The sequence below is a fragment of the Stegodyphus dumicola genome, chromosome 5 (assembly GCF_044657685.1).
Source record: "Stegodyphus dumicola isolate Sdum_Otavi_A_Nest chromosome 5, ASM4465768v1".
Classification (NCBI taxonomy): Eukaryota; Metazoa; Arthropoda; class Arachnida; order Araneae; family Eresidae; genus Stegodyphus; species Stegodyphus dumicola.
Genome location: NC_140772.1, coordinates 5,405,360 through 5,549,538, shown reverse-complemented (window position 1 = coordinate 5,549,538; position 144,179 = coordinate 5,405,360).

Here is a 144,179-nt window from a genome sequence, read left to right as displayed (position 1 = left end):
GTAAATCAGCTTAGAATAATTAGAACTGATTTATAGGAATTTAGCAAAACTGCGCTACAGTAACATATCATTGATAAAAGTATATCCCAGGAGAAAATATTCTTATTATTATACTATAATGTTCCCTTAAAAAGAATGTAATATTTAGCAATCATACTTAGTATTGCCGATTTTTCAAAAAAAAAAAAAAAAAAAAAAAAAAAAAAAACAATATTCACAAGGTTTTGCAAGCGAGTACACCATTCAATACTTTACAAATGAGTCACACTTGATCAAACAAACCATAGGTTTATACACAACCGTCCAGGAGTAATTTAGTCAGGTATTTTTAAAATGTTAATATGCAAAATATAGAATTAATACTAAATATGCATAAATTTTAGACTTCAGCCTTCTTGACGTGCTTTCGTGGTGTAGTGGTCTGCACGCTGGGCGCGTATTCCAGAGATCCGCAGTTCGATTCCCGGAGAGGGGGTTGCTCATTTTTCAAGTCTCCTGCTTCCATAAAATATCGAATGTCTCTGCAATCTAAGTGAAGAAATATTCGACATAACAGACATTTAACTTTTTCTTATAATATAAATTTTGCGTGGGAACAGTTTTACATTGAGCTGAAAATAAGTTTATGTATTCTGCAGTAAAAATTTACATTCATTCAATTAATTATTTATATGTACTGAAAATTGTTTTTTCATTTTATGTAAAATTTATCTGGCGAAATTGAATTTAGAAATTTTCTGCATTGGCTATAATTTTCTTCCTTCTGCAAAGAATATATACGTATATATATATACGTAAACGAGATATATTTTGTCGAATGCCGTAACAGCATTGCCGTATCCTTTTGTGTTAATATATTTAAAAATTTTAAATGCTATTACGTAAACTACAGCATAATATGTTACATGAAGGGGATTAAATTGAATCCAAATTCAAAATATTTACATGTCTTTTCACTCATATTTCTAACAATTTTATTTTCATAGAGAAAGTTACCAAACACTGATGATATAATAAAATTGACAGTCATTTGTGTTCTATATTCTTAAGCAGAATACATAATGCAGCTCATCAGCTCTCCAGCGGTCGCCAGGGCCGTAGCTAGAAGGGGGCAAAGGGGCCATCTGTCCCCGGGCGCAGAATCCAAGGGGCGCCAAACTGATATGACGACATTGCAGAATTAATCTTCAGTTGTCCCTGGGCGCTGAAAACCCTAGCTACGACTCTGGCGGTCGCTTAACACTGACAGGTCGACAGGGGCTCAAATTCCAGCAAACAAGCTGGTTGCAAGATAATTTAGTTATTTCTTCCTGTGCAAGGTAAATACAATCAAGTTTCCCATTCTCATACTTCGTTAAGCCCTCCACGAAGGCATCCCTTCTCTTAGACAGACAGACCCGTGCTTCTCTTAGACCGTGCTTTGCCATCATTCAAATAACCACCAAAGAAGGAATGAGGAGAAAATGCAGTAGATACTAGCTATTCAAGGGATAGAACAATTATTAATAAATGTAGAAGAGCATTTTTGAAATCATTTCTTGAGTACCAATTCCAGGGAGTTCTAAATCACCGAGAGTTCTTAAATGTTAAATAACTTCAGTGCCTTTAATTGAGTCTGAAAATTGGATTGATGGAGTTGAATTTTTTGAATTTTAAAATTTGCAATTTGCTAGAAAAGACGAATTTTCTGCTCAAGTGCTTGCAACAATGTTGAAAATTCAAAATTTGCGAATCTATGGGCGACGTACGTCATTAATTACATCAAATGCTTCTAATAATTCTTCTAATAACTATTTTAGAGTTTAACATAAAAACTCTAAAATTGCAGGGACTGTAAATAATCTAAAGATATTTAGAAATACAACAAGATTTGACAGTTGAGGAAAATTGAAAAATACACTAATTATTATAAAATAGGAACTGAAAATAATTATAATGTAAGAAAGAAAAATTTTCTCCTTTCTTTTTGTTCATTTTCACAATTTAAAAAAAAAAAATGATATAAATCTAAAATTTGGTTACTTAGGGAAATTGCTATAAATTAAGCATAAAACAAATCAGTGCGAGAATGGTTTTGCATACGAACTGCGACTGCAACACATTTCAACCAGTTTTAACCAGCTTCAGATGTTAAAAAGTTCCAGAATTAAGACCTTCTTATTGTAAATGCACAAAGTTTAAATCTTGGCATAAAATTAAATAACATGGGCATTTAAAGCCCGAATATTGGAAAATATCATATTTAAGAATTTTTAAATTTTTGCATTAGCATAGGTACAAAATAATGATCAACAATTGATTCAAGGCTTTCATACGAATACAATAATCGGAATGGAATGTAAAAGATTATTACTATTCTAATTTATATTGAAAGTTGTTACACGACCTTGAAAAATCAATATTATAATTTATAAGGCAGACATGTAACTGAAATTATTAAATGCCACAAAAATGCAAATATAATGAGACTTTTCTAATGCGACCACTAACGGCGGCTTCAAGCGATTTTTAGGCCACTTATATAGATGGTTGCATTAGAGAGGCAAATGTATAAAAGCCTGTTTATTTATGTTGTAGGAAACACTTTTAGAGTTCGCCGTCAAGAGATTCTCTGTACTTATATGTAAAATAGTTACAAATAATACGTCTTACTAAAACGATCTGACATATTTAGGCTTCTAAAATGATGTGAAAAATTTCAAAAAGGAAATCTAACAGAAAAAAATCCTGATTTGGTTACTTTAAAGCAGTTAACACAGTTTATGATAAATAAAACATTAATTAAAGCATCACAGGATTCAGTATGAGAAAAGATTAGCATAATCCTCAAATCAGATTATTTAGGTTATGGCAAAGTACCATAAGATTATCTGCCGAAGTGAATATGGATGCCTTCATGGAGGACTGTTTATAGCGAGTAGTTGACAAAAATTATTTCATACGTCTGATAGAAACTGCCTCGTATTTATGTTACACATGGAGAAAAACACGAAAATTTCCTGGTAAGCAGCACATCCGCCATGGTTTGAACGCCATGGCGGATGTGCTGCTTACCAGGAAATTATCGTGGCGTGCCAGTCGAACTACCAATATTCAACTAATTTTACCTCTCGGCTGCTAGTGGTCAAAGGTCATTTAAGTTATTCTCTGAATTTCAAAGTTATCTGTCTATGCTTTATTACACATTTATTCATGCTCAGATTTTTGGAAACAAGAGATAAATTAAAAACTGGAATTCTAGATAACCAAGTTAAATAACTAAATTTATTTAATTTTCCGTTTTGATACGTTTTACGTTATGAATACGAAAAGCTCCCACGTATGACTTATTTGGAGCTCAATTTGGAGAGTAGAAGGAATAAGCTTCTTTAATTTGGTTTGATTTACTTGACTATAACAAAGCGCACGAAAGGTATCTGCCTAAGAGAATGGTTGCCTTCGTGGAGGGCTTCCTAAGGAAAACTAGCTCGTAACCACGTTATATCGGGGAAAAACCACGAAAAGCTGCTTTGCTAGGAATCGAACCCAGATCTAACAACCAGGGTATTCAGCAACTTAACCGCTCGGTCGCTTTTAAGTTTCCATAAGCTTTACACGTAATTGTAATTAATATAACTACTATAAGTAAAAATACTTTCTAAGATATCCATCAGATTTCAGCCTATCAGCGGCCGAGCGGTAAAGACGCTGAACTCTGGTAGTTCGGTCCGAGATTCCAATACCGCGAATGGGCTGGCTGCATGGGCACTTTCGTGGTTTTCCCCATGTGTAGTATGTATACAAGCCAATTTCCCTTAGAAAGTTCACCACGAAGGCATCCCTCCCTTTAGGTAGATAGCCCTCGTGTGCTTTGCCATAATTGAATAATCCTAATCCATACATGTTTCTAGTTGATTTTTGGTATTCTGTGAAGATCACCACCCTAGAAAGATGATATTCAGTGCAAGCGTTTGTTTATACCTATAGAAATGCCTGTCTCTTTTGGAAGTGATCGTCTTAAGGAAATGTTCGCCAATCGTTTATGAGCTACTAGATGGTCAGGCTGTGAGTAGGTTACGCATTGGTGCATTGTAAAATGCATTAAATCCTCTCTAATACGATCATCCGCGTTTCTAATTATTTTGGCCTTTGGTGAAAGTGGTCGTCTTAAAGAGATAATGCTCGGTACAAGTGTTAATTTCTACTCTGAGAAATTATTTTGGAAGAGGTCGCCATAAGAGGGTTCATTGCATATTAAATGTTTAAATCCAGATCGCGTGGTTATAGGATCCATTTTAATTAGATTTTAAAATTTTAGCCAAATAAAAAAATCTGAAAGGTTTCAGATTTTAAATTACGTCCAAATGGGCCTTTTTTTAACATTTTGTGTATTACCTTTATTTATTAAATATCATATTCTTCGCACTTAAACCATAAAATTCAGTTCATGAGCAGTATCGCAAAATAATTTTAAATTGAGCACATTTTTAGAATTTCCGATTCACAGTCTCACGCGCTGGAGATAAAAATGTTTTTTCTGTACAACGTTGCCATGGCTCGCTTTGAAATTCTTGAGTTTGTTAATCAAAAATTCGTTACAAAATATAAAATCGATAATAAAACAAATTCCAAATTTCAAATTTGGGCTTCCAGCAGTAGGATTACGTCATTCGAAACTCGATGGATCTAGGTACCGTTGTTTTATCACAATATTTGGTGGCAACAGTTTGAAAAGTGAAACGGACATTCAGAGTGATTCGACGCAAAATCACAAAATGAAAACATTAGTCTCTCAGGGACTAATAATTTTGAAATAAACCTCTTAATTTTAATAACTGTGGTATTCTTGTTTTCAAACTTAAGTGCAAAATTAAACAATTGTTTCCTGTGCAGATGCGTTACTTTTAATTAAAATCAAATGAGAAAAAAAAATTATGCGAAAATTAATTAGGTAAAAAATTTAGTCCTGTTCTTATCGCAAACCGTAACTTGAAATTGCATCTACAACTGTTTCTTATACCAAAGCTCAGGATGAATTAGTTTTCTGTTGTGCGTCAATAAATGTTTCACTAAACCGCAGCTTAAGGCTATAACTACATGGGGTGCGAGGAGAGTAATTACTAAAGACCTGACAATTACCGACGCTGGACAACCCGCCTTCCCCCCTGGCTTCCATCGCGAAAGCTTTCTTCTCTAAACAACCCTCTATTTTTAACCTTAGCGAAGAAACCATGGAGGTAGGCTCCATGGAAGAAACAAGCAGCCAACACATCTGCTTGCTTTTACTCGCACATGTTTCCGGTCATCCGAAGTTACGGTTGTTGAGATAAAACTTTTATCACCCAGCTTGGCGATCTTTCTAAACATGCCTTATATTTCTCATTGCAAACGAAGGGTGACATTTTTTCCTTTCCTTATTTTCCGGGGACATTCTTTCCGTTTCCCTTTTTTCCGGGTGACATTTTTTCCTACAACCGTCCCAGCCCCCCCGGGAAAAAGTTAAGCCAGGATATGAGCATTATGTTAATGAACTTTAAAACATTGGAATACTTTTGAGCACTGTTAGATAACGATGCTTAATAAGAAAACTCTTATCATCGCTAAGAAAACTGCATTTTCAGCTATAATCACTTGAAATAATTCTTTAAATTTAATTCAGTATAGAAAAAATTATATGCATGCTCTCTCTCTTTCTATATATAGTATATATGGGAAAGAGTTCGCTAGGGGCTGAGAGGTAAAGTCGCTGAACACTGGTATTTCAGTCCGAGATTCGAATTTGGTGAACGGGATGGCTGCATGTGCGTTTTAGGAGTTATCGCCATGTGTAACTCATATAGGAGCCAGTTTCCCTTAGAAAGCCCTCCACGGAGGCATTCCGCCCCCCTCTTAAGCCGTCGAATGCTTTGCCATATCAAATAAACCAGAGCAAACCGTATATATATATATATATATATATTATACCTTGTTCCATATTTTGCAATGATTTTTTTTAAATTTCTCAATAGAAATATTAAAAAAACATATATATATATATATATACTATATACTTGCCATCTGCACAACCTATTGGAAACTTGTATTAAATATGCACACAAAAAATATTATATTAAAACTTGGTTGCCATTTTAATTAGCAAAATTTAAGTTATAATACTTTAATTCTAAAATTTAGTATGAAATTTGGGCCTGTTTAAGAGAGATCAATTTCGTTATGTCTGGTCTTGAATTTCGATTAGTTTCATAAATTAGGATCCAATTTTAATTAATCCAAAGTGATTTTAGTCCCGAAGGACTATTACTTTCGTTTTGGCATTTTGCGTCGGACTCCTATAAATGTCGGTTCACTTTTCAAACTGTTGCCACAAAATGTTAAGAGTCCTGCATTGTATTTGAAGAAATTAAATAATGAAAAATCTGCATAAATGTATGTATATTTCTCGCATTGTGATAAAACAAAGGTATCAACAGCCATCCAATTTTAAATGGCGACATCGTACTGCGAATATGGGCATCTGAAATCACAAATTTGAAATTTGGAATTTGTTTCATTATCGATTTCATATTTTGTAAAACTTTGACGAATTTTTGAGTGAAGAACTCAGCGATTTAAAAACGAGGAATGGCTACGCTCTACGGCGGGGGTGGGGGGACCTTTTTATCTGTAGCGCGTCAAACTGTGTATCGAAAATTCTAAAGACACGCTCATTTTAATATTATTTTGCAGCATTGCTATTGTACTAAATTTTATGGTTTAAGTGCAAAGAACATGATATTTAATAAATAAAGGTAACACACAAAACGTTAAAAAAAAGACCCTTTGGACGTAATTTAAAAGCTGAAACATTTCAGATTTTTTTTATGTTTTTTTTATTCTGTATTTATTTTTCAAATAGGACATGGAAGAAAATCCTTGTTCGCACAAATAGGTTGTGCAAGAAGGCAATAAAAGATTAATAACCTTATTTGAAATGCTTTTAAATTTTCTTTTCGGTTCAGCCAAAAAAGTTAACGAGTGTGTTATTTTTAAAGTTCGATCACAGGAAATTTCTGTCAATTGTTCTTTTTTTCACGAGATTCCTGAATTTAATAGTTAAAAATACTTTGTTTCTTTGCGTACCACCTATTTTTCTCTTGAGTACTACCAGTGGTACATGTACCACCGGCTGAGATTCGCTGGTCTAAGAAATGTGGGAACAGCTTCTGCATGTGCCTAACCAACCGGAAAAAAAGAACAAAAATAAAAGTTCTTTCATTTCGTTATAGATTTGTCCGAGTTCTTTTGAGGTGAAAGGCCACAGCGAGAGCAAAATTTCCCAGCGAGTCACTAACGGACATGTCTTAATATAATAACAAATAATACGAATAAAATTCTGATGACTTTGCATCGTTCGATAGGTGCCAAAACAGAAAAATAGATACTGTTTTGTAAACTTTGCATCTGCCTTTTAAAACTCTGCAGGTGAAATGAATTTTTTGAGTCATGAATTTCATAACATCTGCTTTTTCGTTTCCAACGTTTTCGTAGTAGCTAGGGTTGCCATATGGTAACTAAGATTAATTAGCGAAAAAGGAATACCATTTAAAACTGTGTAGCTACTTTGAAAATGGATAAATTTCTTGCAGATACAAAGCATAGTGATCGGAAATCGTATCCAAGAAAGCTAAGCTAATACGTACATTACACTGTACGTGTAATTGTCATTCCAGCCCACAGTGCAAATTTCCAGCGAATATTTTCCCTAGTGGTCCTCAATAATCGGATAAAAGTAACAAGTTGGGAGTGGAGACAGTTGAAGCAATTTTGATTTGACATTATAATGACTCACGCTCAATTTTGCAATTAAGTGAAAGAAGAAAATGATATAATTAAGAAAGTAAAATCAACATGAAATATGACTGACAAAAAAAGGATTGGTCTTACATCTTTTTTTTTATTACTCATTGTTTAGGTTCCACAAACTTTATTCATTTTTTTATCAGAGTGAAATAAACCATTTTAAATGTAGCATATAAACATCCCCTATCAATGCTTAACAGTTATGTCATTCCTATTCATAGCAGTTAAATTTTAACGTAGGAGGTCCACCAGCTGCCAAGCGGTAAGTCGCTGAACACTGGTAGTTCGAGTCCTGGATAACCGGCTAGCATGGCTGTTTTCTTAGTTTTCCGCATGTGTAACGTGTATACGAGCCAGTTTCAGTTAGGAAGTCCTCCATGAAGGCATCCCTTCTCTCAGGCAGATAGCCCTCGCGTACTTTGGAATAATTTAACAAAAAAACAAAACAAAACAAAACAAACAAAAAAAAAAAACTTTAGGAAAGCTACCGTCCGGACGGGAAAGTGACCGTATTGAAGAGCTTGGGTTCTAATCCCGGAGAAGGCATAGATGTAAATTGTCTGTCCCTTCATAGGAGGTAACCAGTTAGGTGCCCCGTAATAAAACGACCTCCTTTTCTGACCTTAGTAGTGCCCGCCATAATAATAATAATAAAAAAAAATCTTTTTTTTTTTCTTTTTTCTTTTTTCTTTCTTTTTTTTTTTTTTTAAATTACATACATATACACGTATGGCTGTTCGGTGATATCTCTCGTTTGCCGTTGTGTACTGTCCCCTCAGGCCCCGATCCCTAGCTGAAACATATACACGTATGTGTTGATTGTGCTGCGTTAAAAAGGAGGCTTTTTATTATCGGCATGGTTGGTTTCAGGACACTCGTATATTACGTTACGTTACACATGCACATTTTTAGAGCATTTGGTGGGCTAATGTCCTTTTTTCAAATTTGGTTAGAAATAAGGAACACAGTGTGTAAACCATGGACATTACAATTATCGCTGCGCGCTTTGAAATTCGATTCTCGAGTTGTTCAAGCAAAACGCCTGAATCAAGGTGAAAACAATAAAATCAAAATTAATATATGGAAATGATTAATTTAAAATTCCTGGTGAATGTTAAACATCCAAAATTCTTTTCAAATGCCGTTATATTTTTTGTTGTCAAATAAATGTTTTTGAATTTAGCGAGCCCCCCCAAAATTTGTTCGCGACTCCCAGTTTGCGTACCATTGCCATCATAACGCTTTGTATTCATGTAAACCCGATTAATTCTGAAGTGGTTTAAATTCTGTAAAAAAACAGTATAAGTTATCTATTTTTCAAATGCATTTGGAAAAAATGATTTCAGTCTGAAGTCACATGAGAAAATATAAATTTATGCGATATCCTGTGCTACTTTCAAATATTAAGCTCTCAACAAATAAATACAGCATAATTAAAAAGATTATTTTGAGAAATTATGAGGATTATTTAAAAAATCATATTAATTGAAAATAAATTAGAATTTATTATTTTGTACATTCTTCGAAGTCTGAAGATTAAAGTAAGATATATTAGCTGAAAACTAAATGTATTAGTAACACACAATGTTTTCTTTAAATATTTAAAAGCATTTTTAGATAGTTTTTCAGTTGAAGTTTCTATGTGACCTACGTGATCTTTTTCTGTTTAAATTGAAGATGTAATAAAATTAATTATTGTACTCCTCAATAATAAAAGCAATTTTCGTATCTATTACCTGTAAATTTCCATTTCAAATTATTTTCCCACAGTTTTTTCAGATATCACGTCAATCAATATGCATAATTCTGATGTCAGTATCTTAGTTATATGGCCTGAAGTTGTTTTCAGTTCTTTTACGCTCTTTAAGATCTTGCTGAGTCTCACATGCATGTCTTAATCAAAAAATGTGATTTCCAGCTTCATTAGTAATTTAGTAATCGTTTAATTAATTCATTAGTAATTCAATAATTATTGAAATAACATTTTGGTGTTACTGTAAAGCGTGTTCGTAATATGAAGTCGACACCTGGATGTATTGAAATACAATATCTTTATTCGTTTAAAATCTCACCGTATCATCTATAAATTAACCCACCAGCGGCCGAGCGGTGTCGCTGAACACTGGTAGTTCGGTCTGAAGTTCGAATTCCGCAAACGGGCTGGCTGCATGGACGTTTTCGTGGTTTTCGCCATGCGTAACGTGTTACGAGCCAGTCTTCCCTAGAAAGTCCTCCACGAAGGCATCCCTCCCCTTATGCAGATAGCCCTCGAGGCTTTGCCATAATCACACACACACACACACATCTATAAATTAATTTTTTATCTTTAATTTTAATTTGAAATAGCTTTAGAATTTTCATTCATTTCGATGAGGAAAAACGTTGTCCCACCATTTTTATCTCCGAAGATTCCTATGAATTTAAGAATTCTAAAGAGAAATGTACTCTAAAATTAAAAGAATGCAAAGCGTAGAAGCAAAAACAAGCGTGAGGAGCAAATGCAGCGAATAAAAATGACACATACGGGAACTCAAAAACATAGCTCTGCTTTATCACGAGAATTCCATTTTAAAACAAATACAAAATGAGAATTCTCTGTTAGTCTGAAATCATTGATGTTACTTCAACCACAAATGAAAAGTACATCAAAACAATAGCGAATTTTTAATTTTATATGAAGACATCGACAAATTTTACATGCACAACAACAGGATATTTTCTAGTTAAAAATATACTTGACTAGAGAAATACATTCCTAGTGAATAATCTTTCGTTTATAACAACTTTCTTTGTCGAAAATGGCCATTTTTTTGTTACTGGCAACAATAGTTCACTTCTAAAAAAAATAGACATTTCTGTTTATTAACTTTGGCAACAGTAGTACAGTTTAAAAAAGAGACATTTTGACGTCGGCTGTAATTCTTTTAGTATCGTGTGCGATTGATGATGTGCTGCGTTTGTTTCGTGTTGGTCGTAAGAATTATAAAAATTAGTATTTTCTGGAAGAGTTACTCTTCAATTACTGCTCGATGATTTACTACCTCTTTAGCTCATCCCGGAATGTGAACCTTTAGAAGAAAGAAGGGCAAGTGAAATCGTTTTTCTTAATTTAGAATTTTTGAACCTGAAAAGTTTTATTAGTTTTCCAATATTGTTTACTACAGAGTTAGTACATTTCTTGTAATTAATAGAATACTGTTAGAACATTGCATATTTCAAAATAAGTTATTGCATATTTCAAAATAAGTTTAGCTAGTGAATAAAGTTATTATGTAGAGAATATGCTTGATATAGAATTCAATAGTTACAGAATTAATAGAAGATAAAATGTGGAATACGACTATTTCTAACGCCGGTTTACAAAACTACTTGAGTTCTGTACATTAATTATTAGATTTTAGCATAGATTCATTAGCATTAGAAACATGTTTTAATATTGTATGGATACAATACCTTGTTTTCCTTAAAAGGCTTTTTTTTAGTTTTAAGCCTATGAAACAACCCATCATTTAATATTGTTTTTATTCTCTGAAAGTCTTAACAGCTATGCAAATTTTATTAAATTATTTTAAAATTTTACTAAATGGTATTCTGAATGTGCTGCATTAATAAAATATTGTTTCATGGCGGGATAATAAACATAGCATAAAATCTTCGCTGTTAAACGAGTTTCAGTTTTGCCTCTTTATATTTATTTTTATTTTTTAAAGTTTTCAAAACCTGACCTATCCATATATGTATATTTTTTTGTGAACACTAATTTTAACTCCTCGTGTTCCAGAAAGTATAACCATGAGGTAAAATAAACTTCAAAGTACAACTAGCAAAATAAACAAATACACTGCAAATGGGTCATATTGTTAAAAAACAATAAATAAATTAAAATAATAATTAAAAGAAAAGTGAATCGAAATTTCAAAAAATGTCTCAAATTTTTCAAATTTTATTTTATGCAGAAACGGGCGTTTTTACTTCTTTGTATTAAAGTAAGTATTGTAATTACAAAAAATTCCGGGTACCATATTTCAAGGAAAATATCCATTTTGACTGCTATCGAATGATGTTTTTACGTGAATTCCGTACTTAAGAACAGAATAAAAGATCCTTTTCCCTAAACGAATTATAAAACTGGATTCAGGAGACACTTTTTCGTGGTGTCTCCTACGTATGTATCTTGTATAACTGAAAAGAACGTTGCAATTTTGTATATAGGACTGTTATAACATGTAGTTGTGCACCTCTCTTTTTGGTGGCAATCGGCTTCACCAAATGTATATAGATGTATATATATATATATATATATATATATATATATATATATATTCATTCTGTTACTCGGCTCATTGAGGTTAGTTATTTTGTTCTTATATGTTTGTAAGTTGTACATTTTTTGCTTTAAAAATGATTGAATTATGTTGTTCTTATCTTCCGGTTAAGGTTTTTTATGCCTTTAGAGTTAACTTTCACTTAATGGTTGCAGAGTTAACGAAAATTTAAAAGTTGTTTAAATGCGGCTTAGCGCCCACAACAAATTAAGTAAGTTTCTACGCTCTCTTTGTCTGCTGAGTAAAAGCAAACTTTCAGTTTTGTGCATCGAAAGATCTGCCTTCTTGCCCGCTGACCGAAATGCTTGTTTTATGGGTAAAAAATCTAATTTTGATTGTAAAAATTGTTTTTTAAATTGTTTTAACTGTATTTATCATTATATTTTTTCTATATGTTTCAATTTTTAATGAAAATATTTTGAGGTTTTATGTATTTTTGTCTTGTCGCGAAGTGAAAACTGTATTAATTGATGAGAAATATATCTCTAATGAAATTAATTCGAGGAAATAAGTACAAAATGCAGGGAAAAAAGTGTATAATTTAATATTCTGTACAAGGAAATCGTGGTGTACACATCAGATTTTTTTCATTTACAGACGCATTCTTGTTTTGAGAGCATTTGGACTAACGGCACTTTGAGCTGAAAATATTATTTAAAAACAACACTTAGAATTACATGAGACAGTCTTGCGAACTGGAGATATAAATATTTTATTCCCTACATTGTTGCCACCACTCGCTTTAAACTCGTGTAGTTTTTAATGAAAAATTCGTTAAAGCTTTACAAAATATGAAATACACAACAAATTCGAAATTCGGGCTTAGAATTTTCTGTAGACAGTCTCGCGTGCTGAAGATAAAAATATTTTATTCTGTGCAGTGCGTTGCCACTGCTCGCTTTGAAATCCTGGAATTCCTAAAAAATTTGCTAAAGTTTAAAAAATACAAAACAGGTAATAAAACAAATTCGAAATTCAATATTCGGACCTCCAGGTGGCAATATTCGGGTGGAGGACTATATTGATAGCACCATTGGTTTTTCACAATGCTTTAATACAGGGCTATAATATTTGGTGGAAACAGTTTGAAATGTGATTCATACCTTTACAGTGATTCAATTCAAAATTCCGTTTTGTGACTAACAGCGTTTGTTGGCTAACGCCATTCGGCCTAAAAAGTGATAAAATAATGATAACTCAATAATCTACAATGAGAATGAAATTTCGAAAAGCAGAAATTGCATTTTAGTCTGAAAATTTTAAGAAAATTTAGAGGCCGAGATAGAGACAGGTGCTTTAAAGTAAAATAAGTTTTTTCATCTGTTGCAGTGGAACCTAAAGTACGCGTATATCAAAGTAATCATTAAATACTTTGTAATTATTTTTCCAACTTCATATTGCTAACATTTTACTGCTATCCAATTAAAAATGCAACAATAAAATTATTTCAATATTACTCCTTTCAGTACAACACTTACCTCGAGTTCATTGTAATAAATTTACGTAAGAGAACACCTACTTCGAGTTCATGGTAATGCCGTCATTATTAATTTTCCCTTATTCTTGTCTCATGAGTGAGAAGGTACAGCTAATATTTTTACTTCCTTGTACGAAATAAAGGAAAAGCATTGGAATCGCGAAAAAAAAATTTTTTTTTCATGAAGGTTTTTCAATGAAAATATCCATTTCTGTAGCAACTGCGAACAAAATTATGAAATCTCTTTTAAAGTTATTCAAAAGAAAAAAACATGTTTATCGCCTATCACCATAACGTGTTTCCCGGCGTAAGGCTACGTGCAGATTGCTGTACGAAAATTATTTGCAGGTGAAAAATATATAGTTACCGTTGATGAGGCTTGGCTATACTTATCGATATACTACCGAAAAAGACCTAATATGATGGTTCAAAGAAAACAAGGAAAGTTTTCCTAAAAGTTTTATGGTTATTAAATGGATTCTCTTATAACGGAAAACTTAAAATGATGAAAGTAGGAAAAAAATGTCAAAATTTATTCGGATTACTATCAGAGATATGTTTTAACACCTAATTTTAAAGAAGAAATTCCATCTCTTTATCCAAACAATCTTCACTGTGTTAAGTTCCATCGGGATAAGGCTCCAAGCCGTACCTGTCTTTTTTTTTTTTTTTTTTTTTTTTTGAAAAAATGAGAAGTGAAAGCGGGGTTGAAGTTATTTCCTTTAAATGCATCCCACCCAAGTTCCCTGATATGTCTCCTATGGATTAGTGTGCATTTGGACTTTTAAAACAAGCTCTTTATAAGCAGCATCGCAAAATATTGAATGGACTGTGGAAGATTGTGAAGGAGGAATGGAATGAAATCAACCTTGATGTTTTAAGAAAAGATTTTTATCTTGGAAATAGTGCAATACGACACTTCAACAAAAGGATGATATAAAGGTTTATGACTGAACATATTAGAAAATAAAATTAATGTTTGCTTATATATAAATCTTTTCAAAGTCGTTACAAAAAAAGTGTGAAAACCCTCTGCAGTGTGCTGTAATCCGAGGACGAGGGTAAGATAATAAGAGAGGAAAGAATTATATTTACTGTAAAACGTTTTCACGGCATTGAAAGTCTACAGGCAGGAAAACTGCCCATTGCTAATCCAACCATGTTTGTGGATATAACTCATATTAAGTCATTATAGTATAACTGCGCGGTTGAAGTTTAATAATTTAATTTCAAAGAATGGTAAAATTTGAAGAAATGTAGACCACAAGGGAATGAAAATTATAATAATTATAAGATTCTGTAAAAAAGAGATTATTTTCGTCAATCGAATATGTTTAGATTTGATTTTTGCCTTGCAAAGTAACTCGCAAATGTCGTCTATACGACAATATAATTTTTTTCTTTTTTTTTTTTTTTTAGTTGTACAGTAAATGGGTAAAGGTCTGAAAATTTCAGTTGTTTAGAAAGAAATAATGGTACCTGTCAATTTATTACAAACAGTCAGCTTAATACAGGGTGAGCCAAAAGTTCGTTGAAATTTTGCAAATTCATACAAAAGGAATAAGGTATATTGTAGAGACACTAGGTATTTTTGGAAGCAGGCAAGATGAAAAATTAGCAACGTCTTCGTAAGGAATCGTACCGCGGACCTCTGGAATACGCGCCCGGCGTGCAGAACACTACACCACGAAGGCATGCCAAGAAGGCGGAAGAAATACCTTATAAGATGTTAATAATTAACAGGTTGTACTAACGATAATTTTAATTATAGACACTTTACCATTATCCAAGTTTTAGTGTTTTCAGTTTAATTTCTGGGAATTTTTACAGTTTGTGAACCATTTTATCAGCTACCTTATTTCCCTTACAGTAATAAGTCAAGTGTGTATATAACGTGGAGTAAATCTTTAGGGAAAGTACTAAAAGTTTCCTAAATTGTTCTAATATCTGACAGTATGAATTTTATTACATACGTAAGTTGTAATGCTTACCATCCTATAGATGCTAATTTTTCGCTTATAAATGAAAAGAACGAAATCATAGGTATATATAGTTATATGTGGAATTTTAATTTACTTTTTAAATTTGTAATTAGATTTTATTCATATTCAAAAAATGCTGTTCATCTGATTCCTTCCATGGTAGGTTTTCTTATAGTAATACTCTTATTAAGTTAGGCATTATTTCTTCATACAGCCATCTCCACAAGAGACAATTCCAGGCACTCAAGGATATGTGCCGGTGATGCGAGTGCATTGTGACACTTAGAACAAATTGGGTGCATCTTGACACCACTCTCAAAAGTAAGTCCCCTCAAATGTCCACTGAAGAATCGGGAAAGTGTTGTCTGAAAACATCTTTCGCAATCCTTAGCAAGGGATCTTCCAGGACAATCAGCTTGATACCAGGATGACTCGGGGGAACGAGCCAAATCTGCCTGTAAGCATGTCTTCTAATGGAATGTAGTTCAAGATATGTCAGTGAATTGATAATTGGCAAAGGTTCTTCAGAAGCCTCCCTCGCCAGAATGTCTGCCATTTCATTCCCCCATATATCAACATGGGAAGGAATCCACTGAAGATGCACTTCACAGAGTGACGAGACCTGCTTTAGTCTGCTAAGATTTGCGGCTCCGGCCCTATCACCAACTCTTTGCCAGTTTGAAAGATATTTGATAGCGCTACGACTGTCAGACAAAATCCGTACTGCCTTAAGATCTGTAAAGTACAAAACAGCATTTAATCTCTCTTCGATGGCTAATAAGCTCACTCTTAAAAACCGAACTGAAGTCAGAATTTCTTTTCTTTATTTTAACGATATTTCCATTTGTGCATTTAATGACAACACCACTACCGGAGCGAGAGTCCTTGCTTTTACTCCCATCAGTATAGATGAGGGTAGCTTCAGTGGTAATTGCATGTATAGTTTCCAAGGCAGATTGTCGTAACAGGGCCGGAATATCATTTTTCTTCGAAACTCGAGACGAAAGTTCTGCATGGAACTCGACTCCAGGGAGCCCCTCAGACGGATCTAAACATTGTTTCAAGGAATGCTGCAGGACTCATGGGTGGAGGAAAACGGCAGTCTCTGTAAGTCGTGAGACCCGAGCACCAATGGTAGAGGACTGACTTGGCTCAGATGCCTGTAGGCTTTAGCTGGTTATAATGGAATAGCCTTTGCGCCTAGGGTGGCCCTACCAGGAGTATACAATCCCGACGTACTTCGCCTATTCCACCCAGTGCCACCCCCTCGCCACGTTGAGGCAGCCTACAGGCCTTGAGGGGGAAACACTTACTCTTTCCCCTCAAGGTAAGTAACTTTTTTTTTTTTTTTTGTCTTTTTAGCTTTATTATCAAGCATCAATATCTTCGCACTTACGCCATATATAATGCAACAGACTATTAACTTTTCTGTGCTAAAAAGAATTTCTTACACGTTTTAGCATGTAAATCAAATTGTATGCTTAAGGATTGTCTAAGGTTTCCCAATGCCAAATTTCGGACTACGCAAACCGAATTTTCGGCCTTTTTTTCTATTCCCAGTACTGTTATATATCCATTATCTATCAGAAATTTAGTTCTGTTATTTACTTTAAAAGTGCACAGGGAAAACGTATTTTAAATTTCCTTTCTGGAAGGAAGCTTAAACCTTCATTTAGAAACGTTAATTAGTAAACACGGTGAGTGTAACGGAATTAAGACTGTGTTCTCTATTTTAATTCATTAACCCGGAACATCCCAAAGTCCCTACCGTTAAACGTTCACTTGCTCAACTCCGGAGAAATTTCTAAGATTAGGGTCCAAAAATGTTGTCTTTTAAAAGTTGTCTTAAATGTTGTCTTTTAAAAGCACAAGACGAAGCTACCCACTTTAGCTGTAAATCACAGCTTATGCTGGTGGTTGATCCAAAGTCTGTCATCTTTAATCTCCAATTCCGTAACTCCTTTCTAGTTTCAGAGAAAATGTTTTTCAGTTTTGAAATAGTCTTCGTCAATCTTTAATTTCTTTTCTTTCTATCTAACTAAAGCACAGTTCAAAATGGGGAAGCAAAAATATCTAACACGGCAACTTTTGTACAGGAATGTCACATTTCACCGTTTCTAAGGACGAATCCAAAAAATATGGCATTTATTTAGCTTTCTTGGAGATGCAGAAACATTTAATTGTTATACTTGGTTTTCCATATTGTATTCTCTTAGACGAAAATATTATGCATTATATCCTCCTTTAAAAAAATCAATTTTGATAAAATCCTTATGAACAATTTTCTTATCCTTTGATGTTATAAAATCTTAATTTTCTCTAAGCACATTTTTTTTTTTGTGTGTGTGTATATATACTGACGACATTATGTAGTGTTTTCTCCCTTCTTTCCATATGCCTTCGTGGTGTAATGGAAGCACCATCGGCGCGTATTCGAAGCCTAGGGCTCGAGTCTCGGCGAAGGCGTTGCACATTTCGACGTCTCCTGCTTCAAAAGAGTATAATGACTGACAGTGATGGCCAAACTAAAAGTTGGTGAACAATAAGTCGTCAACACCAGGATTTGACGATTGGGTCCCCTGATTCCCAATCCCTCTTTAAAAGAGGAAGTATGTAAAGTATTTTTCCTTCCAGCATGCTTTTGTGGTGTAACGGCAGCACACTCGACGCGTATTCAGGTTGAGGTTCAGGTGGAAATGTAGTGGGACACCCAATGTTTACTATAAGTAATATAGGTATAGTCCCATTACACTTCGGTTTATTTTTAAAGTAAATATTCAAAATAGAACATAGTATAATATAACACATAATATAACAGTATAAATAGTATATCGGCATTTCTATTGATATCATATTGAACAAAAATTTATAATTATCACAACAAATATGCTTAAATTTCCTAAAGTATTCGTGAAGTATTACAGTATCTCACAGCAGTTATCTTTTAACTACTAAAACGTTCAAGAGAGCTTAATTCAAAACAGATAAAGAAAGCTAATCCGCGAATTCGTTACAGTCAACAAGAGCAGTTTTCTAAACGAACTCTTAAACAACAACAAACTAACTAAAATCACTGACTGATTGAATTGAGAGGTCTTCCTCCTTTTATAAAATTTTAAAATCGCGCGCGAGAATTTTCTAGTACTTTCTCGAAATCAAAAAGAGATATTTATTAAATGTTACATGCACGCGCTCTTGTATTTTCAATTTTCCGGCTTAGCTTTCTTTTTAATATTCGTCACGCTCTGCACAGCGCGGGAAATAAAACCATTTAATTTACAATTCAACTAACATAAGCTATTTAAATACCAAATCCGTAACACTATCTATTAGATATAATTATAGTAATAGTTATAATAGGTATAATAAAAGTAGGCTAACAGTCATAATTTAGAACAGTTCACAATAGTTCCTTGAGATAAAGTTTATTATATGAATTTGTATATTCTCCTCTTCTTTTCCCCCTTTTTACTATATCATTATTATTGCAAGGGTTCGTTTTTAAGATAATTAGATGAATTGCAGCTTCAAAAATGAATTTTGACATTAATTACGTTAGTGCTCACATAAATGTTTGCCTATTGAAGATAGATATTTGATTGTATTTTCTATTTTATTTTTTAAATGTTTGTTGGTAATTGCAAAACGAAGGAAGGCATTGATATTTGAATTAGGCAGTTTAATATGAGTTGACTTTGTTAAATGACATTGAGTAATATAATGGATTGGATCACCTTTATTTCCACATACACATTGCTCAGAGTTTGAGATGTTTGTTCTAAAGAAGTATGTGGGAAATGGCCCATGTCCAGTTAAAAAGCGGTTTATTGACCATTGAACATGTATCATTTACATCAGGTGCTATTTGATGTAAATGTCTTCCTGTATTTATTGTTGTCCATTCTTCTTCCCAAATTTGGAGGCTGATTTTATGTAGATATCTCTTGAGGTATGATTTCGAGCAGGAGATTTTTCTTGAAGGGATATTATTGTTGGTAGTAGCTGATTCGGTAGTAGCTTCTTCGTTACCAAGAACTCCGACGTGAGCTTTAATCCAATAAATGTTTGGTGATATTTAAGGATATTGGATAATTTTGTTAAAAATATCTTGAATTATTTCAGATGTATTCGAGAGGTCCAGGTTCGAGTCCCGGAGAGGCTATTGCGTATGTTTCATATCTCTTGCTTCAAGATAACCTACTCACTTTACAAGTGGCGCTCGAACTAAAAGGTGGGTTTGGCGACTAGAGATTGACGCCAAGTTTTGCCGACTCGGTCCTTTAATCCCCAGCTGCCCTTTAAAAGGGAGAATATATAAGGTATATTCTCTCTCTCTTTTACGCAAGCCTTCGTCGTGTAATTGAAAGCATACTCGAAACGTATTCGAGAGCTCCAGGATTCGAGAGGGCACATAAAAATCAAAATTTGGAATCCGAAATGTATCTGATACGTAGAAACCATTTGTATATCATTTTTAATGATGCATTTAAGAATCACGTATACCATTATATCTCCACCATACCTTTATGATTATGAGAGGAGTTTTCATAAATGAGAAACATAGTTTTCTTCTCCATTCCCTTAATGCCAGTTAAAACAATCATAGACAAGAGTACACTAGCCTCTCTAATACTTTAAGTAAAACTATAAGGTATTTCTCCCACTTCTCTAGCATCCTTCGTGGTGTAGTGGTTCTGCACGCTGGGCCGGTATTCCAGAGGTCCGTGGTTCGATTCCCGGCGAAGGCGTTGTTAATTTTTCATCTCTCTGGCTTCCAAAAATCCTAATGACTCGCCCGAACTAAAAGGGTTGTGAATGATGATTCTCTGCACCAGAGTGTGCTACCGTTATACCACAGAGGCATGCGGTTAGGAGGGAGAAAATTCCTGATACACACCCCTTTTTAAAGGGCGACTGGGGATTAAAGGACCCAATCGCCAAATCGTGGTGGTGACGAATTATTATCCGCCACCTTAGGGAATAATTCGCAATTAGAAACTGATCGTAAGTAAATATGTCACGGTCATTGTAGTTAGTATTTGTGGTTAGTATTTCGATCCAGTCACGTTTTAGATAGACCCCCAATTTTTTTTTCACTTGTATTGAATAATTTTAATCAGTATTAGCATCCAAAATTCTATATTTTTGCATTTTGTAGTCATTTGTTTGTATTCCGCGATATATTTTGTTTCTGCAGAAACTGACTGCACAATGTCTTAGACTAACCCTAGTCTGCAATGTTGCAATCATGGATAAATAATGTCACCAACAGAATAAATAATTGTATTGTTTAGTACTTTAAAGTACTTGCATCTAATGATTAATCCTGCAACTGTATGTAAAAATCGGTTTTTTTAGATTCACTTATCCAAAATTATCCTAGTACCTGTTATGAAATCACCTCATATGCGGTCAGGTCGTAAATTTAGAACCCCTTTTTTCACGGGGGGGCTGAAAAGGAGGGGATAATCTTGCTCGTGGTCTTGAGAAAATGTGGGGATCGTTTAAACATCTAACTTCTCTACATTCAGTTTTTATACAGAGGAAAATACAAATTGAATTCTTCGAATGAATGTAATTTTGTACAATGAAAATTTATTATTGAACTATAAACTGTAAGGCAAATAACTTCTTCTTTTAAAGTAGGAGTACAGATATTTGTTACACCAATGAATTTGTAGTAAATATTGAATTTTTCATTTTGAATGCTATGTTCCATTTATGCGAAGTAGCTGAGTATCTGAGAAAATAGCCCAAATGGCCTTCAAACTTTTAACTTCTAAGGACTGTTTTTTAATTACATTGTGGTCGCTGCTTTTTGGTTAATTTTCTAATGACATATAAACAAAACATTAAATTGTTTTTAATTTGAGACTTATGAATAAAATAACGCAAACTAGACTGCAGAAAATTCTTCAGAATGAAGTTAATACTGAAAAATACATTTATCCTATTGTGGAATTAGCAGCGCACTTGGTGGAAAGATTTTAGCAACAGTAATGACTAATTTCTGGGATTCTAAGAAACACTGATGTATTTGCTAATTTTTTAATGCAACAGTTCCGTTTTCGTTGCATAAAGTGTTATTAAAATAGGTACTTAATCCTTTTCTGTCTAAGTATTTTTCGCAAGTTTTAACCTGAGAAACCACTGCGTGTCTTACAGGCCAGGAAATTGAGGTATAGTATAAATCGCCCTTCATTTCGTATCAGTGCCGACGATTTCGATGAAAAAGGGTACCTTTTTAAAAACGAACTTCTTAACAAAGAAAAGCCGTTTTATGTACAGCATAATGTCTAAAATTACCGTCAATTTAAACAGTAATCTTGACTTTAATGCTGTATGCATTTCTTGAATTAATTAAATAATTTAAATTTGTAATTTTAAAAAAATGTATAATATTTTATTTAGTTACATGCTAGTTATCTGTGTTATTGCTTCGTTTCTGATATAGACCACCCCCTTCCCAGAAAAAGTGTTTTGCTCCTAGATCGCAAAATTTTCTCGATTTTCCATTACTTAACTAGTGGAATTTCCTAGTTCTCCCCCCCCAATAAAATTACAGCTTTGCGACAACAACTGAGTGAAATATTTGCAGCTCTCTACACATAAAATTGAATGTTTATTTAAAAACAAAATATTTCCTAATTTTTATATCCCTTTTCTAGTTTATATGAAATTTCATGCAGAAATTAAATGCAGGTATGAAATGAATTAAATGCAGTTAATGAAATACTTGCAAGTAATATAATGGTTCTGCGAAATATATTCTTGATTCCAAACCCTTACTGTAAGGGTATTAAGGGTCAGCCCATCGCTTTTAGAATACATTATTAGTCCAAAGGGGCAATTTGCCCAGAAGGATTATTAATTTCATTTTGGCATTTTGCGTTGAAAATATAAACGGCGAATCACTTTTCAAATTGTTGCCACCAAATATTATCGCCCTGTATTATATTTAAAGAAATTAAATAATAAGTCTGCATGAATGTATGTATGTTTCTCGCTTATGATAAAACGACGGTACCTAGAACCATCAAAATTTGAATAACGTAATCTTCCATAGAATATCGGCGTGTGGAAGCCCTAATTTGAATTTAAAATATATTTTATTGTCGATTTCATGTTTTATAACACTTACACGAATTTTTGATTAACAAACTCGGCGATTTCAAAGCGATTAGTGGCAATACTGTACGAAAAAAAAAAACATTTTTATCTCCAGCGAGCGATATATATTCCTGATATACTGATACTGAATGAGACCTAAAAACACTTTTCTTTTAAAATATATCTTCCCTTATGATCCCTAACACAGCCGTTTACTTTCCCCTTCCGTAATTAACGTCAGTCTCCTGCTCTTGACCGCATTTGCAAAGCCACCCCTGTTATCTGTAATAAGTGCTTTGTTAATTTTACCTCAGTAGGTGATTATTTACTGCATCATCTACAATTCTGGTACTTGTAACTTTTGACCTTGTTTTCTACACTTCTTTTAATTTGATTTATTTATTTATTTTTATCTTTAACCCACTATGTATATGTATTCTTATCACTGTAATAAGTAATTATTTAGTATTTCGAACCAACCATGTCGCTGATAAGTTTATACCTGTACTGTGATATAAGTGATTAATTACTGTGTAGAGACATTAGGTTTTTTTCGGGGGGGGAAGCAGAAGAGATGAAAAATTAGCAACCACCTTCGTCGGGAATTGAACCACGGACCTCTGGAATATCAGCCCAGCGTGCAGAACCACTACACCACGAAGGCACGCTAGGAAAGCGGGAGAAATGCCTTATAACTGTATCATCCATAATTTTGGCACATGCAACAGTTGTATTATGCACTTTTATTCATTTATTTTTCTTCTGTTTTTCACTTTGTATTCAGTATTTTGTATCAAGCACGTTTTAATCAAGTACTGCACATTTAAATTATGTATTCATATCACTGTAACATCTTAGTTTCACTTCCAGTAATTTTGCTAATTACGTAACATTATCCTAAACCTTCCCAGCTTCAAAATCCTTAATCTGAGCCTCAAAATCAGCAACTGACCAATCTCAATATCAAAATTAAGTCACAACCAAGCCTCTCCCGTTGGCTAGGGTAGCTGCAGTTAGTAGATTTTCCCGCTGATCAAGCAAAAATATGCTCGGTCGGACGCCTGCTCAGCGGTATTCTCTATTCTGTCCGCCACCTTTTAGTTCGGGCGCCACTGTAGAATCATCAGGAATTCTTTGTGTTCGGGACATGAAAAATTTACAATGCTCTCTCCGAAACTCGAACTTTGCCCTCTCGAATACGCGCGTATTTTTAGTTTAGACGAACATTTTTAGTCGCCTATACAATTTATAAATTATTTTCTCTCTTCTACCAGCATGTCTTCATGTGTGACGGTAGTACGCTCGTCGCGTATTCTGCAGATCCAGGATCGAGTCCCGGTGAAGACATTTCACGTTCATTTTACGCGAGTCCCAGTGAAGACATTTCACGCTCATTTTTCACATAAAAATAAGTTTTCAAATTCTCTAGCATAAAAATAAGCTAATGATTTTGCAGTGGCGCCCGAACTATAAGGTGTTGGACAATAATTCGTCACCACCAGAATTTAGTGATTGGGTCCCCTAACCCCAGCCGCCCTTTAAAAGGGGAAGTATATAAGGTATATATACCTTCCACTTTCCAGGATACCTCCATGGATTAACAGCAGCACACTCGGCACGTATTCGAGAGCTCCAGGTTCGAGACCCGGCGATGGCATTGCTCATTTTTCACGACTCCAGCATCAAAAAAACATTATGATTGTACAACTTTTTTTGTTTCACTTGAATTGTTATAATAATTGCTTAACAAAAAATTTCGTTTTGGAGTCTTTTCTGTGCAAAATCATCCCAATAAAGTATACAGAATAACATCGCTATAATTATTACTAATTTCTTTCAACTTCCTAAAATTTTTTTACGATTCACTTCTTTTGAACAACACAGGTCCCAAATTTTCTTTCTGAATGATATACTAAAAGAATAAGATAATTGTAAATCATATTTCTGTTTTGATTAAAGAAACAAATCCGTTTTTCGATCCCATCACTGACGAACAACCACCTGTGCGCAGGTTTCCAGAAAAGTATTAATAATGTTCAGATGATCTTTGTCTCCTTGATTGTTTGTTTAAAGGAAACAATTTCATATCTTCATCAATTAAATTTTCTTTACTATAATATCTATAAATAGATATGAAAATGGAAAACTTTGATGTTACTGAAAAATCGATGTTAGTATCAAAGACCAAGCTAAATTACGTAAAACATTTTTCTATCTTTCGATTTGGTACCCAGACATGAGTCTTACATTAATTTGAACGCACCTAATGCAGGTAGAATCATAGCTTGCGAATTTTAAATTTAAGCAGTCATCTAACATTTATTATTAAATTTATGAAACAATACATTAGTAGTATTGATGAAACGTTCTTTAAAAATGTTTTCATCAGTAAACGATTTTGTAAATTTGCCAGATGTGTAATAAATTTCATGTGAAGTTCATGTCATCACTTGTGAAATCGCCATTAATATTACATTTTTGTTGTTATATGTTTCCAAGGATGGTAAAAAACTTCATATGGTGCGCCGGTCACCACTATATCTTATGAAATCGCCCCTGTCACCGTATTGTTTTGTTATTGCAAATATGTTTCGAAAAAGTTAACATTTCATTTCTGTATTTCAATTCAATAAAAACTCACGAAAAAGGTGTCGCTGCCAATATAGTGACTATTAATGTTATATTTGGTTTAATCTTACACTTTTAAGGCCTACATTTTCTTTGCTGTGTAAAGTATTTCCCCCGCCTTTTTAGAGTACCTTCGTAGTGTAGCGGTCTGCACGCTGAGCGCGCATTTCAGAGGTCCGTGGCTCGATTCCCCGCGAAGACGTTGCTCATTTTCCATCTTGCCTGCTTCCAAAAAAAAAAAAAAAAAAAAAAAACCTAATGTCTCTACAGTGGCGCCAGAACTAAAAGGGTGGTGGATGAGAATTCTTCACGCCCAAGATTTGGCGACTGGTTCCCCTAAAATCCCCAGTCGGCCTTCTTACCGTACCTTCGTGTTGTAACTGCAAGCTGGGCGCGTATTCTAGAGGTCTGTGGTTCGATTCCCGGCGAAAGCGTTGCTTTACTTTAATTTTTTTAAATTTTTTTTAAAATTTTTTTAATTTAAAAATTCGCTTAAGTTTTAGAAACGCCCTTTTTTAAGGTTTCGTGTGTTGCTTTTATTTATTAAATATCATGTACTTTGCACTTAAATCATAAAACTCAAAATAATTTTAAAATGAGCCTATCTTTAGAATTTCCGTTACACAGTCTCGCGCGTTGGAGATAAAAATGTTTTTCCTTTTTTTCCCCCCTTCGTACAGTATTGTCATTGCTCGCTTTCAAATCGCTGAGTTTGTTAGTCAAAAATTTGTTAGGTTCACAAAATATGATATAGATAATAAAAACATCAATAATTCTGGCTTCCAGATACCCATATTCGGATTACTTTATTGAAAATTTAATGTCTCTATGTACCGTTGTTTTTTCGCAGAGGGAGAAACATACCTACATTCATGCAAACTCTTCATTATTTAATTTCCTTAAATATAAATCAGAGCTCTAATATTTGGTGGCAACAATTTGAAAATTGAACCGAAATTTATAGTGAACCGACACAAAATGCCAAAACGAAATTGACAACCCTTCTGCGCTAACGCCGTTTGGGCCAAAAAGATAAAATTCGCTCCCTTAAAAATAATTTCATATTTGCCGTATAGACATAAGACAGTCTGACTATGTGAAATTTCGAATATGGGATAATAATTTTGATTTACGGTGCCGGTTAATCCAAGAAATAGAGGTTCTGTTTTATTCTACTGCATTTAGAATAGTTCAGTATGTGATTCATTTACTTCCTCCGCCCCCAATGGTCTCTGAAATGGTACTACTACGAAAGTGAGGTATTATTCTGAAAAGGCGCTTAAAGGTTATAGAACGAGACTTGACCCTAAGTGTTTCTTTCTCCTTTATAACTCCCCAGACGAGAATACAAGTGTCGATAATCTCTTTTTCCTTCTTACCTCGCAAGGATTGTCTTAGAATAGCGGCTATTTCAGAAGCTTTCCGGGATTATGCGATATATTTTGGTATCACTGGAATAGGATGTGTAATAGTTCTTGATCATGATGTACAGCAGTGTTGTAGATCCGGTTGCCTAAGTGCTCCTTGTATCGAAATCTTTGTCCGCAGTTGAAGCTTGAATTTTTTTCTCCCTTTTACTGTCCACAAATGATGGGATTCAGATGATTCGTTTGAGCCAGGCTAATCAGTGGTCTAGTTGTTAAAACTGTGAAACGTTGCGAATTTGCCCGGTTTTTGCTTGTAGTGGTTGATTATTATAGCTTCGTGTAGTTTTAATAATTTCCTTCATGTGCAAAGTGTATGAAGGGCAAAATAACTTCGAAAATCCTCCGGAATGTATCTCCATTCACAAGCATATAGTTTTGATGACTTTTGCCATAACTGGGTATTTTCGGACACAATAAATCGAATTCCTCTTCTCTATATAAATTAGTTATTTATATTTTTACATTTGCCGCCAGATAATGTACTGGTTAGGGTGGTTAGGGGAATACCGGAGGTCCCAGGCTCAAATCAAGGAGCGTCGCCGGATTAAACCGGATTGAACTGGTTTAACCGAACCGGATCAAACTGGATAAAACCGGTTTGATCTCAATTAAACCGGTAAAAACGGGATAAAACCGAACAGAACCAGTTTGAATCGGATGAAAACTGGTTCAACCGGATTAAACCGGTTTAAACTGGTCTGAAGTGGATCAACCGGTTTGAACTGGTTTAAACTGGATTAAACCTGTTCATATCGGTCTGAACCGGTTCAAACCGGCCTGAACCGGATCAAACTGGATGAAACCGGTTTTAGGAAGCGGATGAACCGGTTTGAACTGGTTTAATCCAGTTTAAACCAATTCAAAGTGGTTGATCCACTTCAGACCGATTTAAACCGGTTTGATCCGGTTGAACCAGTTTTCATCCGATTCAAACTGGTTCAGTTCGGTTTTAACCGGTTTTAACCTTAAGTTCGGTTTTAACCGGTTTTATCGGTTTTAACCGGTTTAAACTGGCTTTTAACCGGTTTAATTGAGCTCAAACTGGTTTCATCCAGTTGAATCCGGTTTTGTTAAACGAAACTGGTTCAAACTGGTTCAGTTCGGTGAAACCGGTTTGAACTGGTTTAAACCGGATCAACCGGATGAAACTGGTTTAAACCGGATCAACCGGTTCTAGGAAGCGAGCAACCGGTTTAATCTGGTTTAACCTGAACCGGATTGAAGCAGATGAAACCGGTTAGATTAGTCTGGATTAAACCGGACTGAATGAGTTTGAATTGGATGCAAACTGGTTCTAACCGGTCTGAAGTGGATTAAACCAGTTCAAATCGTTCTGGACCGGATCAAACTGGATGAAACCGGTTCGAGGAAGCGGATCAACCGGTTTAAACTGGATTAAACCAGGACAAATCAGTCGCCGGTAGTCGCTGGTAGGGCGGCCTTCCTACCGGTATAGTAACCACTATGGTTAGCTTCGCTGACTGCCGTGCTGACTGCCGTGGTCGAGTCCCGAATGTTTGTAAATGTTTAGTGTCGGTGATGCATGGCTGCACACTAAATATGCGGCCAGCCGAAAGTCCTCTTGTGTGGTGTGTTGGAAGGGGAGAGGGTTGGTAGACACTTGTCCGCCCCGGGGTGCTGTCCATCAAAATTGGGGGCGGTGGAACTGAGCTAAATCGCGCTGTCAACTGTAAAACTGTCGCGCTGTCAACTGTTAAAGGCTGTTGCCAACGACAAGGGGTATCACGACAAGTGAGCTTGGACCAACAACAACAGAAACAGGTGCCTCCATAAAAAAATGACCACCACTTCTGGCCTTAGTAGCGGCGAAAGCCGAAATGGCTATAAACGGCGTATCACTTTTCAAATTGTTGCCACCAAACGTTAGAGTATCAGGGTCAATGTTCCTTCTTACCTTCTTCGGGAACATGCAAGGACCTGACTCGGAACAGAGAGCTTATTAAAGCTATGTTCACTAATTGTGGGAAGTAGACAGGATACACAAGAAGGGTATACAAAACCCTTTATTTTTCTCTATTTACAATGACTTCCGTACTTCGGAATACACCGACCCGCTACTTGGGGTCTAACGTAAAAATATAAAAATAGAACTAAACTCTAATTTAACTTTAAAATAATAAACGCGGAAGATTGGCCTTATATTAACAGGAAGCGTATGTAGTACAGAGAACTGTGAACACTACAATACGTTTAAATTTATCCAGAGGATTAAAACCTCCGGTCTGGAAGGCAACCAACATCTGCGTAACTTCTAAGGTAAGCGGCCTGCTTCGACTCACTGCTTCCTCTCTCTCGCTTGGCAAAAAGCCACAACTTAAATACTTGGCGTTCGCCAGACAAACTTTGCATAAAAACCTTAACGCTTATAATTCTGGCCGGAAGTAGAAAATAAGAAGTGATAGTAAAGATTTAAAATAAAATAAACGTTAGTAAAACTTAAGATCCTTACATACTTCCCGCCAGAGTTAATTAGTTTGAAACTGAGGTCTAAAACGACCTTGTTGAAAACTTTTAGCTCTAGAATCTAACGCGAGGCCAATCTTTTACAAACATACTTCGCTAGAAACTAGAAATTTAAAAGAAAGAAATTTGTTTTTACTACAGCAGCTCCCAGGATACACAATTTTTTTTCATCTGTACTGCATCTAAACAGGAGCTCTTATTCAAATCTGGTTCCTTCCAGAGATCTGGAAGGAAAACTAGTTTAATGAAATGTTACACAATGAAATGGCAAGTAACATGTATAATTATACTTCTCTTAACATTCTTATTTCATTCATGACTATTTTAATTATCTCTCCCCGTGCTCTCTGACATGTGTTGTAAAAGAACACCAAACACGAATGTGTTTCTGTCTACGTGTGCCACACTTCCTCCTACAATCAAACACTAACGTGTTAAAATTCAACATACCAAGACCTCGTAACACACCCAAATTTCAACTCTAAACCCTGAGGTACTATTCTGAAAGTGGCTAACTCTGAAGTGTAGCGTCAGAGAGCCTAACTACATCATTCAACCTTTAACACATATTCACCATGATTTAGTCTTTTTACAGTCACACGAATAAAAAAAAAAATTTAACATTACTTTCACTTTTACCATATCACGGTATTTCTTAACATTTAAAATAACAGTTCACATTGTATATAAGAACATATTAACATGCCGTTAATTTTATACATTTGAAAACATACATTAGTAGTACATTGTTAACTTCTATTCTTTTCCAAGCAAGTGCCAATTCTTTCTACATTGAAATAATACATTTCAAAAAGTCTTTCAGACTAAAACTTCTTTCTTGCTAGAATGTTTTAAATAAAATTTATACAATAACTTTTTACAATATTTAAGTCTTTACACAACGCTATTATACATCAACTTTAGTTTTACGCGCGAGTAATTGAAAAACATAATACCAAAATCGGTAACAACTCATTTCTCGCCCTTTTGGCGATAAAGGTAGACCTCGCATGAGGTAAAACTTCTTGAAATCTGCCACTTGCAGTAAGAATGAAAGATTAACTTAAGTTTGTAAAGTAACATAAAATTTTACTTATCTTTGTGATCTTCGGACATCCTTTTCTGGGCCCAGTCCTTAAAGGTATTGCAGATAGTTGTTTGATTTATCCTCCTTCTTGTACGGGCTCGCCCTTCAGTGCCTTCCTCTCGATGCTTTCTTTTTTCTCCACTTCGGTCGCCCTTGAATACCTTCTTTTTCTCCTCTGCTTGTGGTCTTGGCCGTTTGATGGCAGCTGGTCTTTGCGGAACCGGGAAACTTCTTTCGTGTGCCTGCTTGGACCTCGTTGCTGGCCGTTCAAATTTTCCTTGTAACTTTTCCTCCGCCGCTGATGGCCCTTCCGCAGTTCGGCGACATTTGCTGCGGAGAGTCCTGTCGGATGAGTAGATCTTCCGTTTTAGAGCCGGGTTATAGTTGCCGTCATTTCTCCTGGTTCTCTTCATATACGTCGTCCTTCTCCCTTCTTCATTCTGGGGGTGTTCGTGAACTCTCTTTTCTGGACGGTGGAACGGCTTCTTTTTCTTGCTACCTTCAATTTTTCCGCGAGGAAATTTTCTTTTTACTTGCTCCTGCCTCTTAATGGCTTGCCCTTGTACTTGTCGTTTTTCCACCTCTGGAGCTTGTGCCGGCGGTGTCTGCCGTGCCGGATCCTGCAAAAGATCTGAAAATATTTTCATTTTATTACGATCAAAGTAGGGTTTCATTTGATCAATGTTTGCGGAGCAGGTTTCACCATTTTTGGCTTTTAACACTACTACAGCGTGAGTTATTTTTTCTATAACATATGGTCCTTCAAATCGTGGAAAAAATTTGGCAGTTTTATCTTCTGGTGCTGAAGAAAGTGAATGCTTAATTTTTAAAACTTCATCCCCTACTTTATAAGTTACTCCCCGTCGTTTCAAGTCGTAATATAATTTTTGTTTTCTCTGTGCTACTTCAGTATTCTTCTTTGCTTCCTTAATTAGTTTTTCTATATCACCCATTTTAAATTCTGGGGCTCTTTGTTGCACATAAAATAATTTATCTAACGGCGTTATAATCTTTCTGCCTAGAAATAACTCAGCAGGAGTTTTGCCCGTTGTATCATGTTTTGCGGTCCTAAGGGCGAAAGCAAATTCATTGACATAGTTATCCCAGCTTTTATGAAAATTTTTAACATTACTACGGATAATTTTCACTATATTTCTATTGACCCGTTCCGCTATATTTGATTGCGGCCGATACGATACCATTTTTAAATGACGTATGCCCAGTTTTTGGCACATGTCTTCAAATATATTACTTACAAATTGAGGACCATTATCCGATATAACTTTTAGGGGCGCCCCGTATTTTAAAATATATTTATTTAAAATAGAATCAGTAACTAATTTCGCGGAGGCTCGTTTTAAGGGAACAATTTCGGTCCATTTACTAAAATCATCAACCATAACAAGGAGATAGCGACTTTTATTTAACTGACTTTTTGGGAAAGGGCCCAATAAATCGATGCCAATTATTTCATTTGGAAATTCGGATTTAATGCTATTTAGAAACCCGGCCGTCCACGAGAATCTTGCCTTTTTCCTTTTTAATTTTAACAATGGCTCAGCGATAGCTGCAAAATCTTTTATAAAGGACCTATAATATGAACAAAGTCCTAGAAAAGAAGAGAGCTTCTTTGCCGTGTTTTGAGTCGGATACTTTTGTACAGCGATTATTTTTGATTCGTCTGTCTCTATTCCTTTCTGAGATATCTTGTAACCTAAATATTTTAATTCAGGGGCTGCAAATTTGCACTTTTCGACATTAACTTTTAGACCGGCCTCATTTAATAAAGAAAACACCTGTCTTAAATCCTGTACATGTTGGTCTAGATTATCACTAGTAATAATGATATCGTCTAAATAGATAAATGTGGACTTTCCAAGAACAGGTCTTAACACAATGTCCATGCATCGCTGAAATGTTGCCGGGGCCCCTGAAAGGCCAAACGGCATACGCAAAAATGCATAAGTGCCAGACTTGGTTATAAAAGCAGTCTTAGGCACGTCCTCAGGCCTGACCCCTATTTGAAAATAACCATTCGTTAAGTCTAAAGTCGTCATAAATTTGGTTGACTTTATGTTCCTTAGAATTTCTTCAATGATCGGTAACGGATATACCGGATATTTAGTTATGGAGTTTAATTTACGGTAATCAATAGCGAATCTCCACCTTTTTGGATGCGCCAAAGGATAGTCATTATTTTTCTTACATAAAACCACCGGGCTAGCATAACTACTTGAGATGGGCGTTATGATCTTTTTACGTAGCATATCGGTAATATGCCACTCTATAATTTTTTCCTTATTCTTATCATACCGGTATAGTTTTTGACGAACTGGCATTGAATCTCCGGTGTCAATACTATGGTTAGTAACCTGAGTAAATCCTGGAATATCACTAAATAACGAAGCAAATTCACTTACCACTTGTGGGATTCTTCCTTGCTCGTCATTAGGTAGGTGGTCAAGATTTAACATGGGCGGTTCAGCCGTTTCTGCACGAACTGGTTTCATTGTCAGCTTAAGGGACGTTTCATTAAAATCCAGTGTTTCTTGTGCGTCTGAAAGAAAATCTATTCCTAAGATTATATGTGCTTGCAGATTCTTTACTATAAAAAACATCACCTTTACTTGTTCGTCCTTGATACGGATGTATAGTGGTAATTTACCTATGCACTTACATCTTTCTCCTTGCGCAGCTAACACTGTCGTATTATCCGAATTATATATGCGATATTTACGAAAATACTTCCTAAAAAAATCTTCTGCCACACAGGAACACTGCGCGCCTGTATCCAGGAGTGCGGCGGCTGGGATATTATTCACCAACACTTCAATCTTCGGAAGAGTCAAATTTTTCACCATTACTGTATTTACGAGTAACTTGAAGGAAGAGGGGTTTTCGTGACCTTCGGATTTCCGCACCCTCTCGTCAGCAGCACCCTCTCGTCAGCAGAAATCCGTTTTAGTTTAAATTATTTTTCATTTCCGTGCTTTCCTTCTTTTTCCACTGGCCTTGAAACTTTTTTCCTGGATTGCTATTGAACTGTCGACGTTCTCCGGCTGTTTTTGAATGCTCGGGTTTCCTTGCCCACTGATTCGCTTTGCTTCCGTAGCCGTGTGCTTGAGTTTGCTGTAGTCTTGGCGCACCAAATTGGTTTCGCTGTTGATATTGGCGTCTTCTTTCAACGTCCGCCGTTCTTCTACTTTCAAACTGGATTGCTAGCTCAAATAACCTTTCCAGTGTAGTCGGATTTCTTAATTCAATAAAGTCTTGCACTTGGGGCAGTAACCTCGGCAAAATCACTTGAATTATTTCAGGATCCGGACGGTTTCCATACAAGAGTTTGAAGACGTGAATTTTTCTTAAAATATAGCTTGAGAGATTTTCGATTCTTTGCTGATATATACTGAAAAGTTCCGTTTCTAATTTGGCACGATCCCTTACGACAGGGAAGGCTTTTAGTAGGGCAGTCTTGAAATTTTCGTAAGGATAGGTGGGACTTCCTGCTTGACCCAAGAGACATCTGCCTATACATTTGAACCAGTTAAGCGTTTGGCCCCTCAAAGCGCTGGTAGCTAAGGTAACTTTTTGAAATTCGTGCACGGGGTAGAGCATGAAGTGGTCATCCAATTTTTCCAAAAAACTGGTTACCGGTGAGTTTCCATTAAATGTTGCTTCTGGTTTCATCGAAGCGCGCATGGTCTGGACGATGTAACTAAATCCTTTCAGGGCGGCAGCTGGCATTTCTAGATTCTGAGTCGTTTCTGCAGGCAGCACAGGTTCTTCTTGAAACTCGGCCATGGTTATTCTTCTTCGTTGGGCGCCACTATCAGGGTCAATGTTCCTTCTTACCTTCTTCGGGAACATGCAAGGACCTGACTCGGAACAGAAAGCTTACTAAAGCTGTGTTCACTAATTGTGGGAAGTAGACAGGATACACAAGAAGGGTATACAAAACCCTTTATTTTTCTCTATTTACAATGACTTCCGTACTTCGGAATACACCGACCCGCTACTTGGGGTCTAACGTAAAAATATAAAAATAGAACTAAACTCTAATTTAACTTTAAAATAATAAACGTGGAAGATTGTCCTTATATTAACAGGAAGCGTATGTAGTACAGAGAACTGTAAACACTACAATACGTTTAAATTTATCAAGAGGATTAAAACCTCCGGTCTGGAAGGCAACCAGCAACTGCGTAACTTCTAAGGTAAGCGGCCTGCTTCGACTCACTGCTTCCTCTCTCTCGCTTGGCAAAAAGCCACAACTTAAATACTTGGCGTTCGCCAGACAAACTTTGCATAAAAACCTTAACGCTTATAATTCTGGCCGGAAGTAGAAAATAAGAAGTGATAGTAAAGATTTAAAATAAAATAAACGTTAGTACAACTTAAGATCCTTACAAGAGTCCTGCACTATATTTAAATAAATTAAGTAATGAAGAATCTGAATAAAGGTATTTATGTTTGTCGTATAGGGATATTAAAACAACGGTACTTAGAGCCATCCAATTTTGAATAACGTAATCCTGCATCCAAAAGCTCTAATTTGGAATTTGTTTTATTATCTGTTTCATATTTTGTGAAACATTAACGAATTTTTGATTAACAAACTCAACTTACAATACTGGCAACACGAAAAGAAAACATTTTTATCTCCAGCTCGCGAGACTGTTTATCGGAAATTCTGAAGATATGCTTTTTTAAAACCATTTTGTGATATTGTTGTTGAACTGAATTTAATGGTTTAAGTACGAGTGATATTTAATAAATAAAGGCAACACACAAAGCATTAAAAAAAGGCTCTTTCGGGCCTTGAAAACTTTCAGATTTTTTATTTACTTTTTTAGTACTTTTCGTATTTTAAAGAATATTATTAATATTATATTGGGTGTTTTTCATTTAATTATTAAATAAATTTTAAATGTGATTCCATAGCGAAAAATTTTCGCTTATGATTCCTTCAAAGTGAAAGATAGCACGTGTGTGTATAAACAGTGCATCCCATAATCAAAGAAAATTTCCCTAAGGTTATTAATTGTATTAGACTTGACTATAGTAACATATATATAAAACCCAGGCCTTTCCCTTAGCTTTATTTGATAGGTAGGAGGCAAACCTCCTCTTAAATTCTAATTTAATTAGGAGTTTTGCAGAATTAAAAGTCATATGGTTTTAATTTGTTCAATATAAGTCTTTATATAAACTTCAAATATTTATCATAAGACTGAGTATAAAATGTCAAAAATGTCAAAATGAATTTTTATAAGGTGTTACAGATTTTGCTTTGTTATATTTGTATGCTGCTATAGAGGGTTTCGTTGCATAATAAATGGAACTCGACGGTTAATACGAGTCTTTTTTCTTATTATCACATGGTTAACAATGCGAAACTATTCGACTCTGTTAAATTTTGCAACCATATATGTTATATTGTAATTTTATAACCATAATTCTGTTATGTTGTAACTTTGTGACTTTTATAACCATACCTAGAGGTAGACAGAATATGTTAATGACCTCACTTCTGTATGGTTTGTTTGATTACGGCAAAGCACACTAGGGCTGTCTGCCTAAGGAGAGGGATGCCTTCGTGGAGGACTTTCTAAGAGAAACTGGCTTAGTATACACGTTACACATAGGGAAGACAACCACGCAACCAGCTCGTTCACCGGGATTCGAGCCCCGGACACGTAATGGCAAACCGCACATTCATTTGATCAATGTTAACGAATTTCGTTTAATGCGCATGCTCAGTGCTGTACCGTTGGCGTGGCAGGAAATACTGGCGGCTATGCGTAAGCAACCATTACACAAGCCTTCTCATCATGTAGGTCTTATCGACTATTTACAATTACAACACTACCGAAATTTATTTGTGCGTAATGCTGCAATAATTTATTTGTGCGTTCCTTCTGTTTCATTTCATTTTGGTTTATTTTGTTCATAAATGTTATATTTAATATCAGTTATTTATAATAATTTCTTGACTTTAATTCGGTAATTTAAACTGGAGTTACTCTTTAATTTGTTTAAGTATATACGAATGGAACATATAGTTATTTACCATACGCAGTTGTTTTTATTTCTCACAAGTATATTCAATAAAGATTCAGCTAATATATCCTGTAATGTTTCTTGTTTTGTAATCATTCTTAAAACGTAATTTGAGTCGTTTACAATCGATAGGTACCCTCTAAGTAATAAAGTAACTTACAACCTAACAAGTTTTAAGCCCCCAAATTTTTTACGCCCAGATAACAGAATATCAACCACACACCGTATTTATCTTCTTTTAAAACTGGACCAAAGTCGTAATTACGCCAAATTCTCTTCTCGGCATGCGCAGTATGCGAAATTCGTTTAACATTGATCAACTGAATGTGCAGTTTGCCATTACGCGCCGCGGACCGAATTACCAGTGTTCAACGGCATTACCGCTCGGCCGCTGGAGAACCCTCTCTTCTTGAAGAAAAATTTCGCGAAAAGTTTTATGGATTCCATCCTTTTGCAATTTTCTTACAATTTAATCTAAATCAGTTTCACTATGCATATAATAATCTTTTACTTTGAAATATTGGGTTGTCTGAAGAGCCTTGACGCTTTTTTTCCTGTTCTTCAGAGGTTCTTTATATATATAAAAAAACAGCGGGCTTTTAACAGTATATTGCCCGGTTTGTTCGATAACTTTTTGCTTTCTTTTAATGATCTTCGCAGTTTGGCATTCACGAAAGAACTGAGCTTGAGGGTCGATAAGCTGAACAAGGTATTGATATATGGCCTCATTTGAATTGAATGTTATACCACGAAAGAAATTTTGAAGGCAGCGAAACAAGTGAGAGTCTGACAGCACAAGTTCATCCGAGTATGATTCTGCGTGGCAACACATTTCATTTTAAAACTCCAATCATTTTTGTCACGTGATGAACTTTTATGTGGTCTCCTGTTATCGGGATGGAATGCAGTTCCTATAAAGATTAATGAATGATCTCTGGAAGTGTCTGGAAGATGGATTCGTTGAAAGTGTTCAATTGACAGCATTGATTGTTCAGTTGACTTGATGTCTTCTTCGGAATCGAACTCGGCCCCTACACTACGAAAGCTAGAGTCGCTAAATACCATTCAAGGGGGAAGGGCGCAAGTTTTTATTTAATATCAGCGGCGTTTGTTCGACTATAAATCTCTGTGAACATTATTTTATTTTTTAGCAAATACAAAATAATTACTAAAGCAAAATATTATACAATGTAAAACCCCCCAAAAAACTGAAACCTTTCGGATTTTATATTATGCCCAAATGTTTTGTGTGTTACTTTTATTTATTAAATATCGTGTTCTTTGCACTTAATTCATAAAATTCAATTCGACAGAAATATCACAAATTAATTTAAGAAGAGCGTATCTTTAGAATCTTTGATACACAGTCGCGCGCGTTGGAGATAAAAATGTTTTACCTTTTTTTTTTTACTCGTACAGTGTTGCCATCACTCGCTTTGACTTCGTTGAGTTTGTTAATAAAAAATTCGCTTACGTTTTAGAAACGCCCTTTTTTAAGGTTTCGTGTGTTGCTTTTATTTATTAAATATTATGTACTTTGCACTTAAATCATAAAACTCAGATCAACAGCAATATCGCAAAATAATTTTAAATTGAGTCTATCTTTAGAATTTCCCTTACACAGTCTCCCGCGTTGGAGATAAAAATGTTTTTCCTTTTTTTCTCTAGTACAGTATTGCCATTGCTCGCTTTCAAATTGTTGAGTTTCAAATTTGTTTTTGTTAGTTTCACAAAATATGATATAGATAATAAAAACATCAATAATTCGAGGCTTCTAGATGACCATATTCGCAGGAGGATTACTTTATTGAAAATTTGATGACTCTATGTACCGTTGTTTTTTCGCAGAGCGAGAAACATACCTACATTCATGCAAACTCTTCATTATTTAATTTCCTTAAATATAAAGCAGTGCTCTAATATTTGGTGGCAACAATTTAAAAAGTGAACCGACACAAAATGCCAAAACGAAATTGACAACCCTTCTGGGCTTAACGCCGTTTGGGCTAAAAAGATAAAATTCAATCTGTAGCTTAAAAATAATTTCATATTTGACGTATAGACATAAGACAGTCTGGCTATGTGAAATTTCGAATATGGGATTGGTTACGGTGCGGGTTAATCCAAGAAATAGAGGTTCTGTTTTATTCTACTGCATCTACAATAGTTCAGTATGGGATTCATTTACTTCCTCCGCCCCCAATGGTCTCTGAAACGGTACTCCTACGAAAGTGAGGTATTATTCTGAAAAGGCGCTTAAAGGTTAAAGAACGAGACTTGACCCTAAGTGTTTCTTTCTCCTTTATAACTCCCCAGACGGGAATACAAGTGTCGATGGTCTCTTTTTCCTTCTTACCTCGCGAGGAATAGCGGCTATTTCAGAAGCTTTCCAGGATTATGCGATCTATTTTGGTATCACTGGAATAGGATGTGTAATAGTTCTTGATCTTGATGTACATCAGTGTTGTAGATCCGGTTGCCTAAGTGCTCCTTGTATTGAAATCTTTGTCCGCAGTTGAAGCTTGAATTTTTTTCTCCCTTTTTCTGTCCACAAATGATGGGATTCAGATGATTCGTTTGAGCCAGGCTAATCAGTGGTCCAGTTGTTAAAACTGTGAAACGTTGCGAATTTGCCCGGTTTTTGCTTGTATTTATTGGTTGATTATTACAGCTTCGTGTGGTTTTTAATAATTTTCTTCATGTGAAAGTGTATGAAGGGCAAATTAACTTCGAAAATCCTCCTGAATGTATCTCCATTCACAAGCGTTTTGATGACTTCTGCCATAACTGGGTATTTTCGGACACAATAAATCGAATTCCTCCTCTCTATATAAATTATTTATTTATATTTTTACATTTGCCGGCAGACAATGTACTGGTTAGGGTGGGAGATACCGGAGGTCCCAGGCTCAAATCCCGGAGCGTCGCCGGATTAAACCGGATTGAACTAGTTTAACCGAACCGGATCAAACTGGATGAAACCGGTTTGAGCTCAATTAAACCGGTTAAAACGCGATAAAGCCGAACTGAACCAGTTTGAACCAATTTTGTTTAACCGAACCGGATCAAACTGGATGAAACCGGTTTGAGCTCAATTAAACCGGTTGAAACGGGATAAAACCGAACCGAACCAGTTTGAATCGTATAAAAACTGGTTCAACCGGATTAAACCGGTTTAAACCGGTCTGAAGTGGATCAACCGGTTTGAACTGGTGTAAACTGGATTAAACCAGCTCAAATCGGTCTGAACCGGATCAAACTGGATGAATCAAACCGGACTGAACCAGTTTGAACTGGATAAAAACTAGTTCAACCGGTTAAACCGGTTCAAACTGGTCGAAACCGGATCAAACTGGATGAAACCGGTTAGATTAGTCTGGATCAAACCGGACTGTATGAGTTTGAATTGGATGCAAACTGGTTCAAACCGGTCTGAAGTGGATTAAGCCAGTTCAAATCGGTCTGGACCGGATCAAACTGGATGAAACCGGTTCGAGGAAGCGGATCAACCGGTTTAAACTGGATTAAACCAGGACAAATCAGTCGCCACCTATTAGGCCTGCAGCCCGCCCTACCGGTATAGTGGTTAGCTTCGCTGACTGCCGTGCTCGAGTCCCGGATGTTTGTAAATGTTTAGTGTCGGTGATGCATATGGCTGCACACTAAATATGCGGCCAGCCGAAAGTCTTCTTGTGTGGTGTGTTGGAAGGGAAGAGGGGTGGTAGACACCGGTCCATCAAAATTGGGGGCGGTGGAACTGAGCTAAATCGCGCTGCCAACTGTAAGGGTGTTAAAGGCTATTGCCAACGACAAGGGGTATCACGACATGTGAGCTTGGACCAACAACAACAGAAACAGGTGCCTCCATAAAGAGAATCCACAGAATTTCATGTAATTTAGTTTTGTGAATCCAATATACATCGTCTAAAAAATGTGTGAACAGCCTCTGTAATGAAGTCACCACTGTTTACTTTTAAAACTGTTACAATGTTTACGTTTTAAAAAAGTTAAGGAATGTATTTCAAAATTGGCAACGAGAATACAAATTCTAAAGTTTTAACGGTTATTTTTGCTTTAATTGTTCTTGCATTAACCATGGATTTAAAAATTTGGAACTCGCCTAATTAATTAAACATCTTCTATGCAATTAATTCCTGGTACTGTTAAGTTATCAGGACCGGAGTCGTCGCCAAATGTTTCGCTAAACTCGCCAAATATGAAATCGCCGATGTCTACTTCTAAATTCGTTATAATGTTTACTTTTTTAAAAAAGTTTAAGAATGCGTTATCAATATTGGCAACGAGAATACAAATTCTATAGATGTAAAGGTAACTTGTGTTTTTATTATTACTGGATTTAACGCGGCTAAGAAGATTTAGGACTTATCTAATGATGAAACATGTGTGGTGTTTAAAATTTTCTTCCTCTGAATTTGGTCAGTATCAACTTGATATGAATCACTACATTGTTGTGGATTGGAACATTTGCATATGGGAAGTCTATGGTCATGCAGTAATATCTAGACCGTCAGTTAAAATTGGAGGCACTGGTAATATTATCAAAGTTGACGAAAGTCTGTTTTCGCGCCAAAAAATAACGCTGGTCGTGTCCTTCCTCTCCAGTGGGTGTACGGCGGAATTTGCAGAGATATTTTTTAGTTGCTGTGCGCACCTGCGTATGTTTTTAGACATTTTGAATGATATGCACAGTCTTCGCATTAATTTTAGTTCGATAACCGAATTTTTTCCCCTGATTCCTTTGGGGAAGCTCTTTAATTTTCATTAAAAGCTTCTAATTTTACGAATATATGTTATTGTTTTCCTTTGGATTTTTCTTCGCTGAAGTCTATTGTAAAAATTTTGGTGATTATTTTTATGCTTCGAATTTTTTTCTAGATCATCAGCTTTTGGCGATATCTGAATCCGGTTCGCGATAACAGAACAGTGCCTAATTTCTGCAGGAACAAGGAATCATTCACTTTAGTAGGAGGTTTTACAAAAAAAAAAACCATACAACTAAGTTTTGCTCTAATTCGAAAGAAGTACTGAAATGGAGATGTGAAGATCCGGATTTGAACATTCCTGCGTGAGCCGTAAGTATAATTTTATCGATCCCGATACTAGTTATCAATGCTCAAACTTTTGAAAGGTTATTGGATAGTGCAAAATAGACTTCAACGCGGCAATGAACGTAACCAATTAGATTTTTATTTGAGTTAATGTGGCAGCAGTAGCGTTCTATAACGCTAATATTTTCAGACATTTAAAATAATATTCTCAGTTTCATGCCTACTCATTTTTCTTAATTCATTAAATTCCCTAACCAGCTTTTTAAAAAAATTTTTAAGTTGTTTAAATTTACATTAAAAATTTCTAATTATACAAATAGCTGTTATCTTATTTTTTACCTTGTATTTTTCTTCAATTAAACCATGTCGTAAATATTTTGACCATTATTTTTACATTTCGAATTTTTCGCCAGATCATCAGCTCTTGATGATATTTGAATTCGGTCCCGATAACAGAACAAGGCTTTAGTGTACAATTGGATATCCTTCGATTGCCGACAAATTTGTTCAGTTTTGGCAATGAAAACCCATTTCTGTTTACTATGATAGTTTTAACGGTACTTTTCCGTTTTGCAGGCGCAGGCGATAAAGTCGCCAAAACTGGTACAGCCGACGACAAACGGAATATCTTCACTGGTAACGTTTTACGCCTCATTTTCAAAACAAGTCGCAGCCATTTCTTATCAGATAAATTGTCTCTTTCAATACTGGCATACAATTACATAGAAATTTTACCAGATAGTTGAATTTTATGCCCGAGGCCATTCGCGGTAATTAAGTCAATTAGGATGTAATCACACCGCTCACCCGAAGACGAAAATATAGAAAAGGCAAAGTAAAGGGTTAAATTCATCCATTCTAATTGACAGTCCACTAACGAAGTAAAGCACTGCGGTTTTACATAATTTCTGCGTAAGCTGTTCGTACGAATTGAAATTATTCTTGCATTTAAATTTGCATTCCATATTAAGAGTTCAGTTGAAATTAATGTAGATAATTACCGAGAGAATTAGATTTTTGTAGCGTAGTTTACATGAGATGATATCACTTGGGGTCACGTGATATGAATCGGCGAATCAGAATGTTGTACCACGAAAGCATAAAAAATTCTTAAATTAATGTCTTTCTACAAATTCATTGTCTTTATTTATTGTCTTTTTACAAAATTTTAAACGATATTAAAAATTTTATGCCTTCAAAATAAAAAAAATGTTAGAACTAACAATTTGTTAACTTTTTATGTGTATTCTGTTGCCAATAAAGTCTGCTCGGCGAGATTTGCGCCGGCGAAACGGAAAAGTACCGTTTTAACTTAGTTTTAGCTTCCATTGCCGTTACCGTCAGGGTACCGTAACTTTGTTTTAACCTTATATGACTTCATCATTTTCCTGAATTTTTTTAAGGGAAAATATATCGATGACGTGCACATGGACAAAGTCAAGGCAGTGCGCAATGCCGAGTTTGTGCAATTGTCTGATGTTTTTTAAGTAAAAATAGATTGATGTGTACATGGACACCGAGTTTATGCAATTCCTTTTACTTCTTATTTTGGTTTTGTGTAGCGGCCATCTTGGAATTGTGCCTTATTGGCGTCAAAAAAGAATCGGCGAAAAAACAAAGAGCACCCCAATTGTAAACTTTCCCAGAACAATACGAAATTTGAATATGCCCCGAAACTCAGTTTTTTTTATTAAGGTAAAATAACATAAAGTAATATTTTTCGCTATTCTCATTTTCCTGCTGATTCAGAAGTGAACTTGCGTCTGAGTAATTACACCTTCTGCAAGCGATGATATGTGTCAAGGAATTTAACTATGTTTTGATTAATAACATAACTGTCATTTCACTCACTGCATGGTATATCTGTAAATTATTTAATTCAGAAAGTACTCTTTTTATATCATTGTTGTAACGAACTGAGAAACGTAAATGTTTAAATAATGGTAAATGTGTGAAATAAGTGTGAGGTGTTAAAAAATATACAAGATATTTTAAACTCGTATCTTTTATTATCTTTTTTTGGTTGATCTTTACAATATGGTAACTGGTAGTTTGGCGACATTTTGGAGGCGATAAAGGTTACTTACCTGGGACTTTGGTAATAATGTGAGCAGTACTCAGTTCCGATTACGCATTATTTTGTGTGAGGGAAATGAGAGATCATGGGATATGTCATGTGATATTAATGGACGAATTACGGTTCTTTAATCGGAAAAGGGGGGAAATCGGGAAAAAATCTGGAAATTTTGTATTTGGCTTTATTCTGTGTTGTGTGAAACAGTGTTCGTGAATTTTTGGATCCCATGGCCGTAACTAAAGTGAATTCGAAATGGGTATTTATGTATGTATTAATTTAATGTATGTGCTCATTTATATTTTAAGTAGTGTTTTTGAATTTAATTATATTTTAATTAAATGATAGTTATTTTGTGAATTTTATGTTTGTAGGAATTTGGTATACGTTTTAGTTGAAGTAAACGTGCATGGAAATAATTTAAATATCTGACACTAAGTATTTGTAATGGTTGCGGTATGAATTCGTTGGTGATGTGTATAATGTAATAGATGATTTAGAGGTAAAAGTTTTTGGATATTTTATTTATATATGTGGAAATGTTCACATTTGGAAAGGGTAAATACTTTTTCGCGATCAGGTAATTTCATATATGTTCTTTTTACCGGGTTTAAAGATTGAGAAAATTGTCATGTATTTTCGTGAAATTTTTCTAATTTATGAGAAAAAAGCAGTGTACATGGATATAGTGAAGAGTGTGCGCAATGTCGTTTTTGTGCAATTCTGGGATGTTTTTTTAAGTAAAAATAAGTCGACGTGTACATGGTTTAGTGATATTTTAATTAAATGATAGTTATTTTGTGAATTTTATGTTTGTAGGAATTTGGTACACGTTTAAGTTGAAGTAAACGTGCATGGAAATAATTTAAATTTTTGATACTAAGTATTTGTAATGCTTGCGGTATGAATTCGTTGGTGACGTGTATAATGTAATAGATGATTTAGAGGTAAAAGTTTTTGGATATTTTATTTATTTTATATGTGGAAATGTTCATATTTGGAAAGGGTAAATACTTTTTCGCGATCAGGTAATTTCATATATGTTCTTTTTACCGGGTTTAAAGATTGAGAAAATTGTCATGTATTTTCGTGAAATTTTTCTAATTTATGAGAAAAAAGCAGTGTACATGGATATAGTGAAGAGTGTGAGCAATGCCATTTTTGTGCAATTCTGGGATGTTTTTTTAAGTAAAAATAAGTCGGCGTGTACATGGTGTATGTGTTACTTTACATGGTGTACATGGCGTGTACATGGTGTATGTGTTATTTTGAAAAACGCGTAAGGAGTATGGTATTGTGCACTTTTTCCCAATTTTGCAGTGAATATTTGTCATGATTAAGCAGTTTTGTTAGATAAAATTTCTAGCATAAGTGTAATTCGGCTAGTAGATTGTTGGAAGAAGTGTTCAGTAGATAAAAAGAAAAGAAACATGTCTTTACTTCGTGAAGACAAAATGGCGGCGGGAAAAAAAATAGAGGGTTGCTGTAGGAGAGTTGGTCGCCAAATTTTCGCCAAAAAAACGCCAAGTTACCATAATGTAAAGATCAACCCTTTTTTTATTTTACATTAATTCATCTAATCGTAAAACAACTTTTTTTTAACATCGGATATTTTTTTTTTCTCTGGTTAGTTTATAGAAATGAATCCCAAGAACTTTCCTTCATTTTACATCTGTAGACATAATCATATTTTATTTAACAGAAACACACTTGATAACACCAAAAGAAAGGAAAATTATTTTCTAATGAAGTTTGGACATTCTGCCTACTATCGAATCATCGAACCTTTTTCCTCTGGTTGCAAAAAACGACATGGGTCGCTTCAAGTCTGAAAGAGAAAAATAAAAAAAATTAGTTTTGGATTAAATAGATATATCAAAGAAATATTTCAATATAAATGCAGTTTTCTAATCTATCAAATTTCATCACTACCCTTCGACATAAACAATATCAGTGGTGGATTTAGGAAGAGGTCAGTAGTTAATCAGTGGCTCATTTAGGAAGAGGGGGACCAATCAATCGCTTGAGGGTGGAAGGCTCTCTTCTTAAATTATCGGTTATATTTAGTATTATTCTAAAATTAATTAATAATTTGAGTATCTTAGAATTTGGTGATCTTCGTAATTGCGACTTGCGCAACATTATAAATCCACCTCTGAACGGAATGGGAAACCTATTTACTGAGCAAAAGTCATTTAGGATTCAACTGCTAGCAAGATTTGTATGAGCTATTAATTTATTTCCTGGTTTGTAAATCTAATTAACAAGAAAAGATTTAAAAATAACTTGATTATTAAAAGAAAAAACTTCAAATGACGGTTTAGATGCAAAGTTACCGTGTTTACTTGCGTAACAGTCGCACTTTGGTTGTCAATCTTTCATTGTGAAAGTCTAGGAGCGACTATTTTATGTGAGGAAATGTACTACACAATATTGCGCATTTTTGAGGATTTCTTCTGCTTCAAAACTGGGGGTGCGACTATTACGCAAGTAAATACGTTAATTACATTTCATTCTCCAAATAATCAGATGAAATTTAAAGAATGCAAACCATTATTATACGCACATCCCGGCCCATAAGTCCTTGTGATCTTTTTTTTTTTGAATGAAAATTTTGAGTGAAAAATAAATTGTCTTGACAAAGGTTTAATATTAGTCAACAGAGAATTATTTGCTTACAAAACGGTGTGTTTAGTTTTTTTTTTATTGCTGATATACTTTTTGTTCGTCTCATGTCACGTCGAGACCCCCCCCCCCGAAAAAAAATGAAACTGAAATCTTTCAGATTTTATATTACGTCCAAAAGGACACTTTTTAAACGTTTTGTGTGTTACTTTTATTTATTAAATATCATGTTCTACCATAAAGCTACTAAACAGTTTTTCTACTTAAACGACAAAATTCAATTCTACAGCAATATCGCAAAATGACTTAAGAAGAGCATATTTTTAGAATTTCCGATACAATCTTGCACACTAGCGATAATTTTTTTTTTTTTTTTCCCGTACAGTGTTGCCATTGCTCGCTTCGAAATCGTTGAGTTTCTTAATCAAAAACTCAAATGCTTTACAAAATATGAAATTGATAATAAAACAAATTCCAAATTCGAGCTTCCAGTTGCCCGTATTCGGGTGGAGACGTACGTTATTCAAAATTGGATGGCTCTAGGTTATCGTTATTTTATCACTGCGCTTCCTCTTGATATTTTAATAAGCAAGTGCTTAAAGTGGTTTGACTATTTTTTAGGCTTTAAAAAGATCTTCCCGTGTTTTATTCTCTTAAGGGCATTTAATGGTTAATGATCCTAATGCGATGCGTCAAATCGTGCCATCTCACAATGTTTTAGAAACTTTGATCAATAATAAATTCGTGATCTTTTTATTTTGATATACAAAGTACATATTTTACGTTATTAGTAATTTTCAGTATGGTAATTAGAAAAGCAAGTATACTGTTATTAGATAGTTTGTTCAATTGAAGTCAAGTTTTCCGGAACTGCAGATATCCGAAACTTCAGTTATCCGAACAGCTTGTTTTCTTTTTACACCAAGTAAAATTTTTATTAATATAATACTTAGGGATTCAAACATGACATGGACTGTTGCTGTTACAAATCACTACACATGCACAGAGCTGAGTGTCCTTGGGCCACATAACCCCACCTTCTTTGGTTGGTTGGTATCGTGTTGTTTGAGAAGTCAAATGGATCCATGGTGGAAATTCCAGCTTTTTGGCAGTTCTACAATCTTTCCACTATACAGGATCTTCCTGGAAAGGAAATTCCTCCAAGCTTTGCTGAGCTGCAAGTATTGTCGGATAGGTGAAGACGTGTTCTGGAGAACGTTTCTTTTCGGGGCAGTTTCTACAAATTCTTATATGATCCATTACCATCTTTGTTAATTTTCATTCCTATGAAATGGCAGGTTCTCATTTTAATAATGGTCTTTATAATTTCTGACCAATCTTACATACCTGATGGTCTTTCTTAATTGATTTCTCTTTGAGTCTACCCACCTTACTTGCCGTTCAGATTAGAACTTGCTCAGTCAAGTCCGGCTGTCGCGAGAATGTTGAGCAAACAACAGCTGGCTTGCAGCGTGGAACAAAGAATTGCGGTCGAATTTCTAGTTCGGGAAAACGCCCAGATACCTGAAATTTGGCAGTGATAAGTGACTTAGAAGAGAAGGGCTAGCTCATAGAGCTTTTCCCCCTGAAGCAGAAAGTGAGAAGTGATGACGTAGCCATGATGACGCTGAGCGCGCCAATATAATTCACAGCTTGGAAATTAGCGTTTTTGAACCAGCGTTTAAAATGAGCTGTGTGTGAAATATAGCTATAATTTGGAAAAGGCAATGTTACTGCTTTATGAATTTTAGACTCAACCATTAAAAATTTAATAATGCTTACTCAATTTTAAAATAATAGATAAAATGTGCTACTCTTTTAACATAAAGTTCCGTGGTTTTTTTTATTTTTATTTGCAGGTTTTTTTTATTTAATGCACGTTTTTTTCTAATCATTTCTTTATTTGCATACTAACTGAGAGAATTTTTATGCTGCTTCTAAGATAACTATAATAGCAGCTATTTAAATTTACTCAAAAAACAACTTTACATTGACATAGGTTTAAACATATATGACATATATGGCAACATTTCTGCTAACCTACGTTTGATTTTTTGCCTAATTGTAAATTTTACATCGTTATAATTCTCTTCCGATTCAATATAATAGATATTTTTTAAATAATTTTGTAATTTATACTTATATCTATATTACAATTAAATAAATGTATATAAGATTGTTACCTTAATTTTGACAAAATAGCTTTATTCAGAGTACCTAAAACAGTTATTTAATTTTTCAAAAGTGTGAGTAAAGGAAGCAGGTCTTTTTATGCCAATTACTTTGATGTTTTATACTATTATATTTTATCTAGAATGCTAATCTAGCACAAAATCTAATCAATAATTAGTTACAAAGGACACAATAAGAATAACTTTAACAAGTACTTTACAAAATTAGTTTGTTAAATACTTGTTATTCTTGTTGGTACTATTTTGGTACTATTCATAATACCGAAGAGGCCCACCAGCGGCCGAGCGGTAAAGTCGCTGAACACTGGTAGTTCGGTCCGAGGTTCGAATCCCGCGAACGGGCTGGCTACATGGGTGTTTTCGTGGTTTTCCCCATGTGTAACGTATATACGAGCCAGTTTTCCTTAGAAAGTCCTCCACGAAGGCATCCCTCCCCTTAGGCAGATAGCCCTAGTGTGCTTTGCCATAATTAAATACACACATACACATAATACCGAAGATATTATCGATTAACTCATAGAAGTCAGATGCTTTCTGATTTCCTGTGGGGTAGAGTATACCTTTTGCGGTACTTTTTGAAAATAATGTTTTCTCTGGAGCGACTTTTTGTCTCTCGTTTCCCTTGACCATTAAATAATTTGGTTTTAGTTTGTGACACAATTTGATTTCTTCTCAATCTCTATTTAAAACCTCTTTAATAATATCAAAATTTCAAACAGTTACATCTTCTAAAACAAATCCTCTATCTAAAACGCGGTTTCTCAGTAATTTGAGGCAGAGCGCGAAATGAGACTCTGATTCAAACAAACTGCACATTTTGAAAAGAACCAACTTAGTCCAGTTTATAGTCATAGCAGAGTTTTCAATTTATATGCATTTCGTCGAAACTGAGAACGCATATTTTTTCTACAGAATACAAATATTCGCCTCTTTCCTTCTTTAGAGTAAGAACATTACTTTGAATTCTTGGACTACACTAAAATTTAGAAAACGCTAAAAAATAAAATAAACACCATTTCTTTAATTTGATAATACTAGGTAAAGATATTCCAATTTTTTTTCTTTCCAAAAATCATAGCTTTAAGATGACAGAGCTCTTATGACGATGCTACGATTTTCACTAGTCCACCTGATTTTTTTCTTCTTTTTCAGTAATGCATTAATCTGCGTTTTTTCTTCTTTTTCAGTAATGCATTAATCTGCGTCTTTATAAAAATAGGCTTTAGACATTTTTCCAAATTCTCCGATTTGTGCTCCCCCCCCCCAAATTTCGCTGTTTGAGATTTTAATTTCTGATACCAATTTCTGTCTAGATGTCGTCCACCTTCTTTGTCGCTGAACAAACATTCTAAAATTTTTCTTTTCTCTATTTTTCAATACTTTAATACAATTTAATACAATTTTCTAAGGATATTATTTTGTTCTTCAAATTATCAATGCATTCTTGTTTATCCTTAAACATTCAAGATGATCTACATTTTCATTTGTGAGTTTTATTTCAAAATCATTAAAATTTGATTTATTATTGTCATCATCAATTTCGATTTATTATTGCCATCATAATTTACTTTCGGCACAGCATTCCATTTCAACAGTTTCTTTTTGTGGCTATCCAAACAATCGATTTTTCATATCATCTTCATAAACACTGCATAGAAAATGTTCGCTGCAGATTTTTCCGATCTTCACATTAATAGAATCTTCTCTTTGACATTTGTGTATCCATTCTTTCGTCAAAAGCAAACTCTCATTTGGATCCTTTGGTCCCATGAAACAAAATATCTCATCCTTTCATACTTCTGTAAGTGCTACGGCACGTTACTGCAGCGCAAAAAGCCATATTACGTAAACGATATTTTACAATATAGAATTTAAAATAAAAACTGACTAAAATTACATATATATAAATTATTTTAAATATATACATTATTAGAAAACAGATATATATATTATTAAAATTAATTTGGGATATGTAACCTCTAGAAAATCGTCTCGCAGCTCAATGAAACTACTGTTTTAAACGCGGGAAATCAGGACAGGTGGCATCACAGTGACGTCAGATTATTGCCTGTTACGTCCCCCCACTAGGCTCGCGTCGGCGAGGAGTCGAACAAAGAAATGAGCTAGTCCTTCTATTTATCCCTGGCGAGGCTCCATGGAAGAAACAAGCAGCCAACACATCTTCTTGCTTCTACTCGCACATGTTTCCGGTCATCCGAAGTTACGGTTGTTGAGATAAAACTTTTATCACCCAGCTTGGCGATCTTTCTAAACATGCCTTATATTTCCCATTGCAAACGAAGGGTGACATTTTTTCCGTTCCTTATTTTCCGGGGATATTCTTTCCGTTTCCCTTTTTTCCGGGTGACATTTTTTCCTACAACCGAAAAAAACAGATGTTTCAGCGCTTCAAAAGGGAAATGGACAATGGACATCTTTACAGTAAAGTCTTGGATGAAGGTTTTACTGTGACTCAACTTCCATTCCATTCCATTTTCCTCTGAAGACACTGTAAATTTATAGTGGAGGCGGGGTCTCTTCCTTCCTTAAACAGCTGCATTGAAGGGTGATTTCGAGTCCCTTCTTCGTTAAGCCACGGCATTAATGTGTGAAACGCGACCCCTCAAGTATACTTGCAAATTGGCTGATGACTCAGAACAGTAAACTGAACTTAAACTTGCTCTTATTCTAATGCCATTTCCCTAGTCTATGGCGAGAACAAACAGAAATTTTTCTTTAAAATTAAATTTCAAAGTGATCTCAAATATAATTCTTCATTATAAAGTTATTGATTTGTAATATCTAAATTAATCATAAACTAAATTCTTATAACTTGTTAAAAATTCAATTCAACTTTTAATCCATATATCTGAAAAATCCAAAATTATCACCATTAACAATGCAAATGTCTACTAATATTAATTTAATTAAATATTTTTATGATAAATATGAAATCTAAATATGATCTATGTTTCCATACATTAAGAAACATCATAACAGGCCAAAATTAAAAACAAAATTTTTTAAACACGTCCTGCGCTATAGTGAAGAATCGATCAACCAATCAATCGGCTCGACAATCGAAAATCAATCGACTTGAATGGAGCACATCAACATCTAAAAAGCGTTTCTATTAATATGCAAGATATGAGAAACAAGTGTGAAGACATTATGAAAGAAGCTGAGTTTATTGCAAATAAATGGGGCATAGAAACTAAATTTGGAAAATAAAAGAAATAAAGAACCTAAAATACTGTCATTGTTAACAAATACGGAAATTATTAATAATGTTTCAAAAATACAGAAAACGTGTAAAGAAGACTTACACTGGAAGTACAACTTTTATTATTTATAAATACTTTTTGAACAGAAATCCAAAATTTGAAATCCTTTAAGGATTTAGCTAAATTAGCTATGGTAGAATATTATGACATGACAAGCAGTTATTCGGGAGTGTGCAATTTACTTGTATTTATCATTACCTGTAACCACATCCGCGAGTGAGAGGTCATTTTCAATAATGATAAAAACATATAAGTAATAGTATGACAGAAGATCGGTTGTCAAACCTTTCACTATTGAGCGTTGAAGCTGAGATGGCTGAGAAAATGGACGTCCAAATATTGATAAATAATTTTGCTGAAATGAAGGTTAGGAGACGCAAAGATTTTTTTTTCTTTATGATGAATTTTGGCCGCCATTACACTTATTGAAGGAGGAAAAAATTAAAGAAGAAAAGCAGTACGGACTGAGGAAAATTGAAAGGAAACAGTAAAAAACTTTAACATTCATATTTTTTATAAAAATTATGTATTCAAGTAGTTTAGTGTACCAAAAGGTTTTTTAAAAAGACAGAAAAAACATTACCATACATATTTCCTACAAAAATTTTATGTTCAAATAGTTTTCTTTATGAAGTTTATGATAAATATGTTTTATATTTAACAAATGTATCATTTACATTATAAAAGTTCTTATTTATTACTTGTATATTATTGCATAAATCATGTTCATAAGCTGTGTAAATCACAGAGTACTGTACATTAATGTAATAGCTTTTTTGTACGTTTATCAATTACCTTTTCTGTCGGTTTATAATATAACTAATTATTTATAAGTTTGCTAACTTAAGCGAAAAAAATTAGATAGACGCAGATTTTATATAAAAATTTAAAACATTAGTATGTAAAACTTCTTGGATTTTATATAAAAATCTCCGAAAATCTAGGCTTTCTTCCTTTTCTTAATGCTATACGTCGACATGTTTCTTTTTTTTTTTTTTATATTCTTTACTTATTCATTTATTATCAGTATCCATCTCAGTGAAAGAAGAGAAAAATCTGTCTCTCGCACTCACACAAAAAGTCTAAAATGACTGATAAAAACCATTTCACATTTGGTCAAGGGAAAATATTTTCCTTTTCATTCTTTCTTCATGTTACGTACCTTTCAATTGGTTTCCTAGGGATGTACTTTTATTTTTTAACAAATAATCCAGATGTGATAAAAATCATCAATACTAGCTCGTGGAATCCTTAATTTTTTTAACTTTCCACTTTTTAAATTTTTTTTTTTTTATTAATTATAAATTAAAATCATCTGACGTCAAATACCCAGACTAAAGCAAATTTTCCTTTTACCAGTTGGTGTCAAGGGAAATTATTTTCCTTTTTATTCTTTCTTCATTTTACGTTCCTTTCAACTGGTTCTCTAAGAACGAGCTTTTATTTTTACTTCCTTGTACGAAGTGAAAAGGAAGTATTGTAATCGCGAAAAATTTCAGGCAGCATATTTCAACGAAAATATCCATTTTGACCGCTATCGAATGCAATTTAACAATGTTTTTGCGTGATATCTGTACGTAAGAACAGAATAAAAGACTCGTTTCCTCCAAAAAAATTATAAAACTGTTTTAAAATTAATTCTGAAGAGAATTTTTCGTGGCGTCTGTACGAACGTATGTACGTACGTGCGTACGTTCGAGTAGCCTCAGAACGTTGAAATTTTGTATAGGACTGCTATAACATGTAGATGTGCACCTCGTATTTTGGTTGCAATCGGCCGCACCAAACGTACATAAATATAATTATATATATATCCACTCTGTTACCCGGCTCAGTGATCTCAGTTTCTTTACTCTTATATGTTTGTAAATTGTACATTTTTTGTTTTAAAAATGATTGAATTATGTTGTTTTTATCTTCCGGTTAAGGTTTTTATGCCTTTAGTAAATCTGTATGCAATATTTTTAGAATTTTAAAGTTGTTTAAGTGCCGCTAAGCCTTTTTTATGGCGGCCATTGATTGTTTACATTTGAAACAGCAGACTAGTGGATTTGTTGCCAATCTAGAGAAACTTAGCTTCGCAACAGCAAAGATAACGCCTTCATTTATTATTGCCAATTAAATCATACTTAATCCTTTCTGGAATTTTTTCGAGGAAATAAGTGTTAAAGATTTACTTCGTAATTTTTAATATAGATATTCTGAATTTTTATGTATTTATCTCAAGTATTAAATTAAATAAATAAAACTATTTAATTTAATATTTGAGCTCATCAGACAAATTTCAGATGTTTTGATGTAATACTGCTATTATTACTGTAACAACTCTAAATAGTGTTCACTTCAACAAGTTCTCCATGAAGGCATCTCTTTCCCTAAGCATGTAAGGATCTTAAGTTTTACTAACGTTTATTTTATTTTAAATCTTTACTATCACTTCTTATTTTCTACTTCCGGCCAGAATTATAAGCGTGAAGGAGTTTATGCAAAGTTGTCTGGCGAACGCCAAGTATTTAAGTGTGGCCTTTTTGCCAAACAGAAGAGAGGAAGCCGTGAGTTCGAAGCAGGCCGCTTACCTTAGAAGTTACGCAGTTGCTACTTTGCCTTCCAGGCCAGAGGTTTTAATCCTCTTGATAAATTAAACGTATTGTAGTGTTCACAGTCTCTGTGCTACATACGCTTCCTGTTATTATAAGGCCAATCTTATTCTAAAGTTAAATTAGAGTTTAGTTTTATTTTGATATCTTTTAAGTTAGACCCCGAGTGGAGGGTCATTGTATTCCGAAGTACGGAAGTCATTGTACATAAAGAAAAAATAAAGGGTTTTGTATACCCTTCGTCTGTATCCTGTCTACTTACTACAATTAGTGAACATAGCTTTAGTAAGCTCTCTGTTCTAGTCAGGTCATTGTATGTTTCCGAAGAAGGTTAGAAGAAACATTGAACCTGATAAGCAGACAGTCTCCGTATGCTCTGCCATAACTCAAATTATCTAATTCAAACACATGTTCGAGTGCCTTTCAACAATTTAGTCCAAATAATCAATTCTATGTGTGAGGGATTTATATTTAACAAAAAAAATAGCAGTTTATATTTGTACGTATGTTTGCAAGGGGAAAAAATATGACACACTTTTTTATCTCGTTTTTAGAAGTATGTGCGCAAGAAATGTAAATTTTTTACATAAAGATACCAAGGATGAATCTGCGTTTGTATATTCTTACACTTTACTTTCCAAGACCTACTTCTCTTACATACTGAGGTGCTTCTTCATATAAACTAAATTAAATGCAAAGTGACACAGTATTTTAAATTTTGCGGTTGAAAGTTTTCTGATTATTTTTAGTCTTTTAAAACCTGAAAGCGTAAAAATTTTTGGTAATCACTGGTTTTATTTATAAATGATAGTGATTAAAATCATGATGTTCTAGCCAAAGTTATGAAAGTTACCAATGATTATAATTAGAAGTATCTGCTGCGGTAATAGCATGATTTTAATGAATTGACAGGGTGGTTTTCTTCATGTGTAACGGGTATACGAGCCAGTTTCCCTTAGAAAGTCCTCCACGAAGGCATCCCTTCCCTTAGGCAGATAGCCCTCGAGGCTTTGCCTATGAACTATGAATTGACAGGAAGCAATGAATGCAAAACCTATGAATTGACAGGAGGATTTATTAATGTTGTTAAATATTATTTTATTGATTTTAATAGCATTTATTGATTACAGACAGCATCTTACTTAAATCTTATAATTTTTCTGAATACTTATAATTTTCTATCATAATTTGACTATTGAATGCAATTTAACGATACTTCTGCGTAATATCTGTACCTAAGGACAAAATAAAGAACTCGTTTTCCCCGAAAAATTTATAAAACTGATTTAAAATGACTTCTAAAGAGATTTTTTCGTGGCGTCTCTACGTGCGTATATCTCATATAACTCAAAAACGGGTAGCCTTAGAACGTTGAAATTTTGTATATAGGACTGCTTTAACATGTAGATGTGCACCTCTATTTTGGTTGCAATCGGCCGCACCAAATGTATATATATATACACACATTCTGTTACTCGTCTCAGTTTCTTAGTTCTTATATGTTTGTAAACTGTGCATTTTTTGCTTTAAAAATAATTGAATTATGTTGATCATATATTCCGGTTAAGGTTTTTATGCCTTTAGTAAATCTGCCCGAGCCGTGCCTACATATGTTTTCACCTGAGGCAAAGCGGTAAATGTGAGCCTCTGTATACAATGCAAGATTATTTGTTTACCTACTTGTAAGGGAAGGAATAAATAAATAATACTAAATGCTGTTTGAGAACGTAACAGTATACAAACACGCACAAAATATATATATATATCTATTATTGCATATATATACATATAATCATACATATGTAACAAATTAACTATACGTATATATATTTTATGCTCATTAAAAGTAACTATTTCAAGTGAAAATACAATAACTCTTACAGAAATATTTAATTTTAAAATTGTATATTGCACAAAATGAAATATATATATATATATAAAATGATTAACAATTTTGAAATGGAAAACATTAAAAATATGCTTTTTGAAAAATGGCAAATAATATTAAGTAGTATAAATAAAACATCTGCTCAAAAATTTAAGCATAATCTTTTCACGCATATTTATAATTTAATTTTTCTAGCTTTTAAAGAAGCAAAATCACCAATATTTTTTTTTAAATCTATTCGATTACTTAACTCATGTTCTATAGAGGGTATGACCATGTTTGAAAGTTTTTCTTGGCCTAGTGAAGATCTCGTATAGTTCTTTATTATTTTAAGTTTGTTAAAGCTCCTTTCGCCACTAGCTACAGTAACTGGCAACGTTAAAAATATTCTTAACGTTGCTTCCGAATTCGGATAGGACTGAACTAAATTATAATCGTGAATTATTTTTAAAATTTCTAAGCTTGTAGCTGCTTTTGTGTCCGGAATTACTGAAATAGGATCGTTTTTAAAACTAGATATTTATGACTGAATTTCTTCAGTATTCATATTCATTCGGATATTTAAGTGCTAAGTTATAAGCTGCTGCCTTTAAATTACTTAAATCTAATGACATTAATTGTTCACCAGTTAGAAACTGAAAATCGGAAGAGATTTCGTTTAACTTTTCGTATCGCCTTTTCAATTGTGGAAATAAAACGTCGAACAATTCTTTAATTTCTATAAAAATTTCTGTTCTCCCTGTTATCATAACATTGTCCTCGAACATTTTGAATGGCGAGGATAAATAATTTCATTTGCTAAACCCCTACCAGTTTTCTCTTTTGTTCCTATGATATCTATAAAGCTTTCTTCAATAAATAGGGATTCGTCTTTTAATAGCGTATCTAATAATCTGATACAGTTGCTCATGATGCGAAACATCTGGTGTACAATCACATATCAAACAAAAATAATTCGCTTTTTTGGTCCTAGACCGAATTTTAAATCGAGCATGATTACCTAAGAGTAATATAAATTCATCTTGTACTTTATTAGACAGATAAGAAACGGATCCCTTTCTGTGATTAGCTATATGATAGGCAATATTTCTATCATAATGACTTATCCATTCAATTAAGTTTGGGAACATTCCTGCACTTGAACTGCCAATAATTTCATGCGTACCTCTAAGAAGTAAATTGTTTTGCACAATACAAAATGATGTTAGTTGTTTTGCACAATACAGAATGATGTTAATTGTTTTGAACAATACAAAATGATGTTAATTGTTTTGAACAATACAAAATGTTCTTATATAACGCGTAAGATTTGTCGCCCGTTTTTCTTTTTCTGATTCTTCTTATTTATGCAGGGAATCATCTATGAAACCACCTCCTTTAATTTTTTTTTTTTTTCAAAGCATTTCCTTTGAAGATAACCATCATAGAATTTTCTCGATCGGAAATTCGGTTTACGGTTTTCCAATCTTTGAAACCTCTTTTTGGATTAGAAATAGTAAAGTCTGTCTTACTTTTAGTAAAAAGAATGCATGGAAAACAGAATAACGAGAGAGTTCTTTTTTAATAAATAAGACAGTTGCGATGTATTTATTACCTCCTCATTAGAACACTTCATAAATAAAACATTCTCTGGAAATTCCTCTGAAGTAGATTTCCTGAAATCAGCATCGTGTGTTTGATCTGGTCCATGTTCTCTTCGGAAAAATTGTCTGAAATGGTTGTCCATAATGAGGATCATTGAAGTTAAACAGTGTCATGGTTACTTTATCATTCTCCTTTCCAGAAACTTCAATTACCTGTTTGCCTTTATTTGAATCAAAGTTGCTTCTTCTCGAACTTCAACCACATTTTCTTCTGAGCTATCTGTTATTACTTTTTTCGATGAATTACTCATTTCATTTGAGTTTCCGCATTTCGCCAACCAACCTTGTAACTGTGTATTTAAGGTGTATTTAATTATGGCAGAGCACACTAGGGCTATCTGCCTAAGGGTAGGGATGCCTTCGTGGAGAACTTTCTAAGGGAAACTGGCTCGTATGCACGTTACACATGGGGAAAACCACGAAAACACCCATGCAGCCAGCCCGTTCGCGAGATTCGAATTTCGGACCGAACTACCAGTGTTCAGCGACCGCTCGGCCGCTGGTCGGCCCTTGTAACTGCAAAGCGCAGCTTTGATGAACGTAATTTCTTATTTTTTTCCTTCTTTTGTATTCAGCACCACTGGGTTTTTTCGATGCCATCTGTGAAAAATTCGATTTTCGAATGATTTTGATTAAGAAATTATCTGAATTTTACGCTTTGTCATAAGAAAGTTAATAAAAATTTATTGTTGAAGGAAATTTACATAATGTTAAAATTGAAAATATATAAAACGAAAAGTATTAAGAAAACGTTTAAAAAATATTATTGTGCCGTAAACTTTTTAAACGTAGCATTTGATATTCCTGTTTGACTAGGAATAAGATTTTCTTTTGAAACGTATTTATAAACGCTTTATTTAACTAATTATATTGTTTCATTTTCCTTCCTCGCAGATTTTGGATCTTTTCCGTTATAAGAGAAGATGCGCAAATAATTTTCTTCAGAAAGTTATATTTGCCAGCTTGATATTTTCAGTGAGAAAAACATACTTTCATAATTAGTTCATTTCAACAGCAGTAAAATTTGTCTTTAGGGTTAAGGGTCTTAGTAAACGGAGAACAACGGATTGCCATATTTTAAAAACATTATTCACAGTATTTGCTTGTTTGTATGTATTATGTGGTAAGTTTGTTATGACTAAGAGCTTGAGACAGCTAATGGGCCAGTATAATATTTTCCATGAAACTTTAGTCTATACAATTCGTTAGAAAAAGTGTCATTAGTTCCTTAAAGCTACTTTCAATAACAAATTTTAATGTTAGAAAATATTATATACACTATTGTGAAAGCTGATGTCTTTTGAGAATAAATTAATGCTATTAGTTTTTTTTTCTTTTTTTAGCTGGATTGTTTTATAACACAAAATTCTTTTAATATCCACTATTGTATTCCGAAATTAAAAGTTAAAAATCATAAGTCTTGAAAATAAATTTCTGAATTTTTGATCGAATAGCTAATTTGGCGCCAATTCTATTTGTTCACCTGAGGCAAGTACCTCACCTGCCTCTCCCTCGTCCCGGCCCTGAAATCCGCATACAATATTTGTAGAAATATCAACAATTTAAAAGTTGTTTAAGTGCGGCGGTTATTTTTGCCATGGCGGCCATGTTTGTTTACATTTGAAACTTAGAAGAATAGTTAAATCCACTATTGCCAGTCTAGAGATACTTATATTCGCAACAACAAAGATAACGCCTTCATTTATTATTGCGAATTAAATAATGCTTAATCCATTCTGGAATTTATTGGAGGAAAAAAGATTTACTTCGTAATTTTTAATAGAGATATTTTGAATTTTTATGTATTTTTGCCTTGTCGCGAAGTAAGAACTAAATTAATTGAATGAAAAATAGGGAATCGTCTGTGAAAACTTTTTGTTTGTTTGCTTAATTTCTTTTATAAATAGTTTTAGATTTATTATATATTGCCACATATTCTATTTGAATAGAACATGTGGCAACGATTAGATAATTCTTCAAATGACGTAAATTTTGTGCATTCTGAGTTATAAAATGAATGAAATGTAACATTGTTAAGAGAATCTAGCGCCACAGTGTAGCTATGGTAAACAAATATAGTGAATTTTAAAGAGTTCATTTATTCTATTGTGGTTTTTGCGCTATCGACGAATTAGATTCAGCTCAATGCAATAAGGTTTAAATGAAATGCAAGAAAAAAATGCGTATAAATTTAATATTCTGTACAAGGAAATCATGTGTTGCACACATCAGACTTTTTTTTTTGTGTGTGTGTGTGTGTGTGTGTTTACATTTATTAGTTTAAAGGGACTTTGTTCCTTAATGGACCATTGTTTTCATTTTTCAATTTTACATCAAATCACTCTGAATGACCGTTTCACTTTTCAAAATGTTGCCTCCAATATTATCGCCCAGTATTGTATTTGAAGAAATTAAATAATGAAGAATCTGCATAAATGTATGTATGTTTCTCGCATTGTGATAAAACAACGGTACCTAGAGCCATTCAATTTTGAATGACGTAATCCTCTTGCGAATATGGGCATCTGGAAGCCCAAATTTGGAATTTGTTTTATTATCTATTTCATGCTTTGTAAAACTTTAACGAACTTAAATTGAAGATTGACAAACTAAACGACTTCAAAGAGAGCAATAGTAACATTGTACGGAGGGGGGAAAAAATTATTTCCAGCACGAGAGACTGTGTATCGACCTCTTTCAGACCTCTTTTATAAGGTCATTAACTTTCATTTCTAATTTTAAGACGTAAAACAATGTGAAAATTTTAAACAAGTAACAGACGATATGATAGCGTAACGTGCAAAGTAAGGAAAATGAACGTTTATATAATAAAAAGAATGCTTGGAAACATTTTCGTTTTTTTTTTCTTTCTTTGTCTGTATTGTCTTGTCTTTAGCTTTTTCAGATAAATTGTGTAAAATGTTTTGGTAGTTGTAAAATTATTATAATAAGTTTGTAGAGACATTAGGTTAATGAAAAAAACCTGAGAGATGAAAAATTAGCAACCGCCTTCGCCTGGAATCGAACCACGGACCTCTGGAATACCGGCCCAACGTGTAAATTAAATTATTAAATTTATTTAATTTTCCGTTCTGATACGTTTTAGGTTCTGAATACGAAGAGCTCTCACGTATGATTTATTTGGGGCGCAACTCAGAGAACAAAACGAATAAGTTTCCTTAATTTGGTTTGGTTTATCTGGTTAGAGTAAAGCGCACGAAGACTGTCTAAGAGAAGCGGTGTCTTCGTGGAGGGCTTTCTGAGGAAAACCACGAAAACGCGCATGCACTCAGCTACTTCGCTAAAAGTCGAACATAAAAGAAGGAATTATTCGAATAAAGCATTACGAGATTCGTGTTTGATACATAGTTTGAAAATGAAAGATACAAGAGAAATTGACCGGATTGTTATAATATTTAACATGAGCGTTATGGCATATGTGATAAAAATATGATTAGAACATGAATAAAAATGGGTGAAATCTCTTTAGCTTGCGTTTATCATAGAAGTGTTTGTTTTGTATCACGAACTAACTTTTAAGAAATACAGGTCAAACGGAATTAATTAAAGGAAAACATTAAAGTGAACTAATAAATAATCTTAACTTTCGATGCACCTTGCTAAAAGTTAAATTTACTATCGTTAAGGAATAGTTAATGCTGCATACCTTCTTGCTCAATCGTACGCTGTGTTTACACTCGTACCGTTTGAAAATGGCTTTTTAGTACTACAAGGGTTCTCAACCGGTGGTACGCAAGTGAGAGTAAAATAGGATCTAGGATCGTATCTTTTCTTCTGGCATCAATTTCTAGGAGATCTAACCAGTAGTTAAACATTTTACCAAAGGCCCTTAGTATTAATAAGTAATCCCCTAAGTAATCATTATAAAATAAGAGGTGTATTGAAAAATACACCGCACCCGAAGGTGAGATCGAAGTCATGAGATAAACTCAGTAAATATTAATTTTTAAATGCAATTAAATGGCATGTCATTAGCAGTGGTCAGTGCAAAATAAGTCCTAAGTTTCATAAAATTGCTGAATAAAATGCAAAATAAGACTGTAGAATAGGTGAATTACAAATTGATTATCTATTTGTAAAATAGGTGATACGCAAAGAAGCAAAGTATTTTTAACTATTGTATTCAAAAATTACACCCCAGCATCCCGATTAAGAAAAACTAACCGTAATTTTATGACTTATCTTCACGTTACACTCGTAAATAACACTCGTAAACACTCCTAAATTTATGCGATTTGAGCTTTTGTTCAAGAGTGGGGGATTCAAGAGTGGTACTTTGTAGTGTAGTAGTTCTTTATAGTAGTTCTACCCATTGAAAGTGGACATTGAAAGTGGTTTAATTGCTTTTTTCCTTTTCCAAGAGGCAGTTTTTGAGAACATCTGGTGAGGGGTCAAACTGGCCAATTATATCGGGGGGACTTAACTACGAACATAGTCATAAATTACAAATCTAATCACGGGAAATGCGGAAGAAGGAGAGACTGACCCCTTCGGAGGCATGGTAAAATGTGGGGGATCGTTTAAAACATCTAACTTCTCTGCACAATTGAGAGAGAAAATGAAGAAAACAAATTTAATTCTTTGAATAAATGCAATTTTGTACAATGGGAATGGATTATTGTAAGATAAATTGTAAGGCAAATAACATCTTTTTCTTTAAGAGTAGAAAGACGCATATTTGTTATATCAATGAATCTGTAGTGTAAATATTGAATTTTGCATTTCGAATGATGTATGTGTACGAAATATTTGACAAAACAGTCTTAACACAAATGGCTCTCAACATTTTCACGTCTAAGGACCGTTTCCCAAATTACAAATGGCTCTCTGCCTAACGGCGGCGGTCAATTTAGTTTCGAAAGAGGCACCCCCCCCCGCGGATTCCAACAATATGGAGGTAAGAAAGGTCATTTGTGGTCGTCTTAGAGAATGGGACTGTCGGAAATATTTTATTACAGTCAAGTGAAATAAAACTGAAGTATGGTTATCGATTTATTAATAAAATTATGAATTAATTACCAAGATTCGTTGTCCAGTGGTGGAAGAATGATTAAGACCCGCAAACAAGATAATAAGTGTTTTCTATGGTTTTCACTACGCGTAAAGTGAAGATAAGTCAGTTTTTCTTAAAAAGTGCTCCACAAAATCCCCTTCTTAAGCAGGTAGTCTCTGCCATATCCAAAAAAACCTAATCTAATTAAGATTCATCGCAAGTCATTTAGATATGAAGTAAAATGTCAAAAAAATTATCATCATTTTCTGAAATACTCTGAATGTGTAATGTTTTAAAATACAGAAAGTAAGTTTTATAGATGAAATAACTACAAACATGTTATAACTTTTGCTTAAGCTTTAAAAGTTCTTCCTATTTGAATGATGGTGCGAATGGTGACTTATTTAATTATGGGAAAGCACACGTGGGCTATCTGTCCCAGATGCCTTCTTGGAGGACTTCCTAGGGGCTTGGTTTGGTTTATGCGATTACGGCAAACTCTCGAGGGCTATCTACCTTAGGGAAGGGATGCCTTCGTGGAGAACTGGCTCATATACGTGTTATGCACGTGGAAAACCACGAAAACGCCCATGCAGCCGTTTACTAGATTCGAACAGACCGAATTACCAGTGTTCAGCGACTTTACCGCTAGGCCTGACTTTCTAAGGGAAATTGGCTCGTATCGACGTTGCACATGGGGAAAACCAACCTTCTTCCTTGTGAATACCAAATGAGAAACAAATCAACAGAACCTATTATCCATCACTAGATCACTATACTGTTGTAAAATTTTATGTAATGTGATTTGTTACCAAAATTTATCGAATGTGATTTAATTTGTCTAAAAAATAAATTTATCTAATGCGATTTCTTGCTGGTAAATTTCTGTAGCATTTCTAAATTTACTAATGCTGATGCTATCTATGGCTATTGTTTTATCAGGTTTATATCACTATACGAAAACTTTTTCAGCTTAATCCATTTTGCACAGATTTGGCGCAACAAAGGATTAGGATCCATATTTTCTTTTTTTTTTTTTTTTTTAATATTTTATTTCGTGCTTCTGAAGCTGTTTCAGTTCTTTCTAACTGAGCTTATTCTTAGGATCCTTATTAATTCCCAAGGCCAGGATTTGCCTTCAGATAAAGTACCATATTAAAAAAATTATAATATAAATAATAAACAATCTGAGCGTTTTCAGATTTTATATTGCTCCCAAAGAGGCTTTTTTTTTTTTTTTTAACGTTTTGCGAGTTACCTTTATTTAATAAATATCGTGTTCTTCGCACTTAAACAAAATTCAGTTCAACAGCAGTATCGCAAAATAATTTAAAAAGAGCCTATCTTTAGAAATTCCGATATAAAGTCTCGCGCGCTGAAAATAAAAATGTTTTTCCCCCTTACAGTGTTGTATTGCTCTCTTTGAAATCGTTGGGTTTGTCAATCAAAAATTCGTTTAAAATTTTATAAAATATTAAATATATAATAAACAAGTTTTAGTCCAAATCTGAGCTAAAACTTGTTTTACCGATGTGCGGGTTGAGGATTATGTTATTCAAAATTAGATGGCTCTGGGTACCGTTGTTTTAACACAGCGCGAGAAAAATGCGTCCATACATGCAGATTCTTCAGAATTTAATTTCTTTAAATATAATACATGGTGATAATATTTGGTGGCAGCAATTTGAAAAGTGATTCAGACAAAATGCCAAAACAAAATTAATAGCTTTTCCGGTCCTGCTTGCAGCGCAGTCTAGCTATCATTTCTTCCAAGCAAGTCACTTGCCACAAGTCAGTCCAAAAGTCACTTGCCGACAGGTTTTTCAAGCAAAGGTAAAAATCAAGAAATGTAACGCTGATTTTTTAGTTACTCATCTTAGTTATAAAGTGACAGTCTATTCATAAAAGCGGTCAAGTGGATGAGATCTTTTAATTCTAGTAATTCGACCAGAATTCATATCCCGGCGAATGTGTAAGAGGGGGTGTGCGGAAAAAAATGTCACCCGGAAAAAAGGGAAACGGAAAGAATGTACCCGGAAAATAAGGAACGGAAAAAATGTCACTCGGAAAATAAGGAACGGAAAAAAAAGGAACTCTAAAATCTCGCCAAATAATGTCGCTGATTGGAGTTGGGTGAACCTGCCAAATTCTAATTTAAAGGGCAGGGTTATAGCGGGCTCTCTCGAGGGAGGTTTTAAGGTAAGATAAAACTTTAATCACCCAGCTTAGCGATCTTTCTAAACATGCCTTATATTTTCCATTTCAAACGAAGGGTGACATTTTTTCCGTTCCTTATTTTCCGGGGACGTTCTTTCCGTTTTCCTTTTTTCCGGGTGACATTTATAGTGGTTAGCGACTTGCCGAAGGACCCGGGTTCGAATCCCGTTGAACGCATAGATCTTTGTAAATGTATAGTATCGGTGCGGCATGGCGGCACTCCAAATTTGCGGGGAGCCGAAAGTTCTCTCGTGTGTTTTGGTGGAAAGAGTAGAGAGGTGGGAAACTCGCGGAACTGCCCCCCTCCCGGGGCGCTCTCCATCAAAATTCGGGGCGGAACTGAAATAAATCGCATTGCCAACGGCAGGCGTAATCTAGCACTCCTTGCCACGAGGAATTTCGTGGGCTAGGGCTAACTAACAAGTGAGTATAAGCAACAACACACAGCAACTAACCTAGTACTTACCTTATACTTAATATTTACTTATTTGGTAGGTTGTCACATTTTACATTACAGAGTATATGTGCCACATTTGAGGTGTTAAGTTAGAAATTGAACATTCAAGAATTTTGAATTATAATTATTATACATTTTCCTCTGGAGCAAAAATACAGCAGGCGCCACTGTATCTGATCGCGGTTAATGTTATTCGTATATTGTTATCGAATTCCGGAAGTCCAGCCCATTTTTATATGAAAACTAGGAAAATACATCGATTATCATGATCAACAGTTTGGTTAACGTTATCAAGAAGGAATTTTTGAAACGGAATTAAAGTCGCCAAATAAGGTTGAAGAATACCCATGAGAGGTATATAAGGTATAGAAATTGACAAATAAGGTATAGAAATTGCTAAACGACAAAAACATGTATCCAACTAGTGGATTAAAAGTCGCCTTGATAGCATGAATTGTGAGGAATTTAACGCTTGGCCGGATATTGATGGGGGGGGGAATTTGATATCTTTCAGGTTTTATATTACGCGCAGTTTTTTTTTTTTTTTTTTTTTTTTTTTTTTCATTTATACATACAAACACATTTCGAGAGCATTTGGACTAAAAATATCTGAAAACAGTATATTTTTAGAATTTCCGATAGACAATCTCCGCGTTGGAGATAAAAATATTTTATTCCGCACAGTGTGCTGCCAGTGTTCGCTTTGAAATCGTTGAATTTCTTAATCGAATATTCATTAAAGTTTAAGAAATATGAACTAGATAATAAAACAGATATCTCGCATTCTAACGCCGAGAGCCAAGCCGCGATTGGATAATTTTTCCCCTTGGCATATTCCCTGAGTTAAGAGCCCCAGTGAAGATACACAACTTTTCCCAACTCAAAGGAAAAGTTTAGTAGTAGCAGATATTTGTTTCAAAAGAGAAGTGAGAATCAGGATTTCCCTGGAAACCGTAGCAGTCTGTATGCAAGATAAAAGCAATTATAGGAACTTTTCGGGAAACTTGCAGGTGTTAGCTCTGAGTATTGAGATGAAAAACAAGCTAAACGGCTGAACTTGGGGGAGGGGCGATGAATTACAGCTAATTACGCTAAAAAGTCTCACGGAGTGAACCGCTAGTCCGCAACCGTGAGAGCGGGTATTTTCATGAGGCTTTAACTCATGGATATTGTATTACCCCTGGGCGCTGAAGGCTATTTGGTTAATAAAAGACAGCTGAAAACTGAGGTTGCTTCCATGTGCTTGGACAAACAGAAATAGCATTTTTTAACTTAATTGTATTTATATGTTTTACCTTTTACAGCTAACGTGTAGAACTCTTACAAGTTGATGCCAGAAGAAAAGATTCTATCCTAGATTCTAGTGCAGTTTAAAAGCAGAATCCAGAAAAATATATTTGCACCGTCGTTTTTTTGTATCTCGATAAAACTTTTTGCTTCTTTTCCATATATGTATTCATGCATACAGATTGATTAAATTTATATATAATTCTGTGAATTAATTGTATTAAAAAGATCGATTGAATTCACACTTTTTTCTTGTTTTCGGCCAAACGTTAGCGATACGAATAATAAGTAACATAACATTTTAATCTCTTTCCAATAAAATCACATATTCATGACTTTAGACCCATAGTAATCAAACCTTTTATAGTGAATCCAGGCATCCCCTCCAATATTTACAGTATGTTTGCTGATTAATGCATAGGTATGCACTGATTAGAAAATGGTTTTGTGAAATCGTGACTGACGTACGAGTACCATATAAAGAAGAAGTTTTTAATCAGAAATTTCTACAAAGTATACTATGTTTTATTTAAAGCAGAATTTAATTAAAATAGCTATAAAATTTATGAAGTTTGCTTTCAATTTTTATGCAAAATGTTCTATCCCATTTTGTCTCTCCTTTTCTAGATGCAATATTAATATGCTTTCATACTATGAGTATATGGAGCACTGAACAAACACTTGGTATGAGACCACTGAATTTGAACGTAATTTAATCATCTATACAGTTTAACAACTTCTCTACACATTCCAGAACCTCATCATGACCATCGTTTCTAATTCATTTTCCTTGTAGAACATAAGACTACTTCCAGACTGTTTCGTTCTGAGTTACTGCATTATCAGTCTTCGTCTGAAATAAACCTTATTTTTCCTTTTTTCTTTATCCACTCTTCTGTGTTTTCTTCACATATTTTTGCAAATCTTCAGCACCGCGAATCATTTCAAAGAAGCCCGATTACAGTTTCAGGATTCAGTTTTTCCAGCCAAGAATGATAATTTGTTAACTAAATTTCAGGTTACTATTCAATGCATCAAATATGCGAGTTTTTTCTGAAAAACTGTAAACATTTTGCCTTTGATAATACTTTTGAGGAGCAATAAAAAAAATAATTCGCAAAGCGCACTTTTCCCACAGAGATAATCGAGAATTCGACCTAATGATCTTTGAGGTATTAATGCTACTTCCATGTAATATGTTTATATTCTTAGATTAATTAAATCTAATCGTATAATATTATTAGCCCAGAAGGGTTATTAGTCTCGAAACGTCATTTTGCGTCGAATCGCTTTAAATGTCCAAATCACTTTTCAATCAAATTGTTGCCACCAATTTTATCTCTCTGTGTTATATTTAAAGAGATTAAAAATAATGAAGAATCTGTATGAATGTATGCATGTTTCTTCTATTGTGAAGAAAGAACTGTGCCTATACTCATCAAATTCTGAGTAACATAGTCTTCCACCCAAATATGAGCCCTTGGAAGCCCTAATTTGGTATTTGTTTTATTTTCTATTTCATATTTTGTAAAACTTTAACGAATTTTCGATTAAAAAAATCCAACAATTTCAAAGAGAGCAGTGGCAACACTGTAGGGAACAATACGTTTTTATTTCTAGCGCTTGAGACTATCTATCGGAAATTTTAAAGATATGCTATTTTGAAATGTTTCGCTGAGAATGAAAAATATTTTCAGTCTGAAGCAGACGATTCCCAAAATAAAATCATTTTTTTTATTATTATTTTATAAATTTCAAGCAGTGTTTTTTCAGAATTGTGCTATGTGCATTTACTTTCTAAATAGTACTTGAGATCGTAAAGTGTCTATTAATCTGCCAAAATAACTTTAAAAGTTTAATCGCCAGACTTTATACAGAAACATTACATTGGCTTTTTCGATTTAATATATTTAAGGGGGGGACCTTAGTTTTTGCAAATAATGAACTGCTACACAAATAAATGAAATCCGTGTGATGATTGAAAATTCTTTAGTCTTATCCATTTCCACTTTTCAAAAATCTATTATTTTGATTCACATATACTCCATTCCTTTACAAACTACAGAATTTCTGTGCTCTACAGATTTCTGTATTTATCTCTCTCGTGTACAGTGTCTGGTACCTGTACATTCATCTTAAATATATATATATATATATATATATATATATATATATAGTGTATATAAACTAATATTTTATAAAAAGACAATTTTCCATATACCATCTCCAAGGAACACAAATTTAAAACCATCAATGAAAAAATTTATAGAATTTAAATTATTATTTTAAATAATTTCAACATTTTGTTTAAATCTGCTAAGAAAAATCTTTAATCGCAAAAATAAATTTTAAATTTCTACCGAGTGATCAAGACCTCTGAATACTTGCTTTTGACAGTTCTAGAAATTATTCCACCGATGTTCAACATCTAACTTAATATTCGAAGACCACCTCTCGTTGAAAGAGAGCATGCCAATGCAAAATTTAGGGGGAAAAAAAGAAAATCTTAAAGCTTTCATATTTTATATTACGGGTAAGAGGGCGTTATTTTAACGTTTTGTGTGTTACAGTTATTCAATAAACATACAGTGGATGGACAAAAATATGGAAACACCTTGTGAAATGCATGTTTGAAAAGAAAGATTGATTTTAATGAAATATGTAGGTGGCGCTGGCGTTTTTGACTACTGACGCCACCTATACAACTTCGTAAATGTGCTAAACAGTTCAGTTGTTTGTCGGAGTACTGTTCTGTGAGGTTGTCATTGCATTATGTCAGAGTTAACAGACTTCGAACGTGGGCAAATTTTTGGAGCACGTATGGTAGGTGCTTCCGTAAGCAAGGTAGCCGAGGTGTTTAGTGTTTCAAGAGGTACTGTATCGAAGATTTATTCCGCATATTTGAAAAGCGGAAAAACATCATCTGCTAAATCACAGCGCGGACGAAAGTGTGTCCTGAGTGATCGTGACAGACGATCATTAAGGGCAATTGTGACGAAAAATAAGAAGACCACAGCTGCACAAAGTTACTGCTGAAATGAATGTTGTGTTACCGAACCCTGTGAGTACCAAAACAATTAATTAGAAGGGAGCTTCATAAACAGGGAATTGCTGGCCGTGCTGCAATTGAGAAGCCACTCATCAGTGATGCTAATGCCCGTAACAGGAAAAGGTGGTGTTTAAGTCATAAAGGCCTGGACTATAGAGCAGTGGAAGCGAGTAATATGGTCTGACGAGTCTTCTTTCACATTGTTTCCCACTTCTGGCCGAGTTTACGTCTGGAGAACGCCATCTCAAGCCTATAATACAGACTGCTTGTTGCCAAGAGTGAAACATGGCGAGGGTTCTGTTATGGTTTGGGCAGCCATTCTCTGCTAGCCCCATGATAACTGTGTCTATGTGAACATTTTGGCCGATCAAGTTCATCCCATGGTACAAACTTTGCCCGATGGTGATGGTGTCTTCCAAGACGACAAAGCCCCTGTTCACACAGCTCACATTGTCCAGGACTGGTTTTCTGAGCACGAGGATGATTGTCCCATCTCCCCTGGCCACCACAGTCACCAGACCTGAATATTATCGAACCTTTGTGGTCTACATTGGAACGGAAAGTGCGTTCTCGTTATCCACCGCCAACATCTTTATCTGAACTTGCCACCGTTTTGCAGGAAGAATGGTATAATATTCCCTTGGCAAACATACAGGAACTGTATTTATCCATTCCGAGAAGACTGCAAGCTATTTTGGATGTCAACGGGTTTCCTACACCATATTAAGCAAAGAAACATGTTTTTTTAAAGGTGTTTCCATATTTTTGTCCAACCCCTGTATTTATTCTTCGCACTTAAACTACAGAAAATTCAATTCAAACAGCAATATCACAAAATGTTTAGAAAGAACATCGCTTTAGAATTTTCGATAGACAGTCTCGCACGCTGGAGATAAAAATGTTTTTTTCGTACAGTGTTGCCATTGCTCGCTTCGATATCGTTGAGTTTGTTAATCGAAAATTCGTTAAAGTTTTACAAAATTTGAAATAGATAATAAAACAAATTAGAAACTCGGTCTTCCAAGTGTCCATGTTCGGTTGGAGGACTAAGTTATTCAAAATTGGATGGGTATAGGTATAAAGTATTTCCTCCACCTTCTTAGCATGCCTTCGTGGTGTGGTGGTCTGCACGCTGGGCGCATATTTCCAGGGGTCCGTGGTTCGATTCCCGGAGAGTCGTTGGTCATTTTTAACATCTCCTGCTTCCAAAAATTACCTAATGTCTCTACATAATGTCAATAAGGTACCGTTGTTTTTCCACAGTGCGACAATTGATGCAGATTCTTCATTATTTGGTTTCTTCAAATACAATACAGGGCGATAATATTGGGTGGCAACAGTTTGAAAAGAGAACCAGTGCAGAGTGAAAAGCCCCCTACACACACACACAGGGAGCAAAGAGAGAAAAATTTAGCAGAAATTTTTTATTTGCTCCTGAAGAAAAGGAACTTTAGTCTGACTGCTCTCGAAATCGATATTCAAAATCTACACATTGGTAGTTTTGACCTGGATTCAATTCCGGGCGAACGAGCTTACCAGCATCGGCGTTTTCGTTGTTTCCCCCATACGTAACGTGGGTATGAGTCAGTTTCCCTTAGAAGTTTCTCCAGAAAAGTATCACTACCCTTACTGAGATAGTGTGGAGGGATTGGACTCGTATACACGTTACAAATGGGAAAAACCACGAAAACACCCATGCAACCAGCCCTTTCGCGGGATTTGAACCTCGGACCAAACTACCAGTGTTCAGCGTCTTTACCGCTCGGCCGCTGGTGGGCCCTGACATAGTGTGTTTTGCCGTAATCAAATAAACCAAGCCAAAAGCATGAACAAAACGACGAAACTCCCGTGCAGCTAGGATATAAACCTCGTTCGGACTACCCGTTTTCGACTACTTTTCCGCTCTGCCGCTTGTGCACTCAACAGAATTTGAAATGAATTGTATTAAGAAACTGGCAGAATTGCAGACTTTCAACATTATCTGACTGAATTTTGCTAAACATGATGCAAGCGATAAAGCCATGAAGTAGAAAGTAAGAAATTATTGGACTTTATATCTCAAGATTCATAAGCGATAAAAATAATTGACAATTGTTCGCGAATAAAACAAAAGTCGGCTGCGATTTCTCCCGATCTAGTTCTTTTCAATTAATAACTAAATTACGCTTAGACTTTTTAAAGGTTCATGTCGTAACGAGCAAACCTTTTGTTTACGTTTCAACGTAAGGAGCTTTTTGCCCCCGCTAAGTTCTTTGAAATATTAAACTGGAATCTGTTAGCAAAAAGTTGATTACTTCCATTAGTGATTTACTTAATTAGATGAGAATTAAGATGATTAGACAAAAATTATAATTATTTAATCGTCAATTCTTAAACTTTTTAAAAGTTGCACGACATACGCAGCAAATTTTTTTTTATGCTTGAACCTAAGACAGACAGAAGTCTTTCTGCCCGCAGGGCGTTGGGTTTGATTGATTTATTGAGATTACGGCAAAGCACACTAGAGCTATTTCCTAAGGGGATGGATGGCTTCGTGGAAGACTTTCTAAGGCAAACTGGCTCGTATGCACTTTACACATGGGGAAAACCACGAAAGCGACCATGCAGCCAGCCCGTTTTGGGGATTCGAACCTGGGATCTAACTACCAGTGTTCAGCGACTTTACCGCTCCGCCGGCTGATGGGCCTCTGCCCGCAGGGCGAAACATCAAGCTTAAGGGCAAACAAAGGAAATTGGAAAAGGGCAATTTCGTTTGAGAGAAAGATAATTTCGCAGCATTTTAATACGAAATTTTTAAAGGCCACATAAAAAAACTGGCTTTAAAAACCCTGAGCACTTCCTTCCCTTGTGTGCAAGATCCCGTTAACTAAAAATTAATCATATGCTTAGTTAACCGTTAATTAATTGGTTAACTAGGAGTTACAAATAACTCTTTCAAATCTCAGTTGGATTCTATTAATTCAAGGTGATTACGTTTCATTAATAATTCACTTCATTAGCTGAGAATTAACAGAAATATTTCGAATTTAATTAGATATTCAATATTTAGTTGGATACTGTTAATACATATGTTTAGTGAATCCATGGAAAACAGTAAAAAAATCTCAAAGAAAAGTCTCTTTTCTGTGTTATGACTGCAACAAATATCTTTCACTTATCTGGGCTATTATTACAGACTGCGTCGAGCCGTAAAATTGCCGAACACTGGTAGTTCGGTACGAGGTTCGAATCCCGGGCCGGTTGCATGGGCGTTTTCGTGGATTTCCCCATGTGAAACGTGTATAGGAGCCAGTTCCCTTAGAGAGTCCTCCACGAAGGCATCTCTTTCCTTACGCAGATAGCCCTAGTGTGCTTTGCCGTATTCTCAATAAACCAATAAAACTCAATAGAGCGTAAATTGATTAAAAATTCATTTTATCTGAATAGTAATAATTTATGTTTGTAGTGAGTGTTATTTTATACTAAGCATATCATAAATAAAGGTGTCTAAAAAGATGTAAAAAAAAAGTCGATTGCAAAATTTCTAATTCATATTTTTAATCTCCTACCTTTAAAGTGAAAATCTTATCTTTCGCTTTTGTTTATTATTTGCAAGCAAACTACTAAATAATAGTACAATTTTCAAATTAAATAAAGTGAAAAAAGAAAATCTGAAAGGTTTCAGATTTTAAAATACGTCCAAAGGGGCGTTTTCTAACATTTTATGTGTTACCTTTATTTATTAAATATCACGTTCTTCGCACTTAAACCATAAAATTCAGTTCAAGAGCAACATCACAAAATAATTTTAAATTGAGCCTATACTTTAGAATTTCCAGTGCGCAGTCTCACGCGCTGGAAATAAATTTTTATTTTTTTTCTGTACAACGTTGCCATGGCTCGCTCTGAAATCTTTGAGTTTGTTAATAAAAAAATTCGTTAAAGTGTTACAAAATATGAAATCGATCATAAAACAAATTCCAAATTTCAAATTTGGGCTTCCAGATGCCCATATTCGCAGCAGAATTACGTCATTCAAAATTGGATGGCTATAGGTACCGTTGTTTTATAACAATGCGAGAAACATACATATATTGATGCAAATTCTTCATTATTTAATTTCCTTAAATATAATAGAGGACGATAATATTTTGTGGCAACAATTTGGAGAGTGATACAGGCGTTTATAGTGTTTCGACGCAAACTCGGAAAACGAAAACAATAGTGCCTCAAGGACTAATAAACTCCCCTTTGGACTAATAAAAATACAATTTATTGCAATGATGAGATGAGAGATATATTAGCTCATTAATATACGCAGAACTGGCTTTACTAATGCTTAGTCGCTTTGACTTTCTGTGTTCCCTCTTATTTATTGCAGCTGCTGTGGATTGTGTGCTTAGGTTACTATGAGTTGCTTAGACGCGCAAATTTTTCATGTTGAAAACTTTCTGCGTTAGAAAAAACACCCGAAGTGATGAAAGATGCTGCGGTGGATAATTTTTCTTCAAATATAAGCAAATTTTTCACTTCTTTCCCAAGGTTCACTCGTCTATTTTTGTTTTACGAATCGATTTTTGGCGCCGGAATACTTGCAAAATAGAACATGGAATGTGTCAGACGAATTCTGTCTTACTCTCCTATTCTGGGTCACTGTTAACCTTGGATGCAGGAACTAACCAGGGTCGAAGTCCGCAGGCTTTTTGCCAGTTGTCGCCAGCTATGGGATTCCGAAAGTAGAAACATTTTTAAAGGGACAAGATGTGAATTTTGAAGAGAAAGTGGCCACATTGCCACTGAACAAATTTGTCATCGTGTGGTGGAGATATTTTACGGTTTCAGTAGTAAAAATAAATGTACAGTGATTCTCGATTAAGTTAAAAGATTTACATAAATACATAAAATAGTTTCCGCTCATTATATACTCGTGGTTCAACTCGGATCGATTTGTTGCGTGGTGGAAATTATCTTCTCACCCTTTCTTTTAGTTGCATTTTGGAATCGAATTCTTTTACCCATGCAGATTTTGGTTTGGTTTGGTTTAGATAAGAGTTTTTTTAACTGTGTTTGGGGGTCGAGAGACCTGCAGCAGGGGGTAGCCAAAAATTTTAGCGGTTTTGATATTTCTTTAACTTCTAATAATTTTACAATTACCAAATATTTTTCACAATGTATCTGAAAGTAGATAAAGATACAGACGAAGAAAATGCAGAAACGTTTCGACGCATTCTTTTGCGTCGTTCAATGTACATAAACGTTCATTATACTTGGCTTTGCACGTGATGCTGTCATTTCTTCTGTTATTTACAAGTACTTGTAAGTTTTACTAACTAACGTTTATTTTACTTTAAAACTTTACTGTCCTCTCTTATTTTTCACTTCCGGCCGGAATAAAGAAGATGCATAAAGCTTTATGGCCAGAGAAGCCATAAAGTTTTATGATGCATTTCAAGGAGAGCCTGGATTGACTGCTAGTTCTGACTGGCTCCACGGATGGGAAAAAGGGTACCACCACCCACAGATCCATGGAGGTAGGAAAGGGAGGAGGGGCCATTCCGCGCTAGAAGTGAAGCACTGCTTTGAAGCTTGGGTCACCAGACGGGGTTGTTCTTTGTTTACATTCAGAAGCTCGCTTGACAAGATTCTGATAGTGTTTCGACACACGACAGTTCCATAGAAATCGAAAAAGGGACACTTTCGCATGAAAGAAACATTCATAGTGGGATGGATAATAGCAATTTGTATAGTTTAGTGACATTTACGCAAAAATCACATCTTGGTTATTTTTCGATAACTAACAACAGCGATTTTGATTATGAATTTGTTTTATAAAATTATAAGCTGTTGCACTACAAAAATATAGATTTTAAGAAAATTGCTAAAAGAGATCTACCAAAATTTATTTTCTAGAAGATTTGAAAAGTTTGAAACTTGATGGCTAAATGTAAATATAAAATTATGTATGTTAAAATATTTGTAATTAGGCACATAGGTCAGATAAGTTTTTATTAAATAGAGTAACGCATGCAAGGGCTATCTGCCTAAAGAGAGAGATGCCATCGTGGAGGAATTTTAAAGAAAAACTGACCTTTGAGTGGGTATTAAAAATAATACTTATAATTTTCATTCAAATTATATTCATATATATTTTTATGTAAAACTTTCGGGTGTATGCTAAATTAGTGTAAATTACTTTACACGAAAAATATAGTGAATGCACAGAAATTAAAGATTTGCACATGCCGGAAATGATAAATAGGAAATATGTATGGGTATTTATGCATGTGCTTGCAAAAAGCATGTATCTGCCTTTGACAAAATACTTAAATATTCATTAAATTATTTATAAACCAATTTGAAATGAAGAATTTATTCACTTATAAACAACTGTAAAAGTACTGTGAAGAAATCTAATGATTAAATGTATCTAATTTATAATGATTATAAATGTTATCTAAATATATAATAACCTTAATGTTGAATAGTAAACATAAATTGAAATCCTGTTGACAAATACGTTATAAAACTATTTAAGCAAGAATTGTTCGTATTGGAAAGCAATCTGTTAAAAGGTATTGTAAAGCAAATGCTATGAGATGCGCACTTAAGAACGTAATAAAGAGTTTTGGAATATGTATTGTTGAAATGAAGGGTAAAAAAAAAAAAAAAAAAAAAAAAAAAAAAAAAAAAAAAAATCTGATAAGTATAATTAAAAGAATTATTCCCTTTACATTTTATAATAACTCAGTTACAAGTTTTAAATAATACTTAAAAAACTTGTTTTATTCCCTTTCAGAAATGTTCAGAGAAAGTCAAATACTATTTAATACTATTTAATTATTAGGAATTAGCGAAATACTTATTTAAAGTATTTCGCTAATTCCTAATAATTCTCTAATTTAAAATGAACCGAATAGAGCATTAATTATAAATTGACTTACATTTTTCGATTTAAAAGAAGCCAAAAAATCATGTCATATTTAAGAAAGTATTTTAGGAAGAAGCTCTATAAATAGAAAAGAAATAATGCATAATTTTAATATTAATAATACAATAAACTTTGATCTTAATTTTTGTACCTTAACCGAATAAAATCAAATTACCTTAATTTTTTTTTCTAATGTAATTAACGAAAACTTGTGAAAATATTTCATTCAAATTAAACCATTCTGAGAAAACTGTCCTGTGAAAAGTATAGCATTTAATTCCGTTCAGAATGAAATGTTGTTTAAAAATATGTTGTTTTCACATACTTAGGACTCTGAAGTGTTGTAGAAAAAGAAAATATATACATTTATATGTATATTTGCGACGTAATTACAAAATATTTACACCCGAACGCGTCAAATCCCATAGAACTCAATGATAAATGACCCAATGTTTTGGTCACCACGTAGGGATCGCCGGTGCTTCAGAGCAGGGTACGGAGAAACTTGTTTAGGGCGACTCCTTCTTACTTCCTACCTCCATGCACAGATCAAGGGGCAAAAGCAGTAGCATAGCGAGGGGGGCAAGGGGGTGTATTACCTCCTGGGCGCCGCTCGCAGAAGAGCGCCAAATGGTCTCCAAACAAGATTTTCCAGAAAGTTTCAGTTTTTATTTTGATCGATTTCTGGAAAATATATTTAAAATTAATAATTATTGTAATATAATTAATTATTTATTTTCTTGGTTTGTCTGACAAAATTGTGTAGTAAAATGTTTGCAATACATTAACCAAATATCTCCGCATACAAAATGTTCTTTCTGACCACTTTATTTCTCTATAATAGAGATATATTTTTAGTTTTTTTTTTTTTTAAACGAAATGCGTATATAGCTCCCGCTTTTTATTTCAAAACGATAACACTACCTTGTCCCGAATTTCTCAAACATATCCAGTTTTCCAGAAACGATTCCATAGTCTGGAAATGACATTTTTGCAAACTCCGCTATAATGGATTTCGTTTGACTCTCCTGTAAACGAATGATGGCCTTCCTGACTACCGATTCAACTAAGTCATCTTGCTGAAATATTATAATTCAATATTATATTCGTATATTCACTGCTACAAAGCATTCAATGCGTGTCAATTGTTTTTAATCTCCTACTACAAAGGAATGCTGCAGGTCGCTCCTTATCTAATACGCATAGTTTTCGACGTAACAGACGTCGAAATTTAATATTATTTTTTAATAATTTAATATTATTAATTAAATTTGCATATTTTGTAAAGGTTATAATTTTCCTTTATAATCTCTTCTATTTCTTTTTGTTAAAATGTTTGTCGATTATATGGTTATTTCATACCGAACTCACAATATCCCCTAATTGTTTTGAACAGTGAATATGACTGCAAGATATTACTCCGCAGTAGAAAAGAAATTGAACCTAAAACTCCATTACAGATCTATGGAGAAAATGTTTTTCCAAATCTAAGAGTCGCACTTCAAATACTCCTTACTATTTCATTATCAAACGTTCGTTCAGCAAATTAAAATAAATTTTGACTATTTACAATCAACGACGGCACAAGATCCCCTAACAAGATGTGGAAAGAGAAAAATTTGAAATTATATTATTATATTATATTATTATTAATAAATATATCTAATTTATTTACTAAATAATATTGATTAATTGATTATATTATCTCCTAATTTTAATTATAGTAGGATTATCTTAAAAGAGTGAATCCATACTAGTAAGATATATTTTGAAAGATGTTTTGAAGTAACTTGAAAGTACGCACTAAATGAATTTAAGATCATACTTATCTGTACTATATGTTAAACTTGTAATTGTTTAAAAATTGTACTTTTTTAAAAACAATTATATAAATAATTATATAATTATTTATATAATATATAAAATTATATAAATAATTATGTAAAATAAATAATACCTTTTTAACTAATTTCCAGATCATCGTATGTTTGATTTTTCAGCCGACACAGATACATGTCCGAATCCAGTGCTAGTGTAGTTAGGTAGTGACTATTCTTAACAAGTTTTAGAGTATTTTTATGGTAGATTCAGCATTTTATTACTATTTGCATTATTTTCTTAATACGTATATATTCTACACATTATATTACTGTAAGTGTTGTTTTGGGGGAGGCAGCAGCAAAAAGGTATTTTGCCCCGGGCGCCAGTTATACTCGTTATGCCACTGGGCAAAAGTAGATTTCTTTTTAATTCGTATATTATTTGTCTCTAGGATCATAATATTCGATTTCTTATAAACATCATAAAAAGAGTTTTTTTTTAAACATCATAAAAATAATATCGTGCGCATGAAAAGGTTAAATATTAAGAGTTCTGAAAAACCCACCCCTTATTCCGTAAAACTCGACCTTTCGGAAACACGACAGTCTCTCAGTTCGCATTATGTCGAGTTGGCGGAACTCTACTGTATGTATAAACAGCAACGTTTTAAAATAAAAATGCTTTTTGCGAGAATTCAGTTCCGGATTTGCCCACCAGCGGCCGAGCGGTAAAGACGATGAACACTGGTAGTTGGGCCCGAGGTTCGAATCTCGCGAACGGGCTGGCCGCATAGGCGTTTTCGTGGCTTTCCCCATGTGTAGCGTGTATACGAGCCAGTTTCCCTTAGAAAGTCCTCCACGAAGGCATCCCTCCATCAGTTTCGGATTAGTTTTAAGAAAAGTAAATACATATATCTCTGTGTCTGTTTGAGACATTTTTTTTTCAAATAGTATATTATATATAATATATATATATAATATATATATTTATTTTTTCAAGTAAATCACCATATTAAATTCATGGAAAAAAGTTAACGTTAAGACGTGGTAGAGAATTTCATTTCCGCAAAGCAATATTTCAGTGTAACCAGTAAATTCTGATGAAGAAATTAAGAAATTGTTCGATTAATTATTCCATTTTTAAAGATTCTTAACAGATAAAAATAATTAATAGTAGCCACCGAACAAAAAAAATCGACTAAAATTACTTCCGATTTTAAATCAATCTATTCCTTTAAAAGTTGCAAACTTAATAACTAAATTACGCCTAAGTTTAAACTTGTTAAAAGTTGCATGACATAGTGAGCAGCGAGTTTTTTTTAATTTATTTTTTATAGCCGAAAGGATCGTAAAACCAGAAGGGTCATTAATCTCAAAACTGCATTTTGCATTGCATCACTAAAAGCGTTTTATTACTTTTCAAATTGCTGTTCCCAATGTTTCTCGCATTGTGAAAAAACAACGGTATCTAAAGCCGTCAAATTCTGAATAAAGTATCCCTCCACCCAAATATGTGCACATGAAAGAATCTGGAATTTGGTTTATTGTCTGTTTCATATTTTGTAAAGCTTTAACGAATTTTTTATTAACAAACTCATTCATTCTAAAGCCATCAGTGGCCACTGGCTGTAGGGGAAAGGGAAATTGTAAAGATATGCTCATTTTAAAATTATTTTGCGATATTGCTGTTAAAATGAATTTTATGGTTTAAGTGCGAAGAACATGATATTTAATAAATAAAGGTAACGTACAAAAAAATTAAACAAAAAAACTGAAAGGTTAAGATTTTTAACCTGAAAGGTTTCAGAATTTTAAATTACGTCTAAAGAGGCGTTATTTTAACGCCTACAGCCACTATACTACAGCCACTACAGCCACTACTTTCCCCTACAGCCACTGGGAAAAAAAAACTAGCGGTCGAGACTGTCTATCCAAAATACTAAAGATATGCTGTTTTTAAATGTTTCACCCAAAGGGCCATTAGCCCAAATGCTCTCGAAACGTAAACGTGTGTGTAAATGAAAAACGCCTAAAAATCGCTAAAAAATTACTAAAAGCGTTTTATCACTTTTCAAATTGCTGCCACCAGGTGTTTCTCGCATTGTGAAAAAACAACAGTACCTAGGCTATCCAATTTTTGAATAACGTAGTTCTTCATCAGAATACGAGCACATGAAAGCCTAAATCTGGAATTTGTTTTATTGTCTATTTCATATTTTCATTAATAAGCATTAAAGAATTTATTAACAAACAAAATTATTCCGAAGGAGCAGTGGTAACACTGTACGGAACAAAAAAACATCTCTAGCGGACGATACTGTCTATCTGAAAAGATATGCTGTTTTTAAATATTTTTATCCCAAAGAGACATTAGCCCAAATGCTCTCGAAACGCGTATGTGCGTGTAAATGAAAAAAAAAAAAAAAAGTCTCTGTCGAAGTAATGTCGCTTTCAGATTTTTTAACCGTTAATTAGTTAATTAACGGTAAAATACAAATAGTTACCAAGTAATGGAGTTCTAAATAATTCTTAATAGATCTGTTTTGAGATGGGAATTTTTTGATTCTAACTTAACCAGGATGATTAGTCTTGTTAACAAATCACTTGATCAGTTGAGAGTTAAAAGATATATTTGATAAAATATAACATTTATTCGGGTATGGTTAATAATATGAAGCATCAAATTGAAAAACCTCAAGAAAAGCCTTTTTTTCTGTGGTTATAACGGCAAAAAATATCCTTCACCTATCTCTGTCAGTACAGAAGTTGCTCAGTACAACGCAAATTTCATGTTTTTAAACTGTCTTTTGTATATCTTGTGGGACTTTTATGAGAAAAATTTGTTCTGTTTAACAGTTGCTTGTTGTAACTTGTAACATTACAAAATAAAGATCTATAGCTATTACAGACATAATCTTTGTAAAGTTACAAAGAATGCACGCGTTATGGTTACTCAAATTGTAAGGATCTTAAGTTTTACTAACGTTTATTTTATTTTAAATCTTTACTATCACTTCTTATTTTCTACTTCCGGCCAGAATTATAAGCGTTAAGGATTTTATGCAAAGTTTGTCTGGCGAACGCCAAGTATTTAAGTGTGGCCTTTTTGCCAAGCGAGAGAGAGGAAGCAGTAAGTCGAAGCAGGCCGCTTACCTTAGAAGTTACGCAGTTGCTGTTCGCCTTCCAGGCCAGAGGTTTTAATCCTCTTGATAAATTAAACGTATTGTAGTGTTCACAGTCTCTGTGCTACATACGCTTCCTGTTATTATAAGGCCAATCTTCCACGTGTATTATTCTAAAGTTAAATTAGAGTTTAGTTTTATTTTGATATCTTTTGCGTTAGACCCCGAGTGGAGGGTCATTGTATTCCGAAGTACGGAAGTCATTGTATATAAAGAAAAATAAAGGGGTTTGCATACCCTTCGTCTGTATCCTGTCTACTTACTACAATTAGTGAACATAGCTTTAGTAAGCTCTCTGTTCCTAGTCAGGTCCTTGTATGTTCCCGAAGAAGATTAGAAGAAACATTGAACCTGATAGTGGCGCCCAACGAAGAAGAATAACCATGGCCGAGTTTCAAGAAGAACCTGTGCTGCCTGCAGAAACGGCTCAGAATCCAGAAATGCCAGCTGCCGCCCTGGAAGGATTTGGGTACATCGTCCAGACCATGCGCGCTTCGATGAAACCAGAAGCAACATTTAATGGAAACTCACCGGTAACCAGTTTTTTGGAAAAATTGGATGACCACTTCATGCTCTACCCCGTGCACGAGTTTCAAAAAGTTACCTTAGCTACCAGCGCTTTGAGGGGCCAAGCGCTTAACTGGTTCAAATGTATCGGCAGAAGTCTCTTGGGTCAAGCAGGAAGTCCCACCTATACTTATGAAAATTTCAAGACTGCCCTACTAAAAGCCTTCCCTGTTGTAAGGGATCATGCGAAATTAGAAACGGAACTTTTTAGCATATATCAACAAAGAATCGAAAACCTCTCGAGCTTTATTTTAAGAAAAATTCATGTTTTCAACCTCTTGTATGGAAACCGTTCGGATCCTGAAATAATAATTCAAGTGATTTTGCCGAGGTTACTACCCCAAGTGCAAGACTTTATTGAATTGAGAAATCCGACTACACTGGAAAAATTATTTGAGCTAGCAATCCAGTTTGAAAGTAGAAGAACGGCGGACGTCGAAAGAAGACGCCAATATCAACAGCGAAACCAATTTGGTACGCCAAGACTACAGCAAACTCAAGCATACGGCTACGGAGAAAAAGCGAATCAGTGGGCAAGGAAACCCGAGCATTCAAAAACAGCCGGCGAACGTCGACAGTTCAATAGCAACCCAGGAAAAAGTCTCAAGGCCAGTGGAGAAAGAAGTAAAGCACGGAAAGGAAAAATAATTTAAACTAAAACGGATTTCTGCTGACGAGAGGGTGCTGCTGACGAGAGGGTGCGGAAATCCGAAGGCCACGAAAATCCCTCTTCCTACAAGTTAAATACAGTAATGGTGAAAAATTTGACTCTTCCGAAGATTGAAGTGTTGGTGAATAATATCCCAGCCACCGCACTCCTGGATACCGGCGCGCAGTGTTCTTGTGTGGCAGAAGTCTTTTTTAGAAAGTATTTTCGCAAATACCGCATATATAATGCGGATAATACGACAGTATTAGCGGCGCAAGGAGAAGAATGTAAGTGCGTAGGTAAAGTACCTTTATATATCCGTATCAAGGACAAACAAGTAAAGGTGATGTTTTTTATAGTAAAGAATTTGCAAGCACATTTAATCCTAGGAATAGACTTTCTTTCAGACGCACAAGCTACACTGGATTTTAATGAAGCGTCTCTTAGGCTGACAATGAAACCAGTGCGTGTAGAAAAGGTTGAACCGCCAAGGTTAAATCTTGACCACCTGCCTAATGACGAGCAAGATAGAATCCGACAAGTGGTAAGTGAATTTGCTTCCTTATTTAGTGATATTCCAGGATTTACTCAGGTTACTAACCATAGTATTGACACCGGAGATGCATTGCCAGTTCGTCAAAAACCATACCGGTATGATAAGAATAAGGAAAAAATTATAGAATGGCATATTACCGATATGCTACGTAAAAAGATCATAACGCCCATCTCAAGTAGTTATGCTATCCCGGTGGTTTTATGTAAGAAAAATAATGATTATCCTTTGGAGCATCCAAAAAGGTGGAGATTCGCTATTGATTACTCTAAATTAAATTCCATAACGAAATATCCGGTATATCCGTTACCGATCATAGAAGAAATTTTAAGGAACATAAAATCAACCAAATTTATGACGACTTTAGACTTAACGAATGGTTATTTTCAAATAGGGGTCAGGCCTGAGGACGTGCCTAAGACTGCTTTTATAACCAAGTCTGGCACTTATGCATTTTTGCGTATGCCGTTTGGCCTTTCTGGGGCCCCAGCAACATTTCAGCGATGCATGGACATTGTGTTAAGACCTGTTCTTGGAAAGTCCACATTTATCTATTTAGACGATATCATTATTACTAGTGATAATCTCGACCAACATATACAGGATTTAAGACAGGTGTTTTCTTTATTAAATGAAGCCGGTCTAAAAGTTAATGTCGAAAAGTGCAAATTTGCAGCCCCTGAATTAAAATATTTAGGTTACAAAATATCGCAAAAAGGGATCGAGACAGATGAATCAAAAATAATCGCTGTACAAAAGTATCCGACTCCAAACACGGAAAAGAAGCTCTCTTCTTTTCTAGGACTTTGTTCATATTATAGGTCCTTTATAAAAGATTTTGCGGCTATCGCTGAGCCATTGTTAAAATTAAAAAGGAAAAAGGCAAGATTCTCGTGGACGGCCGAAGCCAATAGTGCTTTCGAAAAATTAAAACAAGCATTAACGCAAGCCCCTGTGTTGAAATTTCCTGAAAAGGATGAAAATTTAGAAATTTCAGCGGATGCATCGGATTATGCGGTAGGAGCGGTACTTTCGCAAAATCAGCAGCCCGTGGCATTTTTTAGCCGAACTTTAAATCAAACACAAAGAAACTATTCCGCGACCGAGAGAGAGGCACTTGCAGTTCTGTTAGCAGTGCAAAAGTTCCGAGTCTATTTTGGAAAGGCGCCGATAACAGTATATTCTGATCATGCGGCGGTAACTAGATTGTACTCAGGGAAAAATTTATCCCCAAGGTTAATAAGATGGGCACTCAAGCTGCAAGAATATAATCTGGTAATCAAGCATACCCCCGGAAAGGAAAATATCGTAGCAGATGCCCTATCACGAATTAAATTAGACGAACAGGGTAATACCGTAAAAGTTGCAGCGTGTACAATAAATTCCCGAGAAACTGTAATAACCGAACTGGGTAAGGATCCTGAGTTTGGAAGTATTTATGAGTATTTGAAGGATCCTGAAAATTTTAGCCACCAAGATATTGTGGCGATAAGAAATAGGGCGGCCCATTACGAACTAATAGATGGTCTATTATTTTATACAAAAACTACGAATTCCAACAACGAATTTCGACCTGTTATCCCAGCTAGTCTTAGATTAAATATCCTGCATGAGCTCCATGACAGCCCTTTAGCTTCTCATGCTGGTATTCGAAAAACTATCCAACGCGTACGCGAGGCAGTCTACTTTCCTGAACTGCAAAAGTTAACAAGGGCATATGTCCAGTCCTGCCCAACATGTCAAGCCGTTAATTATATTAATTTCCGCCCGGCCGGGTTTCTAAATAGTATTAAATCCGAATTTCCAAATGAAATAATTGGCATCGATTTATTGGGCCCTTTCCCAAAAAGTCACTTAAACAAAAGTCGCTATCTCCTTGTTATGGTTGATCATTTTAGTAAATGGACCGAAATTGTTCCCTTAAAACGAGCCTCCGCGAAATTAGTTACCGATTCTATTTTAAATAAATATATTTTAAAATACGGGGCGCCCCTAAAAGTTATATCGGATAATGGTCCTCAATTTGTAAGTAATATATTTGAAGACATGTGCCAAAAACTGGGCATACGTCATTTAAAAATGGTCCAGTATCGGCCGCAATCAAATATAGCGGAACGGGTCAACAGAAATATAGTGAAAATTATCCGTAGTTATGTTAAAAATTTTCATAAAAGCTGGGATAACTATGTCAATGAATTTGCTTTCGCCCTTAGGACCGCAAAACATGATACAACGGGAAAAACTCCTGCTGAGTTATTTCTAGGCAGAAAGATTATAACACCGTTAGATAAATTATTTTATGTACAACAAAGAGCCCCAGAATTTAAAATGGGTGATATAGAAAAACTAATTAAGGAGGCAAAGAAGAATACTGAAGTAGCACAGAGAAAACAAAAATTGTATTATGACTTGAAACGACGGGGAGTAACTTATAAAGTAGGGGATGAAGTACTAAAAATTAAGCATTCACTTTCTTCAGCACCAGAAGATAAAACTGCCAAATTTTTTCCACGATTTGAAGGACCATATGTTATAGAAAAAATAACTCACGCTGTTGTAGTGTTAAAGGCCAGAAATGGTGAAACCTGTTCCGCAAATATTGATCAAATTAAGCCCTACTTCGATCGTAATAAAATGCAAATCTTTTCAGATCTTTTGCAGGATCCGGCACGGCAGACACCGCAGGTACAAGTTCCAGAGGTGGGAAAACGACAAGTACAAGGGCAAGCCAATGAGAGACAGAAGCAAGTGAAAAGAAAATTGCCCCGCGGAAAAATTGAAGGTAAAAAGAAAAAGAAGCCGTTCCACCGTCCAGAAAACAGAGTTCACGAACACCCCCAGAATGAAGAAGGGAGAAGGACGACGTATGTGAAGAGGACCAGGAGAAATGACGGCAACTATAACCCGGCTTTAAAACGGAAGATCGACTCATCCGACAGAACTTTCCGCAGCAAAAGTCGCCGAACTGCGGAAGGGCCATCAGCGGCGGAGGAAAAAGTACAAGAAAAATTTGAACGGCCAACAACGAGGTCCAAGCAGGATCACGACAGAAGTTTCCCGGTTCCGCCAAGACCAGCTGCCTTCAAACGGCCAAGACCACAAGCAGAGGAGAAAAGGAAGGTGTTCAAGGGTGGCCGTACTGGTGAAAAACGGAAGCTTCCAGAGGAAAGCACTGAAGGGCGAGCCCGTACAAGAAGGAGGATAAACCAGGCTAATATCTGCAGTACCTTTAAAGACTGGGCCCAGAAAAGGATGTCCGAATATTACAAAGATAAGTAAAATTTTATGTTACTTTGCAAACTTAAGTTAATCTTTCATTCTTACTGCAAGTGGCAGATTTCAAGAAGTTTTACCTCATGCGAGGTCTACCTTTATCGCCAAAAGAGCGAGAAATGAGTTGTGACCGATTTTCGTATTATGTTTTTAAATTACTCGTGCGTAAAACTAAAGTTGATGTATAATAGCGTTGTGTAAAGACTTAAATATTGTAAAAAGTTATTGTATAAATTTTATTTAAAACATTCTAGCAAGAAAGAAGTTTTAGTCTGAAAGACTTTTTGAAATGTAGTATTATTTCAATGTAGAAAGAATTGGCACTTGCTTGGAAAAGAATAGAAGTTAACAATGTACTACTAATGTATGTTTTCAAATGTGTAAAATTAACGGCATGTTGATATGTTCTTATATACATGTGAACTGTTATTTTAAATGTTAAGAAATACCGTGATATGGTAAAAGTGAAAGTAATGTTAAAAATTTGTTATTCGTGTGACTGTAAAGACTAAATCATGACAAATATGTGGTAAAGGTTGAATGATGTAGTTAGGCTCTCCGACGCTACACTTTAGAGTTAGCCACTTTTAGAATAGTACCTCAGGGTTTAGAGTTGAAAGTAGGGTGTGTTAAGAGGTCTCGTTATGTTGAATTTTAACACGTTAGTGTTTTGATTGTAGGAGGAAGTGTGGCACACGTAGAGAGAAACACATTCGTGTTTGGTGTTCTTTTACAACACATGTCAGAGAGCACGGGGAGAGATAATTAAAATAGTCATGAATGAAATAAGAATGTTAAGAGAAGTATATTCTATATGTTATTTGCAATGTCATTGTGTAACATTTCATTAAACTAGTTTTCCTTCCAGATCTCTGGAAGGAACCAGAATTGAATAAAGCTCCTGTTTAGATGCAGTACAGATGAAAAAAAAAAGATTGTTGTATATCCTGGGAGCTGCTATTGTAACAAATTTCTTTCTTTTAAATTTTCTAGTTTCTAGCGAAGTTATAATTGTAAAAGGTTGGCCTCGCGTTAGATTCTAGAGCTAAAAGTTTTCAACAAGGTCGTTTTAGACCTCAGTTTCAAACTAATTAACTCTGGCGGGAAGTATGTAAGGATCTTAAGTTTTACTAACGTTTATTTTATTTTAAATCTTTACTATCACTTCTTATTTTCTACTTCCGGCCAGAATTATAAGCGTTAAGGATTTTATGCAAAGTTTGTCTGGCGAACGCCAAGTATTTAAGTTGTGGCTTTTTGCCAAGCGAGAGAGAGGAAGCAGTGAGTCGAAGCAGGCCGCTTACCTTAGAAGTTACGTAGTTGCTGTTCGCCTTCCAGGCCAGAGGTTTTAATCCTCTTGATAAATTAAACGTATTGTAGTGTTCACAGTCTCTGTGCTACATACGCTTCCTGTTATTATAAGGCCAATCTTCCACGTGTATTATTCTAAAGTTAAATTAGAGTTTTATTTTGATATCTTTTGCGTTAGACCCCGAGTGGAGGGTCATTGTATTCCGAAGTACGGAAGTCATTGTATATAAAGAAAAATAAAGGGGTTTGCATACCCTTCGTCTGTATCCTGTCTACTTACTACAATTAGTGAACATAGCTTTAGTAAGCTCTCTGTTCCTAGTCAGGTCCTTGTATGTTCCCGAAGAAGATTAGAAGAAACATTGAACCTGATAAAATAACCCCAGGCATCCTAGTTTCCACGAGTTTTGGAATATAAACAAGCTATAAAAATTCGACTGGAAAATCTTTTATCGTCTGAGTCTAAATTAAAAAATCTTTTCTGTCGCTTTTGTTTATTATTTAAAAGAAAACTACTAATTTGAAGTGTCGTAGCAACAACTTCTAATTTCAAATCATAATTATATGTATAAAAAATACTCTTATTATATTGAGGAGTATCAAAAATAGCATTTAGCTGCATTAAAATTGCTGTTCGACTTTGCAGAAATGCTTTATGTAAGTCGTTCTAATTTCCCATTTTAATTGAGTTCTCTTCACAAATTTATTAGGAAGCGCAGATGTTTTTTTATTTCAATCATGAACAAACTTTCATTTTCTCTCCCAGTTTCAGTTACAACACCCGGCAAAATAAAATTCGAATGTATCAAAATTGATGTATGGATTGAAGCTGTTCCGGTTATTCCTTCGCCGCATCTTACTTTTTCCGCGGTTGTCAAAATCATTCCTGTTTCTGTGAAATCATCAATGTTCGTTACCCCATTCCCAAAGGAGTTACATAGTGGGGAGCCGAGTGGACCTTGGCCCAGGGCTAAAGAAAAAGAAGGGCTAAGTCTTCCCTTTGAGGGGAACAATGCCGACACGAACCCTGTTAGGGAGAGCAAAGTGATGTCACATGTCACTGGGTTTCTCACCTCGCCTACTGACCATAGAGCTGCAGTCCCGGATCTAGAGGGGGGCAAGATGGGGTCTGTGCCCCGGGCGGCAAATTCAAGCGTGTTACTGGATCGTATTTGGAATGTTGTCTAATTTTTGATACAATATTAGTAATTTTAAAGACCACTTTTAAGAATATTTATAATTAATTATTAAGAAACATTTTAATGAAACAAACAGTTAAAAGAGAGCTAAGTACATCCGAATACGACTGTAAAGATAAGATCAGAGAGAGGACAATCGAGAAACTTCAGGCGTCACTGACAAGGTCAGACGACCCTGTCCTCGAGGCTCGTGCCTCTGCCAACTCAACACCATGGAGGTAGGAAACTACTTACTACCTAACTCATGGAGGTAGGAAGTAAGATGGAGTCGCCCTAAACAAGTTTCTCCGTATCCTGCTCTGAAGCACCGGCGATCCCTACCTGGTGACCAAAACATTGGGTCATTTACCATTGAGTTCTATGGGATTTGACGCGTTCGGGTGTAAATATTTTGTAATTACGTCGCAAATATACATATAAATGTATATATTTTCTTTTTCTACAACACATCAGAGTCCTAAGTATGTGAAAACAACATTTCAATCTGAACGGAATTATATGCTATACTTTTCACAGAACAGTTTTCTCAGAATGGTTTAATTTGAATGAAATATTTTCACAAGTTTTCGTTAATTACATTAGAAAAAAAAATTAAGGTAATTTGATTTTATTCGGTTAAGGTACAAAAATTAAGATCAAAGTTTATTGTATTATTAATATTAAAATTATGCATTATTTCTTTTCTATTTATAGAGCTTCTTCCTAAAATACTTTCTTAAATATGACATGATTTTTTGGCTTCTTTTAAATCGAAAAATGTAAGTCAATTTATAATTAATGCTCTATTCGGTTCTAATCTAATTTTTAAATTCTTTTCATTGGATCCCGAAATTCGGCTTGTTAAACGGTTCTAAATTCATACAAATATTGTTATAATATATGTCATATTAAGCCGTTATTTACTTTTCCAATTTTTAATCACTGAAAATTTTTAATCACTGTAAGAAAGTTAGTGATTTTAATCACTAACTTTCTTACAGTCTTCATATTTTAAGAAATATAAGAAATTTTAAAAAATTTATTTTGTTTTCCAATACTTTTCTCACCGATATGCAATGAAACACATTTAATTTAATTAAACACATACACGTTTAATTAATCATTATGAACATATGAAACATGTTCATAATTATACAAAAAATTTCTAACTTCCTTCTATTCATCGCTTAAAATTTTTAATATCCTGTTCACCCATTTCTTTTTAAACTTGCATTATATATTTCTTTTTGCTATATGTTAGAATTTGTATATTGTTGTATTATATTCATCCAATTTTTATTTAAATGATAATTTTTAGAAAGTTCTGTATCATAACTGTAGTTAACAGAACATGTTTCTAACGTCTTCGTGTTGATGAATCGTTAGTATGCATCTTATTTTTGAGTTTAAGTTTAGGTTTCAATAAAACTGCTTTTAAAGAGAGATGACGCTGAGTTATGCTAATAATATCTTTAACTGTCGCTATTTATAATACAAGTTAACGTGATTAATAGTATAGCTCATTTACAATTTTTATAAAAATTTCCAGCCATACCGGAAATAATAGCAAATGCTCCTAATATTTTGATTACATTTTCTTCTTCCTTTATATTTTTGTGATATAATGTTTCATGATTGCATAGAGATAAATGTAATTCATTTACCAGATATGTAAATATATATTCAGCGCACTTCTGCGTTTACTAATATTGTACCTTCTATCTTCTTTAATATATTGTTCAACTCACAGCATCTCATAAGACTAATTTCAAGAGCTGTGCGTTGACCAGCGATCAAGCGGTAGTCATTAAACATTGGTAATTTGACCGACGTTTCAAATTCAAGAGAATGATTTGGCTGCATGACAGTTTTCGTGGATTTTCCTCATATGTAACTTGAGTACGAGCCAGTTTATCTGGAAAATTAGCTCCTACTAGTGATCGAATTGAAAACCGCTGTACGCTAGGTTCAATCGCAGGAGAACAAGCTCGCTGAGGCAGATATCCTTCGGGTACTTTGCCATAACATACAAACCAAGAGCTCTTTCTTTTGTGTGAATATGTAAATATCTATACTGTTATTGGGTTGTGTGAGGACGATAGTAAGAGTTCTTGAGTAGTCCAAATAAAGGCATTATAGTGAAATGAAATTTTAAAGTGCTAGGTTAAAATCACTGTTAATTTCGAGAAATTGGTGTGTTAATTACTGAAGTTATTGCATTCGTGATTTGTAACTTGTATATATCTGTTAACCTTCAGAGGTGTGCGGAAAAATTGTCACCCGGAAAAAAGGGAAACGGAAAGAATGTCCCCGGAAAATAAGGAACGGAAAAAATGTCACCCGGAAAAAAAGGAACTCTAAAATCTCGCCAAATAATGTCGCCAATCTTAGTTGGGGAAACCGCCCAAATTCTAATTTAACCGCCAGGGTTATAGCCGATTCTCTTGAGGGAGGTTTTAAGGGTAAGACGTTGAGCTGGCTGCAGCCGAGCAAGGTCATTTCGATGGGAGGTTTTCCAACTTGCCTGCGGGAAAATCGTATGTTCTCCTCCGCGTTTGCTTCATCCGTTTCATTTAGGAAATCGACCCACATCACCAGGAAGGAAAGAATTCGTGGGGAGCAAATGTTTCTTCTCTGTTATATCAATGATTGCCGCCCTTGAAACTAAATTTCATCCATCCCTAACTGGAAGTTAACAGTTTGTGTCACATTACAGTGTTGATAAATGACGAATTGTCAGTAAAGACGGCACCCGAAAGCTGCTTGTTTGCAGGACTAAATAGCTTAATAATTTGATAAGCTGTAAAAATTTAAACAGAACTATTGGCGTAGTATAATAGTCTGTTATATTTTATTGCGGTTTATCGAATCTAGCAGTAATATTATATTATGCATTCCTTTATTATTTAATCTATCCGTAATATGAAATATAATTTTCTAAACACTAACGATTTTATCATTAGTTAATTTATAAAACGATAGATATTTTTAGTGTCAATTTCTTTTTCATTTTAACGGTTTATCATTTTTTTTTTTTTTTTTTTTTTTTTTTTTTCAAAATCTGAAGAGACTTTGCTCCTAGAGGACTATTCTTTTCGTTTTGCGATTTTACGTTGAATCCCTATAAATGGCGAATCACTTTTCAAACTGTTGCCACCAAATGTTGGAGACCTGAATTATATTTGAAGAAATTAAATAATGAAAAATCTGCATAAATGTATGTTTATTTCTCGCATTGTGATAAAACAACGGAACTTAGAGCCATCGAATTTTGAATGACGTAATCATCCTACGAATATGGGCATGTGGAACACCAAATTTGAAATTTGGAATTTGTTTTATTATCGATTTCACATTTTGTAAAAGTTTAACGAATTTTTGAGTAACAAACTCAACGATTTAAAAGGTAGCAATAACAGAACTCTACTGGGGAAAAAAAAAAAAAAAAAAAAAAAAAAAACTTTTTGTCTCCAGCGCGCGGAGCTGTGTATCAGAAATTCTAAAGATATGCTGCGACATTACTTTTGAACTGAATTTTATGGTTTAAGTGCAAAGAACATGATATGTAATAAATAAAGGTAACACACAAAACGTTAAAAAAAAACGCCCCTTTGGAGGTAATTTAAAACCTGAAACCTTTCAGATTTTTTGGTTATTAAGTTTTTTTTTTTTTTTTTTTTTTTTTTTTTTTTTTTCTAATATGAATGATGGGCCTTCAGCCGACTTCGATTAAGGCCAGAAGTAGTTGTCACTTTATTATGCAGGCAGCTAACAAGTGGGCCACCTTTGCCTCCTATGAAAGGACGGGCAATTAGAACTATGCATTCCCTTGGATTCCAACCCAGGCCGTTAGGTATTGCAGTTGGCTCCCCTAACCACCACACCATCTATGCGGCATTTATCATTAGTTAGTTGATAGAATACTATATTCTATACTAATTAATATAGTTATTTTAAAATAATTAGCTTAACCGGCTTGGCTAGTTTTTTCCCCGTCAAATACTCACTTATTCGAGGAAATAACTGCATTATACGCTTTAACGGTAACATATATTTTACACTATATTTATTTTATATTATAATTTTTCCTATATATAAATACGCAATCGAATCGGCTTAATGTATTTTCATTTATAGAACAGTGCACTTCAGAATGTGAACAGTGGTTTTTCTTCTGGTGATTATCTTCCTACGATGATTAATATTTCTGAGAACTTGGACATTGGTGCTGAGAGCTATTTCTGTAATTCGCAAAAGCCCAAAATCTTATGAACCTGTGCTAGTCATCTTAGAAAGGGTTTACTGTACTTTCGTTCCCTAACTGTAGCAATTTATTGGTATGAAAAAATTTCGTGTAGTAGAATATAATCCATTCATGCGAGCCCTGTTATAAGAATAATTTAATAAAGAAGCAAAATTATCATTGTATTCAAAATTGCATTTTTCGGGCGAGGTAGTAAGGAGTTATGACTTTCTTATCGGTTAAATGTTGCTATTTCCGATTTTTAACTTGCTAATTTAACATTTATTTTATTTATTTATTTTTAGCCCAAAGGGGCGTTAGACCCGAACGGCTATTAGTCTCAAAACGACATTTTGCATGGCTTCACTTTCTGTGTTGATTCACTTTCAAACTGTTGCTACAAAATATTATTACCATGCATTATATTTAAAGAAACTAAATAATGAAGATTGTGCATGAATGCATGAATGTTTCTCGCATTTTCAAAAACAATGGTACCTAGAGCCATCCAATTTTGAATAACGTAGTCATCCAACCGAACGTGAGCACTTGTAATCCCGAATTTGGAATTTGTTTTATTAGCTATTTCCAATTTTCTACAACTTTAACGAATTTTTTATTAACAAACTCATCGATTTAAAAGCGTACAATGGGAACACTGTACGAAAAAAAAAAAAAAAAAAAATGTATCTCCAGCACCCGAAACTGTGTATCAGAAATTCTTAAATTATGCTCTTTTTAAATATTTTGTGATATTGCTGTTGAATTGAATTTTATGGTTAAGTGCGAAGAACATTATATTTAATAAATAAAGGTACCACACAAAACGTTAAACAACATCCTTTTGGGCGTAATATAAAATATGAAAAGCTTTCAGTTTTTCCTTTATTTTCTCTCTTTTCATCCAAATATAAACTGTAATATTAACAAAACTGATGTGGGTTCCTACTTACGAAGGGAGTTGAAAATTCATTGATTAAGGGGTAGAGGCTTTCTGCTTTGGAAAGAATGCTTTTAAGAAGTACTTTATAAAGGAATTCTCGTAATTACTTTGCGCACTTGAAAAGCACATAAACTCTATGCACTTATATATATAACTTTTGATTACAGTGTCTAATCAACACCTTGAAAGAACGGTAGTGGCACGTTACTGGATAAAATTGTATCTCCCATTAAGGCTTTTATTTATGGGTTCGACATTCCACATCGATGCTGCATATGATCGACAAGGCAAGCTCTGTTATAAGAATAATTTCGACACACGTAGAATCGACATTGACGTACGAATGATAGTTTTCAGCATAAACGACATGGTAAAAAAGAAATTTTAATAATGGTATAATAATAAGTATTGCACATTTTTTCTACGTGCACAGAGTCTTCACAGGCATATAGTCGACACCACATACAGTTTACCTATATATAATCGGCATTTTCATAATAGCCGACCGTGTATAACCAAGAAAATAAGAATTTGATAAAATTAGCAGTTTTCAGGGTAACTGCATAAGGTCGACAACGATGCAAATCGAAACCGGTTATTGAGTTGTTGTTTTGGTTTGGTTTATTTAATTACGGCAAAGCACACTAAGGCTATCTACCTAAGGGGTTGGTGCCTTCGTGAAGGACTTTCTAAGAGAAACTGTCTCCTATATACGTTACACATGGGGAAAACCACGAAAACGCCCATGCAGCCAACCCGTTTGGGGATTCGAACCTCGGACCGAACTACCAGTGTTCAGCGACTTTACCGCTCGGCTGCTGGTGGGCGCAAGCTGTTGTTTTGATCGTACACATTACCGATCGTGGGCGTCATTTTCGTCGTTACGAAAGAAAGATTTTAAATATTAGAGGGAACTATTATGTGTCCACAGAGATAACATTTTTCATTTATTTACCAGTTGTAAAAGTGAGCCACCTGTGACCGAGAGTTGAAGTCTGGTAATTCAGTCTGAATCAATCCCTGCGAATGAGCTGGTTGTATAGATATTTTCAAGGTTTCGTCTTATGTATAATGTGAATACAAGCCAGCTTCCCTCAGAAAGTCCCCCATGATGCAACCCACCCCTAAAGCAGACCTCTCGCAATTTTCTAATAAACATACTAGTATATTTTCTAATAAACATACTAGTATTTCGTCCAAAGAGGCTTTGTCCCTGAAGGACTATACTTTTCGTTTTGCGATTTTGCGTTGAATCACTATAAATGTCCGTTTCACTTTTCAAACTGTTGCCACCAAATGTTAGAGATATTTCAAGAAATAAATTAATGAAAAATCTGCATAAATCTCTACATATAATAAAAGAAAGAGTCTGTCTGTGTGTGTGTCTTTCGTTCACGCTTGCGCGTAAGCTAATAGACCCACGGCTATGAAATTTCGTACATAGGTGCATCTAGACAAGAGCCAGTGCACCTCGAAGCGATTTTTTCGAAATTCGAATTCTAATTTTTTTAATTTTATGTTTTGTGATTTTGATTTGTGATGCGAGATTTTATTCTACACACTCGATTTTCACATCGTCATGAAACGTAAGCACTTACCTATTTTACGAATTTAAAATAAACTTCGTGTTTCAATAAATCGATTAATTGCGAATTTATTTAACAAAGTGAGCTTAACACCTTTTCAACGGGATTTTTTTAAAAAAAGTTTATTTTTAAAAATGTACGATATATTTTTCTTTGATTTTTGGACACGTTAAACTTTCATCCTTGCGACTGCTTTTACAAAAAGAATTTTGGAGAAATGATAATATTTTGTATTTTTAAAAAAACTTTTAAATGAAGCTTCCGAGAACACTTCTAACATCTCACATCTCACATCTTTAAAAATGTGATTGTGGCATCAATTTTCCTTTCTTATTGTTGCTAATAGATTTTTGATGAAATCGCATCATTTTGAATAGTTTCATTCTTTTAGAAATATGGGTTTGGCAACAATTTTTCATCATATTTCTTATGTCACTGTTTTTAAGAGATTGGCATATTCCATTGTCATTTTTTATATATATAATACATTTTTATTAATTTTTTTATAAAGTTGTTTTGCAGAGTAAAATTCTGCGCGGATTTTTTTGTTTATTTCATGTCATTTTGTTGAGTTTATTTCATGTCATTTTTTGCTTATTTCACTGTTTGTAAGTTATTGAAAAGTTTTACATGATTTTTTTTTTTCTTCAACGGAAAGTTGGTTAATTTTTTTATTAGAATAATTAGTATTTGTATTAAGGGATATTGCTTATTTCATTGTAATTTTCTTATACGTAATATTTTTTTTTAATGAAGTTGTTCTGCAGAGTAAAATTCTGCGCAGTTTTTAAATTTAACGTTTGGTGTTCCCTTAAGTCACTTTTCTGGTACATTTAAAAGCCAGACGAAGGCTGCTAGTGTATGTATATTTCTCGCAACAGCGGTACATAGAGCCATCGAATTTTGAATGACGTAATCCTCCTGCGAATATGGACATCTGGAAGCCTAAATTTGAAATTTGTTTTATTATCTATTTCATATTTTGTAAAGCTTTAACGAATTTTTGATTAACAAACTCAACGATTTTAAAAGCTAGGAATGACAACACTATATGGGAAAAAAAAAAAAAAAAAAAAAAAAAAAAAAAACATCTCCAGCGCGCGGAACTGTGTATCGCAAATTCTAAATATAGGCTCATTTTACAATTATTTTGCGACTTTGATATTGAACTGAATTTTATGGTTTAAGTGCAAAGAACATGATATTTAATAAATAAAGGTAACACACAAAACGTTCAAAAAACGCTCCTTTGGACGTAATTTAAAATCTGAAAAACTTTCAGACTTTTGTTTTCCCCAATGGCGTGGAAAAATGAATCAATTTGAGCTTCTTAATAACATTTATTTTGAATATTCTAAGAAAAGTAGTTTCCCATAACAATCCTAGTAATTTTAATTACTAACCACACGCTGATCGAAATGATAAGAGTGATTAGCTTATACAAATTAAATGGGTGATGAGATTATTGTCGTCAGTTTTCGAGAAAAGAAAGCCGGAGAACTGAATTCCCATTCGAAGAAAATCTGGGAATTCCGCTTAAAAACGTTTAAAGAAACTTATGCTAAAAACAAATTCTTTAATCTGCGCTGTCATCATGGCTAACCAATTTCACTTTTTAAGTAATGAAAGACAGACCTGATGTTCCACCGTCGGTTATGGACTGAATGCTATTAACAATAGACAGCCTGCTGTGGCCTATTATGCTTTTCATTACTGATCGGCTGTTAGAGGGAAGCCTCTTCTCAAGGGACAGAATATACCACCTTATGTTCTAGCTTTCTGAAACATTTTAATTTCAAGTGCATTACTTGGAGATCATCAGGTGACAGTAATGAATCCCCCACCCCTCCGGAACCTACAAATGAGCACAACTGAACACATTTCAAACTTTTTCCCACACGTTCAGCGGATGTTAGTAAACATTCCTATAACTGAGCAATAAGAGAATTTTATGGATGTTATTTTTGAATATATAAATGTTAGCGTTAAAGCGTGGAATCCGTTATTTCATAAAATAACTAGGCATTCCATGAATTACCTCAGATAAAGTACATAAAATCATTGAATTCTACACTTTAATTAGTCATTTTATAGAATAACAATTTCCTGATCGTTAAAGAATTAGAAAACACCCTTCGTCAAAGTGTCAGTAAATGCCTAATCGTAAGTAAAGATGGTGTTAAAGCGTTAGTAAATGACGAAATGTTAATAAAGATGGCACGCGAAAGCCGCTAACTAATGTAGCAATAATAGTATATTATATGTTCCGTTTTTCTTTATTATTTATAAATTATTCTATCCGTAATATGAAACATATTTTTGGAGAGAATTTCACCGCTTACCATTAGTTAATTTATCAAACAACGAACTTATTTTAATCTCAATTTGTTTAGTTTTCACTTTACCGGTCTGTCATTTGTTAATTATAGTATAAGTAGGTAAAGTGTGAAATTATACACTTTAATCGATTGGCTAGTTATTTCATTAAAAATCAAATTTTTCTATGAAACAACTGAATTATACGCTTTAAAGGTAACATATATTTGTAAAGTTGCATCATTAATAACGTTCACTGGCAAGACAAGATTCATGATGCGAAACTTAGCTGAAAATATCCTAGTCCTATCTATTTTCATGGTTTAAAATTTTAGCCGTTTATGGTGGAATATTTTCAATTATAAAGCATTCGTGGCACTTACTAATTATGAATGAAATAAATCCTAATAAGCAGATTTCGTAGCATTGCCCGCTTTTGTATTTTAATACAAATACGGAAGTGTTGCATAAGGTAAATATTTGATTAAAGGTATGTGATTATGGCAAAGCCTCAAGGGCTATCTGCCTAAGAGAAGAGATGCCTTCGTGGAGGACTTTCTAAGGGAAACTGGCTCGTATACACGTTACACGGGGGGAATTCCACGAAAACGCCCATGTAGCCAGCCCGTTCGCGGAATTCGAACCTCGGACCGAACTAACCAGTGTTCAGCGACTTTACCGCTCGGCCGCTGGTTAGCCCATTGATTAAAGGTATAATTTACAACTAAGTAAGAACTCCATGAATCAAAAGAAATGTTATACAATGTCGCTTCTCAGAAATCATATGTAGAACAGAATGATTTCTGAAAAATCAATCAAATTTCAAGTTATTCTGAAATGTTTTCTACAACAAAATTTACTTGACAAAAGCCATCGCATCAATGCTGCTTATTATTATTTTCATATTTCTTTTTCATCAGTAGCATTTTGTTGTTCATTTTATGTCATTTGGTGATCAAAATATTTAGACCGAGTTTAGACTTTTCGGCAAATATTCAGTGATTGCTATAAAACCTGCCCAGAGAACGGGAGACCACTAGAGAGGGAAAAATAAGCAATGAAAAGCAAAAATTATTATGGAATACACCCCTTAGAATAATTAGAACTGATTTATATGAATTTAGCAAATGTAGTAACATATCATTGATAAAAGTATATCCCAGGAGAAAATATTCATATTATTATATAATGTTCCCTTAAAAAGAATGTAATATTTAGCAATCATACTTAGTATTGCCGGTTTTTCAAGAAACACAAAATTCACAAGGTTTTGCGAGAGAGTACACCATTCAGTACTTTGCAAATGAGTCGCACTTGATCAAACAAACCATAGGCTTATGCACAACCGTCCAGGAGTAATTTAGTCAGGTATTTTTTTTTTAATGTTATTATGCAAAATTTAGAATTAGTACTAAATATACATAAATTTTAGACTTGATTTTATTTTAATTATGTTATAAGGTCAAGGACAATTATAAGATAATATTCACGCCAAGAAGGCTCCCGCCTTCTTGACGTGCTTTCGTGGTGTAATGCTCTGCACGCTGGGCGTGTATTCCAGAGGTCCTAGGTTCGATTTCCGGCCAGGGCGTTGCTCATTTTTAGAGTCTCCTGCTTCCATAAAATATCGAATGTCTCTACATGGAAGTAAAGAAATATTCGACATAACAGGCATTTAACCTTTTCTTATAATATAAATTTTGCGTGGGAACAGTTTTACATTGAGCTGGAAATAAGTTTATGTATTCTGCAGTAAAAATTTACATTCATTCAATTAATTATTTATGTGTACTGAAAATTGTTTTTTCATTTTCTGCAAAAGGTATCTGGCGAAATTGAATTTAGAAATTTTCTGCATTGGCTATAATTTTCTTCCTTCTGCAGAGATTGGTATATAAACGAGACATATTTTGTCGAATGCCGTTACAGCACTGCCCTAGCACAGTGTCCGTTTATTTATACGATGTTCCCATCATCGCATTTTTTGCGATCCTTTTGTGTTCATATATTAAAAAATTTAAAGGGCTATTACGTAAATTACAGCATTATATGTTACACGAAGGGGATTAAATTGAATCCAAATTCAAAATATTTGCATGTCTTTTCATTCACATTTCTAGCAATTTTATTTTCACAGGGAAAGTTACCAAACACTGATGATATAATAAGATTGACAGTCATTTGTTTACGTAATACGTAGTTGTTTAATACGTAGTCATTTGATTGACAGTCATTTCTATAATACGTAATGCAGCTCATCAGCGCTCCAGCGGTCGCTTAACACTTAGTTCGACAGGGGCTCAAATCGCAGCAATTATTAACAAACTGGTTGCAAGATAATGTAGTTATTTCTTCATGTGCAAAGTAAATACGATCAAGTTTCCTTTTCTCATACTTCGTGAAAACCTCCACGAAGGCATCCCTTCTCTTAGACAGACTGTTCACGTGCTCTGCCATGATTCAAATAACCAAAGCAAAAATGAGGAGAAAATGCAGTAGATACTAGCTATTCAAGGGATAGAACAATTAATAATAGATGTAGAAGAGCATTTTTGAATACATTTCTTGTACCAATTCCGGGGAGTTCTAAATCACCAAGAGTTCTTAAATGTTAAATAACTTCAGTGCCTTTAATTGAGTCTGAAAATTGGAATTATGGAGTTGAATTTTTTGAATTTTAAAATTTGCAAATTGCTAAGAAAGACGAATCTTCTGCTCAAGTGCTTGCAATAATTTTGAAAATTCAAAATTTGCGAATCTATGGGCGACGTGCGTGATTCATTACATCAAATGCTTCTAATAATTCTTCTAATAACTATTTTAGAGTTTAACATAAAAACTCTAAAATTGCAGGGACTGTAAATAATCTAAAGATATTTAGAAATACAACAACACTTGACAGTTGAGGAAAATTGAAAAATACACTAATTATCATAAGAGATGAACAGAAAATAATTATAATGTAAGAAAGAAAAATTTTCTCGTTTCTTTTTGTTTATTTTCACAATTTTGAAAAATTATATAAATCTAAAATTTCGTTACTTAGGGAAATTGCTATAAATTAAGCATAAAACAAATCAGCGCGAGAATGGTTTTGCATACGAACTGAGACCTCAACACCAGTTTTAACTCCTCGTTATAAACAGTCAGATGTAAAACAGCTTCAGATGTTAAAAAGTTCCATAATTAAGATCTTCTTATTGTAAATGCACAAATTTAAATCTTGGCATAAAATTAAATAACTTGGGCATTTAAAGCCCGAATATTGGAAAATATCATAATTAAGAATTTTTAAATTTTTGCAATAACATACGTACAAAATAATGATCAACATTTGATTCAAGGCTTTCATACGAATAAAATAATCCGAATGGAATGTAAAAGATTATTACTATTCTAATTTATATTGAAAGTTGTTACACGACCTTCAAAAATCAATATTATAATTTATAAGGCGAACATGTAACTAAAATTATTAAATGCCACAAAAATGCAAATATAACGAGACTTTTCTAATACGACCACTAACGGCGGCTTCAAGCGATTTTTAGGCCACTTATACAGATGGTTGCATTAGAGAGGCAAATGTATAAAAGCCTGTTTATTTATGTTGTAGGAAACACATTTAGAGTTCGCCGTCATGAGATTCTTTGTACTTATATGTAAAACAGTTACAAAAAATATGTCTTACTAAAACGATCAAACATATTTAGGCTTCTAAAATGATGTCAAAAATTTTAGAAAGAAAATCTAACAGAAAAGTTGCTAAAATGGTTAATTTAAAGTAGTTAACAGAGTTTATGATAAATAAAACATTAATTAAAGCATTGCTTCAGTATGAGAAAAGATTAACATGATCATCAAATCAGATTATTTGGGATATGGCAAGGTACCATAAGATTATCTGCCGAAGTGGATATGGATGCCTTCATAGAGGACTGTTTATAACGAGGAGTTGATACAAAAATTATTTCATACGTCTGATAGAAACTGACTCGTATTTATGTTACACTTTGAGAAAACCACGAAAATTTTCTGGTGAGCAGCACATCCGCCATGGTTTGAACGCCAATCGAACTACCAATATTCAACGATTTTTACGTCTCGGCTGCTAGTGGTGGAAGGTCATTTAAGTTATTCTCTGAATTTCAAAGTTATCGGTCTATGCTTTATTACACGATTATTCATGCTCAAATTTTTGGAAAATAGAGATAAATTAAAAACTGGAATTCTGGATAACCAAGTTAAATAATTAAATTTATTTAATTTTCCGTTTTGATGCGTTTTAGGTTATGAATACGAAAAACTCCCACGTATGATTTATTTGGAGCTCAATTTGGAAAGTAGAATTAATAAGTTTCTTTAATTTGGTTTGGTTTGCTTGACTATAATAAAGCGCACGAAACTTATTAGCCTAAGAGAAGGGTTGCCTTCGTGGAGGGCTTCCTAAGGAAAACTAGCTCGTAACCATGTTATATAGGGGAAAAACCACGAAAAGCTGCTTTGCTAGGAATCGAACCCAGATCTAACAACCACGGTATTCAGCAACTTAACCGCTCGGCCGCTTTTAAGTTTCCATAAGCTTTACACTTAATTGTAATTAATATAACTACTATAAGTAAAAATCCTTTCTAAGATATCCATCCATGTTTCAGCCTATCAGCGGCCGAGCGGTAAAGACGCTGAACACTGGTAGTTCGGTCCGAGGTTCCAATTCCACGAACGGGCTGGCACTTTTGTGGTTTTCCCCATGTATAATATGTATACGAGCCAGTTTCCCTTAGAAAGTTCTCCACGAAGGCATCCCTCCCTTTAGGTAGATAGCCCTCGTGCGCTTTGCCATAATTGAATAATCCTAATCCATCCATGTTTCTAGTTGATTTTTCGTATTCTGTGAAGATCGTCACCCTAGAAAGATAATATTTTGTTTAAATAATAATATTTTGTTAAAAGATGATATTTTGTTTAAAGTGTTTGTTTATACCTATAGAAATGCCTGTCACTTTTGGAAGTGATCGTCTTAGGGAGATGGTCGCCAATCGTTTTCGGGCTACTAGATGGTCCGGCTCTGAGTGGATTACGCATTGGTGCATTGTAAAATGTATTAAATCCTCTCTAAGACAATCATCCACGTTTCTAATAATTTGGTCTTTGGTGGAATTGGTCGTCTTAAAGAGATAATGCTCGGCAGAAATGTTAATTTCTACTCTGGGAAATTCTTTTGGAAGAGGTCGCCATAAGAGGGTTCACTGCATATTATATGTTTAAATCCAGATCACGTGGTTATAGGATCCATTTTAATTAGATTTTAAAATTTTAGTAAAATAAAAAATCTGAAAGGTTTCAGATTTTAAATTACGTCCAAAGGGGCCTTTTTTCATGTTCTTCGCACTTAAACCAAAATTCAGTTCAAGAGCAGTATCGTAAAATAATTTTTAATCGAGCACATTTTTAGAATTTCCGACTCACAGTCTCAGGCGCTGGAGATAAAAATGTTTTTCTGTCCAACGTTGCGATGGCTCGCTTTGAAATTCTTGAGTTTTTTAATCAAAAATTTTTTAACGTTTTACAAAATATAAAATCGATAATAAAACAAATTTCAAATTTGGGCTTCCAGTTGCCCATATTCGCAGTAGGATTACGTCATTCGAAACTCGATGGCTCTAGGTACCGTTGTTTTATCACAATATTTGGTGGCAACAGTTTGCAAAGTGAAACGGACATTCAGATTGATTCGACGCAAAATCGCAAAATGAAAACAATAGTCCCTCAGGGACTAATAATTTTGGACTAATAATTCTGAAATAAACCTCTTAATTTTAATAACTGTGGTATTCTTGTTTTCAAACTTAAGTGCAAAATTAAACAATTTTTTCCTGTGCAGATACGTTACTTTTAATTAGAATCAAATGAGAATAAAAATATGCGAAAATTAATTAGCTAAAAAATTTAGTACTATTCTTATCGCAAACCGTAACTTGAAATTGCATCTACAACTGTTTCTTATACCAAAGCTCAGGATGAATTCGTTTTCTGTTTTATGGTGAACGCTTACCTTCGCTTCTCGAAATCAGGTTACCAACGGGAACATTATTGTGTTGTTAAGTTCAAGAACATTTTGGTAAGATAATCTTTAAACGCTTCAACAGCTTTTCTGTAAGAATACGTTGCGAAGTAAAGCTCAATCATAAAAATTCGTTCTGCTTGCGAAACTGGTTTCTGTCTTGCAGCAAATCAATGGATTTTAAAAGTTATAAGATATTTCTTTTGCCTTCTTAGAACGCCTTCGGGGCGTAATGGTCAGCACGCTCGTCGCGTATTCGAGAGGTCGGAGGTTCGATTCCCGGCGAGGGCATTGCACATTTTTCATGACTTCTGCCTCGAAATAAACTTATGTCTGTACAAGGTAATAAAATAATGTACAGCTGAAGTTCCATGTGATTTCTTACGTTTAAGAATACAGAAGTGCATCCATTAAAGCTGTTTGCCTTCAACATTCATTCCGGAGTTTACAAAATTTTAAGTTCGTGACTTTTGGATTATCCTGTATATGCCCTGGCGTGGCCACATTAAATTCAATGTGTTGTTCTTATCGCTTAGAATAGCGTACTTTGAACAAAAACTTTTTAGAAAATGTGCCATTCTAATTTTTCGTTCTGACGGATACGTTTGTAACGTTTTGAAAAATTTTACAGTTACCGAAATGAGATGATGACGAAAGAATGTTTTCTGGTCGGAAATAATATAATGATGCATGTAGAGAAAATTGTTTCCCTTATAAAGATCCGAAAAAGGTTCTGTTTGCCCTTGCGTGAAATTTTAAATTCAAAAATAAAATTCAATTTAATTCAGAAAGATTGAAGTGTGATGTTTAACTGCTTAGTTTAAAAAGGTGTTTTGACCATCAGATTTTATTGCACATTAGGCTGAAGATGTAAACTCATTGCAATAAGAAATTCCATTATTATTAGGATTGTGGCAAATCATGCCAGCAGGAGGAAGAAATGCCTTGATGGAGGATTTTTCGAGGAAACCTGGCTCGTACTCACGTTATTGTTATTATGTGTTCCGCCCTAAAGCACTACGCGGAAAAGAGGGAGGCCTTCGTGGAGGATTCTCTAAGAAAGCTGGCTCGTATCAACACGTTACGCATAAACGCCCATGCAGCCGGTCCATTTGCGGAATTCGAGCCTCGGCCCGAACTACCAGCGTTCAGGGACATTACCACTCGGCCGTTACGCGTGGAGAATTTCACGCAAACTATCACGCTGTCAGCCTACTCGCTTTTCTAACCGAGATTTTGAATCACTCTTATTAATCGGAAAATTGACTTCGTAAAATACAGTAGATGCACTTTAATGCGCAATCATTTGGATTATTGTTATCGAAATGCCGAAATCTCTCCTGTTTGTATACAATATAACGTTGCGCGCCTCTAACTAGCACGCAACCAAGAGGTGACTGTGAAAGCTTGTATAAACCACAGAGTCTTATAAAGGGTTTAAGTCCCTTTTTATTCAACGTACTAATTTACAATTGCGTTCTCTTGACGCTTACAAACGGTGCCAACTCGGCAGTCAAAATAAAAATAAAAACCTGAAAAGAAATTAAAGACAATATTCTAACTACGAGGCTCTCTCAAATAACTAACTCACCGCGTTTTACAATACGGCTGCTAATTCAGCAGACTTGAAGCTCACTGGAACAATTGCAACTACTTCCCGCCAAACACATAGGCCGCAACGCGGGGTTTTTCAAATCTCTATAACTACCTCCGCGCTCGCTAAGTAAGAATAACTCTCTCTCACCGAACTTGTTTCCTTCTATTTAAATCATACTACTTCCGCTGATAATTTGAATGCTTGCGCGTCCTACTCAAATTTACATATTCTGGCATTGGCAGTTCCAGGGGAAAGTAAGGATTGACAGGAAAGATAGTTTAAACTTAAAATAAATGTTAGTTAAAATAAATATAAACCCTACAACAAAAACATGGAAAATGCATCGCTTATTGCAGTCAAGAGTTCGGCTAATACGATCAAAAAGTTGTATTATTAAAAAAAAATTTTTTTTGAACAAAGGATTCTTTTAAATTTTAATATGATTTATGATAGTTTATGTATAGACACGGCTCCAGGATATAAGATGAATATGCGTTTAGGCTAAAATGTAACATAACATCTTTTATATATTTAAAAATGAAAAATAAAGAAAAAAAAAAAAAAAAAAAAAAAAAGCATTGTAATTCTATGTAAATACTGAATGTTTTTAATTGGACTTATCGTTAATTAAATGCATATTTTTTTAATCAATCCGATTCATAAAAAAAAAAAGAGTGAAAGGTTTCAGATTTTAAATTACGTTCCAAAGGAGGGAATTTTTAGCGTTTTGTGTATTACCTTTATTCAATATCATATTCTACGTACTCAAACTATAAAATCCAGTTCAACAGCAATATCGCAAATTAATTTTAAAATGAACATTTCTTTAGAATTTGCTATACAGAGTCTCGCGCGCTGGAGATAAATATGTTTTTTTTTTTTTCGTACAGTGTTGCCATTGCTCGCTTTGAAATCGTTTAGTTTTTTAATCAAACATTCGTTGAAGTGTTACAAATTCTGAAATCGATAATAAAACAAATTTCAAATTTAAATTTGGCCTTCCACATACGCATATTCTATGGAAGATTATGTTATTCAAATTTTGATGGCTCTAAGTACCGTTGGTTTATCACAATGCGAGAAACATGCATACATTTATGCAGATTCTTCAGTATCTAATTTCTTTAAATATAAGACAGGGTGATAATATATGGTGGCAACGATTTGAAATGTGATACAGCCTTTTAAAGTTTCAAATGCAAAATGACAGTACGAAATTAATAATCCTTCAGGGCAAATTGTCCCTTTGGACTAATAATGTTCTTAAGAGCGTTTCTAATGCATATAGAATCATTATGTTATATCGATGCAGAAACGGGAAAAATGGACAATGCCTTCTTTGGGATTCGAACTCGGACCTTCCGAATACGCGTCGAACCAGGGGCGTAGCTAGAGGGGGGCATCTGTCACCGGGCGCAGAATCCAAGGGGCGCCAAACTGATGTTATGACATTTTAGAATTAAATGTTTTCCATGCTTGGCAAGCAGTAGGGGGCTCGAAATCTTCAGTTGTCCCTGGGCGCTGAAAACCCTAGCTACGACTCTGCGTCGAACATGCTTCCAGTTACAGCATGAAGCTTATATGCTTATATGCTTTCAAAAATACCTTATATGCTTTCAAATAGTGCAATTTGTTAATTAATAACAGCATGAAAGAACAGTATCTTAAGTTTTTACGAACGACAACAGACTCGAATGAAAAAATCGTGTTTCGAGAATAAAAGTTCTTTTGGAAAAGGGGAAGAAAACAAAATAAAACCATCTGCTAAGGTTACTGTTTTCTTGCATAAATATTTTACACTAGCATGTTTTCTTTCAGCGAGGAATACCCTTCGAATATTAAGATTAAGGATATGAACAGTATTTTTCCTCTTTAAAATTTTATAAAAGCACCTATTTATATATTTCTGAACATTCACATTTATTTAAATTCCATGGCTGTTTTGAAGGGCAATTATTTTCTCATCGTTTAGTGTCATCATTCGGTTACTGTTACCGAAATAGCCATGGACAAACGTTGTTGATGTGACTGATTCCATTTGTCTGACTGTAACATCAGAAAAAGCCCACGAAAATTATCGTGGCAAGGAATGCAAGATATCACCTGCCGTTGCCAAGAGACTTGAGCATCATACAGGTGACAGTACGAATTTGCTCAGTTCCACTCTCAATTTTGAAGAAGAGCACCCCGGCGGACGTATTCGAGAGTTTCCCCACTCCTCCTCCTCTACTACCAACCTCTCGAGAGGACTTCGGTTCGCCTCGTATTTAGAGTGCCCCCCATGCTGCACAGATACTCTACATTTACAAACATCTCCGGGAATCGAACGTGGGTCCTTCATTACGACACTCAGAGTCACCAACCACTATCCCTTCTATAACAAGTTAAAAATTCCTAAATTGTCCACAAAATAACTAAAGCAATGTATATAATTTATATGTGTGCATATATATATATATATATATATATATATATATGTATGTATGTGTGTGTGAGAGAGAACATGTTTTAATTTTAGTTTACGGTACATACGGGATTTGGCGACATTATGATGAGCAGTAAGCGAGTCATTTTTGTGTTGGCAACAATTTTCAAAATCGCGCCAAAGCTGTTTCGTATACATAAATGATGCAAAACTGTGGAAGGAAAATTCAAGATATAGAAATCCAAAAACAGTACATGAGAATAAAGTAAGCAAAAAATATATTAAGTTTCAGTAATAAAACTTTGGTTTAAAATGGCCACACGCCTCTTTTGCTGTAAATATCTTTAAAATCATAATTATACATTCCAAGTATTACTAAGATTTCTCGATTTTAAATGAAAGTTTCTTGCCTGGTGGTAATAGAACTTTTTTTCCTTCGCCATTAATTACTTGCTTGCTACAGTAAGACACCCCCCCAGCTAATCAAATAATTTCCTTTGTCTAAAACTAAAGTGAAATTTGTCAGTCTCTAAAAACATCTGTCACAATGTTCACACTTCGAAAACGAAGTGTTTATTTTTAGGAAAAATAAAACACCTGCATTAATTCAAACGGTTCGAATTTGCTGCTTAATAAACCGTACTACTCTGTCCAATGAAATTTTACAGATATTTTTAACGGATTTTTCTTATTGGCTAGAAAGTACGTAATAATATTTGATTGGGCGGACAGGAAAGTGACTTCCGAAGACTCAGACCAGTTTCAGTTATACTAGATTTGAGCTTTCTCGTCTAGCACTCTCATTTTGCGATTAAAGCCTTTGATTATATTAACTACTTTATTATATTATTACTTAGCTAGTTATTTTATTCATACTATTTATTATTAATTTAATTCTTATTATATTCTTAATCTTTATATTGTATTTTTTAGTCTGTCTTTTAATAGTTTTTGATTGTATATTAATTGTATAATATAACTTAAAAAATGGATAAGAAGACCAGGAAATCCAGGTAAGGGATTTTTAATTTATATATTTTTTCTTAATTGCCTGTTTTTCCAGGTTCTCCCCCCTCATATCTGCCCCGTTTGTCGGTAGATCACCGATGTCCAGGGTTATAATTTTTAACCTTTGTTAACAAAAATGGAATTTTGCTATAAATTATCCCCATTACATTTTCATAATAAACTGTATTTGAAATTAATTGTGTTAATATGTGGTATTAATGTTAATCTAGTGTATTTTCTATTTATGAAATGTTTAATTAGCGTTAATATTTGTGTTTAGGTTTTTTTTTACATCAGTATTGGTTACATAGCAAAGTTTATCCACAAGTGCATTGATTATTAATTTTTTTTTTTTCATCGTATTGTGCCGCCTAACGTTTGTCCATTAACATTTAAACGACGGAAAAAAATATTCTTCTGAACAACAGTGGGATTTAACTAATTTACTACAAATATAACTAGAAATACATAAATCGATGCTAGTATACTAGTTAGGTAAAGGGAAAAAATTGGTTTAAAATCCTAGTATACGGTGCAACCTTGGCGCGACTTTGAAAATTATCGCCAACACCAAAAATGATCCAAAGAACGTCTATATATATATTATAAACACATAGTATATATACTTACTATATACATACTATATACTATGTTTAACTGTATATTTTCTTTGAATGACCCGTTAACTACTCATCGTATATGTCCCGTTTTTACTGCTCATCATAAAGTCGCCAAAAGTAGCCAAATCCCGTGTGCACCGGATACTAGGACTGGTGCGATGTCTTTAATAGAAAATTAAAAACTGTTCTTAACGTTTCTGGAAATTATTTGGCCGGTGCTGCATTTTTATTCAATGATACTTTCCTCTACTTACAACAAGACGTGGAAGCACTTCCCCACAGAACCCGGTAAATGTAAACATCGCCAACTCTAGAGATAATAGTTCAAACCTGGTAACCCAGGGGATTTATCATATTTGCTTAAAGAATATATATAATTATATATATACACATATAGTATATAGTGTATAGTATATAGACGTTCTTTGGATCATTTTTGGTGTTGGCGATAATTTTCAAAATCGCGCCAAGGCTGCACCGTATACTAGGATTTTACCGAAGTTTGCAACTATTCCTCTTGCGTTCAAATTTTGTTGAATTATCACTGTCGTTGTTCGCATTTGCAGATTTTTATATTATACTTCTTTTATATATTATTGTTTTTTCTGAATTTTTTAACAATGAATAGATAGAAATATTTTCGTAGATTGATGCCGGTTCTCGGTTCGGGATGAAAGGAAGAAAATACGGCGGGAGGGGTAAATGCTAATTTGTAACACGGCTGTTCACGTTGTGTTCTTAATAATTAACAGCTCTAAGAACCATGAGTAGAAAGAACCATGAGGTTTCTAACCTCTAAAATAATTTGTTTTCGTAGGCCGCAAAAATGTGCATGTGCATTTTAAATAAGTAATGCTTTTATTTTTATTATTTGTTATTGTCATCTAAAATTATGAGACTAAATCAGTTTTTACGGCGTAAAATTTTAACAAGATTATTGTTAATGCTTTTCTAACAATAACCTTTCAGAGGATGGCAGGTGTGACATAAATAGATGATTAAATTGAAATAAAAAATATTATTGGTTATCTAAGATGACAAAATAGTTTGATGCATCACCATAGTCATCATGTATCTCAAATTGTATTTTATTGTATTCAAAGAGCTATGATTTTTGTATTTTATTTTTCTGTATAACCACCATTCGGTAAAAGTTTACAATTGGGTGCCCCTTATTTTTTGGCGATTCTTTTGACGCCAAGATCGGCGCCAGGAAGACACAATTTCAAGATGGCAAAGAATTGCATTAACTCTTGTGTCCATGTACACATCGATTTGTTTTCACTTAGGAAAATCCCAGAATTGCACAAAGTAGGCATTGTGCACTGCTTTAAATTTGACCATGTACACATCAATCTATTTTTATTTAAAAATAATCAGGAGGCTAAAGCAAAGTTAAATTATCATGGTAACCAGAAATGAGATTTCATCGCGAAAATTTTACAAAAAATTGTCGCTAATCGAAGGGGCACCCAATTCTACACTAGAGTCCCACCATTCGAGTGAAATGCAGAGTCACCCACTCATGTTTATGTTCATGCACGTTATGTTTGGCGCTTTTACAAGAGTGAGAATTGGACTTTTTGTCAATTTTCTTTGACTTTTTAAGTGAAAATTGGTCGATGTGTACATGGATAAAGTCAAGGGAGTGTGAAATGCCATTTTTGTGGTATTCTGAGATGTTTTTTTTTAAGTGAAAATAGGTCGATGTGTATTGAGTTAGTGCAGTTCTTAAAAATGCGCCAAGCAGTGGTCAGTTCTGCACTTTCCCCATTAAAGTTATGGGCAGCTTAGGTTATGTACAGAAAATTTGGTTGTGTTATTTGAATGCACTTTCACACTTCATTATACTTTCCCTCACATTATGTGTTCCATCGTCCTTGTCCTTGACATTTTGAAAAGTGAATTTTATTTCCTTTGAAAATATTACACGGGTATAAAGAAATACCTTTAGCTGAATGATCTGTAATATGACAAAATCTGAGGAAAGATTCTTCAGTATTGAGATCAGTCGGTATACAAGGTGCGACACATTAAAAAAAAAAAAAAAAAAAAAAAAAAGAGACTGTTAAAATAAATCATTGTACTTAACAGTATCAGTTCTTCTGTGACATTATCACCTTCAAGGGAGTCCCCTTCAGCATTCACACACATCTGCATTCTGCGCTGCCATTGCTGATAACAGTGCTGAAGCGAGGTTTCCGAATGTTCATATTACTAAAGAAATAAAATTAACCGCTTTTTCTGTACATTCTAAATGCATTTAGTGTTTTTTAGAATATCGGAAATCCTTAATTAAATCCAAAAATTCTAAAATGAAAAGGAAACGTGTTGAAGAAAGAAACTGAATACATAAAGGAAATTATTCTTCAAAGATATCTGCAGTTGTTATTATGTAAATTACCCAATTGTTTATGATTTCAACCTTTACTTTAATTCCCCATTTCTATTTCCTCATATGATAAGAGTTATTGAGCCAGATTAAATTAAAATTAAATTGTATAATTTTTTACCACAAGTCCACATTATTAGTTTGAATTTGACTGTTCTTGTTTAATTACGTCACCGTTAGCTTTAATTGATTTTGTTAGCATCAGAACATGCCTTTATGTTCTAAGCTCTTTTTAAACAAGAGGCTTATTTAATCCTTTGTCTAATATTGTAGTTAATTTCAGACATAGGAAGGCCCACCAGAGGCCGAGCGGTAAAGACGTTGAACACTGGTAGTTCGGTCTGAGCTTCGAATCCCACGAACGGGCTGGTTGCATGGGCGTTTTCATGGTTTTTCCCATGTGTAACGTTTATACAAGCCCGTTTCCCTTAGAAAGTCCTCCAGGAAGGCATCCCTTCCTTTAGGCTGATAGCCCTCATGTGCTTTGCCATAATTGAATAACCCAATTCAGACATAGCGATAATATGCTTCACCCCTGTCGGGAGTTTTGGACTATTTAACTCTTACCAGATCAATTAAACCCTCATAGGTACATTGTAGAGAGGTTGACAAGTTTGGAGATAAAGACACAGAAACTAGTGAGAGCATTGATTTGCATATTGAGACAAATCTCTTAATTGTTAGAAAAGATGCTTAAAGAGAAGGAAATCGATATAAACTAGCTAAAATGTGTGGGAAGGTTTCAAATTAAAATGACGGATAAATATTTTGTTGACTGTTACAAAACATAAATGCTCTGTAGCTTTTAATGTGTAATTATCTTAATATCGTTTAAGAATCTGTGGCATAAATTACATATACTTTAAAATGTGAAATTTTATTAGATTTTGATTTTAATAGGGCTTTTCTAACAAATATTGCTAAAAAATAAAATTTAATAGTGGTCATGTAAATCCATAATGACTAAGGTTATCAAACTACCTAATTTAATTATTTATAACTAACTTCTTACCCTTAAGAATTCAAGTAAAACATATTCTACTATGAATCTATTTAGACTTAAAAAATAATATAAAACAACTTATCACTTCTGGTGCCTTAATGGCTTATTGGAATCTTAAAGTATATTGACTGGGTTATAATCCCTGGATATGTACACGAGGCTACGACACTAACTGCATCAAACAGAGCTGACTAACTTTCAACACTTGCCAATCTTGCCTACATCAGGCCTTTCAGGTTTGTTCTAATCAGCAGGTCCCTCTCTAAAGCAGCAGCGGTGACAACATTCAGTCTTTTGGTTATGAATCATGCTGATTGTGATCTTACTTCTCATTTTAACCTATTCAGTTTGACATAAAATCCTCCTGCTTATTTACTAAACCTCTAGACTGACCAAGTATATGACAAAATGTGACATAAAAAAATCAACATAAAGCTAACTGTTAGTAAAACATAAATGTCACTTATCTTCTTTCAAATATGACCAACAATTATAAGTGTAAAATATTTAATGCAACTTGATAAATTGCATAAAGTTTATTTTATTTTCAAACTTATTAACAATTATGTTAATTAATTCATGTTTAGTAATAATGCATACTAATTAGGGATCTATTTTATTTTTAGGATGGTATTGCAAAAGGGAAATTCAGGCATAGATAATATCTTCAATTGAATTTATTCAGTTCCCATTTGCTCATAGGTCCTTAATTATTTTCATTAATGGTCCTTAAAAGTCCTTAAAAGTACTTGATTTCCATGTGCAGAAATGTGTACGAACCCTGAAATGCATCATAGTGAATTCCACGTATACTCCTAATGCACACAAATTTATGGACTGACTCGATATTTTTAAATGTTGACTTACATGAAATAACCTATGATAACTTCAAGGATTTAAATGCCTCCTTTTTTTGGCACCTACATAACTGTCCTCTTCAGTTAGTATGACCGACGTCACTTCAAAATACTCGTTACAATTTTGTAGTCTCCTTTACCACTAATATATTTTAATTTATTGATCTAAAAATAAAAATTCACTTTAATATTTAAATGCATAACCAACAGGATATCTTATTCTATCATTTAAGAAAATTATTTCAACTTCACAGAACACTCAAGAAATCCAACTTTCTTCAAAATAAAATGCAAATGTAATGGAAACTTATTTATAAAATCATAACGTTTTCATTGCTTTAAATTCCATATTTATATTTTACTGCATTTTATGCAGTTAGTTTCTATATAAAGAAAATAAGATAATACTGAATTATAAAATTTTGGTTTAAGTAAAAATGTAAAAGAAATTACTTTAAAAAATGATATAAAATGATGAAATGTATTCCATCATCCTTGTCCTCAGCATTTTGAAAAATGAATTTCATTTACTTGCAAAATATTACACGGGTATAAAGAAATACCTTTAGATGATTGATTTGTGATGTGACAAAAGCTGAGGAAAGCTTCGTCAATATTGAGATGAGTCAGTATACAAGGTGCGGCACAAAAAAAAAAAAAAAAAAAAAAAAAAAAAAAAAAAAAAAAACGAGACTGGTAAAATAAATCATTGTACTTAACAGTATCAGTTCTTCTGTGCACCTTCAAGGGAGTCCCCTTCAGCATTTACACACATCTGCTCAGCATTCACACACATCTGCATTCGGTGCTGCCATTGCCGATAAGGGTTCTGGAGCGAGATTTTTGGAAGGCCCTTCAGGAGGTTCTGTGTTTTTGCCCGAACCTCTTTAACTGAGGTAAAATGGCTTCCCTTTAAGCAAGATTTAACTTTAGGAAATTAAAAAACTGTTGCATGATACTATGTCAGGTGAATAAGGAGGATGCCCCATCACAGTCATGTTTTGCTGGTCAGAAACTGCTTGACAGATAGGACCATGTGAGCAGATGCATTGTCCTAGTGCAAATGGAATTCCATTATTGCCATGAATTTTGATTTTGACATGCATTCTTTGTCTCTTCCCCCTGAAAACAGCTTATGCCATTCAAACACACATGCATGGGACAAAATTTCATCTCCATAAGCCATGTGAGCTGATGCATTGTCCTGCTGCAACAACCATTCATCATTCCACAACCATGGCCTTTTTTCCCTAATTTTTTGACAGTCTTTTTAGTGCTTCAGTGTCGTAACACTTTTGATTTTGACATGTGTGCCTTGTCTCTTCCCTTTGAAAACAACTTATGCCATTCAAACACACGTGCCCGAGACAAAGTTTCGTCTCCATAAGCTTCAGTTAGCATTTGAAATGTTTCTGTGGCTGATTTCTTAAGTTTCACAAGAAACTTGATGTTGATTCACTGTTTGGTTTTTTACATTAGACATTTTTTCCAGCAGAATGCAGTTGCAAATGTTAACTCAATGATGCAGTACTCCCCACTAGCGTGGTTGGTTAAGTCGAAACTGGCCACATGGATAGAGGAGGTGTGTGGAATGACTTCACCAAAATACGAGGGCTATCCAGAAAGTAGATTACGTTTTGGAATAAAAAAATAAACAAAGTATAGGAAACAAATTTTATTATATACAGATGAAAGCCACACTCAAATACTACTTTTCTACATAGTCACCATACAAATTAAGGCATTTATCGTAGCGATGTACGAGCTTGGAAATTCCTTCGTCGAAAAATTCGGCCGCCTGCGCCTTCAACCACTTCGTTACCTCTTCTTGCAGCTGTGCGTCGTCATCAAAACGCTGCATAGCCAGCCACTTCTTCATTGCTGGGAATAGGTGGAAGTCGCTCGGTGCCAGGTCGGGACTGTACGGCGGATGAGGAAACAACTCCCACTTAAAAGATTCAAGAACTTTACGAGTGACATTTGCCGTGTGGGGCCGGGCGTTGTCGTGAATCAACAAGATCTTAGAGCTCAACATTCCTCTGCGCTTGTTTTCAATTGCTCTTCTGAGTTTTTGGAGAGTTTGGCAATACCTTTGAGAGTTTATTGTAGTGCCTCTTTCCAGGAAGTCCACCAAAATTACACCTTTTCTGTCCCAAAAAACAGTCGCCATCATCTTCCTTGCCGACATTGTTTGCATGCATTTCTTGGGTTTTTGGGGAGAACTTGTGTGCCCCCACTGCATTGATTGCAATTTCGTTTCACAGTTCACATGTTTCACCCATGTTTCGTCACCAGTAACGATGCGATCGAGTAAAGAGTCACCATCCTTTTGGTAAGCATCCAAAAAGTTCAACGCTGCAGCCATTCGCTGATTTTTGTGGTCCTCTGTCAAGATTTTTGGAATCCATCTTGCACAAAACTTGTGGTAACCAAGCTTTTCGCTGATGATTTCGTGCAACAAACTTCGCGAAATTTGTGGAAAACTCAAAGAAAGTTCCGTTATTGTGAAATTTCGATTTTCACGGACTTTAGCATCGACTTTTTCGAGAAGTTCGGCGGTCACTATGCTGGGTCTCCCACTTCGATCTTCGTCGTGAACATTGGTTCGGCCATTTTGAAATCTTATGACCCACTGACGCACTCCACCTTCAGTGATAATGTTGTCCCCATACACTTCACGAAGCTGCCGATAAATTTCTATCGGTTTACAGTTTTTTGCAGTCAGAAACCTTATTACTGAGCGCACCTCGCAGCTCGCGGGATTTTCAATTAACGCAGACATTTCAAACCGTCACAGTATCTGAACGGAGCACAGCACGAACCTCTCACTAGCACGGCTAGATGCAGACTGAGCTGCGCAACGCTCTGACCCCAAGATGGCCGCGCTAGCCCCGCCCCTAGCGGACACAGACGGAAACGTAATCTACTTCCTGGATGGCCCTCGTAGTTGTTGCCAACTCCACTTTTTTTCAAGCTAGACACTTAGTTTCATTTTTTTTTTTTTTTTGTGTCACACCTCGTATTTGCTTCATCATCTTTGATTATTTTTACATATCTGTAAATAATGCTCTTTGTAAACTGTTTTTTGATTAACAAACTCAGTGATTTCAAAGGGAGCAATGGTAATGCTGTATGGGAAAAAAAATCTCTTTATCTTTAGTGAGGCTATCGGAAATTTTGAAGATAGGCATTTTTAAATGTTTTTTTATATTACTGTTTACTTGAATATTACATGCTTTAAGTGCGAAGAACAGGGTATTAAAGAAATAAAGATAACACACAAAACATTAAAACTTTGGGTGTAATATAAAATTTAAAGCCTTTTTTTAATGTTTTTAATTTTATAATTTTTTTCTAAAGCCCAAATGGGGAATTAGCCCAGAAGGGCTATTAGTTTGAAAATGGCATTTTGTGTCAAATCACATTAAATGTCTGAATCCATTTTGAAATTGTTGCCACCAAATGTTATAGCCCTGTATCATATTTAAAGAAACAAAATAATGAGAATTTGCATGAACGTATGTATGTTTTCGCATTGTGGAAAAGCAATGTTGCTTATAGTCATTAAATTTTGGATAATATATTCCTCTACTCGAACATGGGCTCTTGGAAGCCTGAATTTGGCATTTATCATATTTTTATTGTCTATTTTATATTTTTAAAAAATTTAACGAATTTTTGATTAAAAATCATTGTTTTAAAGCGAGCAGTGTAATTTTATATTTTGTAAAAATTTAACTAATTTTATATTGTAAATTGAAGTTTAATAAAAGTAGTTAAATAGAAATTAAAAGATCAAACTCAGTAAGGAAATTAAACAATTTAATTAATTGTAATAAATTGCCTCAGGCTCTTTTATAAGTGTATTATTTTATGTTTTATAAAAATTTAATGAATTTTTGATTAAGAAACATAGTTTTAAAGCAAGCAGTGTAATTAATAAAACATTTTTATTTTAAGTGTCAAGACAGTCCGTCCTAAATTCTAAAGATATGTAGCTTTTAAATACTTTTAGTCTAAAGTAGCATTAGGCCAAAAGTCTTTCGAAGCATGTATGTGTCTATAAATGAAAAAATTGCCTGTTTGGACCTAATTTTTATCCTATAAAAACTGAAATTGTTTTCATTTTTTATTTATTTATTTGGGGGGTTTACATAACTTTTCAACCACATGGTTTGTGCTTACATTATTTTTTATAAAACGCTTTAGAAAAGTATTTAAAATAAATGGATCTTATATCAAGTTAAAGAAAATGCTTACAGATTGTATTTTTAAAATAATCTAATTATCTTTAAGGTAAATGCTATTATTTCTTTTCTTTTTTTATGATGATAATAATAGAAAAATAAGGGGAATAAAGACACCTGGAGATTTCTTTTTGCAGAGTTATTTATATAAAAATAAATTTCATAATCCTTAATTTTAGTAAAACAGAATTATATTTGCATGAAAAGAAAAAATGCCTCCAGAAGCATTTCGCTTCTATTTGGAAAGAAAAAAGTGCTTCCTAAGTGCTTGTAAAGAGAAATAAAAAAGTTCATCTCATGCAGATGTGCTGCCATCTGTTGGTCATCCCGTAAGTGGCGCAAAATTCGATGTTAGGCTTAGCTGCGATGATATTGTGGCTCCATCTATCGGTGGTGGCAGAAGCTGGCCAGGAAAGGAGATTTAGGCTTAGTGAAGGTCTCATGTGCTGACATCTATTAGAGGGGTCTGAAGTTGTCTAATTTTCATCGGCAAAGTTCATCATGATCATTGCTGCTTGGAATCCCGCTTTGAGCTTAACTGCTGGTGCTTTTCGCTGCTTGAATTCTTCCAATTTGTGCTATCATCGTCTTTAAGAAGTCATTACTTGTCATTACTTAGCCAGGTGACTGCTTCGCTGATATCATTAGGTGGTTTGATTTTCCTTTGAAGCTTCTGACTGTAGGAAATTTTTGGCGTGCTTAACTTTTCTGGGATGTCTGCTGTTTTTAGCATCTCAGGGAAGTTTTGTTTATCATTTTTAGGAGCTGCTGGCTGGGGCTTTTGCGTTTTCTTCTCGAATCTCTTGCAATATTCAATGCATCTACGATAGCTCGAAACATGATCTAAATTGCAAAAAATGCATTTCGGCTTTTCTTCTTTTTTAAGTTGGCAGGTGTTACTTCTGTGATTCTCACCACATTTGCAGCACCTCTCTGGTTTATTACAATACATTTGTGAGAGTCCCCACTCTTGACAGCGGTAGCTGTGTACCGGTCTTTTCCTTGGCGTAAATTTTTCGATGGTAACTGAAAAACTGAAGACATTGCTTAAATTGTGAATTAAGTGTCCTTGTTCAAGTAGAAAAATCAGTAGTTTTTCTATATTATCCTTGTGTCCTTTTGTAAACTGTTTCACTTTTAGTATTGGGTATTTTCTGCTTTCTAAATTTTCCAGAATTGCTTGTGCCTTCACTGAAGCTGGGAGCCCTTTCAAAATAACTCTTAGCAGTTTTTCATTATGTGGTTGATAAGAGTGCTTTTTGTTGTAAAAGACTTCTGCATATATTTTTGTAGTCAGTCATCGTTGACATATAGATATAGATGTTTTTTGCTTTTACTACTGTTTCATATTCTTTCTTGCATTCCTTTTTGAGAAATTCATCCATTTCAAGCCAATCAATCTCATCATGAGGGAAGACAATGGGTGGTTGTGGTTCTTCGTAATTCGTGTTATTTCCTTCGTCTGGCTGCTGCTGCAGGATTTGAAATCTATTAATCTGTTCAATATCCATAGGTTTCGGCTCATCTACTATTTTTGCTACCTTTTTAGGAGTTTTCCATTCACTGTTGATCGTTTCTGTTTTTTGAGTTTCTTCGATACAAGTTCTTTTCTTTCCGTCTTCTACGCTTGGAGATGTGGTGGTCTGCGTTTCTTTAGGAGTGTCATCCTGTTTCGTCATTACACTTCGGATTTCATCAATTCCATGTTTAGTAATCATTTCAATTAAAAACGGCAATTCCACATTTTCATCTTTTAACTTCAGTATTTCTTTCTGAGAAAGTGGAGTGGTATTTGGATATAATTTCCGAATCATCGTATGCAATTCTTCCTGAGAAACTGGAGTATTATCTAATTTCTTCTTTTTTAGTTTTCGTTGGTTTAACTGCTTGGTAAGACGCAGGGTTCTTCATAAATCCTCTTCGTGATGTGCTGGGTAATGAAAAAGTTGACTGCTCGGAACCAGCATCACTAAAATCATTGTCATCACAGGATGGTGTCCTAAAATAAGACATTGTATGCGAATCCCGAAGGAAACACATGCAAAATAAAGGTCAGAATAAATTAAATTCAGGAGCTGATATCGACTGCCTACAGGACTGGGTCTAGCTCTGATGATACTTAAAGATTATGTTATTTCACATACGGTCAAAAGTCGTTAATTCGGACACCCATAATCCGGAATGATCTATAATCCGGACCTCAAAGCTAAAAACTTTCTGTGCATGCGCCGCGTTGATACATGCGCATAGGCATTTACGCGTGTGCGTTAGACCTTTACGACTGCGCATATGCATCTGCGCAAGTGCAGAAAACGTTTTCGCGTGCGCGTTTAATGTAAAACGGACGGTATAAGCTAAAATTATCTAATTATCTATTTCAGTTAATGTTGATGATTGCGTTGTTCCTTAATCGTCGAACTGGATCCGGCTTATTACTTTTTTCAGACTGTAAGAGCAATTTTATAAAAGTAAACTTGAACTTTCGATTATGTCAAATAGAATTTCCGATGCTGGAGCTCCTAAAGGATCTACAAAACGAAAGTATGTTTCGATGTCCATCAAACAAAAAGTGGAATTGCTGCAAAAAATGGATAAAGACATGAAGAAGGTGACAGAGAGGTTAGTGAAAACGAAAAAATTTTGATTGACAAGTTAGTCGGTATTCTCGGCACAGCAATTACGGGACTTGAACAGCGGAACTTTGTAACTGAACAAAAAATTATGTCTGTTTATAGAATTAAAGAGAAAGTATTAACACATAAAACGAAGCAACTTAAACAACTTACATTGAAAGAAATGTTTAATAAAGTAAACAAATAAAGATTAAGCTTTTTTTTTGTAAATTTTGATACCCTTTAGATCATAATTGTTCTTTATTTCATAAATTACGGTTTCATATTTTTAATTTTAGAATTTCTGCATGCCATCTTACGAGATTTAAACTGATGGTCTATAATCCGGAATCGCTGAAGTCCCGACGAGTCCGGATTAACGACTTTTGACTGTAATTGTAAGATACCTGTTTAGTTATTTATTCCATGTTAAAAGAAATTATTTGTAAATTAAGTGATATAAATTTCTTTATAAGTAATTCATGGGTTCAGTGCAAATTGCATTTTCTTTTGTAGAAGAAATTTTGTTTCACAAATCTTTTGCATACACAAAAATTTTTGCGACAATTTCGGTTTCGGCACGAAAATTGCCCTCAGATCAGTAGATAGTGTGGCTGGATACGAAGGTTTTGTTTATGAACCTCACATTGTATAACATCTTTCTCTAACGATTGCTATTTCCCACTACCTGTTGAGTGCATCAGGAGATAGGGGGAATATTCCGTTCCCAGTGATGAAAAATGTAATGCTAAAAAAAAATCATTCGAAAAGATTTCGTATCTATCAAAATCTGACGAGTATTTTGCATGTAATGATATGGAAAGCCATCTTTCAATACGGAATAATCCATAGGTCCTAAAAGGTTAAAAACAAAATAGTTTCATCTCATGGTTCTTGGACTATAGTTCAAACCTAATTTTCTATCATGAATGCCTTTTCTTTGTAAAAATTTTATTGCAAAATTTTCATCTTTAGGCAATTTCTAAATAGATAGATCCAATGCACTATTAAAAAGTATAAAAATTAAACCTGTATTTCAGTGGTAAATTAAAATTTAGAGCTATATAAATTTATGTGCAGTCATAATTCACTTGCATTTAGAAGTCTAAATTTATGTGCTTGTCAATTTATGACTTAAATGGATGTGTGTGCCAGATTTGGTGCTTTTATGCATGTACTGTCACTGTGGTTTGTTATGGTCTTGGGAATAAAATTGTACCTACTTTTGTTTATTACAGGAAAGGAGAGCGCCCAGAAGGGCGTGGGCAAAAACGCCCTTTGGATGTGGAGACCGAGAGGTAAGATATGAATTTTTTTCCCTTGGCTTCTTTTTTTGTTGTTGTTTCTTTCTCTTTGAATATGATAATAAAAGTCATGCTGCAATACTGATGTTATGTCACACTGCGAATTTTGTAATGTCACAGTGACACGAATGTAACATAACAAAGTGACATAAATTTAATTTCTTTAACGCACCGGTTCTCAACCTTTTGGCTAACACATACCATCTAAACAAAAATTGAAAAACTTTAGTACCACTAGTACATTTTACAATAATTATTATTCAGTTCTGAATAGAAATACAGTAGAAGTCTCCAGAAATTCACAAAGCTTGGGACCAGAGGTTGTGTGGATTTTAGGATTTTGCAGATTTCGGGACAGAAAAGATAAATCATAATATTCAGGCTAAAAGTGCTAAATAAATAAGGCATATTACATATATTTATTACAATAGTTTATTTTATGCAGTAAATGATTATTACATATATAAATTGATTATATATAGGCTTCTCTATTTTTAAATCAGCATGAATCTGCTTCCCTTTTCTCTCGGCAGTCCTAAAATTGGTACCCCATCACTCGAGCCGCTGCCAGAACCACTCGTATGAAATGGCATCGAGGTTTGCCGATTTTTCCTAGTGTAAAGATTTCCGGCTTCGGATTCCGGTTTTAGAATCACTGTTGCTGTAAAATTTTAACAGCTCTTCTTTATTTTTCCATATATCATACACAATCATGTCGCAATTCCATACGATTCTGCTATAAACCGAGGAGTGGCACCTGCCTCCATCTTTTGCAGAATTTGCACTTTTTGCATTATCGTCAATGCAATGTGTTAACGTTTTTCAACGTTGCAAGCAGTAAAATCATGAGTGCGTTTCTTTTCTGTCATTGTATTAAAAGGGCTGAAATTTAAAATATTCTTAACTTATCCACAAAATGTCCGGATAAAAAAAAAGCAGCATTAAATAATCTTGTGAAATAACAGAGCTCAGAAAATACAACATGAATCGTAAACTTGAAAGAAGAGTTCAGTGAATCATCTGCTTTCTTACCTCGATGCAGAGATTAGAGAAGAAAACACTTTTATCATGCTGTCAATAATTGGGTATTTCCGTTATGACTCATTATTACTCGGTAATTATGATGTCATTATCCGGTAAGTATTTTTTCTTCTATATTTCGTGCTCCATGTTGTGGTTTCCGAAACCTATAAACTGAATGTTTATATTTTGAGAGGCAACGCGGATTTCAGGTCAGTGGATTTTCGGTATTTGACTGTATTTAAAAAAATATACATCTGTGATTTGCACGAGCTATTGGCTATTTGTATTAAATATGCACACATAAAAAATATTAGATTAAAAATTGGTTACCATTTTAATTATCAAAATTTAAGTTATAATACTTAAATTCTAGAGACCAATTTCTTTATGTCTGGCCTTATTTCACTTAGCTTTATGTGTGATCCACTTTTAATTTTGTTCTGTATTTATTTTTGAAATAAAACATGGAACAAAATCCTTGTTTGTGCAAATAAGTTGTGCGAAAAGGCAATAAAAATTTAATAGCTGTATTTGAAATGCTTTTAATTTTTTTTTTTTTTTTTTTGGTTCAGCCAAAAGTTGTGAAACCTTCAGTTGAAGTTCAATCACAGGAATTTTCGATCAGTTGTTCTTTTTTTTCTTCACAGAATTTTTTAACTTTGTTTCTTAGCATACCACCTATTTTTCTCTTATGTACCACATGTTGAGAATCGCTGCTTTAAGGATGGATGTCACACAACGTTACATTAGTTTAATCAGTATAATGTCACAATAGCAGTTTTACACACAGTCATTTCAGACAGATATGATCATGTCAGATTTTCTGAGTGATTATTGTTATATCTCATTGTATTGAAATTATATTACTGACACATTTATGATTTATTTACATTTTTATGTAAAACTTTGCTCATATAAATTGCTATAAAACCATATGCTCATAGTTTTTGTGTATCATTTTTGTGTACATCATATTGCTATAAAACATATGCTCATAGTTTTTGTGCAAGTAAAACTTACATTTCTTCATTCAAATATTAAGTAGTATAGCCAATAATTACAGTCAGCATAGTTATGTGAATGAAATTAAGCATATAAAATTAGTATATTTTTCCAATAAATGTAAGAAAGTTTTAATTAGTGCATTTTCCAGTGTATATGACGCACTTTTTTCTTTGAAAATAGGTCCGAAGAACGAGGCGCGTCTTGTACGTCGATACTCAATTTTTTATTACATTAATTTCTAGAAATTTCCTCTTTTCTGGAGTTATGCGAGTTTTTTCTTGTTTCCTTGTGGAGTATGGGAATATTACAGTTACGTAGAGTTTTGTAAATGCACATGTGCTTTCATCTATGATCACAGCTGGGTTTGTTTAAACTTTAATGTTTTTGAAACTTTGGGCAACAATTCCTACCATTTGGTTTTCTTAAATTTGTTGGCACATTATGGCTCAAAAACAACATCAAATTTGCTATAACATAGCATGCAAGCTGGATGCAGTCTTCAAATTTTGAGGTTACACCATCAGGAAGAAGGAGGCCTAGGATTTCAAAAGTTTGTGAATGGGTCAAAGCATCATGGGATGCTGTGAAAACAGAGGCAGAGGTTAAATCGTGTAAGAAGTGTGGCATTAGTAGTACACTGGATGGTACAGAGGACAATTTGTTGTATGAGGACTCGAATGCTGATTTAGGAGAGGTTTCAGGTGACTCTTCATTTAGCTCTGGTGATGAGTGTTTAGGGTTTGATGAAGAAAATTAAAAGCACTTTTCCAGATGGATTTGCGGGTATAAAGTATTACATTGTATTTAAATTTAAAATACTGTAAATTCATTATAATGATCGGTAATAAAATTTTATCCTTCAAAAATGTGCATAAAAAAGAGGGTGCATCTTATACGCCAGCAAATACGGTAATAAACTAAAACTAAACTCGGTGGTGCAAACAGCCCTAATGGGCCAAGGTCTGCAGTGCCCTGAAATCTGTTTTCTTGACCATGGGCCCTGAGGAGCATATAAGCATATGCCCTCATTATTAAATGGTCAGCTTGTCAGTTTAATTCAGCCCAATTACTGACAAATGGAGATATAACAAACTTAGTAACAATGCATCATAAAAATTAAATAACAGAACAAATTAGGATTAAACATAATTTTGAGAAAAAAAAAAGATTTGTGATCAGATAAAACTGCTATTTTATTTTGTCTTCTAATTCATTTAAAGTTTTCTTGACTTAACAGGTTCAGACCCTAAATATATTCCCCTTCCTTCATGCATTTAAGCATGAAGGAATATTAGCATAAATTATAAAAGGAATATTAGAATATAAAGGAATATTAGAATAAGAAATATTAGCATCCCAGATGCTAATATTTCTTCTAGATTTATTTCTTCTGGGAGACTCACATATGCATCTAGTAGCTAGTATTAATAGCACTCTTCACCGGAACACTGGTCTTATTTTATTCGATTTTTCAAATAATTAAGATTTGACTCGAAGACTGAGAGCTATGGGTGCTGGGTGTAGCTTAAGAAGCACTTCCGCAGAGAACCTGGTAAATGTAAATATCGGCAACTTTGTCGATAATAGTTCAAACCTGGTAACTCAGCAGATTTATCCTATTCGCTTGTTCGAAGTTTGCAACCATTCCTCTTGCGTTCATTTTGTTGAATTATCACTGTCGTTGTTCGCATTTGCAGGTTTATATTATTCTTCTCTTATTTATTATTTTTTCTCAATTTTTTAACAACGAATAGGTAGAAATATTTTCTTAGATAGATGAGGCTTTTGGTTCGGGATGAAAGGAGGGGTGAATGCTAATTTGTAACACGGCTGTTCACGTTGTGTTCTTAATTATTAACAGCTCTAAGAACCATGAGGTTTCCAACTTCTAAAATAATTTGTTTTCGTAGACCGCAAAAATGTGCATGCGCATTTTAAATAATTAAGTAATGCTTTTATTTTCATTATTGGTTATTGTCATCTAAAAGTATGAGAATAAATCAATTTTTATGATGTAAAATTTTAACAAGATAATATATTGTTAATGCTTTTCTAACAATAACCTTTCAGAGGATGGCAGGTGTGACATAAATAGATGGTTAAATTGAAATAAAAAATATTATTGGTTATCTAAGATGACAGAATAGTTTGATGCATCACCGTGGTCATCAAAATTGGCAAACTACTGCTGTCATAAGGAATATATTGCTTTCTGTGTTAACTGGAATTTAAGACAATTTTTTTTTCCATATATCACGTTTAACCGGTTAATTTCAGTATATTATTATTAATTTATATTTTTTAAATAAATTTTTATTTCCGTTATAAATGCTTATATATTGTCTTATGCTTAATCTATTCTTTTCTGTGCTAACTTGAATTTAATACAAATTTATTTTTGTATATCACGTTCAACCGGAGAGTTTTACATCTACATGCTTATTATCTGTGAATTTTTACTACCATATGCTTAATATATTGTTTTGTCTGCTAACTGGAATGCACTAAAAATCACGTTTACGGCTCGGTTCATCGTCAATGAACCGCGAGCTTGGCGAGTAAAAATGCAACGACACCAACAGGTTCTTTCCCGAAGCGCCAACGTTTTCTCTGTGGATGAAAACCCAGATTTCATATTATGAAATTAATTGAACGTAAATTATCAAGATATTTTGTAAATGATGAGGTACATAAAAATATATTGGGTCAGTCCATAAATTCGTGCACATTTTTTTTGGTAAATTTTTAAATAATATAAAAAAACACAATTTAACATTTTAATCAATTATATATTTTCTCCATTATCTACAATGTCTCGCCATCTTACAGGCAGCTTTTTTATGCCATTGCTGTAGAAAGACTCTGGTTTTGATGCAAAAAAAACTTGAAAGTTCATTGTGTACATCCTGTTTAGAGTTTAATTTTTTTCCCAGTAAAAAATTTTGTAAGGCACGAAATAAGTGAAAATCACTCGGGGCAATATCTGGGGAGTAAGCAGGATTTGGCAAAAGCTCCCAATTAAATTCACCCATTTTTTGCAGCTTTGTTCGAGCTGTATGCGGTCTAGCATTATCATGATGAAACAACACTTTCTTGATATTCACCCATCATGGGCGTTTTTTGATCAATTCTGAGTTTAGACGGCAAAGTTGTTCACTATAAACTTCTGAATGAATCATTTGATTTGGTTCTAACAGTTCAAAACGTCCTGAACCGGGTTCATCATCAATGCTGCTTTTTCAAACTTAAAAATTTTTAAACCATTTCTGGGCAGTCCTTACAGTAATAAATGTGTTTGCCATGCACACTATTAATTTTTATCACTGCAAACCTGGCAGATTCACCACACGAAAATAAAAAATTTAGCACAGCACGTTTGTACTGATTATCTATATTCATCTTCTATGGGTATTAAAATATGTTCGATATTTACGAAAGTTGGTGATGAACTAAATAATATGTTAGTCAAACAATGACAAGTTTCAACAGGTTCAGAACTGTATTGTTTTAATAAATGCGTCATAGTGAATTCCACGTATGCTCCTAATGCGCACAAATTTATGAACTGACCCGATATTTTTAAATGTTGACTTACATAAAATAACTTATGATAACTTAAAGGATTTAAATGCCTTCTTTTTTTGGCACCTACCCAACTGTACTCTTCAGTTAGTATGACTGACGTCACTTCAAAATATTCATTACAATTTAATAGTCTCATTTACCATTAATATATTTTAATTTATTTATCTAAAAATAAAAATTCACTTTAATATTTAAATGCATAACCAACAGGATATCTTATTCTATCATTTAAGAAAATTATTTCTACTTCACAGAACACTCAATCTAACTTTCCTCAAAATAAAATGCAAATGTAATGGAAACTTATTTATAAAATCATAACGTTTTCATTGCTTTAAATTCCATATTTATATTTTACTGCATTTTATGCAGTTAGTTTTTATATAAAGAAAATAAGATAATACTGAATTATAAAATTTTGATTTAAGTAAAAATGTAAAAGAAATTACTTTATAAAATAATGAAACTGTTAAGATTATTGTAAAAAATTATTATTTTACAAGACCACAGACATATGTTGTTCGAGAAACTTTTCCTTTAAAATTTGAAGTTCTAATTCAGTTTTTAATGGGAATATATTCTGAATTATTTGGTTGAGCTTCAGTTGCACAGTGAGGAGTTTTCAGCAAGTCCACCTTTTTCTTCCAGTATTTGTAATCTGCTTGATAAAGAATTAATTTTTTTTTTTAAGATTAGATGTTGAAATTCTGCAAAAGAGAAAAGGTCAGGGTATTACATAATTATTCTAAAAACCTGAAAACAGAACACTTTTAAAAAATTGACTTAAAAGTATTGTTCCAAAAGTCCAGCTGCAATAAGATAGCTTCTCCACAAAGCAGGTTTAGGATTACTAGATTTGGCAAGAAATCGCCCATTTGGTGACATCTGGCAACAAAATTGGCAATATGCCGTAGACGGATGGAGAACCATTTAGATGGAGTTCTTACTGGTTTGACTGAGAATGTTCTGGAATGCAGGCCCTGCCTGTACGCAGAGTAGCAGTAGTATCTCGAGTCTATTGAGTTGATCTTCAGTCTAGTATTGAGTTGATTGTCGAGTGTGTAGAGAGAGTCTTTTAGTGTATCGCGAGTTAGTGCATCATCGAATTTTATCTTAAGAGTGTGTTGAGCTCCGAGAATGACTGAACCGTGTCGGGAGCTGTATTCTTGTGCTTATCATCGAGTGTATCACGAATTGTAGCATGGAGAGTCTCGAGAGTACGTCGAGTTCGGACAGGACTGAACCGAGTTGGGAGCTGTACTCTAGTGCTTCGCCGTGAAGCTGTCTTCACTGTTATAGCCTGAAGGCTGTGTTGCTGATATTTTCAGCGTGCTTGTCACAGTTTTTCGATGGCTGTAAACATGTTTTTGGAGCTGTCCTGAGTAATACTGGTAAATACTTTGTTACCCACGCTGAGTAATACTGGTAAATACTTTGTTACTTCATCAAATGTTGTCATTAACCACTCCAAATTGCATGAACCTGTACAGGAATGCAACAGTATGAAACCTTTATTGGGTCCTTCTGATGAACGTGCTTTTCGAGTATTATAGTCCCCAGAGCTCCAGTGAGGACTGGCTGAAACAGATGCAGAAAATTCTGGTTGAAAATATTTTCCTTGTGTGCACTCTGGTGGCAATGGCAAGCACAGCTCGCTAGCTTTTTTACTGTAGTACTTTTTTACTTGTTTACTTTTTTTACTCATTCAAGAATCGTAGAATTGAAGTCGCTGGTGTTTTCTTTTCGTTGTTTCGGCACCAGATTCTGCACTATCGATATCTGAAAACTCCATAGCCAACTTTTCTATGCCTTTTTCATAATTAAAAGAAAATTTTAAATTTCCGTTATCTCTCATAAGCAATAAGGGTGAATTAAATAACCGTTTAATATTAGATTAAACATCTAAATGCTCTAGCGGTATTTATTTGCTCATGTATAATTATCGAAATATTTGATGTAAAATTAGGTTAATAGCTATGGTTACATTATTTTATAAAATTCTACGAATTTCAGATATTTTGCAACAATTTATTCATTAAATAAATGAAATATAATTTTTATAGTTTCGAAATGTAGGATTATATTATTTTATTATTTTTTCACTGGAAAATTAAGGTAGCCTAATAGATTTTGAGAGCATCAAATTTGTATAAAAATAATGCAGTTTTAAATGTTCAAGAAAATATATTATATCCTGACATGATTGGTAATTTTTGAATTTTTTAATACATGCATGACTGTTTTTAAACAGCTAGTCTGGTAATTAAAATAATGTTAAGATTCAAAGACCAAACTACAAACTTGTACTAATAATTTATCAATAAAAGTACTAAAAAAGGAGATGCATTACTGTATACCCAACTGTACTCTTCAGTTAGTATGTCCGACATCACTTAAAATATTCGTTACGATTTGGTAGTCTCCTTTACCATTAATATAATTTAATTTATTGATCTAAAAATAATTATTTAAGAAAATTATTTCAACTTCACAGAACACTTAAGAAACATGCAAGAAATCTAACTTTCCTCAAAATAAAATGCAAATGTAACATTTAATATTAAATAAGTTTATAGATAAGTTTATAAACTTATTTATAAACTTATCTATAAACTTATCTATAAACTTATTTATTTATAAAATCATAACGTTTTCATTGCTTTAAATTTCATATTTATATTTTACTGCATTTTATGCAGTTAGTTTTTATATAAAGAAAATAAGATAATACTGAATTATAAAATTTTGGTTTAAGTAAAAATGTAAAAGAAATTACTTTATAAAATGATATAAAATGATGAAACTATTAAGATTAATGTAAAAAATTATTATTTCACAATATCACAGAAGCTGTGTTGTCAAGAAACATTTCCTCAAAAATTTGAAGTTCTAATTCAGTTTTTAAAGGGAATATATTTAATTCTGAATTTTTTGGTTGAGCTTCAGTTGCACAGTGAGGAGTTTTCAGCAAGTCCACCTTTTTTTCCAGTATTTGTAATCTGCTTGATAAAGAATTTAAATTTTTTTTTTTTTTTTTTTTTTTTAGATGTTGAAATTCTGCAAAAGAGAAAAAGGTCAGGATATTACGTAATTATTCTAAAAACCTGAAAACAGAACACTTTTAAAAAATTGACTTAAAAGTACTGTTCCAAAGGGTCCAGCTGCAATAAGATAGCTTCTCCACAAAGCAGGTTTAAAATTGCTGGATATGGCGAGAAATCGTCCATTTGGTGACATCTGGCAACAAAATTGGCAGTATGCTGTAGAGGGTCGGAGAACCATTTAGATCCATTTCTTACTGGTTTGACCCAGAATGTTCTCGAATGCAGGCCCTATCTGTACCTCCTATAAAATTGATAACAGCAGAAAAGCGTTTTATTGATTCAGTAAAAAGTTACACTCTTTCAGTTATTAAAATCTCTCTGGAATCTTTGGATTTTTTTAAATTATTGAATATATTCATCATAATCATATCAGATTTTCTGAGTGATTATTGTAATATCTCATTGTATTGAAATTATATCTCATGCATTTATGATTTATTTACATTTTTCTGTAAAACTTTGCTCATATAAATTGCTATAAAACCATATGCTCATAGTTTTTGTGTATCATTTTTGTGTACATCATATTGCTATAGAACATGTGCTCATAGTTTTTGTGCAAATAAAACTTAACATTTCTTCATTCAAAAATTTAGTATAGCCAATAACTACAGTGAGCATAGTTATGTAAATGAAATTAAGCATATAAAATGAGTATATTTTTCCAATAAATGTAAGAAAGTTTTAATTAGTGCATTTTCCGGCGTATAAGACACACTTTTTTTCTTTGAAAACAGGCAAGAAGAACGAGGTGCATCTTGTATGTCGATACTCAATTTTTTATTGCATTAATTTCTGGAAATTTCCTCTTTTCTGGAGTTACGTGATTATTTATTTATTTATTTATTTATTTGTTTCCTTGCGGAGTGTGGGAATATTACAGTTACATTAGTAAATGCACATGTGCTGTCATCGATGATCACAGCTGGGTCTAGTTCTTGCGAACGACTTTTAAGTGGGAGAAATTTCTACCATTTGGTATTCTTAAATTTGTTGGCACATTATGGCTCAAAAACAATGTTGAAATTACTATAACATAGCATGCAAGCTGGATGCAGTCTTCAAATATTGAGGTTACACCATCAGGAAGAAGGAGGCCTAGGATTTCGAAAGTTTGTGAATGGGTCAAACCATCATGGGATGCTGTGAAAACAGAGGCAGAGGTTAAATCGTGTAAGAAGTGTGGCATTAGTAGTACACTGGATGGCACAGAGGACAATTTGTTATATGAGGACTCGAATGCTTATTTAGGAGAGGTTTCAAGTGACTTTTCATTTAGCTATGGTGATGAGTGTTTAGATTTTGAAGAAGAAAATTAAAAGCTCGTCCCCAGATGGATTGTGGGTATAAAGTATTATATTGTATTTATATTTAAAATACTGTAAATTTATTATAATGATCGGTAATAAAGTTTTGTCCTTCAAAAATGTGTATAAAAAAGGGGGTGCGTCTTATACGCTGGAAAATACGGTAATAAACTAAAACTAAACTCGGTGGTGCAAACAGCCCTAATGGGCCAAGGTCCTGCAGTGCCCTGAAATCTGTTTTCTTGACCATGGGCCCTGGGTGCTTAAGCATATGCCCTCATTATTAAATGGTCAGCTTGTCAGTTTAATTCAGCCCAATTACTGATAAATGGAGAGATAACAAACTTAGTAACAATGCATCATAAAAATTAAATAACAAAACAAATGAGGATTAAACATCATTTTGAGAATAAAAGAAAAGTAGATATTTTAAATAACATTTTAAACATTTTAAGCTAAATAAAACTGCTATTTTATTTTTTCTTCTAATTCATTTAAAGTCTTCTTGACTTAACAGGTTCAGACTCTAAATATATTACTTTTCCTTCATGCATTGGGATATCTTCCCAGATGCTAATATCTACCTGCTTTATTTCTTCTGGGATAGTCACATATAGATTTTGTAGCTAGTATTAGTAGCACTCTACACTATTCATCGAAGTACTGGTCTTATTTTATTCGATTTTTCAAATAATTAAGATTTGACTCGAAGACAGAGCTAAGGGTGCCGGGTGGGGCTTAATATAGCAGATTTAATATTATGAAATTAATCGAACGTAAAATTATTAAGATATTTTGTAAATGATGTGAGGTACATAAAAATATATTGGGTCAGTCCATAAATTCCTGCACATTTTTTGGTAAATTTTTAAATAATATAAAAAAACACAATTTAAAATTTTAATCAATTATATATTTTCCTCCATTATCTACAATGTCTCGCCATCTTACAGGCAGCCTTTTTGTGCCATTGCCTCTCTGATTTTGATGCAAAAAAAAAACTTGAAAGTTCATTGTGTACATCCTGTTTAGAATTTAATTTTTTCCCCAGTAAAACATTTTGTAAGGCGCGAAATAAGTGAAAATCACTTGGGGCAATATCTGGGGAGTAAGCAGGTTGTGGTGAAAGCTCCTAATTAAATTCACTCATTTTTTGCAGCATTGTTCAAGTCGTATGCAGTGTAGCGTTATCACTATGAAACAACACTTTCTTCATATTCACCCATCGTGGGTGTTTTTTGATCCATTCTGAGTTTAGACGGCAAAGTTGCTCGCTATAAACTTCTGAATGAATCCTTTGATTTGGTTCTAACTTTTTAAAACATCCTGAACGGGGTTCATCATCTATGCTGCTTTTTCCAACTTCAAATTTTTTAAACCATTTCTGGGTGGTCCTTATACTAATAGTGTGTTCACCATGTGCAATATTAATTTTTATCGCTGCAAACCTGGCAGCTTCACCATACGAAAAAAAAAATGTAGCACACTACGTTTGTACTGATTATCTATATTCATCTTCTACGGGTACTAAAATGCGTTCGATATTTACGAAAGTTGGTGATGAACTGAATACTATGTTACTCAAGCGATTACAAGTTTCAACAGGTTGAAAATTGTATTGTTTTAGTGAATGTGTCATAGTGAATTCCATGTATACTCTTAATGCGCATGAACTTATGGACTGACCTGATATTTGTAGATGTTGATTTACATAAAATAACCTGTGATAATTTCAGGGATTTAAATGTCTTTTTTTTTGGCACCTACCCAACTGTACTCTTCAGCTAGTGTATCCGACATCACTTCAAAATATTCGTTACGATTTGGTAGTCTCCTTTACCATTAATATATTTTAATTTGTTGAACCTGCCTACATGCTTCAATTTAATGCCATTGCTTACCACTGCACAATTTTTATGATAAACGCCTACTTTCGTAAGTACGAGGGCCATCCAGGAAGTAGATTACGTTTCCGTCTGTGTCCGCTAGGGGCGGGGCTAGCGCGGCCATCTTGGGGTCAGAGCGTTGCGCAGCTCAGTCTGCATCTAGCCGTGCTAGGGAGAGGTTCGTGCTGTGCTCCGTTCAGATACTGTGACGGTTTGAAATGTCTGCGTTAATTGAAAATCCCGCGAGCTGCGCTCAGTAATAAGGTTTCTGACTGCAAAAAACTGTAAACCGATAGAAATCTATCGGCAGCTTCGTGAAGTGTATGGGGACAACATTATCACTGAAGGTGGAGTGCGTCAGTGGGTCATAAGATTTCAAAATGGCCGAACCAATGTTCACGACGAAGATCGAAGTGGGAGACCCAGCATAGTGACCGCCGAACTTCTCGAAAAAGTCGATGCTAAAGTCCGTGAAAATCGAAATTTCACAATAACGGAACTTTCTTTGAGTTTTCCACAAATTTCGCGAAGTTTGTTGCACGAAATCATCAGCGAAAAGCTTGGTTACCACAAGTTTTGTGCAAGATGGAAGGCAAGAAGAGGTAACGAAGTGGTTGAAGGCGCAGGCGGCCGAATTTTTCGACGAAGGAATTTCCAAGCTCGTACATCGCTACGATAAATGCCTTAATTTGTATGGTGACTATGTAGAAAAGTAGTATTTGAGTGTGGCTTTCATCTGTATATAATAAAATTTGTTTCCTATACTTTGTTTATTTTTTTATTCCAAAACGTAATCTACTTTCTGGATAGCCCTCGTATTAAGATATGCCTGCTCACGCAGCTGAATTTTCTTCGCCCACGGGTGTTGGTACTTCCCTAGTACCATTTATTTGAAAATATCTTTGCTTAGTGCACTTTAATGCGATCTACTGGCAAAAACTCTTTAGTAGTTAATACCAGAAAAAAGTAAGTCATAAGTAAATTTGTTGATCTAAAAATAAAAATTCATTCTTTAATATATAAATGCATAACCAACAGGATATCTTATTCTATCATTTAAGAAAATTATTTCAACTTCACAGAACAGTCAAGAAATCTAACTTTCTTCAAAATAAAATGCAAATGTAACAAAAAAAAATTTATAAAATCGTAACATTTTCATTGCTTTAAATTCCATACTTATATTTTACTACATTTTATGTAGTTAGTTTTTATGTGAAGAAAATAAGATAATACTTAAATATGAAATTTTGGTTTAAGTAAAAATGTAACAGGTATAACTTTATAAAATGAAAATGTGTGCAAAACGTAAACAAAAGAAGCTGTTAAGATTAATGTAAAAAATTATTATTTTACAATACCACAGGAGCTATGTTGTCGAGAAACATTTCCTCTAAAATTTGAAGTTCTAATTTGGTTTTCAATGGGAATATATTTAATTCGGAATTTTTTGGTTGAGCTTCAGTTGCACAGTGAGGAGTTTTCAGCAAGTCCACCTTTTCTTCCATTATTTGTAATCTGCTTGATAAAGAATTTAATTTTTTTAAGATTAGATGTTGAAGTTCTACGGAAGATAAGAGGTCAGGGTATTGGATAATTATTCTAAAACCTGAAAAGAGAACACTTTTAAAAAATCGACTGTTGACAGATTCATAAAGGTACTGTTTTAAAATGTCCAGCTGCGGTAACATAGCTTCCTCCACAAAGCAGGTTTAGGATTGCTAGATTTGGTGAGAAATCACCCATTTTGCGACATCTGGCAACAAAATTGGCAATATATCATAGACGGATTGAGAACCATTTAGATCAAGTTCTTATTGCTTTAACCCAGAATGTTCTCGAATGCAGGTTATAAACCCTGCCTGTACGTGGAGTAGCAGTAGTGTCTCGAGTATTGAGTTGATTGTCGAGTGCGTAGAGAGTCTCTTAGTGTATTGTAAGTTAGTGAATCATTGAGTTTTATTTTGGAGTGTGTTGAGCTCCGAGAACGACTGAACCAAGTCGGGAGCTGTATTCTAGTGCTTATCGTTGAGTGTATCATGAGCAGTGGCGTAACTAGAACTGTTGGACCCCTATACAAAAATTTTTCCTGGGCCCCCCTCAATAAATTTAATGTGCTTAAAAATTAAAATTTTTAAAAAGTTTAAAAAAATCAAGGATTTCATGAGCCAGTGTTTTTATGATGAATTTTATTACATCTGGATTATTTGTTAAAAAATAAAAGCATATCCTTAGGGAACCAGTTGAAAGGTACGTAACATGAAGAAAGAATAAAAAGGAAAATATTTTCCCTTGATCAACTGTGAAATTTGCTTTAGTCTGGGTATTTGATATCAGATGATTTTAATCAGTTATTTAAGACTTTTTTGTGTGTGCGAGAGACAGACTTTTCTCTGCTTTCACTGAGATAAATACTGGTAATAAATGAATAAGTCTATATAAAAAAAGGAACATGTCACATAAAGTATAGCATTAAGAAAAGTAAGAAAGCTTAGTTTTACGGAGATTTTTATATAAATCCAAGAGGTTTTACATACAAATATGTTTTTAATTTTTATATAAAATCTGCACCAATCTAAGTTTTTTTCGCTTAATTTAGCAAACTTAAATAACTGGTTATATTATAAAACATTGAAAACAATATATTCTGTGAAAATAGAAGAGAAACACGCCGAGTGAAACAAAATTAGTAACACAATAACCTTAAGTTTGGTGTAGATTTATGTTAAGATCTCAAACAATTTCTAGGGCAAGCAGGTTTAGGTCCCTCTTCGTCAGAAGTAAAGAAATCTACAAGACTGAAGAATAGTCATATTTTTCAATTGCGCCAAAATATGTGTAAATATTTATTTTTGAATGATTTTTTTTACCAGGGTAACAACTTTTATTTTATAATATTAGCTATAATTTTATAAAAGCTTCTTGCCTTCATTTTCGAAAACTCTCGAACACAGTCAGAAAGATCAATTTCTTTAGGTGTATCTTGCTCTATAGAAATTAGAGCAAGATTTGTCAGCCTAGTCTCCGTCATAGAAGATCTTAAACAAGTTTGTATGTATTTTAATTTTGAAAAATATCTCTCTCCACTTGCAACTGTTATAGGAAAGGACAGCAAAATTCGAAGTTCCACTCCAGTATATTTGCAAAACATTCAAGATTTTATACATATTCTAAACTGACAAGGGGCTCCGCTCCAGGAACGATGTATTTTGACAGATCTTCCAGTTCATCACAAAGTTCCGAAGCGTTCAGATTACTCGAATGTTTATTTTTGAGTTTCAATTTCTAGTCTTTGCGTCTATTCAAAAGTTCTCTGAAAGATGTTTGAGGGTTCCTACGTCGTACAAGAAACTGTACCGTAGTATGCTCCATATTCCCGAGTAAGTTCAAATCTTTCTTCTACAGAATGAATAGCAATGTCTAACGTGTAGAAACACAGTTCTACTTTAAATTACGCTTCCAACACTTTGTATGTTTTCATATGAAGCCTCGTACCCAAACAATCTACGTCGCCTTAGGATATGGATGGACTGGCTAAAGGAAGGGTAGATTTCTAACGTTTCTGCCATTTACTTTTCTTCGGAGATGAAATCTATTAAATTATTATTTAAATTATTAAATTATTATTATCACTTCTATAACTTTCTAAAAATGTTTTCTCATTCTGCAGAGCTCCGACAGATAACTGCAGATTCATCTTTATACTTTGCAGAATTTACTTGCTTGGTTTACATGAATGAGTATATCATTCCAAATAGCAAATGAGATGAGAAATTTTAAATTTTGTCTGCCAAGGATGATGCCGAATGCCATAAGAAACTAGAATAAATATTTTTAGCAAGCTATAATAGTACAGAATAAATTTCCTCCACAAATAAAAAAAAATGAGAATGTAAACAATGATTTGTGTTAAGTTTTATTTACTTTTTGTTTAAACTTTAAAAAAATTTTGCAAAATTGGAAAAAAATAGCTTTTTCTGAAACGTTATTTTATTGGCAATAAAACACTGAATAAGATGAAAGAATAAGAGCAATTAAAAAATTTCCCCTTAATTAACCAAACAGACAAAATATTCTGCTTCTGTGCTATGATTCGGGGGAGGGAGCGCCATATAAGTTATCCATGAAATAAATATATAATGAAAAGGAAATGAATAATCAAGCCAGAAACGAGACAAGGGTAAAGCCAGTGAGAAACTTACTGCAAGTAAACGGCTAGAGGGGCAAAATTAGTTCATACGAAATTTACAAAAAAATCTGAAAGCTTTCAGGCATTTTTTTAAAGTTTCGTGTGCTACTCTTATTTATTAAATATCATGTTCTTCCCGCTTAAACCATTAAATTAAATTCAACAGCAATATCGCATGAGAATATCTTTAGAATTTCCGATACACAGTCACGCGCACTAGTGATATATTTTTTTTTTTGTAAAAAATTTCTATTGCGCGCTTTAAAAACGTTCAGTTTCTTAATCAAAAACACGTTAAAGAGTTATAAAATATGAAATCGATAATAAAACAAATTTCAAATTCCAAATTCGGGCTTCCAGATGCCCATATTTGGTGCAAGATTACATGATTCAAAATTGGATGGCTCTAGGTACCGTTGTTTTACCCCAATGCGAGAAATATAAATACGTTTATGCAGATTTTTCAGTATTTAATTTCTTTAAATATAACACAGGGCTGTAATATTTAGTGGCAACAATTTGAAAAGTGAAACGATATTTATAGTGAACCAACGCAAAATGCCAAAACGAAATCAATAGCCTTTTGGGGCTAAAAATTTAGAACTTTTAGTGTGAAAAATCTAGCGCTAATGTAGCTAAGATTGATCAAATTTAAATTTTTAAAATTTATGGTTTATACTATCAGGAGAGAGTAATATGCTTGTGAAAAAAAATATTGCAACCAGTATAAATATTTAACGAATAAAAATTAAGCAAAATAAATTAATTTTCTAGTCCAAAAAAGGTGCAATTTGCTCTGTTGGACTATTATTTTCATTTTGGCATTTTGCGTTGGTTCACTATAAATGCCCGATTCACTATTCAAATTGTTGCCACCCAATATTATCGCCCTGTGTTATATTTAATGAAATTAAATAAGGAAGAATCTGCATAAACGTATCTATATTTCTTGCATTGGGATAAAACAACGGTACCTAGAGCCATCCAATTTTGAATAACGTACGTTTCCACCCGAATATGGGCATCTGGAAGCCCAAATTTGGAATTTGCTTTATTATCAATTTCATATTGAGTAAAACTTTAACGAATTTTTGATTAACAAACTCGCCGATTTAAAAGTGAGTAGTGACAACGCTCTACGAGGGAAAAAAACGCGTGGAACTGTGCATTGGAAATTCTAAAGATATGCTGATTTTAAAATTATTTTGCGACATTGCTGTTAAACTGAATTTTATGGTTTAAGTGTAAACATGATATTTAATAAATAAAGGTAACACAGAAAACATTAAAAAACGCCCCTTTAAACGTAATTTAAAATCTGAAACCTTTCAGATTTTTTTCTGAATTAATGATATATTAAATTTTTAACTCATTTTATTTTTTAAATGTTTTTATTATATTAATTTCCTGAACTAAAATCTGAAAGATTAATGTAAAAATTCATTACAATAAGTTTCTGATTAACTAGCTTCTGTAATGTATGTAGTTTCTGTGTGATTAACCTTTGCCGGGATAATCCGAAAAAGCATATAAGTCTTTAGAGGTTAAAATTAAGCACATTGATATTTATTAAACCTGGGCTTAATTTAGGAATTAAAGGTCCTACTGTAAGCCATCAAGAACAGTGAATCAAAAATGATTATAAATTAAACAAATAAAACAAGGAATAATTAAAATGAAATAAAATGTAAAGTTCAAAGGTATGTTTTAATTTTAAAACTAATGGTATATAAAGAAATAATAAGCAAATCGTAAAACTTATATGAATATTGAAACAAATGAAAAGTAAGAAAATTAGTAATATAGGATATGAAAGACAAAAGAAAGGAAGATATTGAATACACACATATACATGCAAATACACACATTTACATAATATACACACATATACAAGCAAAAACATATCTCGGGCAATTTGGAATTTATATTTTGTTGACTTTTACCCCTGTTATCAAATTTAATATTGCTTTAGTTTAGTTTTTCGCATCATTTTAAAAATCAAGGATAATGCAAAGAGCATACAGAAATTACACTTTAATTTAATGATATAAGAATGGATTGGGTAGGATTATTTAATTATGGCAAAGCACACGAGGGCTATCTACCTAAAGGGAGGGATGCCTTCGTGGAGAACTTTTTAAGGGAAACTGGCTCATATACACGTTACACATGGGGAGAAGCACGAAAACGCTCATGCAGCCCGCCCATTTGTCCGAGGATTAGAACCTCGGACTGAACTACCAGTGTTCAGCGTCTTTACCGTTCGGCCGTTGGTGGGCAATAAAAGAATGAAAGGACATAAGAAAAACTTTTATTTTAGGCAGAATTACAGCTATAAAAACCGAAGATAAGGGAATTACAGATATTTAAACATACATAAGCACAAAAATTGACAATTAAAACTTTTATATAATAATCTTAATATTAATGTATTGCATTACTTTCCTGTCAATTGCAATTTAATCTGCAGTATAGTTTTCATTGTTTCTAAGCCGTATAATTAAATTCTCAAATAAGAAGGTTTCAAAAATATTTTAAATCTATGCTATAAAACAAGAAAAGCATTAATATAAAAAAAAGTTTTCAATAATTTCAGACACTTATTTCGTGTGTTAAACGAATTGTTTATGTTTTGAATTATTGGAGTTCAGATTTGAGGATGAATTTGCAGTTCGAAGACATTACACATTAGAATTACATATCAAGAACTTAAAAAAAAAAAATCATTTTTGCATCATTTTTGCATTTTGACAAAACGCTCAGAATATGTGAACTATTTCGGGGATCACCCAATTTTTGAGTGTTGTTTAAATGACAATTTGGTTTAAAGTACATTTGCTCTGCTCTTTATTTGTAATTGCTTTTGAATTTTGGATTTGCGTATGATGGCTTTAAACCAATTTGTTTTTTTTTTTTGAAAGGTCAATTTGCATAATGAAAAGTTTTATGGTTTTTTTGAGTAGTCAATTTGGCACAGTGTTATGTTTTATTCTTTTTTCCAAGTGTTTCAAAAGCGTGTAGAGAAAATTCTCGTACATTTCAGATTCGATTTTTCGGTTTTATATCAATTTTAATGTCTTAAATTTAATTGATTTTTTTTACGATTTTAGATCTCAAATGAACCAGGACAACGAAATATGTTTTCAAAACGTATTACTCGACTATTATGAAGCTTTAATTCATTTTCTCCTGATGAGTTCTGAATTGGAGTTTCAGTAAAAGGAGAATAATTTTTATAATTTTGTATGTTTTCCCTTTTGCATTTTTATTTTTCGAGTTTGTGCTACTATGAATTCTTATTTTAAATTTGTTTAGATATTGTGTTAAACCTCTTATACACGGTTGCAGTTATTTATAGCATCAAGGAATTGCCTTCCTTTGATTCCAATTTAGTTTTGACTTTAGATGCTTTAAGTTTATTTTACTTCAATCCTGCAGCTATAGCGCAGGACAAGTTACATTTTTGGCCTGTCATTATGTTTCTTAATGTATGGAAACATATATTTATATTTCATATTTATCATAAAAATATTTCATGTTAATATAACAATACGTTATTAATATTAGAAGACATTTGCATTGTTAATGGTGATAAGTTTGGATTTTTAGATAAATGGATTAAAAGTTTAGTTAAATTGAGTTTTTAGTAAGTTTGAAATTATAAGAATTTAGTTTATGTAATATTACAAATCAATAACTAACCTTTATAATGAAGAATTATATTTGAGATCCCTTTCAAATTTAATTTTAAAGAAAAACTTCTTTATGCTCTCGATGTAGTGATGTAGACTAGAGAAATGTCATTAGAATACGAGCAAGTTCAGTTTACTGTTCTGAGTCATCAGCCAATTACAACGCAACTGTTTAGCAAAGAAAGGGACCCCGCCTCCACCATAAATTTCCAGTGTCTTCCCAAGTTGAGTCATAGTAAAACTTTCATCTAAGATTTTACTGTAAAGATGTCCACTTTCCTTTCTAAAAAGCTGAAACATATGTTTTTTTTTTTTTTTCAGTCAAATTCTACTATTATTATTGTCATTAAAAAAAATTAGCAAGCCTTATGAAAATATAATCAGGTATATTTAGTTATAAATTAAGTTTGGGCCAATTTGCATTCTCGTTCTGCGTGGTCAGTTCATATTCGTGTTTATTATGATCGTTATGCTTATATTATGAGTATATGAATGAATATTTATAATAATATAGTTGCAGTAACTGCTGAAGTATAGATAAACTTCCGAAAATGGGTGTGTTTTTACACAGATTAGCTTTCTAAGGAATAATATTCGGAATGGCTTAAATAAAAGGAAAGTAACCAAATAGTCAAAATAAAAAAAATAATAAAAAAAAAATTCCCAATACATTATACAGTACGGAGGTTGGGAGGTTCTCCCCTTTCTCCGCAGAATCTCTACTATTGAAGCAGCGGACTTTTTTTGTCACTTTCCAATCTGGATTGAATAGGACTAAAAGTTTTTGCGGTCTACCCAGCCTAAGCGAAGATTAAATAAAGTAAATAAATTATAATAGTCAAACATCAGAAGTATGTAACCTGATAGTGTATGAAAGTATGTAGCATTTATGAAAAATTGTGGCTCGAATTGAGAGAACAGGAAATTTTTACAAATATTCTTAGATTTAGAGTTGATTTTGGACATTAGTACAGTACTGGCATTTGTAGATCCACACCTCTAACACTTCCTGTCCTGTAGCATTTCAAGGATACATGTTTTCCTATAGTTTCAAAGCTTTGGTTAAACATTCATCTGAAGCCTATAACTTTCAAACAGCAAGTTCTTACCATTTCTGTTAACTAACTCATCCTCATTTAGTTCTTCATCAAACATTATTTCTTCAATGTCTCCTTGAGCTAAATCCTCAAAAACCTTCTCCTCCTATAGTTTGGGCCAATTTAGTGATCTGAGAATATTCATACTCTAATGGTAATCTATCGTTATCATCTTTAGCAGCATCCAGCCATATTGCTTTCTAGCATGCATTGAGCATTGATTGTTTAATCTGAGTATATGACAGTCCAACATGCTTAACACAATCTAAGATTGTAAATTTCTTCCAAGCATCCATAAGAGTAAGAGATTCATCATTCTCCATTTTTTCTAAAATATACCCAACGATTTGTTTGATATACAATATCGTAAAATTCGAAATTATTCCTTGATTCAATGGCTGTAATAAGGAAGTTGTATTTTTTGGGTAAAAAGACAATTTCTACTTTTTTGTGTTGTAAATCTTGAAGATGACCAGGCAGGGTTCGTAGCGGTCCTTACAAGTGCTTATAAAGTCCTTATATTTGAAAATAAAATATAAACGTGCTTATAGGTGCTTACCTTTTCTTTAAAGCCCTTATTTTTTTGTTTTTAGTGCTTATTTTTTGCTTTTAGTGCTTTTTTTTTGTAATGAACACGCATTTTCCCCCCGTACCAAAGCCGAAACTAAATAAACAACTTTTCTTCCTTATATGCAATGTTAGATGGTGAATCATACTCCTGGAAATTGCTTTTCCCTCCTTTCTCTGCATTAACGTAACCTATGGTGCGCGCAAGAGTACAGACAGGTGCACGTCGTTCCGTTGGTCAAAGAATTGCGAAAACGATAGAAAATTCCGGTA